Source organism: Heterocephalus glaber, unplaced genomic scaffold, assembly GCF_053883595.1.
Source record: "Heterocephalus glaber isolate CG9 unplaced genomic scaffold, H.glaber_assembly_v1.0 deba00001504, whole genome shotgun sequence".
Lineage (NCBI taxonomy): Eukaryota > Metazoa > Chordata > Mammalia > Rodentia > Bathyergidae > Heterocephalus > Heterocephalus glaber.
The window spans coordinates 49,248,290-49,388,628 of NW_028258324.1; the positions used below are offsets into that span (position 1 = coordinate 49,248,290).

Here is a 140,339-nt window from a genome sequence, read left to right on the forward strand (position 1 = left end):
TCTGGATGCCTCCACTTTTGAGGTCTGGGAGGCACTGACCTCAAGAGAGTAGACTAGAGGCAGATAGACATGAATAAAAACATTACCATTGTGATCTTTGCAGATCACTTGTTGGCTCTGTGTGCTGCTCGCCTATCTGTAAAGTGAAGGTGTTCTTTGGAAAATGCCTGATGCAGAGCATGGCTAATAAATAAATAAATTCCCTCTCCAAAGTTCCTCACCCAAAACAGAATTATAAGATATACTCTCCAGCCAAGAATAAATGGTATCAACAACAGGCCATAGTTATAATAGGGAGTATATTTCAAAGTAAATAATGAAAAATTATCTTGAAATTTTAAAAATATATGTGATTAATTACAACAATGTACTAGTTCTTCAATCAAAGAATGCTGATGAGTTCATCTGGAATGGAGTGTGCACACTTTCTTGAACACAATTGTAGAAGGTCAAATGCAACATTATTTGGTTCATATTATTCTTATGTAACACTGTCAAAAGTGGATTGTTTTTACAAAAAAACCCCAAAAACCTAAGGTTTTAAAATTCATTTTCCAAATGGATTTTAAGAATTCTTTGATATCTAAACCTGAACATTTTGGAAATGTTTGTTGTGTCATGACCCTTACCCACTGAACTTTTGTAAGGTTAATTCATCTGATTCTTTGTTGTGCCTTCTTCAGTTTTACTCATGTGCTTGACACAGGCCAGGAAATTGGTGCAGCTCTCCATCATTTTCATCAATTTCATGAAATGCAGCATCTTTTATAAGAATTGTAACTCTATTTGACTTGTGTTGTCAGATGTTTATACAACATCAGCAAAAAATGGGAAAGGTTTTGGGTTGTTAATTAGAGATGGTCAGCCAAGCTAAGCAAGGAAAGTTGTTTGAGAGGAAAAACAATTTTATTTAGTTTATCAATGAATATCTTCAGGTAATGATAAATTTTCCCTTCCTTTATTACCATGAAATATATTCCTCCATGTATTTATAGAGGAACTTGGGTAATGAAAACTCAAATAAGATGGAATTCCTAATAATGTTTCTTTTTCTGACAAAGGAATTCAGCATTTGCTGGTTCCAGTGTAACAGATTTAGTCTAAATTACATTTACTCTCACCTACAGGACTAGCATTTTCTTTCTCAATTCTCAGCCTGAATTAAGAGATGCTAACTTAGCCTAACAGGATCAATTTCATTAATATGATTCCCTAAATCAATGTCTCCACACCACTCTGTATTGTTCTCTTTGTAAATATGCTGCAAACACATGGAAAAGAATTTTATATTTTAGTAACAATGTCAAATGAAATTGAAAAGAGATGATTCATTGAATCGATTGTTTCTACCACTGAAAAGAAGAGTTTCTTGTTATTCAAAAAGCCAATAGTTGAAAGATACCACTAAGAGTGAAAGACTAGGTGTTATGGATTGGATGCAATTTGCCCTCCAAGGGTTCATGTGGTGAAGCTGTGGTCCCCAGGGTGGCAACGTTGGGAGGTGATGTGGACCTTTAAGAGGTGAGGCCTAGTGAGAGGTCCATAGGTCACTGGGGTTGCCATCCTTGGAAGGGAGTAAAGGAGTTCTCTTGGAACATCTGATTTAATTCTTAGGAAATTGATGAGGCCACCTGACTGGATTTTCAGTCTCCAAAACTGTGAGCTAAATAAATCTCTTTTCTTCATTAAGTTTCTGCGTTGGGTGTTTTGTTATAGCAGTGCAAAGAGATAAATACACTGCATAAAAGATGTTTACAATGTACATATATAAACACAATACACAGTCAAAAAAGGGTTTTTTATATTTTGACTTAATTTTTAAAAATGAACAAGACTTTAGCAGTTACCACTAAAGAGGATATTCAAAGGGCCAACAGATAAATGAGGAGGCGGACATCATCATTAATCATCAAAGAAATGCAAATAAAAACTTCAGTGAGATACTGCTATACCTGTGTCAGATGGCTAAACTCAAAAGGTCCAAACACACATGTGTTAGTGAAGATGTGCTATGCTGGAAGTCATAAATTGCTGGTAGGAGTATAAATTGTAAATCTGCTTTGGAATCCTACCTGATAACATCCACTAAAGCTAAATGTATGTATACTGTATAATGCAAAACTTCTACTACTGAGTATATAACCAACAGAAATAATATTGTTTTTCCTTATCTGTAATCTATTTCCATGGTTTCAGACAGTCAACTGCAGTCTGAAAATATTACCATAATGCAATGAGAAGCTAAGGTGTTTTGAGAGACACCACATTCATGCACCTTTTTTAAGCAAGTTTCTGTGTTTATTCCTGTTAATTTCTTATGTGCATAATTTATAAATTGAACTTTATCATAGGAATGTACGTGTAGGAGAAAATAGAGTATATATGAAGTTCCATACTATGGTTTCAGGCAGCCACCGAGAGTGTGATGTTCACTTGAGTAGATTGAGAAGTCCCTAGGAAACTACTAAAGCACACTTGTGGTTGTATCTGCAGTGTTTCCAGAGACAACTGGAAACTCAAGTGGATCTCAAGGGCTCTAACTTCATCCATGATTAATTCACTGATGAGCTAGTAATGTGATGGTATTATAAGGAGGTAATGGAAACTTAGGAAAAGCATCTTGTTGAAGAAAGTGGGTAATGGATGTGTGATCCTGGAGAATATATCTGGTTCATGGCTCCTTCCTTCACGCCTTATTCCCTCTTGCTGCACTTCCTGGCAGCTGTGAGGTGAGCCGCTTTCCTCCATCATGCCTTTCCACCATGATGGCTCTGCCTTGCCACAGCCTAAAGCAATGGAGCCTGCTGACCATGACTGAAACTTCTGAAACTGTGAGCCAAAGTCAACTTCTCCTCTTTGAAGTTGATTTATGTCAGGTATTTTGTCATAGCTATACAGAGCTGACTAAGTACAGGGGTCTTAGAACATATCCCTTGTGGATAAAGAAGGAGAACTATAAATGCTTACGTCACCCAGAAATACAGGTATAAGAGTGTTCATGACTTCTTTATTAATGATAGCCCCAAACTAGGAACAATTCAGTTAGAATGGATGGATAACTTGTATTATATTTATATGGAATAGGATATTACCCAGAAACAGAAATGAACAAACTACTGAAATATGTATGAATGTGGTAAAGAAACCAGACACTAACACCATATAAGCTATAATTTAGAAGATGTTCAAAATGAGACAAAACTAATCAACTGTAACAGGTGAGAGCAACAATCATCTTAGGTCAGGTGGTATTGACTGGTAAATGACACAGTAAGCCTTCTGGGGTATTGCAGGTACTTCATAGCTGTATCCTTAAGATGTATATATGTTGCATGTAAATTATATATAAATTCTATATTATTATATGATCATATAAAATAATGGTACAATGTATAATATAAATGTGTAATATAAATTTTACATTATATATGTATATAATGAAATAGGAAAAGCTAGCAGTGAGTGAAAATTCTCTTGCTGAGGAATTCTGTTACTGTAACTTCAAATGCAAACATTTATAGTTCTTAACAATATAGCATATTTTACTAGCATAAAAATATGATACTTTAATTTTGAACAGGCTGAATAAACACTTCACAAAGTGTTAATAATGGGGTTGTGAGTTGCCTTTATTATCACCTTTTGCTTTTCAGTATTTTTCCAACTTTCTGTGAGGAGTCTTCTTAATTTATAATTAGAAATAATATGTGAATAATACTATAGAATGTGTGATAAAGTTAACTAAAAAGTATCTAACTTAAATGAATTGATTTATAATATTAATATTAAATATTTTCCCTCTTTGTGTATCTTTTAAATAAAAGAAAAATTAAAGATTATGTCTCTTTGGGCTAATATTATTTTGAGTAATCAATACTGAAAGTATACATATTTGTTTCTCTTATTAAAACTATTTGTGTATGCACAAGGCCCTGGTATCAAACCCCAATACTGAAAAAGCAAAAGGTTTTATTGCAAGAGCGGATCATCCTGCTTTGTCTGAAAGCAGTTCAGCCTGGTGTTAAGCATTTGACTTTAAGTGTGACTGCTTGCTAAGCTCCGCCATCTTCTGCTCTTGACCTCAAGCTACTGAGTTGACCTCTCTACTTTGCAGTTTCCTTTGAATTAGGCAAGATAATAGCATCTGTATTAGAAAGGTCATAAAATGAAGCCGTTTTTATCACCAATTCTGTGACATGTGATTAACTTGTTGTTTGTTAAATGTTTGTCTGCGTCTAGCAATACTGTTTAGAGAGAATTTTGAAGGATATTTCACATTAAAAACTATTTGTCCTGAGCTCTCAAAAATTGAATAGCATAGCTTTACCAACTCCTCTGGCCATATATGTTATTAATGCAATCACTAATGATCTACATTATCTAACCATTGTGCCCACTCCATGAAGGAGGTACAGCAGTTCTTCCCTCTTACATATGTGGCCCAGAGAGGTGCATCGAGCCTCAGAAGACACAGACAGGGCCTGAGCAGGGAAGGGACCTCCCTCCTCACAGACCCTCAGTTCCTGCCCTGCCACATCACACTGACTCCAGTATATACAGGCTATTTCTTTCTGGTTGAGCTTAACCTTTAATTCCTACATCACCTCTCTGGTTTTCCTCTGATCTAGGTGGGTCCAGCAATCCACTCCAGTCTCCCATGTTCTTCCTGTCAACCAAACTCAGCTTCTCAGTGACTTTTCCAACAGACACCTTTGTGTTCTTGTTTGCCTTTTGTTAGAAGCACCTACCATCCTTCAAAGCTAATGTATACCCCCAGTGTGCTCTAGCCTTCCTCTCTGATTCCTCCTTCTTAATTAGTTCCACATTTCCTGTATTAATTGTACAGGAGCTCTGATTAATTGTGGCTTCTTTTATATTCTGATAAGCCTTTGTTTTTCCTCTTGGAACATAAATAGTGCTGTTTTGCATTTCTGTTGTTTAGATATTTGCTTTCCCTCTCTGTTTCCTGTTATTTGTTTTAAAAACTCTTAAACTACTCAACATACAAAAATAAGAAATGCTTAACAGATATGAATGAATGGGTTAATGATGTAGCAGGCAAATAAATGTATATTTTAAAATATTTATTTATAAAACAACCTTGGGAGTGCACGACCTAATGTGCCAGAAGTACTTCCCTTTGAGTATTTGAATGTAGCAAATGGCTTTCACAGCCTACCTGAATTTCATTTATGAAAAAAAATTAACTTTTTTAAAAAAGGAGATTCCAGTCCTGTTGTCCTTGAGTCTGATCTCATTAATATAATAGAAATGGCTCCTACAGACCACAGCGATGGGGCACTCAGAGACAATTTTCTGAATGTCAAACAGCAGAGAGGAAGGGCTGGAGCCCACTAGTGACAAATCTGTAGCTAACCTTTCCCACATGGGTCAGGGTGCTCCTGCCCAGGGCAGCATCATTCTTAGCTCATCTGTTTCAGGCTCCTCAATATGATTAAAGAGATTGCTGGAAAAAGGGGTATGGCACAGTGGATTATACTCCCTAATGCAAAATGTGACTGTAGAAGCTGTGTGAAATATCCATTTCAATTTATTTGTTTTTTTTGTTGTTGTTTTGTTTTTTGTTTTTGTTTTTGGTACCAGGGATCGAACTCGGGAATTTGAGCTTGCGTGGCGGGTGCCAGAACCACTGAGCTAAATCCCCGGCCCTCCATTTCAATTTATAAATGCTCTTCTTTGTTGCTTAAAAGATAAGTTTCATATGATTTGATATATACTTGAAATAGTTTATGAAGTATATTTTATCTATTCAGAAGCCTTGAGATGAGTAAGCAAACTAAAAATAAAATTGAGTTTCAGTCAAAGAACCTCTGCTTAAAAAAAAAAGAAATCCAGGAAGTGGGGAGAAATGAGATGTAGGTCAACGTCTATAAAAGTTGTGTGTAGGAATAAACCTAGGGATGTTGTGTGTAGCCAGAGACTATGGTTAATAATATTGTATTGCAGATGGAAAATTTGCCAAGAGAGCAGATTTTAAGTGTTCTTACAATAACAGCAAAAAGAAGGAAGTACAGAAAGTTGTAGACATGTTAATTTGTTTACCTGTAATAATCATTTTACTGTATAGATGTATAGCGGAACATCATGTTATATACAATAAAATTAAAGAAAAAATAATTTGAAAAACAACTTCATGTTTGAAATTTTTAAATGGAAAAGTATTAGAAGCCCTCTAATTTTAAAGCTGATGAGCCAGTTTTATTTCCTGAAAGTCTTAGTAACACTGTGGAAAAATTGGTGTGAACTGTACCCCTAGGGAGGTACAGTGAAATTTTCAGATGAGTGTCAGAGATTTGGAGGTGGGCCGAGAGAAACTTAAATGGCCTCAGAGGCTTTGGTGAGAAGGGCTGTAAGCAGGACCTGTCCCACTCCCCAAACACCTGGAGCAGCTCTCACACTTGGAGCTTAGTATCAGAAAACTCGTCTCATTTGGGACACAGCAATGTGATGTGATAAAGACCAGGGACTGTGGAGTGAAAATCACCTGTGTTCAAAGCACCCATCTCAGCCACTTTCTAGCTATGTTGTAATGGTTCATTTTATGCGTCAAAATGATGGCCACGAAGAGCCCAGATGTATGGTTTCCCATTATTCTGGGTGTGTCTGGGAGGCTGGTTTTGGATGACAGCAACATGTGAGCCTACAAACTGAATAAGGCAGCTTTCCCTCCACAGTGTGTGGGGGCCTCAATCTGCTGAAATCCTGAATAAAGTGCTGAAGAAGGGAGAACTCGCTCTACCTGACAGTCATTGAGCCGGAACATTGGTCTTCTGCCTGCAGCCTCAGATTCAAACAGAAACTTACACCATTGCATCAGCTCTCTTATGTCTCCAGCTTCCCAACTGCAGATCATGTAACTTCTCACCTCTGTAATTGCATAAGACAATTCCTTAAAATAAATCTTTTTTAAAAATAAAAATTTCTCGGTTTTTTTCTGAAAAACCAAAACTAAAACATATATAACATGGATAAGTTTATTAGCCTCTCAATTTCCTGATTTACAAAGTACAAAATATTGCAGATCCATACCAAAAAAAAAAATATTGCAGATCCTTGGGGAAAATATTTGTGATGTGCCTGTCACATTTGTAAGCAATCAACACATCATATCAATTACAGTTAGTGTTTCCCTCAGAGTTTATATAGGCTTTTTCCCCCAAAATTATTTTGCACTTAGTATTTCAGGTAATATAGAAAACAATTTGTAAAGAGAAAATGAGTCACCATAGATAAAACATAATATTTTAAAGGCGTGTTTAGTGTTCTTTGAGAAGGTATCTACAACTTTAAATAATTGTTAAACCAAACTGTGATATTAGTGCTGTATACACTCCATGTTCCTCTACTATGTCCTTTGATTTTTGAGCCATGCTGAATCTTCACTGGGTCTCTGGTACACTAAACTTGGTAGGCTAAGCCAAGGAGGAAATAGCACATGTCTCTCCATCCATGGACAACAAAGTGTTCCCTCTTGTTTACCACACTCTTCTTTATTAGGTCAAGCCAATTTGAGGACTAAAATAAACCATAGGGTTGCAGTATAAAGGGCATTTTAATATGGCTACATAGAACTTCATGTGCTGTTTGGGACACAAATTTATTATGGCCCCAATGAAAAGAACAAATGCTGACCATGAAGGCAGATAGAACATTGTCTATTATATTATCTTGTTATTCTACTCCCTCTCAGCAAAACTGGAACAATAATCCAAGCTTGATTATAGTTGACCTAGCTATCAACTCAGCCACAGAAATAATCTTGAGGTAGCAGTAACAGAACACATGTAGGCAACAAGGCTGGATCTGAAGAGATCATGAAGCAGTGAATGTTGTCTTGCAGTGACCTTGATTCCTGTTTTTATGCTATTTTCTTCATTTTCAGGCCAACTTTCATTACATAGCTTCTTTTTTCTGAGTTCTCTTAACATGCTTTATTCCTGTCAAAATTAAAAACTGATTTATATTCCGGAGTTAATAAGTTAATATTTTACCCCCTAGGTGTACATCACTTTTAAACTAAGAAAGCAGTTATAGTACAGTGCCTAGCATAGGGAGATACATCGTATGACTTGTGTTTCGGTTCCTTCTCTCCCAGTTATGAGAGCAATTAACTTTTCTGAATCTCAGTTACTTATCTGTAAAATCAGAGCAATAAAAATTACTTCTAAAGTTTCAGTGAAGATAAAGCAATAACATCTTTTGAAAAAAATAATGTTTTGGTAGGCCAGGCATAATAATGTATGCTTATTTATGTCCTTTCGCTGCTTGGACAGTCCTCACTGGCCATAGAAGGAAGCACAATTATTTTGCTTAATTGACCAATAAACTGACCATCCACAGGAAGTCTTCATCTATATAAATGTTGGAATTATAGCTTATAAGATTCTGTATTGCCCTCCAAAAGTCAAAATTAGTGCCCAGAAATAGGCAGGAAATATTACTATAATTCATGCTTCAAAGGGCAGGCTTATAGTGCAGCTTTAGTTATTGAGCTTATGAACTTGAGCCAGGGTAACTAAGCACTGGGCATAGATGAAATGGAACTACACTTGGGATTTCTGCTGAGTGCCATCCGAAATTAAACATCACTTCTATTATTTTTTTTAAGTGCTATTACTTCAGATAGTGGAAAGAGCTACAATTTGTCTGTGTGAAATGGACGTGAACAATCTACTTCCTCCTTCTATCTGTATTGTCAAACCCCAGGCTGCAAAAATACTAGAGACTGGGTTCAGTCTATAGATGCTACATGCTGGCTACCTTCCCTTCGCCCTACAGATTCACTTCCCTCCCTCTCCCCGCTGCTCTGGACACAGAGAGTTGGATTGATAGGGAAATACATAAAGGGTTCTCTCACTTCCACTGGAGGGCACACAGGAGGCACACAGGAGGCAGGAGAATGGAGGGCAGTAGGAGAAAGGCCTATGGGGAATTGATGCCTGGCTCCTCCTCTGCTGGACTCCCAGAGGACACTGCTGATGCCAAGCTTTCATCACACATCACCCTCTCTCCGAATGGGGAACTATTCCCCTCCTGTCTCACTAGTCCTACACAAAATGACAGCTCCCCATTGCTACTAGACCTAGATTCCATTCTGTCCCCTGTTGGTTTCTTCAACCCTGCCCACATCTTTGCACGGAGCCCATTTATTAATTGCTCCTCAATGAATCACTTAGTGCTTGTAATCCCTTCCTGGACCCAACAGATACATCCCATGTATAGGGAGAATATAACACACCAGCAGGTTGTTTTGCTACTGTAGATCCTTAAAACTTAGCAAAGCCCAGAACAGAAACCATGTTCTATTCACTTCCGTGAATAATTCATCCACTACCATGTTACATTTTTATAGCTCTAAATTATTTGCTAAATATTTATATCCATTCTTATTAGATGGGTAAGCATCGGTAGTAGAATCCCATGACACAGGAGCTCTCCTCACAATATTTTCAGGGCCAGCAGCAGTAGAAGTTTTGGGGAACTTCTTAAAATGTAAATGATTATCTAGTCCTATCCTCGACCTACTTTAGGAGTAGGGCTACCATCTATGTTTTAACCAACATTCTAGAGAATTCTAATACACACTAAAAGCTAAAAATCATTGTTGTGCAAAGCTGGCCACATAGGCATTTTAATGTGAAGAACTTCTTCCTGCACACTCCCAGCCCTTACCCCATACTGAGGCTTTTTTTTTTTTCTTTTCATAGGCATGTATCCATGCATCAGAATAAGTCCTAGGGCTTCTTCAAATTCCCAATGCCCAGGCCCCACACTGGATTTGATGGATTCACAAGCATTGCTGAGAGGCAGCATCTCACATTTGAGAACCTCTAATTACATCATCAGCTCAGGATTGTGAGAAACCACAAAGCTGCAGGAAGAACACGCACCTCCTTAGAGTGTAAGCGTGACCATAGCTGGGATTCCTTTGGCCTGGATGTTGGGTAGTTAGACCAGGGAGAGAGGCTTTTCTGTTGCATACAGTTGGTTCATATCTGTGGCAGCTGTGGACGCAGATGAAGGTAGGATTTTTGAACCATGTTTTTAGGTGCCTGCCCACTTACGCGCTTAGAGGCACTATTCTCATCCATACCTCTGGCTAAGTGGGCATATGGTACAAATAACCCAGGCCACAGTTGACTGCATCCAGCCCGCTTCATTGACTGGCTAGCAATCAATCAGATTCCCTGTTTCAGTAATGTGCAGTAAAGTGTGCTGAGGTGGGAGGAGTGTGCGTTTGTGCATTTGAGGCCAGCTTGGACTACATAGTGAGATCCTGTGAGGAAGAGAGAGAGAGAAAGTGAAAGAAGAGGAGAGGGGAAGAGAATTGGAGAGGAGAAGAGAGGACGAATGGGGGGGGAGGAGAAGCAGGAAGAGGAAAGGAAAGAGAGAAAGACAGAGAGAGAGAGCGCAGTAAGACCTCACTACTTACGTGGTTGAGTGACCAGCCGCACTAAGGGGTCACCTGGATGCTTGTTAGAGAATCAGATCTCGGATTGATCACATAAACCCACTGAATTAGAATCTGCAGCTTAACACCTTTAGGTGATCCTCAGGTGATCCATGTGCAGATCAACATTGGAGAAACATACTTATTAGAGAGTCCATAGACTATACTTTCACACTGCCCAAAACTGGTGGTCATGTTTGATTGTGCAAAAGTTTTGCAACTTGGCGAGGTAATCCAAGAAAACCAGTATGCTGGATATTTGGGAAGATAAAAAGAAAGAAGCAGCAACTAGATATACAGAGAAAGCAAACACATAGTGTGGTGTTGTGATTTGTGTCTAGATGTCCTCCCAAAGCCTCATGTGGTCATGGGGCTTTTTCAGAGGTGGCTGAATCTAGAGTGTATGATGCTGGGATTAAGGGTGGGTGATTACTAAAGCACCACCCTGATCCCAATAATCTAGATAAAAGGGCCAGAAAGAAGCTGTTAAGGTCCCTTGTTGCTTTTGCTATTGTGTGGCACCATGAACTGGTTCTCCTCTGTAACACCCCTCTGCCATGTGCCACTTTTCCTTGGAGCCAGCCAACTGTGGACTGAAGCCTCTACAAACTGTGAGCTAAATAAACCCTTCCCCCTTTAACTTTGGGTGTAGCATATTTTGTCTTAGCAATGACAGAAAAGTAACCAACACACATGAGTTCTTGAATTTTCTATACCAAGCTGTCCGAGGGAAGGCTTCTCTTCATTTTTGCGTTGGTTTCCAGGAGATTTCTGGTTGTGTCCTTACAATAACCTCTTTTTTTACTTTAGCTTCTGTGAATATCTGCCTCTTATAAGAGATAACTGGCAAAGAGATGAATTGCATCATGATTAAAATAAAATTAAAATATTTTGGATCATTTTGTAGATACTGTACAGTGTATTCTTTATGGATAAACTATTTTTCTTTCCCATTTAAAAATATTAAATAATACATAGCCATAATAAAAATAAAATATTTCATAGTGGAGAAAATTGTGTAGGAAGAGATTTTTTTCTGTAGGAACATCGTTACCATTCCCCAGAGGTAACTGGTTTAAAAAGTTTTTATATAACCGTTAACAATTTTTCTATATACTTATCTTTCCTTTCTTCTCCTTAGCATTAATATAAGAACAAACATAGATCATCTTATAATCACAAGCCTTGGAGAAACATTTTTAATATTATCTAACATTTGTTTAACTTAAAACTCTAAAAATGCTTTTCTTTAGCTTTGTTTTTTTTTTAAAGTCTTTCAGGAAAGCAATAAAGCAAGAACTATTCCTTTCATCAGTGTAATGTGTGGATACACTGAGGTTTAAAGTTATGTCCTCTGATCTCATTGAGGTTCATTAAATAAACAGTAATAAGAAAGTTCCTGTTGTATTTGCTTTAATATAATTGAAGATATTATTCATTAAGTCACATATAAGAATTTTCTTTTAGAATTCAGAGCAAAAGAAAGACCATCACCGAAGAAATTGGAAGACACCTTCTTTGCGAAATGAAGGCTGACTCATTAGTGATGTTTTCACTTTTTGCCTTGACTGCCAGGTGCTCAGAGGCAAGCCAGTTTGGCCATAGAAACTGATTTTTCTAGCAGTCATAAGTTTTGCTATAAGATACTACTTTTATGTCACTATTCCACTGTAGCTTTTTTTTAACTATAAGCTGCTTCAAGTACTTTTGCGGAATAAGGAAGAGATGTAGATCAATGAAACTTTTGCAATGGGGACAGCAAGTCACCAAAGAAGATTTACCCAAATGTATTGAGATATTTTCTGGCAGAGCTGGAACTGAGATTAGTTTCCCAAAGTTGAGTTCAGGTAGTTTTCCCTGTTCACATGAGCTGAGAGGTGAGCTTTTCTCTTTAGTTATGGAATACTTCATATCTATTTTTTATAGTATGGCGATGTCCCTGCTCAGTGTTTTTTTCATTGTGTATATATATATGTGCTGTGTCTTTTGAAGGCCTTCTAGCTCTGCCTCACTTACCGTTTTCAAAGGCAGTTTCTTCCCATCTAAAGATGCAGTGCTGGCTGCATGGAGTTTGCTAACACACACAATAAAAAGACATAGGTCCTATATTTCCCACTGTACCAGATGGTACTTCAAAGATGCAGAGCACCACTTTTCTGTCAGCCTTTCTCCGAATGGATGACAACTATCTACCTTGAATAAAAACATGTTAGGAAAAAAAAAGACTAAACACTTTGGTGAGCAGAGAAATGAGTTATGTTTTCACAAAGGATAAACACGAATCCTGCTTTGTTTTGAGAATTCAGTCATTTTCTTTCAAGTACTCGTGAGGATTTTACATTTTCTCTATTAAAAAGAAAACACCCAGTTTAATTTATTTTGCAATGGAATATGACATGACCTTTTATTCACCTTTTATACAAAATAAAAGAAAACTATTGGGAAACCTTTTCTTTTTTAGAATTCTCCCTGAATCACACAGCAGTTAGGGGATGGCTAATGCCATTGACTCTCGTGCGCGCCCTCTGCTGGCCAATGTCTTAAACTCTAACACCTCTTGCAGATGTTGGCATTTTTCATTCTTTGACCAAATGAGGTTTCCTAAGCCTTAGCAGAAAGAAAACATGGGGGCGGTGGAAGGCACCCAGAGATTTTTATTTTAAGAGTATCAATGAGAAAATACATAAAATACCATCATGCATAATTTTACATATCATGAAAACTATGTTTTGATAGTGGCTTCATAAGAAAATAATATACCCAGTTGTTCAGCAAAGACTATCAAATGCTTGCAGGTAAGAGGCATCGTGTCAGGCACAGGGGTCATTTAGGTGAAGTTAACATCACCTTATGAAGGATTCTGGTTGGGGGAGGTCAGACCCTTCACCAGGCAGACCGTACCGTGGGTCCAGTGCAATGAGGGACCAGGGGAACCTTGCCCACACATGGACAATGTGTGTGGCATCACAGTGAAAAGCTCACTGCTGGCCGGCTGGCCCCTCAGCATGATGCCCAGGAATTGCCTCTAAGACAGGGGCCGGTGAAACAGCAGTGTTCCCTGCTGTGAGTCTCAGGCCTTCACAATCATGAAGGTTATGAAGGACCGCTTCCCAAGAGCTTTCACTTATGTGGACCTCACTGATTGATGTTTACTATATTTGAAACAAAAACTGAGAAATTTAAAAAGGACTTACTCGTTTATTTACATGTTATCTCAACCTCTTTTATGGGAAGAAAAGAATTTTTCAAATACAAATTAGTGAGAGGTGTGATGGTAGTGTGTATTTTCACAAATCTCTTTAATGTCTGGCATAGTAGGAGACAGTGAGATTCTCCCATTTTCTTCTGCATTTGATATGTTGTAGCACGTGTCTGTAGCCACTGGAAGACTCCACTGTACATTCGTGAAAGAAAAACAGAACAAAGGCAAATAACACCTGTCTTAGTTTTTTTTTTTTATTGTCGAGACAAAATACCCGACACCCAAAGTTAAAGGGAAAGAGTTTATTTAGTTCATAGTTTGTAGAGGTTTTAGTCTATAATTGACTGCCTCTAAGGCAGGGTGGCATCACAGAGGACAAACAGTTCATGGTGGGCAGAGGGTAGAGCAACAAGGGATGACTATGGCTCTTTTAATCACTTTTCTTTTTTTTTTGTACCTGGGATCAAACTTAGGACCTTGTGCTTTCGAGGCAGGCGTGGTGCCACTGAGCTAAATCCCTGACCCTTATCTCTTATATCTTATCCAGGTGACATAGGGCAGGTACCACTCACACCCTTAGTCCTAGTGCTCTTGAGCCTAGCATTGCACCATGAATGAATCACACACTCCAGATACAGCTGCCTCTGAAAAAGCCCCTCATATGACTGCATGAGGCTTTTGGGAGAGATCTAGACACAAGCCATGACAAAGTCATAGTGTTATGAGAATGGTTTTGAGTTAATGAGTCCTCAGGGGTCCCCAGACCACCCCTGGGGAACTAGTGTCATAGAAGTAGCCAAGGGCAAGATCACGAGAGAGAGCTGTGCAGATCATGTTAAATGACCCAAGTTTGACAGGAAACTGAAAGGACTTCAAGCTTAGAAATATGTGATCAGGTTTGAGTTTAAATTCACTTATTTTCATTGCTGTGGAGTAGATGAATTTGAGGGACAGAAAGAAAAGAAAACTAATTTCTGCAAGCCATGATGACAGACTCAACTGGAGCAGTATGTTTGGTGATGGATTGGGGAAACATTTAAGAAGTAAAATGGATGGGACCTGGTTGGTGATTCCAAGTTGGAGAAGGAGAAAAAATAAAGAAAATGGTCATGGTTCTAACTTGGGTAACTGGAGAGAAGGTGGTGCAATTGAACGGAACAGGGGCTGTATAAGGCAAGGCCAGGAGGGAGAGAAGGAAGTGTGTTTAGTTTGGGACCAGCTGAATGGGTGGGGCTGACCCAAGAGAAGCAGAGCAGGGGAAACGTATGGATCAGGACCTTCTGCTGGTGCAGATTTACCGTAAAACTTGAGTTTTCCGGGCATGATGGTGCACACCTGTGTTTGTAGCATTTAGGAGGCTGAGGCAAGAAGATCGCCCCAAGTTTGAGGCTAACCTGGACTACACATTGAGAACCTGTCTCAAAAAATAAAAACAAAAGCAAAACAAGCACACAAAAAAATCCACTTGACTTTAGGGCTTCTCATTTGCATGGGCTTTTTTCAAGGGACTGAAGTGACCCATTCATGGGCATGCAAGATTAGTATTGGAGGAGGGGGCCTGGGGTTATATACAGCTTCATGGGAAAGCGCTTGCTTTGCATACGTGAGGCCCTGGCTCTGACCCTAGCATCATGAAAATGGAGGGGGGGGGATTATTTATTTAAAAATATATTCAAAGATCAAAACACCTTTTAATGCAGTTGGTTTTTATCACTCTTCCCACTCCAACTTTTCCTCATCTCATGATTCCTCATGTGCCAGATGGTTTGGTTGGCTGCAGGCATTTTGGAGATCCTACCAAGGGAAACTTGAACTAGGAGTACATTTAGCTTTGATTTAGTGATATCTATTTATGTGATTTGTAGCTTCTTGCCTTAAGTTATCACTGGCTCAGCATGTAGAGGGACAGTTTGTAGGAATTCCCAGCTCCTATCCCCTGCTCAAGTCCAAGTCAGGTCTGCTGCAATATAAACTTATTCTCTGGCCCCCAGCATTAGAAATTTGAAGGTAGAGGAAAACCAAGGTTAGGAATGTATAGGGGCAGAAATAATCCATGAGAAATTCTCCAAATCATCAGACATATAAAAAAAATTGAAAATAAATTTTCCTTCTAACCAATGACTGGTCAAAATGCAAGTTGCCTTCTGGCAAGTACATTAAGACAGCCACACATTCTCTACCACTGCTTTGATTAAAAAGCGGTGTTTGTTCCCTTCCCTTTGAAACTGGGATGGTCCAGTGGTTTGCTTTGAACAATAGAGCATGGTGGAAGTGATGCTGGGTAATGTCCAAATCTGGGCCATGGGAGACACAACGCTCTCAGCTTTTGTGCACTTGGAATGCTCCATCATGGTATCCAGAGGACATGCTCTTAAAATCTCAATTAACAAAAAAAAATAAAATAAAATTTTTAAAAAATCCCAATTTACGAGGAAAAGCCATGTGCAGAGAACCGAGGTGCTCAGCCAATTAGCCAGCAAAACTGGCCTGCTGGGCCCTCATGGACACTCTACATCAGGGGAACTCTGAGATTGGCAGTGCCAGTGAACACCATGTTCAGCAGATGGTCCACCAAGGCAAGCTGTGTGCCCAGAATACTGAGATCATAAATGACTATTGTTCTAAATTATGAATTTCAGAAGATTTTGTTACTCAGCAACAGATAACCCAAACAGTGTCAAGGATGTATGCTTTTAAACTATCTCTTGGTGTATGGAAATGGGTATGTATGAGATAGAACCCTATTATGTTTGTATGTGTTAGCTTTCTAAACTATTGTTTTATTTAAATCAGAACAAAAAGAATATGGAGCTAAAGGGCGAAAAGCAGATTCTTTTGGACAGGATAGACTTGAGTGAAGATATAGTGAAGAGGAATGAGTACAGGTGACCTTTAATCTGTAGCCAAGCAAAATGAATTTATTTATTTGAGATTATTTATTTACATATATTTTTACTTATGACAGAGTCTCACTCAGTAGCCCAGGGTGGCCTCAAACTCATGATCCTCCTTCTTCAGCCTTCCAAGTGCCAGTGCCAGGGTTACAAGAACAGGCTACCATGCCCAGCCCTTTATTTCTTGGCTTTGGAAATTCAACTCGAATAAAGAATGTAGTGCTTTATTCTCTACTAAAATGACAATAATAATGATGATAATGAAAACAAAGAATGGAAGGCAACATCCTGAAAGTTACAGAATTTCTTTGTCTCATTAAAAATTCTCAAATTTTTACAGTTGACTTCTGTGGAATACTTGTAAAATGTGTTACATAGGCCATTTCTTTTATGGCAATTTGCAGCAGTTTATTTACCACAGCAAAAAAAAATATCTATTTATCTATTAAGAAAAGTGAAGAACAGACTGGAGTTTTAGGAGGAAAAAATACCTTCATTCAAATATCTAATTCACTCATTCAAAAACTATTTTTGGCTTTAAAATTTGGCAGTTAAACACAGGGCTTGTTTTAAATTTAATTTTGCTTGGAAATATTCAGTAGTTTTAAGTAACTAGTTGACATGAACTTAAGTTACTTCTACAAGACACACATGAAAAGTCATACTGTGATTCTTAGAAATTGAATTTTTCTTGGTGGTATTGAATATTCAATGACAAGACAGGTGCAAACCCTGTCCCATGGTGTTTACATTTCACTTAAATATAGAAAAAACAAAAACCAAGCACCATTAAATGAATAAGATTTCAGACAGAGAAACGAGAGGGAAACAGTAAGAGCAAATACAAGACTAGAGAGGCCAAGGGTGCTGGGAAGGCGGTGGGTGGGAGAGTGGGCACAGGCTGGGCAGGCGGGGTCCTCTGAGGAGGGGCATTTAAGCTGAAGCATGAACAATGAGCAGCCTGAGAAAATCTGGGGGAAGAGCCTTCCAAACAAGATGTGTGCAAGTGATGTCGATGTCACCCCTTATTCTCCAAGGACACGAGACAATGGACTGAGCAATCCATGTGTGCCTAAATAAAAATCATATTTACATTTCCAGCCTTTTGGACTTGGGTAAGCTGGCACTGAAATTGATATCTTCTAGATTTGTAAATTGGGGATCCATTAGGAAACTTGCTTTATTATGGAAAATGGGGGGATAAACAGAGAATGAAGATCACAAGAGAAAGAATATTAAGAGTTTACACATAAATACCCCAAAGGAGACTTATAGAAAGTATTTATGGATCTGTCTTGCAAAACACAGCTACATACCAGAGGTTTTGTTGAAGGTGAAAATGACAATAATTGAATGGGAATACTTAATTTATGCACTTGTACATGACCATCCCGTACCAACATAAACAATTTAGAGAAAATGTCTTGCAAATTCCAATGATACAAACTAAATATAATAAACTCAAGTTATGACAAGGCCAACTTGAGAATTTGCTTTCAGTGACAATGATACTTCCTTGGTTGAAATGGTTCAAGCCCAAAGTTATTTGTATTATCATTCTCTTTCCTAACAAGTGTACTTTCCCATGGCTTTTATGAGTGTTCTAGCCAGTCCAAGACAGTAGGGCAACATGTAAAATAGATCCAGACATGAAATGAATCCTATGAAGGAAGCCACCAAACCTCCTCTCGGTGACTGAAAGACAGCTGGAGTTCTCCTGGGGGGCAGAAGATTTGGACAGGGATATAGGGTACAGAGAGAAAGAGAAACAGAGCAGCATCTCCAATAGGAACCAGAAAATGTGTAAGGAGAAATGAGAGAGCCGTATTCCCAGATGGAGCCATTTTATTTCCAAGAGAGATTACAAACAAGGCTATGCTTTCCCATCTCCACACTGGATTTGCATTTTACAAAATATGTTTGCTCCTGAAATCCTTCATAAAGTCTGCCTTCCCCTCTGCAGTGGGAAAGAGGCAAAGAGTCAAAAGTTAAAAGGTCATGCATAAAACATATCCACCAAGATAGCTGTGTAATAATCTTAAATTCTTCACAAATCAATGATAAAACATTAAGATTCACTGACACGTCACTGTATTTTACCGCACATCAAAGTTTTTCTTCACATGTTCATGCTCCTGTTTTACAGACAACAATATTATAAAAAGATTATCAACTTTTCATAAAATAGAAAAACAAAACAAAGCTATACACTAGAAAAGAACTGTAGAGCACAAACATTTCTGTAAGAATAAAAGCCAAAAGAACAATGAATTCAAGTATTTCATGAGAAACAGTGGCTGACCCCTGTTTCCTTCACTCCCTTTTCATCTGAGAGCTCTTCCGAAATCTGAAATTATCTGCGATCTGTAACCACTACAGAATTTGGGTATAATTCTGGGGGGAAATGTCATTTTAAAGGAGTTCTTGTATGTATTATATTTCCTCTTTCTTAGAGGTAGAAAAACTCAAATTAAGTTTCTTTCAATGGTGTTAACAGACCAGTGACGGGGCTGTTGGTATAGCTCCGTGGTAGAGCGCTTGCCTAGCATGCTGCGGCCTTGGCTTCTGTCCCCAGAACTCCCCCCACCCAAGTGTAATATGAGGAAGGTAGCTATCATACACTAAGAACTAAAATTTGGGTTTCTTAGAAAAATAATTCTTCAATGTTACAGGTGTCTATGTATATGAAATCACAACCTGACAAAAAAAATCACCAATACAATTTACCCAGTCTGAGAAAATTGTTGGGATTCATGGTTAGACAAGAACTCAAAGAGGAAAGGGAGACCCAGAGGTGGTAAGTGGCTCACCTAAGTGCAGTAGCAACACAGCTTGCATAATTATTCTTATACACATGTAGGTGCACACACATACACACGTGGTTGCATTTACTGGTGTTTCGCACACAGAATACCACTCACCAGCTCTTACAGTACATGAAGAATAAGTATGCAAATCTGTGTTTGTTACCTCATGGTTAGATGTGGAAATGCCCATTTTTTAAAGGAGTGGAAAGTTCTACTTTCTTTCTGAGCGGAGTTGTGCCGCTGCTCTCTGCACGCCCCAAAAGTAGCATGGATGGGGTAAAGTTGGAGGGGCAGGAAGCAGCATAGCATGCCAACCCAAACCAGAACAGAAGTTCCTTGCTATGTCAAAGATGCTCCCACTGGCAGTGCAGACGTTACATGAAGGTAAGCTTGGGTTGTTGGAACTTCTAGAACAGGTTGGAAGAAGAAAATGAGGAGTGCAGAGAGTAGTTGACAATGTTTGCCTGCCCCTAAACCAGAAGAACTGGAGTAAGGGCTCCTCTGACCATAAAGAACACAGAGGAGCAGTGTGTCTTGACTAAGGTATTAAACTACAGGTTGAATATCCCTTATTTGAAATGCCTGGGACCAGAAGCACATTGGACTCTTCTGGAATTTTCAATATTTGTGCATGCATAATGAAATAACTAAGAGATAGGACTCAAATCTAAATTAATTTGTTTCACATATACTCATATGTGAAATTTATATATACTCGTAGTCCGAAGGTAATGTTATACAGTACTTTAAATACTTTTGTGCATGAAACAAATTTTCATGGTGTGAGTGTGACATGGTGGCCCATGCCTGTATTGCATCCCAGCTACTTGGGAGGCTGAGGCAGGATCATGAGTTTGAGGCCAGTTACACAATTTAATGAGAATCTGCCTCAAAAATAAAATAAAATAAAATAGGCTGAGAATGTACCTAAGTGGTAGAGCACTTGCTGCACATGCACGAGGCCCTGAGTTCAATAACCAGTACTGCAAAAATGTATTGAAAAAAATCTTCAGGGTATGGAATTTTCCACTTGTTACATCACATTAGCACTTAAAGTTTCAGATTTTGGACCATTTCAGATTTTGGGTGAGGGATGCTCATCCAGCATAAACTTAGATAATTTTACTAGGTGCAGAATTTCTAATTATTTTGGCTTGTATATGTATATAAATATCAAAATATTTTTTCTTAATATATAGTACTATTAATTCCTATTGTATCTCTTTCCATAAAATTACATGTGCATATAATTTGAAGGTAGTTTAAAAATACCATTCCTTTTAATATTTATTACAGATGTCTTTCAGGAAAATCCTGTCTAGCTATATACAGTAACATTAAATAACTTAAAAAAATAAACAATACACTATATTTTACCAAAATAGTCACATTTTAAAGCCATATAAGTGAAAAAGTTGAGTTTTAAGAATAGACTAGACCTTCCACAGGTATTTTTTCATTAGGTAAAGTATTTTAAATTAATAGTAAATGTACTTTATTTCCTTACTATATCAAATATATGCACACTGCTCTTGATAATTTGCGTCAGAAGCATTTTTATGAAACAATAGGTTGTTTCCTTTTTTTTTTGGTACTGGGGATTGAACTCGGGTCCTTGAGCTTGCGCAGCAGGCGGCAAAACCACTGAGCTAAATCCCCGGCCCTCCTTTTTTTTAACTTATTTCACAATGGAAAATTTATTCTAAATCTAAATAAATTTGTTCCCAAAAGATTTCCCCAAAGAAATGTAACCAAACAACACACAATGTAACCAAACAACAAAAGTTTAACAATGTATATATATCCAGTGCATGCAGCCTCTTATTTTCTAGTAATATTAGTAGAAAGTAACTTTCAAGTACCATTTTAATCCAACTCGACTTGAAGATAGCTATCTCACAAAATTAACACTCTAGAGGAAAATCCTTGAGAAACCCATCTTGCTGGAAAGCCATTGTTGAAATTCCCATCGGAATCAAAACCATCAGCAAAGGACAGAGAACACCTGGTCCCCGGCACTGAGCTGAAAGTGCAGCATCCAACACCACTCTGAACCAAAGTCAGCAAGTTCAAGGGCTCCTGGTTTCTGAAATCATCAAAGGTCATCCTATCATCCACAACAGGAAACACGGCTTTCGAAAAGATGCAGGCAGGACCCAAGGCTACTTCCAGTCCTGGTCCTGTATTTTGCTGCTGTGGATATCAGCAGTAGTTGGCTAAAATAAAGAACACAGAGCATGGCCCACTTTGGAAACCAAATTCAGATATCTTTGCACTTACTCAAATTTGTTTTTTAAAGTTAGATTATCATAAAGTCTGCAGAGCATAGAGAATCCAAGACTGACAAGTATCAAGGGAGGGGGGTTTAGCGAAGAAAAAGTCTACGTCTTTGCAAAGCAGATGCAGGAGGTCAAGAAGGGCTCGAGCTTTCGGGAGGTTTTACTCTTTCACAGGTTTTGATCCAGCCACTGGATGTAACTATTCCTAGTCCGGATTCCCACTGAGAAGTTGGTGGGCCAGCTCGTGAAAATCACGCACCCGTGGAAGCCATCCTCAAAGTGATCGAGGGTCACCTCCACACCCACGCTCTCCAGACGCCTGGCGTACATGATCCCGTCGTCTCTCAGCACATCGTGCTCACACGTGAGAATATAGGTCTTCGGGAGGTGCTGGAGCACATCCTGGTCTGCAATGAGTGGGGAGGAGCGGGCGTCCAGCAGCTGAGGGATCTCCCGGACGATCCTGGCATTGCCCGTGGTCTGCACAACAGGCTTGTAGTCCTTCGTGATGGATGCAGGCAATAGCGACATCCAGTTTAGACGGGCTCTGAGGGCAGCCGCCTCCTCCACTTCCAGGGAAGTGTGATTGTTAACCATCATCGCCTGCACAAAGTCGTAGTTGCCTTTGAAGTAGTCCAGCCAGTACTTTACCATGACATAGCGAGGCAGGATTGGGGTGTTCACGTTTTGCTGGTAAGAGGGTGTATTAAAATCTAACGCTTGGAGGACTGGATAGATCAGTGCTTGCAGTTTGAGCTTATTCCTTAGGTTGGCATCTTGACTGAACTGAAAAGAGGAAACACATCATTACGTTTTGTGTGATTCTTTTTACAGAAAGGACACCCTATAGAGTAGCTTCAAGTCAGTCAAAGGAATAAATTTTACATTTCTACGAGGCATGGTATTAAGTAATACAGTTTAAAAATAAATAATTCTTCACCACTACCACCCTATCAACCTGAGTATTTATTAAGGAAGTTATGCTGTTTGCAATTTATAGTTTTGAGTGAACCCAGGGTACATGACCTCTGAGGTCTTCACTCCCATTAACACTGCTTGTATCTATCCTTTGGCACTCAGCACACCTTGGTGGATATTATGGGTGAATAACCTATGAACCTCATTTAATTGTTATTCTGTACAAAGCTCCAAAAGGCAATGGCTCCCTAGGGAGAAAAGAATGAGGGTTGCTCTTCCAGACGAGAGGGGTAGTAAAGCTAAATGAGCAGCAGACAACAGGACTCTGAAACATTTAGTGAAAACCCTCTGATGAGCATTCAGTCTTCATGCTTGGTGAGAGAGTGAGAATTTAAATAATGCTGGCCACACACCTGCATTCTACTTAATGAGCACATGCCCGAGAATGAAACCAGAATGGAAATGGGAGTGAGTCCCCCACCTCTGGAGCTGTCAGTTCACCTGCAACTCTTGCCAGTATGATTATATCATGGCATTTCTGTAATTCTATTGTCTAAAATTATGCATTTGTCATAGAACATCCCAAAGGAAGCTATCTAGCTGGGTCACTATGCTTCATAAGTACCCAAACAATCTTCAAGGTAACTTGAGCCAAATGGTTTTGCTTCACTCCTGGACTTTCAAACCCCTGCTCAGGTAAGGTGTAACTGCTCTATGAAAGCAAAAGGAGACCGGCAAGCAGCCTAGGGAGCTCTGCTCAGTCAACTCACCACACCCACCTGCGACCAGCAAGATGGTGAGGACCCCTCAACACACCCACCAGCTAGCAGCTTAGCTTCGAGGGTGCCTGCAACCCCCAACCCCCTCCTCTGGCCTCCTGGCTGTGCTGCTACCTGGTTCCACACCACAGAGGCACAGGGGAGTATAAAGGCCATTGTCTTGAGCTGCAGAAGTGAACAACAGATAGAGGGACTCTCTCAGGCTCCTTGATGAAAACTGAAGCCCACTGGAAAAGTGAAGAGAATCTCTGCAATAAAGGCACACCAGACCATTTTATTTCATAGGTTGGAGAGATCATCGCCTCCCATTGGAACCTGGACTATTTTCAGGGGAAAGGCAGCTGGAACCTGCAGTAGAGCCTTGCAGAGTTCAACTCTGCAGAAGAACAGAGAGCTCAGCTTGGGACTTGCAGCCAGAAATCTGCCTGAATTTCACGGGTCTGAGACTGGCCTACTGAGACTCATTGACTTATATCTGCACACTGCTGCCCATGTTGTCTATTATGACAGCAGAGACATACCCTGAAGGAGGCCCTTCTTTTTTATCTTTTATTTATTATTTTCAAAATTACTATTAGTATTTCTTTGCTCTTATTTTTAATTTTTTTTTTCTACTCTTTTCAAATTTTTATTTTTCTTTTTTCTTTCTTTTCTCTCTTCTTTCTCCTCTCACTCATTCCCTTGCTGTCCCATATTGTTCTTCATCTCCTTTTGTGTTCCTGTTCTGGCCCTAATTCGTATTTCTTCTTTATCTTTCTTTTCTTCTCTTTTTCCTTCTCTTGCCTGTGTCCTTTAGCCTCACTGCTAACCTTTTCCTATCCTTGTACTTACCTATCCCTCCCTCCCCAACTCCTTCTAACTCCCCACCCCAAAGGGTAAAGTTGCTATATTGAAGAGTTTATTCACTATAAACATATGTTGGGTTGGTCCTTGATTTTGATTTAATTCACACAGTTAAAGGTGATAGATTAATAACTACCACAAATTGTCATTTTCTAAGATGTACTTGATGCTGTGATATTACTGATTGTATCACTTGGGCAAAGGTGTTGTGATTGATCTAATCAGTTGTTCTTCCTGGTATAATGAAATGAGAGAGCCTCAGAGCCATTAGAGACTCAAAACCTAAAGACCAGCTATATCTGGAAGACACTTCTGAGAAGCAATCATTCCATAAGGGTTCTAACTACAAGCAACAAAGATACTTAAAATAAGCAACTTCGAAGTATCAACCCAGGAATTAAACCAAGGACAGTGCTAATAACAAAAATGAGAGGAAATTTAAGTGAGGCACAACTCAGACTTCCACCCCACCAAAGGCAAATTCTGGGGGAAAGGAGGTAGAAAAGCCTGATAATCAACCACCTGGACACCATGAACTGATAGCACAGGAAGTAACAAAACAGATGACTGAGGCTCTAGAAAAATTCAAAGGAGAAATATTCTCGCAGATAACTACAAAGATGGTGAGCAGAGTGAAAGACATGATTAGAGGCTCTAGAACAGAAACAGATAACAAAATAGATGAGCTCAGAAACATGCTGGAAGCCATGAATATCCAGCATAAGAAAGAAATGGAATCCATGAAACAGATTCAAACAGATATCTAGGAGATGAAAAACTCCATTGAAAGTATGCACAGCAAATGAAGGGAATGTGAAGATAGAATATCAGATATAGAAGACAGGATTGCAGTTAATGACCATGAAAACAGAGATTTCTTAAAAATAGTGAGGGACCATGAGAAATCAATCCAGCAGCTGCTAGATGATGCAAAGAAGAATAACATAAGACTGATAGGATTCCACGAAAAAGCAGGAGAAAGTACAATTGACATAAAAAAACTGTTCACAGAAGTAATAGTAGAAAACTTCCCAGACAGAGGTAGAGAATTGAACATACAGATAAGTGAGGCATATAGAACTCCAACTAGCCATGATCAAAAAAAATCTACACCTAGACATATAATAGTCAAGATCCCAGAAACCCAACAGAAGAAAAAAATCTTACAAGCAGTTAGAAAAAAGAAACAAATCACCTACAAAGGAAAGCCCATCAGCATCACAGCAGACTTCTCAACACAAACCTACAAGTCAAGGAGAGCCTGGAGTGAAGTATCTCAAGCCCTAAAAGAAAATAGCTTCTAAAGTAGACTGTTGTATTCTGAAAAATTATCTTTTAAAATTGATGGGGAAATTAGATACTTCCATGACAAAGAACACCTGAGAAGTTTCATGAACACCAAACCAGGACTCCAAACAAGTCTAAACAATATCCAAGAAAAAGTCAGTGAAGGTCACAACTCCATGAGGCCCAACAGAGGGAAGCCACCAGGCAAGGTAAGAAACTAAAGGGAAAGGGGGAAAAATAAGAAATAAAAGAGCCAACAACAATGAAACATCATGACAAGGATGAGTCAATATCTATCAATTATAACCATCAATGTTAATGGCCTCAATTCACGAATCAAAAGAAATAGACTGGCAGAATGGATTAAGAATCAAAATCCAACAATATGCTGTATACAAGAAACACGCCTAACTCAAAAAGAAATTCATAGACTGAAAGTAAAAGGATGGAAAACTGTTCTCCATGCAACAGGAATCTAGAAAAAAGTAAGGGTAGCAATCTTATTTGCAGACAAAGTAGATTTCAAACCAAAACTAACTGAGAGAGACAAAGATGGTCACTACATCCTTGTGAAGGGAACAATCCAAGAGGAAGAGATGACAATCCTAAATATATATGCACTAGATACAAACGTCCCCAACTATATAAAACAAATATTAATGAACATGAAAAACCAAATAAGCACTAATACAATTGTAGTGGGGGACCTCAATACCTCACTATCACAAATAGACAAGTCATCTAGACGAAAAATTAACAACGAAATTCTAGAACTGAACCAAGCTATTGAACAAATGGACTTAATAGATGTTTACAGAGTGTTCCACTCCACAAAAGCAGAATACATATTCTTTTCAGCTGCATATGGGTCATTCTCCAAAATAGACCACATGCTAGCTCATAGGACATGTCTAAGTACATGTAAAAGAATTGAAGTTACTCCATGTATATTATCAGACATAGTGCAATAAAATTGGAGATCAATAACATAAGAAACCGCATAACCCCCACAAACACATGGAAATTGAATAATACCCTCCTGAACAACCAATGGGTCACAGAGGAAATTAAAGAAGAAATTAGACAGTTCCTACAAGTAAATGATAATGCCACTACAACATACAGGAATCTGTGGAACAGAATGAAAGCAGTTCTACAAGGGAAATTCATAGCAGTGAATGCCCATATTAGGAAAACAGAGAGTCCTCAGTTAAAGAACGTAATGCAGAACCTCAAGCTCCTAGAAAAAGAAGAGCATAACAAACCCAAAGCTCATACAAGAAAGGAAATTATAAAGATCAGAGCAGAAATCAATGCAATGGAGACTAGGAGAATGATACAAAAAAATCAATGAATCAGAGTTGGTTTTTTGAAAGAATAAATAAAATCAATAAACCTTTAGCCAATCTTATCAAAAAAAGGAAATAAAAGGCCCAAATCCATGCAATTAAGAGTGAAAAAGGTGAAGTCACAACAGACCCAGCAGAAATCCAGAGGATCATCAATACCTACTTTGAGAACCTGTACTCTAATAAAATGGAAAATGCAGAAGAAATGGACAGATTCCTAGATACATATGAATTGCCAAAGTTAAATGAAGAAGATATAGAAATTCTAAACACTCCAATTACAATGAGTGAAACTGAAAATGTAATAAAAAATTTACCAACAAAGAAAAGCCCAAGTCCTGATGGCTTCACTGCTAAATTCTACAAGATATTTAAAGAAGAACTATTGCCATTACTCTTTAAACTCATCAAGAAAATTGAAAGGAAAGCAAAGCTTCCAAATTCATGCCTGGAAGCAAGTATTACTTTGATTCCAAAACCAGGGAAAGACCCAACCAAAAGAAAGAGAACTACAGGCCAATCTCCCTAATAAACATAGATGCAAAAGTCCTCAACAAGATTCTGGCAAACAGAATACAGAGGGTCATCAAGAAGATCATACACCCTGACCAAGCTGGATTTATCTCAGGAATGCAAGGATGGTTCAATATATGTAAATCAATAAATGTAATATACTATATTAACAGAGACAAGGACAAAAACCATATCGTCATCCCAATAGATGCAGAGATAGCATTCAACAAAATCCAACACCTATTCATGATAAAAACCCTACAGAAAATTGGAGTAGAAGGTCTTTACCTCAAGCTGATTAAGGCTATCTATGAAAAACCAACAGCCAACATCATACAAAATGACCAAAAGCTGAAAACTTTCATGCTAAAATCAGGAACAAGACAAGGATGCCCACTAACACCACTCCAGTTCAATATAGTTCTGGAAATATTAGCCACAGCAATTAGAAAGAGAAAGAAATAAAAGGAATAAAGATAGGAAAGGAAGATGTTAAACTGTCATTATTTGCTGATGATATAGAAGAACCAAAAAACTCTGCCAAAAGACTTCTAGACTTAATTGACAGATTCAGTACAGTGGCTGGATACAAGGTCAACACTCAAAAAACAATAGCCTTCTTATACACAAATAACAGACTCAGTGAGAGAGAAATTAGGGAAATAATTCCTATTACAATAGCATCCAAAAAAATAAAATATCTAGGAATCAATCTAACAAAAGAAGCAACAGCCTCTACACTGAAAACTACAGCACTCTGAAAAAAGAGATCAAAGAGGATATAAGAAAATGGAAAGATATCCCTTGCTCCTATTTAGGAAGAACTAATATAGTGAAAATGGCGATACTTCCAAAACTACTATATAGATTTAATGCAATGCCAATTGAAATTCCAACAATATACTTCACAGAAATAGAGAAAAAAATCCAAAAATTCATTTGGAACCAGAAGAGACCAGAATAGCAAAAGCAATTCTAAGCAACAGAGAGGGGGCATAACAATCCCCACCTTGAAACTATACTACAAAGCTACTGTGATAAAAACAGCATGATACTGGCAAAGAAACAGACCCGAGGATCAGTGGAATAGATTAGAAGATGCAGAAACAACTCTAGAAATACTCAGCCACCTCATCTTTGACAAAGGAGCCAACCACCCCCACTGGAAGAAAGATATCCTATTTAATAAATGGTGTCAGAAAAACTGGATTTCATCCTGCCAAAGGTTAAAACTAGACTCATACCTATCACCATGCACTAAACTAAGATTGAAGTGGATTAAAGATCTAAATATTAAAACAGAAGCACTAAACTTGCTAGAAGATAAGTTAGGTAGAACTCTTGAAGACACTGGCATAGGAAAAGACTTTATGAACAATTCCTCAGTAGCATGGGAGCTAGCACAAAGAATCAACAACTGGGATCTCATCTTATTAAAAAGCTTCTGAGTACCCGGAAGGAAGCTCCCCCACTGCCATCCCAAGCTCCTAGGGCAGAGAAGGTGAGCCGGTCCCAGCACCCAAAAGGAAGCTCCCTCGCTGCCATCCCAAGTTCCTAGGGGAGAGAAGCTGAGCCAGTCCCAGCACCCAAAAGGAAGCTCCCCAACCACCATCCCAAGCTCCTAGGGCAGAGAAGCTGAGGCAGTGCAAGCACCCAGAAGGAAGCTCCCCCGCTGCCATCCCAAGCTCCTAGGGCAGAGAAGGTGAGCTGCTCGGGCACCAGAAGCACTCCCCCCGCGACCCCTGCAGAAGAAATGAGAAAACACGCAAACAAGCCTCAAAAACAGGCTTCTGGATCACCTACAGCAACCCCAAAGGGAAACAAGATGGAACAATCTGATACTCAACTACCTGGACTCCCTGAACTGGCAACAAAAGAGGATCTGGGAAAAATGAAATCAGAAATAATTACTCAGATAGCAGCAAAGATTGTGCTTATGTTGCAAGACATGATTAATAAATCTAGAGAGGACACAAATAAAAAACTTTTAGGCTTTCATATTTAGGTTCAAAGATCCTTTCAAGTTATTTTTATGTATGGAAATAAAGGGTTGAGGTTAATTTTTTATATATGGATACCAGGTGTTCTAGTGCTGTTTGCTGAAAACACCATCTTTTCCTTGGGTCTTGAATTGAGTTTATATTCTATAAAATGCTAATGTTAAATAATTTTTCAAAACTCAGTGGACCATATATGTGTGGTTCTATTTCTAGATTCTCTGTTTTATTCCAATGATCTATATGTTTTTCCTTACACCAACACTGCCTTGATTACTGTAGCTTTAGAAGAAGTCTTAAAATTAGGTACTCAACGACTTCCTACACTGCCTTTTTTGTTGTTGTTTTTTTGGGTTTTTTGGGTTTTTTTCTTTTTACTTTTCTAGGTCCTTTGTACTCCTACATAACTTTTAAATTTCAATATCCAATTCTTCATTTATAGCAAGTATACATAGATCTGAATTTTTATATATACCTTGTGTTTTCTAATCCTGCTAAATTCAAATACAAGTTCCAGGGACTCTTAGAGATTTCTTAGTATTTTCTCTGTAAATGATCATTTCATCTACATATAAAGATTTTGCTTCTACCTTGACAATCCTAACCTAATTGTGTCATTTTATTGCCCGACTGTTTTGGTGGGGCCTAGGTTTCAAAGTTTAATGGACAGATGAAGAGTAAGCATATCTGCCCTTGTTCCCCACCTTAAGGAGAAAGCATTGTATCTTCTCCATTCATATAAGGCATTCTTGCTGGAAGTATGGAGTACATGTCTTTAATCTGTTGAGAAGGTTCTGTTCTACTTCTAGCCTCCTGATAGCTTTTACCATGAAAAGCTGTAGAATTTAGCCCAATACTTTTTCTCCAACTGGTGACAGGATCATATGACTTTTGCCTTTCCTCTGTTAAAATGATGACTTTTGGGGGTGGATCTTCCAATGCTGAACCAACACTGCCATCCCTATAACAAAACCACTTTCTACATACTGCCAGATCTGACTTCTAATAGTTTATTTCGTTAAACAAATTTCTATCTATGTTCATTTTTCTTCTATTATCTTTATCCAGTTTTATGATTAGCACAATGTTGATTTCCTAAAATGAGGGGAGAAGTGTTCCTTCTTTTTTCTGCTTTAATTATTTGATATAATTTATCAGTTAAAATGTTTATGAGCCTGCTGTTGTCCTATAGGTAGGTTTTCAAGCTAGGAATATACTTTCTTTAATAGGTGCTATTCAAATTTTATATTTCCTCCAGAGTTAGTTTCATTAATTTGTCTTCCAAGGTACTTCTTAGAAGTTGTCAAATTTATTTCAAAAAAGATTTTTGAAATATGCTTTCTATATCCTTTTAAATTCTGTAAAATCTGTGGTAATATCTCCTAGATCTTGATATTGTAATTTAAAAATGTATAATCGACATTGTGTAACAGGAAGAAAAGGTCTAAAGGAGCAGGGGAAGTGGGAGGGTTAGGGGAAAGGAAAAAAAGGAAAAGAAAAAATATGAGAAAAGGAAAAAAATGGAAACAATGTCTTTACAAATAGGGAAGGGTGGAGGGGGTGAAGGGAGGGCAAGGGAAGGGGAAAAAAATAAGAACCAAGATACTCATGCAATGGTGCAAGATCTCAGTGATGAATGTAACTGTATTTCATACTGAAAATGTACCAATAGACTTAACGGGGGGAAAAAAAAGCTTCTGCACTGCAAGAGAAACCACCAATGGAGCTAAGAGACAACCTACAATGTGGGAAACAATTTTAGCAGCTGTACCTCAGACAAAGGACTACTATCTAGAATATATAAAGAACTGAAAAAAATCAGACGCCCCAAATTCAAACACCCAATTCAAAAATGGGCATCTGAAATGAACAGACATTTCTCAGACAAAGAAGTAATAGCAGCAAACAAATATATGAAAAAATGTTCAGTATCACTGGTCATTGGAGAGATGAAAATGAAAACAACACTGAGATTCCACCTCACCCCAGAAAGAATGGCTGCTATCAAGAAATTAACCAATAACAAATGCTGGCGAGGGTATGGGGAGAAAGGAACCCTTCTCCATTGTTGGTGGGGGTGCAGACTGGTGCAACCACTGTGGAAATCAGTATGGAGATACCTCAAAGAACTAGGGCTAGAGGTCCCATTTGACCCAGCTATTCCCCTGCTGGGTATCTTCCCAAAAGAATTAAAAGAATCATACCACAGCAATGTATGTGCACCCATGTTTATAGTGGCACAGTTCATAATAGCTAAAGCTTGGAAAAAGCCCAAGTGACCATCAACTGGAGACTGGATAAAGAACACGTGGTTTGGTTGGGTTTTTTTTATAAAATGGAGTACTTCTCAGCCATAAAGAATGAGAAACTAGTCATTTATAGCTAACTGGATGCATATCGAGGCCATATTCTAAAGTGAAATAAATAGCACACACATGTGTAAATTCCAAATAGTTTGTCTGGTGTGAGAAACTGAAAGTGTAAATAAGGATTAAAATTATTAAAATGAATAATTGATAATTTGAAACAGGAAAAGGTCCAAAGGGGTAGGGGAAGTGGGAGGAGAAAGGAGAAGGAAAAGGAAAGAAAGGAAAGGAAAAATTATGAGAAAAGGAAAAAAATGGAAACAAAGTCTATGTAAATTGGGAAGGGTGGAGGGTGTGAAGGGAGCACAGGTAATGGGGAAAAAATAAGAACCAAGATTCATCATGTACAGGTACAAGCACCCAATGATAAATGTAAATGTATTGTATACCTAAAATGTACCAATAAAAGAATTTAAGCAAAAAAAAAAAAAAAAAAAGCAAAAGGAAACACTCAGGAATATGCACCACACCAAGTCCTCACAACAGCACTGCAGTTGGGCACATTATGGTCATTTTTCCGAAGGCTCAGAGAGTGACAGGTGCCACCCCTACCGTGTATCACCCCAGAGTGGCCTGGGTTAGACCCCAGGTTTGCCCTGCTCCAAGCCTATGTTTGGACACAAGAGTAGCAAATGTGATCCTATCACACAGAATCAAGTTCTTTAATTATTGTTAGCTAATAATTATTACATTAGCTAATAATTAATAAAGCAAAGGAGGGAAAAAAACCTTCGAAGTATGCCACAAATAAAATGGAAGATGCTATTTAAACATGCCAAAAGAAATTTGGAGGTGGAAAGGCAGAGATGCTATTCTTATGTTACTTAATCTAGAAGAGGATGAAAACGTGCTTATCTTTGAGTTTGGACAGCTGCCCAAAATATTAGGTGCTATTAGAGCTAAACACGGTTTTCATAGAATTTAGCAAGGTAAAACTCAGATCACTATGTGTAATTTGACCTCTAAAATAGCTGAAAATTGATATTTTTTCCTTTTTATATTAAAAAAGCTATGAGAAACGCTAATTTGTCTCAAAGTTCTAAGAAGACAATCATAGAAAATGAAATTTAAGCAAAAAACAGCTCATTTTGCAAATCAAAGATGGAAGGAGTAGGTGGTGTTAATTTTCACGGCTCTCCCTGAGGAGCAAGGGAGTCCTCTAAGATGAGAACATCTCTAACAAGGATTGGAATTGAGGACTCCAGGATTCAGGATGCTTCCTTCAGTGATCTATCTTCCTGATGGGGATGGTGGTACATGCTTGTAATCCCAGTTACTGATGACGCTGAGGCAGGAGGATCCTAAGTTTGGGGCCAGTCTGGTGAATTTAGTGAGACCCTGTCTCAAAATAAAATAACTTGACTGTGTAGCTAGTAGGCGGCCCAGTATGTTTGCCACATCTAATGGAGAACAAGTTCCTCTGCAGGGTGGAACCACACACTCTCTCAGCACTAGAGGGCACTAGAGGCCAGAGGTATCACCTGTTGTCCAAGGGCAGCGGCCAAGTTTCCACCAGCACTGTCACCAGAAACTCCAATCCTGCTGGGATCTACCTTATACTTCTGCAAGACCTCGGGCTGCAGGAAGTACTTTGTAGCACGGACCACGTCGTGAATTTGCTCAGGAAAATAAACCTGTGGGACCAGCCTGTACCTGTGAAGATAAAAATTGTATGCATTAAAGGACATCACCAAGTTTTTACAGGGTATTTAAAGTTTAAAGAGAAAGGTTAATTTCCTTGCAGCTAGAAATTGATATGTTGTTAAATAAATATGAAGTATAAACTTTGCAAAAAATACTTAGTTTAAAAATGTAACAATTGTGTTTTAGCAAAAGTCCTTGTTCTCACGATAAGCCACCAAACAAAGTAAATACACTCACCATTACCAACAATTCAAAAAGAAAATTTTAAATTAAAAGGCAAGTATTATCTGGGTTTAGTGGCATAGGCCTGTGGGCTCGGCTATTCTGGAGGCTGAGCCAGGAGGAGCTCAAGTTTGAGGCCAGCCTGGGCTATGCAAGACACCCATCTCAAAACAAAACAAAGGCTGGGGATATAGCTCAGAGTCAGAGAACTTGCCTAGCATGTGCTAGGTCCTGAGTTCAGTCCCCAGTACTGCCAAAAAACAAAATCAGGCAGACACTGATTGCTACAGTATGGCTAGAATAATAACAGATTTTGATGTTCTGTTCGCAATGCCCCTAGGTTAGGTGACTCGGCAGCATCAACCATTTCACTGGTCTCACATTTAATAAGTCTATATGTTCCTCTTCATAACTTATTTGATAAATATAATAATATTTATATTATTATAAGAGGTCTGAAGAGGTTGATGAAAATAGGTGTAGAAGGACTTTCTCTCAAACTGATAAAAGCAATTTGTGATAAACTCACTGCCTACATCATATTAAATGGAAAAATCTGAAAGCACTCTCTTTAAACTCAGGAGCAAGACAAGAGTGTTCCCTATCACCACTCCTGTTCGATATAGTGCTCAAAACTTTAGCCAGAGCAATCAGGTAAGTGAGAAATACAAGGGATATGTATAGGAAGAAGCTAAATTAGCCTTATGTTCAGATGACAAGATTCTTTAACTAGAACTCGCAAAAAGTTCCACCCTGTAGGCTGACTTTAAACCCATGCAATGCATGCACTCTTGGGAAAGCAACTAAGAGGCCAGGTTTGACCATGCAAAGGAAAGCTAAGCTTGCCTCCGCCTAGTACACAACGTCTAGGATATTTCAGGCTCTCCTCCTTCTGGCATATGGCAGCGCTAGAGTTCTTTGTGGTCCTGCCCTGTAGAATGTGGTAGAATCTTGGTTTTGTTGAATGCCCCACTCAGATTATTTTGTGTGTCTATGTTGGTGGTTGTGGCTTGGGCTCTCTCAGCCACCTCCTGCCTTGCTCATTAATTCTCAGCCTTTAAGCCCTCACCAGAGGCTATGACTGCAAGTCTGCTTCTGAGGCTGAGGTGGCTACTCAAGTAGCGCCTTCCTATGCCTGTGTGCTCCGGGAAGCACCACTGTTATTGTCTTATCTTAAAAACTGGTCTTGTGGCTCCTTTGAAGGCCATGTTCTCTGATACTAGGAACTGTGTTTTATTGATCATTGTGTTTTCAGTACCTACAAATGATCTAGGACTATAACCATCTATCCAGTAAATCTTAAAATTTTTTTTCATATTAACATAACTTCAGTTTGCAAATGAAAAAACTGAGGTACTAAAAAGTTACTTGACTTGTACAATAAGTCAAACACTGACCAAAATAAGATAGGAGAGAAAATACCTACTTAAAATTTAAAATCATCATTTCAGACTCAGGTCTTTTGATTTCCATCTTAAAAATAGCATTTTATTTTCAGAAATTAATTTTTTAAGTAATCTATAATAGGCCATTTATTTTTCCCAGTTAAATATCTTGACCTTCAGTGCAGATACAATCAAATGGACAAATACTTATGAAATACTAATTAATACATTTTGAAACTAAATTCAGTAAGAAATTAGCTTAGTGGCTGCAGAATAGCAAATAAAAATACTTACTTTTTAAATGTAATGATCAATTAATAAACTAAAATTTTTTTCTTTAATTTTTACACAATGGGCAGAGTAGAATTGCACCATTTCTCCACTAGGTGGCGACATCACACAAGAGTCTATTTACCATCGCTTGTAGGTAACTTCAGTATTGCTAAATTGAATTCTTAATTTTTAGATAAACAAGTGAACTTCATGAAAAGTCGTGAAAATAAAGACTATTTTATTTCATTAATATTCCATATGTCGTGATAAGCAGTTTTCCTGGTTGCCTGGAGGTCAGAACACATCCCTACCGGAATACATACGTACGTACACGAGTTAAATAGAATTTTCAAGTGCTGTTTCAGAAAAGGTCTCAGTACCTGTGGACCAAGGGAAGTTGGTAATCTAAAAGAGCATGCTCAGGGTGGTCCGCACCATGGCACACACCTGTTAGCCCTGCTACTCGGGAGGATTGCAAGTTCAAGGACAGCCTGGGCAACTTAGTAAGACCCTGTCTCAATATTAAAATATAAAAAAAGATTTGGGGTATAGGTTAGCACTCCCTAGGTTCAGTCCACAGTAGCTCTTCGTGAATGAATAAATGAATGGCATGCTACTGGTTAATCTTGTCAACTGATAACTGGCTGAGATGACAGACAAACATGCTTAAAAACAGATTGTGATGGAAGTTTTCCTGGTACCCTTAAAGATCCATATTCTAATCCTGCCTCTTTGCTCAAGCTGGGAATGTTCTTTTATTCAGTGAAAAAGGACATTATTTATATAGATTGGAGAATAGACTGAAATTAGATATTTCTTAGGTCCCCCAGTATAATATAAACCTTCAAAGTAGCTGGAATTCACCTGAGAAGTATCACAAAATTTCATAGCATATTCACAGACACAAGAACTGGCAAGTTGGGAGGAAATTCATGGGTGACAGAGTCAAAGAAAGTACACACAAATATTATTTGCCATCTGTGGTTTGTGTTAAAGTTATGTCCCTGCGAAGTACTAAAAGGGGATTTTTTTGTTTTTTAATTTTAAAAAAAGTATAGTTCTTGAATTAAAGAGCCTGATACAGGTATACACATCTGTATGTCTACCTCAATTCATGAACTCACCACAGGGAGAGATGACTCTGCAGTGTGGGCTGGGCCACCCGTCTTTATCACTGCACACACCTCCTACCAGACGAGCAAAATTCACTACTCACTCAGGCAAGAGGTATAATCAGTTGAACAAATATGTACATGCTGAAAGCTGAAAAGTTCAACATATTCCCCCTACACGAGGTACCTTGCCAAGTGTTCTAGAGGTGCACTTCACACAGCTCTCAAAGCAAACCTGTGGGCTTGAGGATAAGAACAGGCTCAGAGGTGAGAGGCACATGCCCTGTCCACAAGAGCTTATTCTGAGACTAAGTTGCTCACGCTGGGGTCTTTTGGCGGGGGGGTGGGGTGGGGTGGGGTACTGGGGATCAAACTTGGGTCCTTGCATTTGCGCAGCAGGTGGCGAAACCACTGAGCTAAATCCCCGGCCCAGGCTGGGATCTTAATTCACAATGGACTTCCTAACCGATGCTCTCTCCCTTAAATATATTTTCAGTCTTCAAAAGCCAAGACCTTTAAAAACTATATAGATAAAAGCACTAAAATCTCAGAACTGCGGGTTTCTGACAGCTCAGAACACTGCTCACAATTTCAATGGATTTGCAAAATTCTCAAAACAAAACACCTAGCCCAGGGCTGGCCCCACCGGACATATCTGACAACATACTTTTCTTCCTCCCAAAGAAAAGCTTAAAGATATATTTTATTCTTATGCCATATAGCACTCTCTTTGGTGGGGAAAGTAATAAGCCATGTGGCTTTCAAGAAAATTAAAAAGGAGCCAGGCGTGGTGGCACACGCCTGTGATCCCAGCACTCGGGGAGGCAAGAGGATCGAAAGTTTGCCTGGGCAATTTAATGACTTAGTGAGAACCTGTTTCAAAATTAAAAAATTTAAAACTTTAAAAAGCAGCTGGAATATGTACCTCAGTGTGAAGGTCCTGGATTCAATCTCCAGTTTAAAAAAAAAAAGATTAAAAAGGACATTGTTCCTAACCCCCTATGCTGGCTGTAGTTTAGGATGTTCTTCATCTACTTGTATCATCTTGCAGATTTATTTATTTAATTTCTTTCTCCCCCCCCCCTTCTTCCTCTTCTTCCTCTTTTCTTCTTCTTCTCCCTTTTTTTTTTTCAGAACTAAGGATTGAGCTCTACCACTGAGGTACAGCCCTGGCGTCCCCTACACACACTTTATTTTGTGACAGAGCCTAGCTAAGTTGCACAGGCTGACTTCGAACTTTCAGTCCTCCTGCCTCAACCTTCCAAGTAGCTGGGGTTGCAGATGTGCATCACCACATCTGGCTACTTGGCAATTTTTCAAAAGCACTAAGGTGTAAGCCCTGCTTTAAAATATGCTGATTCAATTAGGCAGGCTGGGCCAGAAGATCCCCAAGTGATTCTAATATGCACCCAGGGGTCAGAAACACCAGATTCTGGTCAAATTCTCATTCCTCTCTGGACACATCTCCCCCATTCCCATTCCTAACACATCAGTCCATCTCTCTATCCCCTGGACCCTTTCCCCACTGCTTCCCCATGAAGTGCCCCCATTCTTTAACTTGCACTTTAAATGCCGCTTTTTTCATTAAGTCTCCTGATTCCCAGCCAAAAGTAGCTCTCCTTTCTTGGAGCCTTCAAAATCTCTCTAACGATACATTATAACACTTTACACCTCACCTGTCTCCAGAAGTAGAAGGGAAGTCATAATTATTTACCAAAGAGTTACAATGTCAAGCTACCTGAAAGGAACAGCACTATTTCTTTGATACCATACTTACTTTATGACCTGTCTGACCGACAGTGTCCAGAGAGAGGGCACAGTGCTCAGAAAGACTGACTGTTTGATCCTTACGTCAAAGGCACTGCCATTATGAGCCTGAGCTTGAGCTGCTCCAGGCACGAGTGGAAGTCCAGAGTGATACCAGAATTCCAAGAGGGTTGAATGAGATTCTCCCTCAAAGTGACCTCACCTGGAAAGTATGTGTACCACCTTCTGCCAGAGGGAAGGACAGAGTTCACCTCATGTTGTGCCAGGTAGGTGAAAGGTGTGGCAGTCTGGCATGAAGTTACACTCCTAACAAATTCAGCAGGGGACAGGGAAGTCTCAATGCTTTTCAGCTTTTTTCCCCCTTTTCACCACCTCCTAAGAAAAGCTTAATAGAGTCACCTTGAAAACACAAAACAGTTACTATTCTTGCAGTCTTCAGAAAGGGTTATCCAAACAAATCAATCATTACATCCAAATCATGCTCTTTCAGGGAGACAGCGCCAGAGGAAGAACTTACTTCCTCCTCTAACAAGCTTCTTTTTCATTAAAAGGATATACAACAGGGCTGGGGATTTAGCTCAGTGGTTTTGGCTGCCTGCTGTGGAAGCTCAAGGACCTGAGTTCGATCCCCAGTACTAAATAAATAAATAAATAAATAAATAAAAGGATATACAACAAAACTCTTCTAGAGTAGTTCTGAGAGTGGACGGCTGTTTCTCTTCTCATTAGTAAAATGTGCTTTGTGCATAAAACTTAAAGAAGGGTTTTTCTTGTGGTCTTCCTTGTTGTTTCTACTCCCAAAATTGGCTCTTTGAGATCACTTTGATCACCATTCACTCAGGAGGGAGTGTGGAGATTAGTACCTGAACAAGAGTAACATACAAAAGGACAGGCAGATACCCGGATGCTTCATTGGAATCCTAGAAATACAGTGGCTGAGCTAGAATTGCAGTCTGTTTAAACAATGTGAAGCACCTGTGATCTGTTCCCAGCTTCTAGGGCTGGAGGAATAGCTCAGAGATAACTCACCTGTCTGACACATAGGAGCCCTTTTGTGTTCAACCCCCAGCACCAAAAGAAAAAAACTACACACACACACACACACACACACCACACACCACACATGGGACATATCTACACAAAAGCAGAGTCATCTTCAGGCTCTCTGTGTTTACCTAAATTGCCTCCTCCATTCCACTCATCAGCAAACCTTGCTTTTATGCTCAAGGGCAAAGAGAGCCACAAAAGCACAGCCAAGCTTGGTGTCATGTCCTTCTAGCTTTCTTTCTTGGTGTGGTTCCAGAAGCTAAGGATAGCTCTGTAAGGTCCAGGCTGTGGGACTGGATAACTCTGTAATCATAAAATTCCCCTAGCCCCAACTGTGATTGAATGTGAATAAATAGATAAAGATGCTTGTTAGCTCTGGGACACTAGATAAGATCTGTATCAGCCATAAGGTCCCAAAATAAATTACTCAACTCTTTGTTCGAAACTGATGTTCCGGACACTGCTATCTATAGAACAATCTACAAACATCTGCTGACCATCAGTACGTGTCAGCTGACCACTAACCTTTTTTCCTCTTCTGTAAATTTCACCTGTTAACTTCCCCTGCAACCCCCTATAAAAGAGCCTCGGACTCTGGGCTAGCCGCCTCTCTAAGCTACTTTGCTTTGGGAGTGCCGTCTGGCCAGACTAAGGTCTGTTTTGCTTTCCAACTTGTCCGGTGTGTTCCTTCCCGGGTGTTCTTCGCTGCAGTCAGCTCCTCGGAGCGTTTGGTAAGGCCCTCGGTCTTACATAGGCATGAGAGGGACCAGGCTTCAAAGCTCACGGTGTTGCTCAGTCATAGGTATTCCTCACCACCACCCCTGAAATTTTGAAAAATCTAAGCCATAAGACAGAGTTCAGTTTTTTTTTAGTATAAATCACAGCCAAAAAGATATTAGTGAAATATATTTAGAAGGAATGATCCATTAGTTAATGACATTGAAGAAAATACTTTTTAGAAGAAACCTGTAGGTCTAAAATGCCCCCTCTCATGTTTTCAGAGGTGGAGCTTTGGGGAGGTGGTTGGATCAGAGGGGTGCCATACTAATCAGTGGATTGATCCATTAATGAGTTCATGGCCAAATGTGCTGGTGGGAGGTGGGAGCTGGATGGAGGTGAGTCACTGCCGGCATGATCTAGAAGGATGTATTCTTATCCTTGACTCCTCCCTTGTCTCTCTCTACTTTCCAGCTGCCGTGGGTTGAGCAGCTTTCCTCCATCATGCTCTTCCATCTTGTCGTTTCTGCTTTGCAATCAATCAACCACACACTGAATCCATTAAAACTATGAGCCAAAATAAACCTCTCCTCCTTTATGTTGCAGGTGTCAGTATTTTGTCACAGTAACAGGAAAGTGACCAACACAAAGCCACAGCATTTTCTCTCTGTAGTATTAAATTATTTGTGACTACTTAGGTTTGCTACAGTTGGCATGACTGAGTGAAAGGCATGTTTTGAACAAAGCTTCTGCTGCTGTGCAGTGGAACTCTTCAGAATTCAATCTGCCCACCTTTTGCGGGTATCCAAATGAAGGTGATAAGTGAGGATTTTCTGTTCAGGACTCTGAGGAAGAGCAGGACAAGGAGAAAGGGAAATTCACAACAAGGTCACTGTCATTTCCTGTTTCTCAAACTGTCTTATACACACTGCTACTCAGGCAGATGTGCCTTCCATTGTGCCTCACAGAAGCACTGTGACTTTGCCACCTTGCATTTATGTGATTTTATAGACGGAATAAACCAGAAGCATCAAAGTCTCATTGCTTATAACTGTGTGAACATCAAACTAAGAGCAGCACTCCAGGGTCTAGTCTGTTTGCATTAGCAATAGTCCTCCTTACAGTTCTTTAAAGCCATAAGTTCTGTTAATCGCCAGGTGACATTTGGTGACATTTGGTGGAATGCGGATAGGTCTAGGGCACCTACATAAAACAGTTTACAAGTGCAGTAAAAATTTAATTAAAAGCAAAACACAACTTGAAATAGTTTTCCACACTGAAAAAAGTCAGGTAAATCTCTTGTAGAATTTAATAATGTCCAACATACCTAATACTTTGTCTTCTTGCATCTTACTTTTTAAAAAAAATACTAAATGTTTCTTGTTCTTTCTGCTTTATGGTTCTGGTATGGTGTTTTACTTGACAAACTAGAAGTAAAAAAGGCACTATGTTATAACTAAAAGTACTGAAGTTTATGAATATAAAAGAAGTCTATCAGTGTAAAGTAAGGTTATCCTAGGTTATATGAATGAGGATACACCCATGTAACTTAGATAAGGTGAACTTTTCCATGTATTTCCCAAAGAGTGTACAATTAATGTGTAAAGACAGCAATGCTGTAGAAGATACTAAGTACCAGACAGAGCATTTACCTATTTTTGCATAACTGACGGTCTTTACCCACCTCACTTGCTGGGTCTGTCCCCAGACCCTGTAGCAGCACAGGTGACAGGAAGGGAGGGAGAAGCTCCAACGCCCGGTGCTCCCATCACACAAAGTGCTCGTGACCAGGCTGCCATCACCCAGGCCTGTCAGGTTTCCTAAGCTCTAATCTTCCCCAAGGCCACAGCTCATGATACCACCAAGTCCTGACCCCTCCACACACTGTTGCAGACCTCAAGGACAAGGAACAGCCAGAGGCAGACAGCTTCTCTGCCTGGAGGAGGTGGAATTCGAGGAGACCCAAGGGTCTGAAGACTCATTAAGCCCTTTTATGTCTTCTCTCACACTTTATGCTCTCTGCCTCCTTCCTCCCCTCACAAGCCCTCTCATCACACTTCCACGACAGAGGCAGTTGGTCTAAATAGGTTCTGTTTATGCTCAGGGGTTCGATGCAAGCATGATTTTAAAATGCCTTTTGTACCCTTCAAACTAGGCACACCCTTGCATAGGTGGGACAGGGAACTGCATCTGGGTCAGATTGGATCCATCTCTCCTCGCCCTTTTCCTTCCCATAACTCATCACACTGAACATCTTGTGTTCAAGGTTTCTCTTCTCCTCCAGATTGTGAGGGCAGGAATTGAGTCTTACCCTGCACATCACCGCAGTTTAGCACAGTACCTGGCACAGAACAGGGGTGCAGTCAGCATTCATGGAAGAGAACAAAAAGGCCTAAGGCAGTGAGAAGAAGTGTGTCCCGAGTTAGATCTCTGAGCATTCTATTCAAGAGAAACGTGATCATATGACCTTGGCTACATCTCAAGTGGAGCACAAGTTATAACACTCTCTGTGGCTGGCCAGCCGGGACCCTAACCAAAAACCAGAATGTGCTGTGAGTTCCAAACACACGTTGATAAGCAGTTTGTAAGTTACCTTCTTTTCTACAGGCTATGGCACTCATCCTGCGGACTTGTCTAGTGCCTTAAAACATCTGAAGCCCTTTTATACTCACTGTCTAAGCTGATCCCTGGCAGTTCTCTGAAGTTATTATCTCAACTCAATAGGCATTTCCTTGGCAGGCATGTGCTAAGTCTTGTACTACATGCTGGGGACCCCAAAGTGAGGGTACTGTTTTCCGTTCCCAGTAGTCACATTTGAAACACCAGGAAGGACTCTGAAACCAATTTTGCACATAAATTTAAGTCATTTGCCCAAAGGTCACACAACCAGGTAACCATACTTGAACCCTGCACTGTGGTAATTCCCAGTAGATAAACTTATGGGGGCTACATTATAGAGAGTAGGCACACTGGAAAGTTAAGATGACAGCAGCAGTTCCCTTTTTTAAAAAAAAAAATCTTAAAAACATCTTAGCCATCCTTCTGTGTTTTATGGTAAGCCTAGACTCAAAAAAGAGCACTGGTTTTGCTTGAGACAGATGCGGATGTTATAACTGACCTGCACTTAAGTTTATGAATATAAAATAAGTCTATTAGTGTAAAAGAAGTTATCTTAGGTCACATGAAATAAGTTTCACTCATGGTGCCAAGTGAAACAAGTCCAGCCTCCCTTTCTCAGGCCTGCAAGGAGCTAGAGTCACACAGGAAACCATTGAAGGCCCCAGAAGCTTGTTCCTCTACACTGAGCTGGGGTGCTTTGGTCCAGAATGGGGGGGTTGGCTGCTTAAACAACGGCTGCTTTCTTCTGGCCAGCTGTCCTGGCCAAAAGATATGATCACTTTCTTGAAGCTTCTCACTGAGAGCTCCTGGGTGAACTAGGCGTCACCCAAGAGTGAGAGTTCAGGGAGGCCTCAGAGCTGTCAGTGGTCCACAGGACCACTCAATGTGACTGTCAGGCTTCTATTCACAAGGTCAGAGTGGTCTACAGACACAAGAGAACAGCCTTTCCAATAGAGTGCAGAAGAAAAGATTCTCCGAGATCTCAGATCTGGAGCAGAGGCAAGAAAGGGGAGCCCTGATTGCTAGAGAGGATCAGGTAGAGAGGGAGAGGAAGCAGAGACCTGAAAGAGCCTGAGGCCCGGAATGTGGATGATGGGGTGTAGCTGCACCCTGTCACTCAGCGCTCCTTACTTCCTCCAATACTGGTTTGATACTGAATCAAAAAGGCATAGGGATCTTGGAAGCAATCTGACCTGGATTCAATTCCTTATCCCTTCAAGATGACTCATTCCATCCATCCCACAGGTATAGCTAAAGATGATAGATTCAGATAGAGACATGGATATAGGTAGAGACATAGATACATAGATACAGATACATAGATATAGATAGTTATAATTTTTGTGGCACTGGGGACTGAACCCAGAGATTTCACACTGAGCTAATCCCCAGCTTTTTAAAAAATTTTTTGAGACAGGGTTTTTTTTATATTATTCATTTTATTGGTACATAATAGATATACACTATAATGACATTCATCATTGGAAATTTGCACCTTTACATAATCTATCTTGGTTCATACTTTTTCCCCATTCCCCTGCCCTCCCTTCAACCCCTCCATCCCTCCCTGTTTACAAAGACTTTGTTTCCATTTTTTTCATTTTCTCATATTAATTCCATTCCTTTCTATCCTTTCCCCTACCCCTCCCACTTTCCATTCCCCTTTTGCTAAGGTGCTAAGTTGCCCAGGCTGCAATCTTCTGGCCTCAGCCTCCCAGAGGGTTATTATTCTTATTCCCATTTTTCTTAGCGGCCCAGAAAAGTAGCTTAAAAAGTACTGGTAGACACAACTCAAAAGAATAATATGATTACTATTACTAATAATTATACCATTAAGATGTTTTAAATACTTATTGCTATTCACAAGGCCCAAGTTATAGAACCTGATGCTTAGACAGTAATTTTTTCATTTCTTGGCTGTAGGAGAGATTCTTTTTAACATCTCCGTTACTTTTTAATTTTAAAAAGAAGGTAATTTCTGGGCATGGTGGCACACACCTGTAAATCCCAGCACTTGGAAGGCCAAGGGAGGAGGATCACTGTGAGTTTGAGGCCAGTCTGGACATAGTGAGTTCAAGGATAGCTTGAACTATATAGTGAGACCTTGCCTCAAAAAATAAAGCAAGTAAATGTATACTTTCCTAGTTTTTAATTCCTTTTCCAGAAATTTTCAAAACTAAAGGTAACTCAAGGTGTTATGGTGTTATTAAAGCTAGTTCAAGGCGTTTTCATGAAAACTGAAGTCATTCTTTTCTGATTATGCTGAGTATGAACTTGAGCAAATCTCTCCACCTCTGGACCTTTATTTTACACTTCTTTTCCCCCTTCAAGGCTACAGATTGAATCCAGGGTCTTCTCACTCAACTGTAACCCCAGCCTTTTTATTTTTTATTTTGAGACAGGGTCTTGTTAAGTTCCCCCAATTGGCCCTAAACTTGAGACCCTCCTGCCTCAGCTCCCAAGTAGCTGGGATTACAGGAGTGTACCACCACACCTGGCTCTATTTTACATTCTATCTTATCACCTGCAAAATAAAGTTACTGAACCTTTACCTGGAATCTCTTCTTAATAAAAAAAATTCTTACGACTAGCATGAATTACTTACTCGATGGAGACAATGACAGCATTCAGTTCCTCTGCCATTCCAGTACACAGCTCATCGTAATACTTGATTTCTAAAGAAGACAAAGGGGTAACTGGTCACTCCAAAGTGGGTCGTTAATGCTGTCCATTCTTAAATTTTGTTAAGTGTGGATTATTTTCAGACTTGGAGTTAATAATAAAAACAAATAATTAAAAGCAAATGTCCACACGTGTCTTATTAATAGTTACATGTATGAATGCAAAAATTCTGATTTCTGATGAAATGCAAAAACTATAATTAAAAGGAAATTTATATTACATTAATTTTGAATATGTTTTTAACTAATGAAATGCAAAAATTAATTCTGATTTTGTAGCTCTTCAAATGAGTGTACCTTTCAAAAAGATCACAGCAAATAAGCATTTTTCTCCTTAGAATCATAAAATTTTGTTTCTAATAGCCTTATTTGCTATGATGCAGAAACTTGCCAATTTAAAGAATGTGTTATTATCTTTAAACCTGTGAGACACAGCTTGGCAATTTAGCAATACCAGCACCATGTTGAGAACATTCTCCTCCATTTTGTAAATATGTGACTTCCAGCTGCACACTGTCTCCCGGGAGAAAACCCCACCCCTAACCTATGCATGTAACCATAAACAGATACTGTGTTGCATGTGATCTGCAACAATCCCTTACCCAGAGGAATGGGAGGAACTAACTGGGTTTATGTTGGCTTCTGAAACCAGCTCCTGCAACAATCTGTAACCCAGGGGAATGGGAAGAGGGACTTTTTCTGTGGGTTTTCCCTTTAAATGTGCAGTCCTCATTTCATTAGGTGCCTTCTGTCCTCCGACTTGGTTGGAGTGTACATGGGTCCCAGCCGGAAAATAAAGTTCTCCAGTAAGTTCTCATAACTGTATCGTGCTTCATGAGATCGTCGCTAATCTAATCTGGGAAATGAGGTCCAACAAACCAACATACAAGACACTAGAATTTTAGGAAATCTTAACATTTCCTAGGAAGACTCAAAGGTCTGTAGGTATAGGACCAACTTTTATTTTATTTTGTTTTATTTTATTTTATTTTATTTGCGACAGGGTCTCACTATGTAATTAAGGCTGGCCTTGAACTCACTATGTAGCCCAGGCCGCTACTGAACTCGTGGCGATCCTCCTGGCTCAGCCTTCCAAGTGCTGTGATTACAAGTGTGCATCACCATGCCTGGCTTACAGAACCAACTTCAATATCCTTATTTATGGGCTTTCGAAGGTAACTTTAGAAGTAGACATTTTAAGAATTGCATACCTCCACCAGCCCAGCTCTTCCTGCAGCAGGGGCACCCAATCAAAATTATGTAGACAAGACCAGGGTGGCTCTTGTAATCCATACACTCCTGATATCTATGCTTCAATACTATCTTACCTGGCAAGGGCTGGATGCTGCAGAGCCAATCTCTTCCATGGCAGAGACCCTGTCCTACCCATTTATGGCCCCTATACCCTAGCACACAGCAGGGGGGACCTACAGTCCATGTCTGTCCACAGCTGCTTAAGTTTGGGAACTGAAGGTCCTGCACTCAACAAACCCCTCAGTCTTGCACCAACCTTTACATACGTAGTGAATAGTGGTTGAAAATCTAAACAAAGCAGTGAATAAAAGAGATGAGCTAAATAAAATGGGCTTGGGAGAGAAATGTATACTTTCCTGAATTTTCCTACATTAGAAAAATCATATACTGTTATCGTAAACATAAGTTTCCATTGTCTTAAACTTAGGGGATGTCCAAAGCTCTCAGGTGAAAAGGAGGGAGTAACCATGATCTTCACAGGGACTGAAAAGGTCCTGACGTTCTGACTTTGCTGTGGACTGCTTTGCTTGGCATCCTGCCATTTCAAACAGATTTCCAGGAGATTAAAAACTCCATCAAAAGTCTGCACAGCAGAATGAACCAATGTGAGGACAGAATTTCAGATATAGAAGGTAAGATTGCAATTAGTGATCAGGAAAAGAAAAATTGCTTTAAAATTGTAAGGGACCATGAGAAATCAATCCAGCAGCTGCTAGATGATGCAAAGAAGAATAACATAAGACTGATTGGAGTCAATGAAGAAACAGGAGAGAGTGCAGATGACATAAAAAAGCTGTTCACAGAAGTGATGGCAGAAAACTCCCTAAACAGGGGAAAAGAACTTGACATACAGATAAGTGAGGCATATAGGATTCCAACTAGCCTTGATCAAAAAAACTCTACACATAGGCATATAATAGGATTCCAGAAACCCAACAGAAGAACAAAGTTCTCCAAGCAGTCAGAGAAAAGAAACAAATCACATACAAAGGAAAGCCCATCAGAATCACAGCAGACTTTTCAATGCAAACCCTCAAGGCAAGAAGAGCTTGGAGTGATGTATTTCAAATCCTAAAGGAAAACGTCCTCCAACCCAGATTGATGTACCCTGCAAAACTATCTTTCAAAATTGATGGAGAAATAAGATACTTTCATGATAAAGTGCACCTCAGGAACTTCATGAATACCAAACCAGCACTCCAAAAAATTTTAGACAATACCCTAGGAAAAGACAATGAGGATCGAAACCCAGCAGAATGAATCAGTTGGGCATGACAAATTAAACGCAAAGGGGGAGAATCCAACAAAAAGAAAAAGTCATGACAAGGCTTTTAAAACTTTTAACTTCATCTCCCTAATGAGTATATAATTCAATCTTGTTATTATTCATGATTAGTATTTTTCTGATTCTAGTGTTGCACACTTTTCCTTGTGCTGTACTGGCTATTTATCATCTTTTAGTGTCTACTTTTTAATTGAGTTGTCTATTAAGGAACTGTAAGAGTTCTTTATATATTCTGGTCATAGGTTATATGCATTGTAAATATGGTCTGTTTAAGGACTACTTTTCATTTTAATGATGTCATTTAAAGTTCTAAATTTTGATGGAATCTCGTTTATCATTTTTTTTCTTTCATACATCATGTTTTTTGTATCCTAGGAAGTTCTTGCCTACCCTAAATTCATAAACATTTTCCCTTATAATTTCTTCTTAAAGTCTTATACTTTTAGGCTTTCATATTTAGGTTCAAAGATCCTTTCAAGTTATTTTTATGTATGGAAATAAAGGGTTGAGGTTAATTTTTTATATACGGATACCAGGTGTTCTAGTGCTGTTTGCTGAAAACACTATCTTTTCCTTGGGTCTTGAATTGAGTTTATATTCTATAAAATGCTAATGTTAAATAATCTTTCAAAACTCAGTGGACCATGTATGTGTGGTTCTATTTCTAGATTCTCTGCTTTATTCCAATTATCTATATGTCTTTCCTTACATCAACACTGCCTTGATTACTGTAGCTTTAGAGGAAGTCTTAAAATTAGGTACTAAATGTCTTCCAACACTGTTTTTTTGTTGTTTTGTTTTGTTTTTTTACTATTCTAGGTCCTTTGTACTCCTACATAACTTTTAAATTTCAATATCCAATTCTTCATTTATAGCAGATATACATAGACCTGAATTTTTATATATACCTTGTGTTTTCTAATCCTGCTAAATTCAAACACAAGTTCTCGGAGCTCCTAGAGATTTCTTAGTATTTTCTCTGTAGATGATCATTTCATCTACATATAAAGACTTTGCTTCTACCTTGCCAATCCTATCCTAATTGTGTCATTTTATTGCCAGACTATTTTGCTTTGGGCCCATGTTTCAAAGTTTAATGGACAGATGAAGAGTAAGCATATCTGCCCTTGTTCCCCACCTTAAGGAGAAATCATTGTATCTTCTCCATTCATATAAGGCGCTTTTGCTGGAAGTATGGAGTACATGTCTTTAATCTGTTGAGAAGGTTCTGTTCTACTTCTAGTCTCCTGATAGCTTTTACCATGAACAGTTGTGGAATTTAGTCTGATAGCTTTTCTCCAACTAGTGCCAGAATCACATGGCTTTTGTCTTTCCTCTGTTACAATGATGACTTTTGAGGGTGGATCTTCCAATGCTGAACCAACACTGCCATCCCTATAACAAAACCACTTTCTACATACTTCCAGATCTGACTTCTAATAGTTTGTTTTGTTCTTTATCCAGTTTAGGATTAGCACAATGTCGATTTTCTAAAATGAGAGAAGTGTTCCTTCTTTTTTCTGCTTTAAATATTTGATATAATTTATCAGTTAAAATGTATACAAGCCTGTTGTTGTCATATAGGTAGGTTTTCAAGCTAGGAATATACTTTCTTTAATAGGTACTATTCAAATTTTATATTTTCTCCAGAGTTAGTTTCATTAATTTTTCTTCCAAGGTACTTCTTAGAAGTTGTCAAATTTATTTCAAAAAAGATTTTTGAAATATGCCTTCTATATCCTTTTAAATTCTATAAAATCTGTGATAATATCTCCTAGATCTTGATATTGTAATTTTAAAAATGTATAATTGATATTGTGTAGTAGGATGTAAAGGTCTAAAGGAGCAGGCAAAGAGGGAGGGGTAGGGGAAAGGAAAGAAAGGAAAAGAAAAAATATGAGAAAAGGAAAAAAATGGAAACAAAATCTTTGCAAATAGGGAAGGGTGGAGGGGGTGAAAGGAGGGCAGGGGAAGGGGAAAAAAATAAGAACCAAGATACTCATGTAACGGTACAAGATCCCAATGATGTATGTAAATGTATTTTATACCTGAAACGTACCAATAAACTTAATGGGGGGGGGAACAAACCTACAAGCAAAAACCTTTACATCATGCAATCACATAACTTATCATTCAAAACAGGATCCTTTAGAGAGTGCCAAAAAAGCAGTACCAAAAATTCTACTGGGATAGCGGGGGTAACTGGGACAGTCCAAGAGAGGCAAGACAAACGCTCTCCTCCATAACCACTAATAGAGTCAAAATCAATCCCATTTCCTCCCCGGGGCCATCCACAAATGCCAAACAATCTGAAGATGAACAGGACATACTTGCGCTTGCCAAGGCCCAGCCTCCTCCGTGGATATAAACAACGCTGCGTTTCAGCGGCTCACCGGGCTTTGGAGAACCTTGGAACACTCGGACTTCCACACCATCAAAGTCAGTGTCAGTCACCTTCACTTGGGCAGAGGACCACGCACTTTTCTTGCCGAAAGAAATGATGATAAAATTCAGGGCGGTCAGATGGTGGGTCAGTCCCAGGTAGTGAATCAGGTTACTCTGCAGGAGAGAGGAAGGCAGAGGAGGCTCAGGACTCAACTTTGAAAGCACATGAACTACACTCCATAACTCAGCCTGGGATTCTTACCAGCAACTGCCACCACGCTGGAGGATGCATGGGACAGTTGTAATACCATGACAAATTTATTTACCTTTTGCTATTAGAGCAGAGAGAATATTTTCACACACGAAATGTCCTTTTATTTTCAGACCAGTCCTGCGAGGGAAATGGGATGGAATTCATCAGTTCCACTTTCTTGAGAAAGCTTAGAGAGGCACTGAACTTGCCCCATAAGATAGAGAAGTGGGACTTCTGAGACTCAAATCTAGGATTTGTGAATTCCAGGACTTAGTCGTTTTTGTTGTTATTGTTTCATTTTCTAAAGAAGCACCTCATAGTTCCACAACATACTAGGAGTGAAGGAAGAATAATTTATTTAAGTGCAAATAAGAGAGAGGAAAGTTTTACTTTAAGTATCTTTAAATGCTTTGAAGTTTATATATCTATATGTGCCTGTGCTTTGAGAGTAGGAGAAAGGAATGAGTGTAAGAGAGAGGGAACATGGTCACGTGAGTTCCTAGAACTAAGAGGCAGACCAGCTCAGATAAAACCAGAAGCTTTTCAGAAATGTGCAAAGGCCACACAGCCTGATGTCGCTTCCCTTCTGACCCCAGAATGCACTGAAGTCTGCATAAAGTATTTGCAGGGAGTTATTGGGTGGCAGGAGACACAGAGAGAGAAGAGACCTAAGTCACCCACCCAGTAAACACCCTGCAGAGTTTATTCTTCTCTTTCCGCTTCTACAAGTTCTTCAGGAAGGAGAATGGCTGGAGAATAACAGCACTCTTTTGTAGACTATGAAACAGAACCCTGGTGGTTAGAACAACCATTAATAGCATTATAAGATCAACGAAACAATGGTAGCAGAAAGTAGGACCACATGACGTCCACATTGTGCTATCCTAGCCTCCCAGCTTATGTCCAGGGAACACCAGTGTGACTTGAGGGTACACAGGTAGATTGCAATGCTCACCTCCCAGCGTCTGGGCAGCCAGGTACCTGAGCTGTTTACCCAGTTTCCCATATAAATGCTATTTTTTATTTTTGTACATAAGATATGCTTTGGATGAAAAGAGTTGGAAAAGCACTGCATTTATAAACTATTAGTCCGCATTCATGAAGAACAAGAACAGTGAACAGCTATTTCAGGAATTCCACTAATATTCATTAGTGGAGCAAATGAATATTAATAGCAGCAGAGCAAATGAGTATTAATAAAATAATTCAACTTCTATATGTGCTATGACACATGCACAACTTCCTGAGAAAGTTAAAGTAACTATTAATGTCCTTGATAGTAAATAAACAAATACATATACGTGGAGGGCATATGGACATGTGCACACAGAAGATTCTAACCATCACTTTAAGTTTTTGGCAAGTTGGAAAAGGCCAATTATCTAAGTTTTGTGGTAAAATGTCAGTCAAACTTAGTGAATACTGAGATCTACCAGGGCACAGCTGAGAGTCACTGTACTTGTCAAGATTTCTAGAGTAGACACAATAAGTCTTTGTCATTAATGAATAGGAAACAGGCAATATTCACTCCATTCCACATAGGACAAATGGCTTGATAGCAAGAAATGCTGAAATATAAACAAAGGGCTCTGTTTCCTGAGTACCATGAAGTGAGCTGCTCTGCTCCAGGACAAGCTTCTGACATGATGTGCCTGCCTTGGAGACACTTAACATGGACTGAAACCTCTGAAACCATGAGCCAAATTAACACAGGAAAGTAGAAAGGAGGGAGGGAAAGAAGGAAGGGAGGGAGGAAAGAATATGAACAAAAAATGGTAGGCTTGATTTTATTACTTTTTGGGCTATATGCCTTTCCTTTTTTTCGTTAAATGAAGTCATTATTAAATATTTAACACAAATTATACATGAGTATGTTCCATTGTAGGGAAGCTCAAAAATTAGTGAGTCATTTTCTCAGATAAACGATTGCTCATTTTACATGAAAACCCACCTGGGCTTCCTCCATGTTTCCCTTGCTCTGAGTGCATGCAGACTTAACTCAGTTCGCCTGTCGCTCTCCAGAAACACCCCTGCTTGGTAGCTTTTGTTCAGTTGTGTAAGCAAAATTTCCAAACAACCATCTGTATTACTTACAACAGAGGCCGGATGACTTGACAGAAGCACTGAGTACAAAAGGGATAGAATTAAGAAAGGGCAGGTGGTGAGAAAAGTATCCAGAAAGCTGCTAAAAGAAAAACACTCCTGAAATTTGTAATTATACTAATAAATTACAGAATGAAAAAAAAGTTAATTTAGCCAATGTTGAGATTCTTTCAAGATTTGAAAATGGAGAGAATTGATTAGTAACTTATTAGTAGCCACTTTTACTGTTACTATTACTAATAATAGGTATCAGGGCTTAAGTGCCTACACTATGTGAGTGAGAGGGTAGGCTGTTAAATGTGGCTACAATTCTGAGGTAGGTACTCTTCTATTCCTTGTGAAGGGAAGGGAAGGGAAGATTAGAGATTGATTACAGAAGCTGGATTCCTAAAACCCATAGGAGGCCTCAGGGACACACAGAACTGCCCTGGAAATGTTGGTTTAAATCAGTGTGGGTCCAGGTAGCTTCTGAGTCTTCTTCCCGCAGCTTTTCTTCAAGGGATATTACTTATATCCCTGATTTTTTAAATAAAAAGTCCTATTCACCCAAGTAACATTTTGGAGCTAAGTTTTCTGGAACCCTTTTAGAAGTAGCTGGGAAACTCCATGCACACACAGAAGCAGGCCTAGAATGAGATTCCTCTGGGTTGCAAATTACCTAAACTTGGCTGGCTGAAGTAACCCAGGGCTGTGCTAGAGGTTTTAAAACTTGCAGGTCCCTGGAGAGGTAATTCTGCCTAAGGAGATAGAAGGGGAGGAGGATACTCTGTACGCATCAGTGGGCTGGACACAGTGAAATCCGGTGGGACACTGGCTCCCTACCCAGGGCTGGTTACTAAAGATGAAAGAACAAAAAGGAATCCAAGGAAGCCAAGCACCAACTGCACTCTGCCTATTAATATAGAAATTAGTTGTGAGCCAGGCACAGTGGTGTACACCTGAAATCTGAGCACTTGGGAGGCTGAGACAGGAAGACTGCAAGTTGGAAGCCAGCCTGGTTACATAGTGAGCCCCAGGACGATCACAAGTTCTAGCTGAGCCTGAACAGAAGTCAGCAGCATGGACTCCAGAGCCAGAGAGCCTGGTTTAAACTCCACCTCCCCACTTACCAGCTCTGGGAGCCTGGGAAAACTGCTAAACCATCAGTGCTTCCATGCCACCAACAACTTGAGAAGACAGTTGTGAAGACTAGAAACGAAAGCACCTACAACAGTGCCCACCACACACCAAGCCCTAATGAGTTGGTTCTCGTTATGCGGATGACGTCCCTATCCAGATCACTGTGTGAAGACATGTGAGTTCAGGGTCAGATATTCCAATATTTCCAAGGAAGCTGAGACTACCATTTTTCCTGCTGAGCACATGTTATTAGCACCACATTCATTACCATATTATGAAATTGTTAGAGGTTTAAAAAGACATGAGATAGCTATCTCTGAAAAGTATATTTGAATGCTCATATCTGGGGGAGAGGGAGGCAGGGGAGCAAGCAGTAGTATGATACTCCAGCCACATAAATAACTTAGCATGTGGTCAAGTTTCAACATTAACCAATTGCATTAAATACTTAGAGCACTGATTCTAACTTGCGACCTGCTTCGTTTCTCTTATCTGGTGGTTTAGATTCTATGTCTGTAGTTATCCAACTTGCCCAGCATGGTCATCTCATTCTGTCAAACACCTTTTCTACTCTCTCCAGATTGTGCTATACTTGTTCCAATTACAGGAAAATCTGTAACTACATGGATCACTTATTTTTCTGCATGAAAATTTGTGATTACTTGTGGGTGGGTGGGGGGGGTCCTGGGAATAGAAGGTAAAGGGTCTCTACCACTGAGCTACACCCCCAGCCCTGTTCCTTTTTTTATTTTGAGATAAGGCCTCATAAGTTGCTGAGGCTGGCCCAGAACTTGCCGAGGCTGGCCCAGAACTTGCCATCATCTTGACTTAGCCTCCTGAATACTGGGTTCATACACATGGGCCACCATGCCTGGCCTGTGGTCATATTTTTTAAACACTGTGAAATTTGAGCATACTTTTAAAGGTAGATTTTTCTTGTTTTAATTGGTGATGGAACCTAGGGTGTAATGCATGTTAATTAGGCAAGCACTACCACTAGATTACATCCACAACCCTTTTTATTTTTTATTTTGAGGCAGGATCTCACTTAAATTGCCCAGGTTGACTTCAAACTTGTGATCTTCCTGCCTCATCCTCCTGGGTAGCTGGGATTATAAGCACATGCCATCATGCTCCACCAGATATAATTTTTGTTGTTGCTGACACTCAAATTATATGATTTGCATTTGAGACCACTGTACACGTCTCCTGAGACTATGAAGAACTTGTATTCTACATAGAACCCACAATGCTTGTGCAAGAAGCCACCCAAGGACATTGCTATGGCTCGTGTGTGTGTGTGTGTGTGTGTGCGTGTGTGTGTGTGTGGTATGTTGGAAGCTTAGTCCTTGATGTGACAATGTGAAAGATGGTGGGCCCTCTAAGAGGTGGGTCCTTAGGTCACTGCACTATGCCCTTGGAGGTATTAAGGCCATTCATTCTTAATGAGACTCTGAGTTTCCCTGGGAGAATGTTAGAAAAGTCTGAGCCTGACTTCTGAACTACTCTCTGATGTTGTGTCTGGCTGTGATCTCTGCCTTGTGTTCTGGCCATTGTGCTGCCATTCACCTTGAGACTTTTACCAGTGCTAAGCTGAAGCTAGCACCATTCCCTGGATCCTTTGCCTAATGAAATCTCTTTCATTATAAACTAGCCTGTCTCTGGTATTTTGTTATAGTAATGAAAAATAGACTTATACAGTCTTATAGCTTTAACAATTCAACAATTAAACACCTACTAATGCTACTAATTATAAGAATAAAAATATGGGTACAAATGGACCAAGAATTCTGTCTTATCTGATTTTTTTCCCCTTTTCTTCAAATTCCAACTTTCCTTTAAGCTTTTGTAGTTATCTGAATTTCCTTGGAGACTCTGACTTTTAAGGGAAATCCCACGATTCTAAAGTATTGACTGAGGCTAATACTGTATTTTTAAAGTTGCAGAACAAACCAATCATATCTGCAGGGCAAATAAGAACTAAAGGGGCTACTGAATGCAGCTTCCAATATAGACAATGACTATCCAGTCTGATTAAATAAGCAGCTGGCAAGATAGCGGCAGATTAAATGACACTCTTAAATGAACACCTTAGTAGTCAATGATGAATCAAATGAGATCATTTTTTTAAATGAGTTTATGCTGGGGGAAGAATTACATAGCCAATGCATATGCAACAGTCTAGAGAGAGAAGAGATTGGAGGCAAAGGCAAGAGTTGTAAGAAATATATATAGAACAAAAACTTCCCATGTTCTTTTTCCTGTTAAAAGAATGTGGTGATTGTCCACTGGAGAGCAAATGAAGGTGTGTCCCAGAGAATACAGGGCAGGGGACTTGCACAGAGATCACTGAGGCAGAATTGACAGGCCTTGTCAACTGGTCAGAGAGCGGAGGGACTGCAGTCAGGTAGGTCGGCTGGTGAGGTACACAGAGAGAGGACTCAAAGGTCCTGGAAGGTCTTCATGGGATATGAGAAATAGAGAACTCAAGCAGAACAGGTAGGGAAGGTAAAATAAAATCCATTTTAGAATTATTCCACTTAAAGCTGATGAGATGTCTAGGTAGGTGAATCCCAAAAGGCAGATAGTAAATGCAGGATTAGAGAATCAAGGAGGTGAGGCCCATAAAAGTGCTCAGAGTCAACTATTGACAACCCATACAACTCTGAGGCTCAAGGGAGGTAGCAAAGAGACCTAATACAGGATCAAGGACACTGGCCATGGAGGAAAATATTCTTGGTCAGGCTGGAAAGAAAGAAACAGAGGGAGAAATCCAGAGAGGTCAGACTGCCAAAAAGAAAATAAAGAGAAAAATCATAACACAGAAGACAAACTAGAATCTCAGAGAAAAAGCTGACAATTTGGCCATTTAAGGAAGCTACGGGTGGATAAATGGCCACTAACCTAAGTAGGAAGTCATCAGTAGTAACCAAAGGATGTTTTAGGCACATCATGGAAGTATAATGCAGTTATTTCAATATCTTCATTATCATTGTCTTTGCTGTATGCAAGATATTTCAGCTCTGCACTATGTACTACTCTCTCAGGAAATTTAAAGGCCATGGATTTTTTGGCTGTGTGAAACTTTTCCCCTGCCTCCCATTCCAAATCAGTGAGTGGTAAAAACAAAGTAACAGTCAGGAATAGGAATTATAGCACCATGTCAGTCTTTCTCTATCAAATGTGCAAAATTGGTCTACTTCCAAATTATATATTTTATAATACTGATTAAGAGTTCGATCCCCGGCACAAAAAAAACCCCCACAAGAGTCAAGCTACCAGTATTTGCATCTCATTTCTACCACTTACTGTGTGTCTTAGTTAATGTTGCTGTGCCTTAACCTCATCTATAAAGTGGGAATAATAGAACTGTACCTGGCTCACAAAGTTGTTCTGAAGATTAAATGTTTTTTCTGTTTTGATTTGCTTTTTTGTACCAGGGATTGAATTTGGGTCCTTGCGCTTGCCGGGCAGGCAGTGGAACCACTGAGCTAACCTGGTCCCTGAAGATTAAATGTTAACATATGCAAAGCACGTGGCACCTGGCACATACTAAGTATTACATAACTGTTTATTATTATGATTAACAACAAATAATTACTATTAAAAAGAAAAGTATTACTTTTGTTTATATCTTGCAATAATCCTCACAATATTTATACCCAGAAGGGAATGTTTGCCTAATTTATTAGAATTTACAAATTCAAAATTTAGAATTTGACTTGGTTTTGGTCATCATTAACTTTTAACTCTATTTTTTTAAACTCTAGTTTTATAAGATCTCAGTATATTTTTTGGTAACTGAATATTTTAAAGTTCTCTAAAACCTCTTAAGTGATTTTTTTGTTTTTTTAAAATAAATGTACAGCATATAAAACTTGTATAAGGAGAAACAAAGTTACAAATATCAAAGATTAGCATCAAAACCTTAAAGAAATTACAGGTGACTTGGAAAGGGAAAATTAGGTGTATAGACTAGTTTCAGAGATGAGGCATGAGGCAAGGGTAACAAGCTGAGTGGTCAAGAAGATACTGGAATGAGCATACTCCAGACACAGAATTAGAAGTCAGACTCAGTGCCCCACCTGGAGAAAAAGGCACAAGTGTCTACAAACGAAGAAGACAATGTGATGGCGACACAGACAGGCTCTTGCATGGGCTAACGCACATTCAACCACATTCTTAGGTAGCCTAGAGCTAATGGCACATTTCTCCACATGCTACATAGCTGGGCCAGCTGGCCAGTGCTATGTGAATTACAAAACACTGGATGGACTCTCCACTTCCTGGAGGCAGCTGCCCAAAAGCTGGAAGGCTGCACCAGGGAATAGAGTCAGATCCTAGTTCTGCCTCTTGCCAACTCCGTGGCTTATACAAAATTGTTACATCATTTTGGGCCTCTTTTTTTTTACCCTGTGTGCTAAAAACAACAAATCCTGCCTCCTTTCCCTAAATTCTTGTAAGAATTTAATTAAAACATCTGGCATACAGTGGGCACTGGTATATCTATTTTATTCATTTAATCCAGTGTTTCTCGAAGCTAGAAGCATATTAGAATCACCTGTAGCTTTAAAGAGTACCAATGCCAAGTTCGAGATCACTTACTAAATAGTAATTTCTGAGAACATAACCTAAAGAATGTATTTGTTTGGCTGCCTAGACAAATTTGATGCATAGCAAGGTTGAGAATCACTAAAGAAACCAAATGAATTAACTCATTCAACCAACGTGTATTAAGTACCTATCTGATCAGAACTGCTCTACGCCTTGGGAGTACAAGGATAAACAAAGGACAAGAGCCTGTTTTCAGGAAGCACTCAAATGTAGGAATATCCCAGACCTGACAGATGATTTTTGATATGCTCTAGAAACTTTAAAAATAGAGGTGAATACCTTAAAGTATAGTGGTAGATGACCAAGCCAGGGAAAGAAAAGACAGGAGCTGTCCAAAAAGTCTGGGCCCAGCCTCAGGTGAGGTGAATTGAGTTCTAATGATCAGAAAGTTAGAGAAGGAGGAGGACAGCTGAGAAAAGGCAGGGAGATGTTTCTGTTTGTGGGGCTGATGTCCTACCTACACGTCAGTCCTTTGACCACTAACCTCACCCAACAAGAATGGAAAGAGAACGTGAGGGCATCAAAGTCTCCTTTCCTATTTTCAAGCAGAATACATGGATTAAAAACATACCTTCCCTTGCTGAAGGCTGAATTTTTACTTTAACCCAACTCTGGTCAAGGAAGGTTTCCCATCCTTTTCCTTTCCTCCTGTCCTTCCCTCCCTCCCTCCCTCCCTCCCTCCCTCCCTCTTCACTTGTCTTCCAAGACAGTTTCCCTAAGTTGTCCAGGCTGCCCTCAAACTGGCAATCCTAACACCTCAGCCATCCCAGTAGCTAGGACTGAGCACCACCATGCACAGTAGAGCACTGCGTCTGGGAGGACTTAGCTTATGTGGTAAATTCCACCTGGGAAGAAAGTCAGTTTGTTCACAAAAAGCAGAGATTTTACAAATTGGATAAAAATTTTTTAAAAAATGGAAACTTGGGGAACAAGAGTGGTAGAAGAAGAGACAAGAGTGATAGGAGAAGAGGAGGAGGGAGAAAATATCAAATAGTAGTGAGCCTATTGCAATGGCTTGGCTTCAAAATGAGCTGGCTTTGAAAAGTCACACTTCTTTTAAGGTAAAGGAAGAACTGACTAGAACAAGATCTATTTAGAAATGACCCTACCAAGGTCCCCAGTCGCGCGGAACACATGCCGAATCAGCCCGCTGCAGACAGGCAGGTCTGTGCACGCCCTACCGAGGTCCTGAGTCACGTGGAAGACACCGAATCACCCCGCTGCAGACAGGCAGCCACCTGATTTCACACTACAAAGACGCAGAGGACACCAGACCACCAGACTAAGGTACTGAGTCCTACTGTTCCCAGCCCAGAGGTAGGGGCTTCTGAGGCGAGGTCCCACTGCTCCTGGTAGAGAGGAAGGGGCTTCCTGGTCACCATCCCTCCCGCTGCTCCCAGCCCAGAGGAAAAGGCTTTTTGGGCCACCTTCTGTCCCGCTGCTCTTGGCCCAGAGGGAGGGGCTTCTGAGCCACCATCCCACTGCTCCTGATCCAGAGGAAGGGGTTTCCCGGCCACCATCCCTCTGGCTGGTCCCAGCCCACAGGAAAGGGCTTTTGGGTCACCATCCCTACTGCTGCTCCTGGCCACTGTCCCACCTCACCCAGCTCAGAGGAGGTAATCCGTGCAGGCGCTAACAGCCCTCCACCCCAGTCGAAATGAGAAAACATGTAAATAAGTCTCAAAACCAGACTTCCAGATCACCTACAGCAACCCCAAAGGGAAATGAGATGGAACACTTTGATACTCAACCACCTGGACCCACTGAACTGGCAACAAAAGGGGATCTGGAAAAAATGAAATCAGAAATAATTTCTCAGATAACAGGAGAAATTGTGCCCCTAGTGCAAGACATGATTAATAAATCTAGAGAGGAGCTGAGGAACATGATGGAATCCCAACATAAGAAACAAATGGAATCCATAAAACAGATGCAAATAGATTTCCAGGACATGAAAAACCCCACTGAAAGTCTACACAGCAGAATGAGCCAATGTGAGGATAGAATTTCAGATATAGAAGATAAGATGGCAATTAGTGATCAGGAAAAGAAAAATTGCTTCAAAATAATAAGGGAACATGAGAAATCAATCCAGCAGCTGCTAGATGATGCACAAAAGAATAACATAAGACTGATTGGGCTCAATGAAGAAACAGGAGAGAGTGGAGATGACATAAAAAAAATCTCTTCACAGAAATAATGGCAGAAAACTTCCCAAGCAGGGGAAAAGAGCTTGACATACAGATAAGTGAGGCATATAGGACTCCAAATAGCCTTGATCAAAAAATATCTACACATAGGCATATAATTGTTAAGATTCCAGAAACAAAACAGAAGAACAAAGTTCTCCAAGCAGTCAGAGAAAAGAAACAAATCACATACAAAGGAAAGCCCATCAGAATCACAGCAGACTTTTCAATGCAAACCCTCAAGGCAAGAAGAGCTTGGAGTGATGTATTTCAAGTCCTAAAGGAAAACGGCCTCCAACCCAGATTGATGTACCCTGCAAAACTATCTTTCAAAATGGATGGAGAAATAAGATATTTTCATGACAAAGAACACCTTAGGAACTTCGTGAATACCAAACCAGCACTCCAAAGAATTTTACACAATATCCTAGGAACAGACATTGAGGATCACAACCCGAGGAAGCAAAGCAGAATGAACCCATCTGGCATGACAAGAAATTAAATGGAAAGGGGGAGAACCCAACAAAAAGAAAAAGTCATGGCAATGACAAGTCAATACGTTTCAATTATAACCATCAACGTTAATGGTCTCAATTCACCAATCAAAAGAAATAGACTGGCAGAATGGGTCAAGAAGCAAAATCCAACAATATGCTGCATATAAGAAACACACTTAATTCAAAAGGAAACTCATAGACTGAAAGTTAAAGGGTGGAAAACAATACTCTATGCAACAGGAACCCAAAAAAAAGCAGGAGTAGCTATCCTCTTGGCAGATCAAGTAGATTTCAAACCAACACTGATTAAGAGAGATGAAGAAGGACACTACATCCTTGTAAAGGGAAGAATCCAAGAGGAAGAGATGACAATCATAAATATCTATGCACCAAACACTAGTGCACCCAACTATATAAAACAAATACTAACAGACATGAAAAGTCATATATGCACTAATACAACTGTAGTGGGGGACCTCAACACCCCACTGTCACAAATAGATAGATCAACTAGACTAAAAATAAGTAATGAAATACTAGAACTCAATCGAACTCTTGAACAAATGAACTTAAAGATGTTTACAGAGTCTTCCACCCCACAAAATCAGAATACACATTCTTCTCAGCTGCACATGGGTCATTCTCAAAAATAGACCACATACTCACACATAGAACATGTTTAAGTAAGTGCAAAGGAACTGAAGTTATCCCCTGTATATTATCAGACCATAGTGCGATGAAATTGGAGATCCATAGCAAAAGAAACTCAAAAAATTTCATGAACACGTGGAAATTGAACAACACATTTCTGAATAACCAATGGGTCACAGAGGAAATTAAAGAAGAAATCAGGCAGTTCCTTCAATTAAATGACAATGACAATACAACATATCGAAATCTATGGGACACAATGACAGCAGTCTTACGAGGGAAATTCATAGCAGTGAATACGCATATTAAGAAAACACACTGAGCCCAATTAAATAACCTGATGCTGAACCTCAAGCTTCTAGAAAAAGAAGAGCAGGACAACCCCAAAGCTCATACAAGGGAGGAAATTATAAAGATCAGAGGAGAAATCAATGCAATGGAGACTAAGAGAACGATACAAAAAAATCAATGAAGCCAAGAGTTGGTTCTTCGAAAGAATCAACAAAATTGACAAACCTTTAGCCAACCTTGTCAGGAAAAGGAAAGAAAAGGCCCAAATCCATGCAATTAGGAATGAAAAGGGTGAAATGACAACAGACCCAGCAGAAATCCACAGGATCATCAATACCTACTTCCAGAACCTATATGCCAATAAGATGGACAACACAGAAGAAATGGACAGATTCCTAGATACATACGAATTACCAAAGTTGAATGAAGAAGACCTAAAAATTCTGAACAACCCAATATCAACCAATGAAATTGAAAATGTAATTCAAAACTTATCAACTAAGAAAAGCCTGGGCCCTGATGGCTTCACCACTGAATTCTACAAGACATTTAGAGAGGAACTGCTGCCACTACTGTTTAAACTCTTCAATGAAATTGAAAGGGAAGCAATACTCCCAAATTCATTCCTGGAAGCAAGCATCACCTTGATCCCCAAAGCAGAGAAAGACCCAATTGAAAAAGAGAACTATAGGCCAATCTCACTAATGAACATAGATGCAAAAATCCTTAATAAGATACTGGCAAACAGAATGCAGAAGATCATCAAGAAGATCATACACCCTGATCAAGTGGGATTCATACCAGGGTTGCAGGGATGGTTCACTATATGAAAATCAATTAATGTAATACACTATATCAGTAGAGCCAAGGACTAAAACCATATGATTAACTCCATAGACGCAGAAAAAGCATTTGACAAAATCCAACATGCATTTATGATAAAAACCCTACAAAAAATTGGAATAGATGGTCTCTACCTCAATCTGATAAAAGCCATCTATGATAAACCAACAGCCAATATCATACTAAATGGTCAAAAACTGAAATCCTTCACACTAAAATCAGGAACAAGACAAGGATGTTCACTATCACCACTCTTGTTCAATATAGTTCTGGAAACATTAGCCATGACAATTAGACAAGAGAAAGAAATAAAAGGAATAAAGATAGGTAATGAAGAAGTCAAATTGTCATTATTTGCAGATGACATGATACTCTATATAGAAGACCCCAAGAACTCCACCAAAAGTCTTCTAGACTTAATAACCAAATTCAGTCAACTAGCTGGTTACAAGGTCAACACACAAAATCAATAGCTTTCCTCTACACCAATGACAGACTCACTGAGAGAGAAATAGGGCAAATAATTCCTTTCACAATAGCATCCAAAAAACTGAAATACCTAGGAAGCATCCTAACAAAAGAAATCAAAGACCTCTTCTCTGAAAACTATGGCACTCTGAAAGGAGAGATTGAAGATGATATCAGAAAACGGACAGACATCCCCTCCTCCTGGGTAGGAAGGATTAATATAGTGAAAATGGCCATACTTCCAAAACTGCTATATAGATTTAATGCAATTCCAATTGAGATCTCAGCAGCATACTTCATAGACCTCGAGAAAACAATCCAAAAATTCATTTGGAGCAAGAAGAGACCCACAATAGCAAAAGCAATTCTAGGTAACAGAGACATGGCAGAGGGTATCACAATCCCCAACCTGCAACTCTACTACAAAACTACTGTGATAAAAACAGCATGGTACTGGCAAAGAAACAGACCTGAGGACCAGTGGAACAGATTAGAAGATGCCGAAACAATGCCAGATACACTCAGCCATCTCATCTTCGACAAAGGAGCCAAACACCCTCACTGGAGGAAAGATAGCCTCTTTAATAAATGGTGCTGGAAAAATTGGGCTTCAACTTGCCAAAGATTAAAACTAGACCTCTATCTCTCACCATGCACTAAACTAAAATCAAAATGGATTAAAGATCTAAATATTAAAATAGAAACTCTGAATCAGTTGGAACAGAGGTTAGGTAGAACCCTTGAAGACATCGGTGTAGGAAAAGATTTTATGAACAAAACCTCAGTTGCCCATGAACTAGCTCAAACAATCAACAAGTGGGAACTCTTCTTATTAAAAGGCTTCTGCATGGCAAGAGAAACCACCAGCAATGTGAAGAGACAACCCACAATGTGAGAAAAAATCTTCACCTGCTCTTCCTCAGACAAAGGTCTACTATCTCGAATCTATAAAGAACTTAAAAAGATCAGACCTCCCAAATTTAAAGACCCAATCCAAAAATGGGCATCTGAAATGAACAGACTTTTCTCAGACAAAGAAGTAGAAATAGCAAATAAATACATAAAAAAATGTTCAACATCACTGGTCATTTGAGAGTTGCAAATGAAAACAATGCTGAGATTCCACTTCACTCCAGAAAGAATGGCTGCTATCATGAAATCAACCAATAACAAATGCTGGCAGGGCTGTGGAGAAAGAGGAACCCTGCTCCACTGCTGGTGGGAGTGTAGACTGGTGCAACAACTGTGGAAATCAGTATGGAGATACCTCAAAGAACTAGGACTGGAAGTCCCATTTGACCCCACTATTCCACTGTTGGGGATCTTCCCCAAAGAATTAAAAGAATCATACCACAGTGATATATGTGCACCCATGTTCATGGCAGCGCAGTTTGTGATAGCTAAAACTTGGAAACAGCCCAAATGCCCATCAACTGGAAACTGGATAAAGAAAATGTGGTTATTTTATAAAATGGAGTGCTACTCAGCCATAAAAAATGAGAAATTAGAGACACTTATAGCTAAGTGGATGCACATTGAGGTGATACTCTTAAGTGAAATAAATAGGACACACATGTGTAAATACCAAATAGTTTCTCTGGTGTGAGAAACTGAAAGTGTAAATAAGGACTAAATGTATAATAGGTAATGTGAAATAGGAAGAAAAGGGGCAAAGGGGAAGGAAGTGGGAGGGCTAGGGGAAAGGATAGAAGGGAATGGGATTAATATGAGAAAATGGAAAAAGAGGAACAAAATCTTTGTAAATAAGGAGGAATGGAGGGGTTGAAGGGAGGGCTGGGCAAGGGTGAAAAATAAGAACCAAGAGAGATTATGTAAAGGTGCAAATTTCCAATGATAAATGTCATTATATTGTATACCTAAAATGTGCCAATGATTAGAATGAATAATCGATAATGTAAAATAGGAAGAAAAGGTCCAAAGGGGTAGGGGTAGTGGGAGGGGCAGGGGAAAGGAAAGAAGGGAAAGGAAAAAATGATGAGAAATGGAAAAAATGGAAATAAAGTCTTTGTAAATAGGGAAGGGTGGAGGGGGTGAAGGGAGGGCTAGGAATGGGGAAAAAATAAGAACCAAGATGCATTGTGTAAAGGTACAATTCCCAGTAAGAAATGTAATTGTGTTGTATACCTACAATGTACCAATAAAAGAATTTAATACCAAAAAAAAGATCTATTTAGAAATAAACATCACCTTTCCTCTCAGCCTCCAAAGAAACTTAACTTTTTATTAACCCACCCAGGACCCATGCTTCATCTGCTTTTCAGACCCTGTCTCCTCCTTCTTCCTAGGCTTTCAGTTCCTCCAATGCTTTTCTCTTCTGTAATCCCGCCTCTCACTCTTCACAACAGGTTTCCCTAGATGAGTGTTTAAGACTTCGCTCCCTGCTTTAAAAATTTTTCTGTACTCTTACCCTCAGGCTACTGGCCAGTTATGTTCCTTATCTCCACAAACAGTGAAAGTTGTCTGTCTACTTCCCTATCTTTGTTTCTTCAACTTCCACTCACTTTGCACCTATGACAACCTGACTTTCAGCCACATATCTCTGATGAAACTATCTTTATTAGGCTCACAAATAACCTACTTGCCATGCTGCAGATATTGAAATTCTGTTCCTCCTTCACTTCTCCAGTTTCTTTTTTCTCTCGTCATCCTGACAGTTTGACCTCTCACCTTCTCCCTCCCATCTGTGTGTGTATGCATTTGCCTGTCTGTCCTTAACTGATTGTTGTTCTTCTCTTGTTTACTGGTCCTTCCCATGGCGGTATTCTACCTTCTGTTATATTTAACTTTATAATTCCTGTTTTTCATGACCAGTGCTTACTAAAAGCTTATTCAATTAAATGGCAATGACCTCTATTCATACACCGGACTCTGACATCTTCATCTTCAGTCCTTGATCTGGTTTTCTTGAGCTCCAGACCTATATTTCTAACCATCTCCAGGATCTAGCTTTTGCACTCTTCAGAATTAATGTGAACCAACCTGGGGATATAGCTCAGAGGTGGAGCACTTGACCAGCATGAGTGAACCCCTGGATTCGATCACTAGCACTGCAAAAAAAAACCAAAACAAAAAGTCTATTCTATTCTCTCTCTCCCTTCTCAACACAGCAACTCACTACATTTAATTCTCAATCATCTGACCATAAATATAGCTTCCAAAATAGGAACCTCCTTCCTTGTTTTACAGGATTTCCAATCAATCATCAATTCGTCTCAATTCTAATTGCCAACATATTCTGAATTTAGCCGCCTGCACTCATGATGCTGCTTTGGTGAAATGCTATTTCCTGCACTTGCCTATTAAATTGTAGACAAGGCTCTCTATAACTTGCTGCACTCTCCCATCACAGTCCCCACAGCTGCTACGTCACCCGTCACCCGGGTGCTTAAAAACTTATTGAACTACCTGTCTCCTACAGAAAAAAAAGTCCATTCTTGGCATTCCAGTCTGGCCCTAGTCCACATTCCAGTCTCATTTCTCACCATTCCACCCTCATGCTCAAGGAAACCTTGCAGAACTACTTTATTCTTTGTTGTCTATTGTCTTTGGCAATATCTTTTAGAGGAATACTGGCCTCAGTAATTGCTGGAACACAAAACCAACTAAGAAATTAAGAGGAGGTTTCTAAGTCAGTTGACATTAGGTCAGTAGCTTGAAATTGACCACAATAGGAGTATTTATATCATGGAAATCAGCACCTGTTACAAATTAGGGTATGCTTACTCAGGTCTCTGACCTTTGGTTTGGCACCCTTTCTGTATCTGTCCTTCCTTCTTATTTCCTTTACTTGGCGTTATTTTTGTAGAATAAGCCCTCTGTCCCATGATGAAGTTTGCATGGACCCAAAGAGTTCCATATGGAATACGGTTATACTCTGTCCTCTGGTAAAGCAGTGGAGGAGTTCATTACACCAACTTGTGAAGCACAAATACTACAATTATGCAACAATAAGCTTCTCTCAGGAGATCAGTGTATTACAGAATTGTTTGATTTCTTTCGTTTTTTTCCCCCATTAAGTTTATTGGTATATTTTCGGTATAAAATACAGTTGCATTCATCATTGGGATCTTGTACCATTACATGAGTCTCTTGGTTCTTATTTTTTTTTCCCCTTCCCCTGCCCTCCCTTCACCCCCTCCACCCTTCCCTATTTGCAAAGACATTGTTTCTATTTTTTTTCCTCTTCTCATATTTTTTCCTTTCCCTTTTTTCCCTTCCCCTACCCCTCCCCATTCCCCTGCTCTTTTAGACCTTTTCTTCCTGTTACACAATATCAGTTATACATTTTTTAAATTACAATATCAAGATCTAGGAGACGTTACCACAGATTTTACAGAATTTAAAAGGATATAGAAAGCATATTATAAAAATCTGTTTTGAAATAAATTTGACAACTTCTAAGAAGTACCTTGGAAGAAAAATTAATGAAACTAACTCTGGAGGAAATACAAAATTTGAATAGCACCTATTAAAGAAAATATATTTCTAGCTTGAAAACCTACCTATATGACAACAGCAGGCTCATAAACATTTTAACTGATAAATTATATCAAATGATTAAAGCAGAAAAAAGAGGGAACACTTCTCCCCTCATTTTAGGAACTCAACATTGTGCTAATCATAAAACTGGATAAAGATAATAGAAGAAAAATGTATGAACATAGATAGAAATCTGTTTAACAAAACAAACTACTGGAAGTCAGATCTGGCAGGATGTAGAAAGTGGTTTTGTTATAGGGATGGCAGTGTTGGTTCAGCATTGGAAGATCCACCCCCAAAAGTCATCATTTAAACAGAGGAAAGGAAAAAGCCATATGATCCTGTCAGTAGTTTATTTAATATCCAAGAATCCATTATAAACTACAAAGCAAACCTGAGAAGATGCCAACCACCACTCCACAACAAGACAATGTGGATCAGAGAAAGGAAAGAGTTGACAGTGGGATTCAACAAATGCCCCAACACTATCACCTAAAACTCAGTTCGATTTCTTCTTTCCTTCCCAGCACATCTCCTAGGGCTGCAATTCAATCTCAGGGAAGGCAAAAAGGATAAGCTGTCTCTGCCGGTTCTGTAACTTTTTAAAATTTACCACCATACAGAAAATAGTAGTTTCTATATGGCTAGATTACTCAATTAGCTCCCAAAGTTGCCTATATTCTAAATCTACTGGATGCACCAAGGGGAAAGGCTTATGCATGCTGACTCTCTGCCAGTCACTGCCTTCACTGGAGGGGAAGGTCAGGCCAAGAGTGGCCCTGGGAATCAGCCTGGGTCACACAGGCCGCTGAATGGTGAGCTGGATTTCACCCTCAATCATCACCTTCAACGGCAACTCACAAGTAAATCTATTTTTTTAAATGGGCTGATAAATTTGCAGTGAAATCTGTATCATAAAACTAGATGATTTCACACCTTGAAGGAACATTTGGCTTCTCATATTTACACAAAGGAAAACGGTCCCAGAAAGGACACAGGACTCCTCCAGGCCCAGCAACCAGGGTGTAAGACCGAGGGCCTTACCAAACGCTCCGAGGAGCTGACTATAGTGAAGCACACCCAGGAATCCCAGTGGTGCCTTCAGAATGTAAGACTGAGAGCCTTACCAAACGCTCCAAGGAGCTGACTACAGCGAAGACCACCCGGGAAGGAACACACCAGCCAAGTTGGGAAACAGACCTTTATTAGTCTGGCCAGACGGCACTCCCGAAGCAAAATAGCTTAGAGAGGCAACTGGCTCAGAATCCGAGGCTGTTTTTATAGGGGGTTGAGGGGGAAGTTAACATACTAAAGAAAAGGGGACAAAGGTTAGTGGTTGACTGTCACATATTGATGGTTAGCAGACATCTGCAGCTTGTTCTAACAATTGTGGTGCCTGGAATATCAGTTCCAGATAAACAAAGAGTTGAGTAGTTTACTCTGGGACTCTAGGTCTGTTACAGATCCCTATCTAGCGTTCCTAGACTAACAAGCATCTCCATCCATTAACTCACATTTTAATCACAATGGGGCTGGAGAAAAAGGAACAAAGGTTATGCAGTCCAATAAGGGCACAGCAGCTCTAGCCCTGACCTGGCTGGATCGAGGAGCTGCTCCTTCAGTCTGTTCCCTCCAGCCCATCTCAACAGCACAGTTCTCTCTCCAACCTTCTCCAGTAGCACCTCTCTTTGTCTTAACCACAGCTCACTCTCCTTTGCCTTCCATATGCAGCCCAGGCTGGCCTTGAACTCGTGACACTCTTCCCTCAGGCTCCTGCATGCTAGGAGTTCTCTTTTACTCACATCTCTATTAGTACTTGTCATTGCAAAAAGTACATGGATTGTGAACTCCTGCAGACAAGGTCTTGATCTTGGGAGTCAAATGTTTTTCCTGGGACTCTGTGCATGCTCAATACCCCCAGTGCAGTCCTAGCATGTGGGAGACACTAGGTCCAATTCCTAGTACCAAAAAGAAAAAAGAACATTTTTTTCCAGTGCCCCAAATACAGCTGATCATAAACAAATGTTCTTCTCAAAGCTACACAAGCTTCTAAAAGCATCCCTTGATTGCCAGGATAAGCAGCATTTGTTTTCATTTAAGTGTTCCAAATAGCAGCTGACTAAAGGCAGCACAAAAGAATTAAACTTCCAAGCAAAACCTCCCCAGCTCCCTTCTGGGATAGGGCAATTTTGAGCTTGCCCACTCACACCCTCTGCTTGACTTTACAAGCATAGGATATCCTGAAGTTGGGTTCATCTTCTGCTTTGTGAAGTGCAGTATGCATTAAATTAGATAAGGACCCTTGAAATATGGTTTCCTAAATGGCACACAGACCATAAACATACAAGGCAAATGATTTTTACAGACATCTACAGAAGTCTGAAGAGCCAGATTCAGATGATTATAATAATTTAAATGCCTTTTGTATACCCTTTGTCCATGATCACATGGTTTATGAAAAATTAATGCATACCATATAAAATACGAAATAAATAATAAATTATGTACCCTGTGGTATGGGTGGTGACCAATTACTCTCATTTGTTTGAATCCAACAAGGACTTGTGAAACAGGAAGAGCAGACATCACATCATTTTATGGTCATCTGAGGCTCAAAGAAAGAAGACAATTGCCTTAACCAGGATCACATGGCTCCAAGTGAGCACTGGGTCTCAAAAGTTCAACTGATTCTGACTCATCACTTGTCTATTACACTGTGTTACTCAGAGCTCAGAAGACAATCACTACTCAGATCATTACTTAAAGATGAGGCCTCTTCTATCACACAAGTTTCCAGTCACTTGAGAGTAAAAGGTTTAGAATCAGGGTGGAGAAAGAAAGTAGGTCATCAAATAGATCCCAGACTCTCTCCTCCTGGCATTTTCTCTCTGCCAGCAGGTCTGCCCAGCTGATTAGCAGGACCGGTTTTCCTACATAAACAGTGCCTGAGAAAGTAAGCATCAAAACAAAAGCCAAAGCGTGAGAGCAGCTAGAATTTGTACTGCCAGCAGTTTCAAGCCAGTGCAGCCAGCTGAGTCATTCCTTGGCCTGAGGCCTTCAGAGATAGGGTGGCCTGCTAGGCCCAGAGGCTTCAAGAGGCCAGCACGGGCTGGGGACAGAGTGTGAGTGAGTTCCACAGTGGCAGGTTCACAGGCACACCAAGACAAGTTTCTCCTTCTAACGGACTCCTGGGGAGCTTAGCCACTTAGTGAGACCCTGCCCCAAAATAAACAATAAAAAGAAGGCTGGGGATGCAGCTTAGTGCAGGATTCAGTCCTTTGTACAAGACAGATAGACAAACAGATAGATACTGTGGAAATTGAAACAATTCACTCCTCACATTTAGTTTAGATCCACAACTGTAATATACAATCTAATTTGTTGAACGTTTAACATACTAAGTCTAAATCAAAATAGCTGTACAACATATGGGATATGTATATTGTCTTCCTCAGAGAAATTTATGCATCGGTTAATTATAAAGAAAAAGGTCAATATTTATTTTTCATCAACTCCTGCAGCAAATGTTAAAATGCCTATTGCCTGCCAGGCGCGAAAACGGGTACAGAGATGAGAAATAAAGCGGGCTTCACCCGTAAGAAGATAACAGTGTAGAGACAAAGCGGAGCAGCTGTGTGACTGTAAGCATAGGTGCAGTCACAGAGAAATGACCTTCTCCATCTGGAGGGGGCCTGCAACATGTTCACGGCACTGGTGACATGTAAGCTGGGCCTCGAAGGACAAATAACAATCTGCCAGAAGACACTGGAGAAGGAGGACCAGGACTCATGCTGTATGTATTTCAATGTGTTAAAATTTTCTTAATTTGATGACTATAAGAATCTGATCATTTGGATCCTTTAAAAAAAAATCTGTTCCCCTCTCTGTGTATTCCACCTACACATCCACCCCCAGGAAAGCTGCCAGGTATGCAAAAGTCCTATCCCATTAACAGAGATCCATCCTGATGCACTGCATTTGCAGCTCAGGTATAGAGACATGTTTAGCTTGCAGGGGTCCCTGAGTGCCATCCAGAAAGAAACAGACAGACAGACAGGGAGAAAGGAAAAGTAGGGAGGAGGAGAGGGAAATGGAAGGGAGAGGAGAGTACAGAAGACGAGAGAGAAGGAGGAAGACAAGGGAGGACAAAAAGAGAGACTAGCCGTTACTAAGCAAGGCAGGAAACTTGAAGGGCAAACTCTTATACTTAAAGGGGAGAAAGCTGCTCCCCCATTAAAAGACTGTCAGCACACATTGGAAGTTGTTTTTTTCTTTTCTGATTTCAGTTAGGGCTCTTTAGAAAAAACTTAGAAGGAAGCACCCAAGGTGATTGAGTTACTCTGACTCATTTCTTTGGGCTGCCCTGTAGTGAACTTTGCTCATTATAATACTAACTTCTCTGCTCAGAGGCATTCCTGTCTGTCCCTTCCAAAAGAAGCAACACTGGTGACCCTCAACTAAGCATGCTCAGGAATATGCCCGCCTCAACATGTGGCTGTGAGTCTTCCTTATATGAATATGTGTACTTTTCTTCAGTAAAATACCTTGCTTTGTTTGGAGAGAAAGCTGCTTTGGAAATGAACTCCAGGGCTCTGCTTACTTGCTGCCAGTAATAACCCTCTCTCCACAACTTTATCTCATAAGTGTGCTTGTAGGCTTTGCACTCACCAGGAGGTGAACCTACTGCGTTCAGTCACAGACTCTTCCCACCTGAAGAGACAAAAGGAGTCTGATTTGCCGATTGGTGGTAAATTATTGGTTTAAAAAATTCATCTGGGGCTGGGGATTTAGCTCAGTGGTTTTGCCACCTGCTGCACAAGTGCAAAGACACGAGTTCGAGCCCCAGTACCAAAAGAATAGCAGCACAGTTTGTGATAGCTAAAACTTGGAAACAGCCCAAATGCCCATCAACTGGAGACTGGATAAAGAAAATGTGGTTATTTTATAAAATGGAGTACTACTCAGCCATAAAAAATGAGAAATTAGAGACATTTATAGCTAAGTGGATGCACATTGAGGTGATACTCTTAAGTGAAATAAATAGGACACACATGTGTAAATACCAAATAGTTTCTCTGGTGTGAGAAACTGAAAGTGTAAATAAGGACTAAATGTATAATAGGTAATGTGAAATAGGAAGAAAAGGGGCAAAGGGGAAGGAAGTGGGAGGGCTAGGGGAAAGGATAGAAGGGAATGGGATTAATATGAGAAAATGGAAAAAGAGGAACAAAATCTTTGTAAATAGGGAGGAATGGAGGGGTTGAAGGGAGGGCTGGGCAAGGGTGAAAAATAAGAACCAAGAGAGCCTATGTAAAGGTGCAAATTTCCAATGATGAATGTCATTATATTGTATACCTAAAATGTACCAATGATTAGAATGAATAATCGATAATGCAAAATAGGAAGAAAAGGTCCAAAGGGGTAGGGGTAGTGGGAGGGGCAGGGGACAGGAAAGAAGGGAAAGGAAAAATGATGAGAAATGGAAAAAACGGAAATAAAGTCTTTGTAAATAGGGAAGGGTGGAGGGGGTGAAGGGAGGGCTAGGAATGGGGAAAAAATAAGAACCAAGATGCATTGTGTAAAGGTACAATTCCCAATGAGAAATGTAATCGTGTTGTGTACCTACAATGTACCAATAAAAGAATTTAATTAAAAAAAAAGAAAAAAGAAAAAAAACTGTATGTATAAAAAATTCATCTGTTTTTAAAAAAAGATTATTAAGAACGTTTTTTAAACACAGTATTGGGAATTGAAACAGGGGCCTTTGCACTGAGCTACATCCCCAGCGTTTTTATTTTGCAGAAGGGCCTTGCAAAGTCACTAAGTTGCCAGGCTTACTCTTGCCATCCTCTCACTTCAGCCTCTTAGAATGCTAGAATCACAGGCACGTGGCACTGCCTAATTGTTTTATTTCTTTATTATCATTAAAGGATGGTCCATAGACTGGCTGCACCAGAATACACAATCTTGCACCCCAACTCTAGCTAGTGAATTACAATCTTTGGTGAGAGAACTCAAGAATCTCTCCAGGTGATTCTTCTGCCTGGCAGAGTTGAGAAACACTGGCCGGTCATTAGGCGGTTTCTGTTCTTACTGATTTTCTTTGCAAGGGTAATGAGTAGAGGTCTTGGGGCAGTGCTGCTGTGAGCAGGGCTCATAATACCAAGCCACATGCAGTCTGATGACCACTGCCAGCCCCCCTCAGCCTGAACTTCCTTCAAGACACCTCCTCTGTGAAGGCCCCCGATGGCCTCCCAGAACTTTCTTCACAGAGAACTGATCTCTTCATGCTCTGTGTCGAGATGTCTCAGATGAAAGTCCTTCTGCACCTCTCCTAACTGTGAGGGAGGTCTGGCTGTGAACTCTAAGGGCAGACACAGTGAGCCAGTAAGAGTCTGGCACACTGCTGGTGCAGAGAAGAATGGATGAAAAGGATCGTGAGAACCAGCCCAGATTCTGCAGAGGACAAGGAAGCCTCTCCATCCTGGCCCATGGCCCACTGGGAGCCCCTTTTATACAGCAAACAAGCCTGCCCCCTGGAGAGTTTTGGGGATCCAGCTGGGCTGCTGGGCCTCCTCAGGCAACACCCTCTGCCTCTGAGCTTCTCTAAATTGTCAAATTCAGGAAACAAGGGACTGTGGGGCCAAGTAAGGCAGCTGCACAGAGGGCAGACTCAACAGCACCACTGCCCAAAGGGCGGAGGAGCCTCAGACCCTCAGAGAATGCACCAAAACCTAAACACAACTTTATCAAGAGCCTGCCAACCTCTGTGAAATGCCCAAGTCCTTTCCCTCAAAAAGCTGCAGAAACTGTGTGATAAGATAGAAGCCAAATTTGATAAGGCCCAGGGGAAAAATGTATAATGATCTTACAAGCCCTTACTTGCCAAAACATATGAGCTCGTGGGCAAAATGAAAGAATGTGCCTGCACCTTGGGGTCTGACCATCCTGAGGAAGATGAAGAGATGAGGATGCAGGGAAGGAGAAAGAGTGAGGGAAGAGGAGGTGGAGGTACAGTCAAAGGAAGAGCATCCCCACTCTGAACCATTTCATGATACTGAGAAATAAGAGGGGCCAGAGATTGATGAGAAAGCAAAGAAGCAAACAAAGATGTTAAAAATTTTAAAGTATTTACTGACTTAAGAAAGATATAGTTTCCTATTGACCACATCAGCTATTAAAATGTAACATGAATCCATTCTAACATTGCTGTAATATATTCAAGTCAGGTGATCAAATCTTCATGAGCCCCTACATTTTGAATTAGATTTTCATTCTGAACACAATAAATGTATGCAAAAGTATTCACAGTTGAACTTGAAACTACCTTACCATGATCAGTTCTGTGAGGATTGGAAATTGGTCTTTAGCTCTGTAATTTCCTAGAACAGCTAAGGCAGAACCCAAGGAAAATGTTCTTTTGCAACCCAGCTTTACACTGCAGAGAGTGAGGAAAAGGGAAAGCCTGCAACTGGGACAGGGAAGCTGCCCCTTAAGATTCTGAAGAATGTTCTAAAGCCAAGTCTAGGGAAGCAACATGCTTTGGTTAACTTGTTGTATTTTGACTTCTACACCTCTGTTCATTATTTATAATCTTGGAATGGTTTCTGGTAGCATCAGTTTAAAAGGAAGAAAAAAACCCCACAAATGTTTTAAGTATTAGATCACTTTACCTTGCCGTGTGTGTGTGTGTGTGTGTGTGTGTGTGTACCGGGAACTGAACCCAGGACCTTTGCACTGAGCTATATCCCCAGCCTTTTATATTCAATTTTTAAATTTTTGAGACATAGTCTTGCTACATTGCTAAGTTGCCCAGGCTGGGCCCAAACTTGCAATCCTTCTGCCTCAGCCTTCCAGAATGCTGGGATTACAGTTGTTTACCAACATACCCAGCTACCTAGCACTTTAGAAGTATTAATGTGTTGGAAGACATATAAAATGCAATAAATTCTCTAAAACATGTATATCTGGTGTTAAATACTTTGATCTTTATGAAATCTTTTCATCATGTAGCTTTTAGAATGTGAAAATTATCAGAACTCTTCACTGAAAATAATATGTTTGGGAAAAATATATGGTTGAAGAACCAATCCAAGTGTGTGCCTCCACCCCAGCTCAGAAGTAGAACTTGCTTGTTTTCATTATTTTGCAATGTGAATGTGACAAATTAAATTTTTATATTTTATTGATACCTACTCAAATTTTGTTGCTTGAGAACAGAATGGTATATATAGTTAAAGATTTTCAGGAAAAACACATCTACTACAAGGAATTTTGGGGGGAGGGGTTGTGAGTTTTGAGTTGTGTGTAATCCAGAGAACTAAAAGAAACACCACCGTAAAAAGGTTGTTTACCAGAGTGATTTTAAAACTTAATATGAAATATTTTTCCTCTTACACTGTATATTGAGTAAACAAAGTGACTAAGCATATTTTCTTTCTCCTAAAGCTTTCCTAAAAGTTCCTATTTTATAACTCAAAATGCTCTTAGAACTTGAAATGAAATAGACTTATTAAGTAATAATGAATGAGGAGTGAATGTTTGCATAGGTAACAGTCCTTTGAAGCAAGGTACCCATCCATGTAAGCCAAAGGAAAATAATGATGCGTCTGCTCATTGCTTTACTCTAAAACTCAGCAGAGTGCCTGGCATTATAATATGTGTCCAACAAACATCTGCAGAATGAATGAATATATGAAAGTCACACTTAAAATTATATATTTAGCTAGGATGGTAGTGCATTCCTGTAATTCCAGCTACTGTGCAAGGTGAGGAGGGAGAATCACAAGTTTGAGGCCAGCCTGGGCGACTTAGTAAGAACAATTAAATAAAAGGGCTAGGGTGTGCTTGTCTCAACGATAAAGTGCTGGCCTATTGTGTATGAGGCCCTAGGTTCAATCCCGAGTACCACAAAGGAAAAAAAGCCCATAAATTTCATACCTACAAAAATAAATGCACTGGTGTTTTCCAAATATCTGAAATTACTTATCAAGATGTCCATTACTGTATCCAATTAAGAGATTGCTAAAACCTTAGCAAATGCCCAAGAAGAAAATCAAATCTAGAAAATGGCAGACTGTAAGCAAACATACATAAACTGCAAATGGCTCACAAAAGTACAATTATTTAGCCACTGTACTAATAGCCACTGTACTAAGTCTGGATGAAAGTTATCCAAGTAAATTCTTAGGAGAGTCAATGATAAATTAATCTTGTTCAGATACCTGATGATTTAGCTGGGAAATTAAGCCACATTGACATAAGAAGTCAACAGGTATCACATAGTCTATATGCAGGTGCACAGATATGCCAGTGGTTGAAAAATCAGTTTGCAGAAAACCACTGAAGATCCATCTTCACTGGGCTCCAAAGGGCCTTTCTGAGCTTCATTTCCTCCACTCCAGGTCTCAGTCCTCATTCCCTCATTCATCTTTCCTTACTAATTCCCTTTCCTACAGCCTCAATCCTTGTTAATTTAAACTACATGCAAACGGCATCATATAATTTTAAAATCTAAAGGGCCCACAAAAACAGACTCTCTTGGAAAAGAGGAAACTGAGTCCCAGAAAGACAGCTGATAAATCCCAAGTCACTCAGTTACTGACCTGTTTGGGCCAGAACCACATCAGTAGATTGTTAGTTTCATGTTCCTCCAAAATATCTCTATGGAAAGAAACCCTAATTTATCTCAAGCTTTTGCTATCTTATATTTTCTTTCTCTTCCTCTTCATGGCAAAATTCACTAATTCAATACTTATTTTTCTTGTTTTAATTTTTCCATTTGCCTCCCAGACCTAGAACCAGAGCATCCATATGTTGACAGAATCATTCAAATCCTCACTATCTGCAATCTTTGTGGAGATGTCTGATACACTACCATCTGTTTGAATGCCCTCTCCAAAAGTCAGGCTGAAAATTAATGCCACTGTAAGACTATTAAGAGGTGGGGCCCTTAGAAGGTGATTAGGTGATGAATGGATTAAGGCTGTCGTCTCAGGAGTTGGCATCTGATAAGAGGATGCACTGAATGGCTTTGTCCTCTGATCATGTGATGCGTGCTGCCATGTTGTAATGCAGGAAGAAGATCTTCACTGGGTACTGGTGCCATGCTTTCAGACTTTTGGTGCCCAGAACTGTAAGGAATAAACTTCTCTTTATAAATTACCCAATGTGTGGTATTCCGCTATTGCAACAGACACTGGACTTAGACAACATCTCTGGCTTTCTAGGCTTTTGTCTTTTTACATACTTAGAATACAAATATGATAGATTTGGAAGGAAAACTAGGGAACACTGTACTTTCCAAACTGAGTTTTATAGAAAAAGCAGATTGAGGAGGTGATTTTATACTGAGAATTGAAGTATGAAAGGATCTGGGATCAACTCAGATTGGGAAATACAGCACATCAACTCCTGTCTCTGATTCACAAGGCATGTCAGGTATTTTTTTCTTGATGAGGCAAGGTCTCACTAACTTGCCAAGGATGGCTTCAAACTCTAGGGTTCTCCTGCCTCAGCCTCCCAGGATTACAGGCATGTACCACTGCACCAGACTTGTATGTCAGATTTTAAAGACACTGAAAAGTCCTAGTAAGAGAGAAATTTATTTAACTCAACTTAATCTTTTCACGTCTATTAACTTTTCTTAAAAATTGGTTTGGGAAAACCTTGCCTAGTCCAGTCTTGTCCTTTTGCTTTGTTTTGTTTTTGGTACTGGGGATCGAACTCCAGACCTTGAGAGGCAGGCGGCAGAACCACTGAGCTAAATCCCCAGCCCCAAATTAGCATTTTTTTTTTTTGGTACTGGCAATTGAACTTGGGTCTTTGCGCTTGCGTAGCAGGTGGCGAAACCACTGAGCTAAATCCCTGGCCCCAGTCTTGTCCTTTTGTCTTACAAACAAAGCCTTAGTCCTCCTTCATGGCTCCAGCTAGCAAGTCCAGGGTTGGCCATTGTCCTCTGCTGTATCCAGCTTCTTCTGGTTTTCAATCCACCCCATAGCCAACCAACCCTTCACCTGGGATAACTACAATTGTTCATCATATGACCATGGGAGACAGGAAAGGGGCAGGTGCTTGCTCTTACTTCAGCTTGGTCTTACATTCAATATACAGGACATAGGGCTCAACTGGTTGTCTTCACTCACCCAACTATTTGCAATACTAGATGTTGTGACATGGACATGCAAAGACATTCTAAGGACTTGTCTCAGAGGTTCCAAAAACCAGAGGAGCAAGCCCAGAACAAAGTGTCCTAGAGATTTGCAAGTGAGGCCATTCAGATAGTGCCCTAGTCTGGGGAAAGGGCTAAGGGAGTGTGGGCCCCTCCGGAAATTTCACAGTACAGGCCAAACAGCCCACCTTTCTCTCCACCCTTCCTTTTCATTTTCTCCTAACTTCCTAATCTACCTCCTTTTCCCTATTGTCTCTCTTATACCCAATTCTAAAGAAATCAAGATCTCTTTTCCATGTTTTCCCCCTTTAGAGGATATAAAGCTAGGAAGAAGTAACCTGAAGAGGGAGCTTTAAGAACGTGGAAAACATACTTTGCATAAGGATTGGTGGGCCAGCATTTGCATTTCTACAGCTTGCTGTGGGCATTTCCAGAGCAACTGTACAATGAATAAAGAATGAGGATGAGAATTGAAGGGGCCATGTCAGGTGGCCAATTCTCTTTAACATCTCTTTTATCCAACCAAACAGACCTGCTCATGGTTCCCAAATGTGCTCATTCCTAGCAACTTGTTTTTGCTCATGTTTTATATTATTTCTTTGTCTTAACCCCCATATCAGCTTCTCTTGTCTACCTGCAATGTTATTCTGACCCATCGTTTGAGGTACAACTTCAATCCCAGTCTTCCCAAGCCCATTCCAGCTCAGTTTTCCCCATGCCATGTTCACTGCCCTTACTAACTATATTGCCCAACTGAGAAGTGCCCAGGCACGTACTGCATCCCAACATCTCTAGGTCTATGCTCCAATAGTGGTTTACTTGCTGTGCAGTGATGTCTCATCTTCCCAAATAGATCTTGTGTCCCTTGAGCACAGGAACCAACTGGATCACTTATGCAGAATGAAGTTATTTAATAAATAATTGTTAATGATATGAGACATTAAATGAGTGTTTATTTCTGAATACATTATGAGATCATAAACTCATGTTTCAGGGTCAGGGCAACTAATACAAATGAGTAAAACAGGTGTAGGCATCAGGGAGTGGCAAGGCTTGTGGCATTTTGGAAAACAATGCTCTACAGAAGCAGCTGCTGCTCAGACCCTGGTGACTGCAGGAAGGGGAGATTCTGGCTTTGTGCTCCAGATGATGATTTTTTCAAGAGAAGCAGGAAGCCAAGATTGTTACGTGAATTTTCTGGAACTCTAAGTGTTGGCAATAAATTTTTTAAATGTTTAATATATAGTATGAGTGAAAATAACAAGTGCAGATCTGTTTCCCCCTCTCAAGCTTGTTATTAGAAAGTCTGACCACTTCTCACACAGACAATATGCATGATCAACAGTATTCTCTCCTTAAACCTGGACAGTAGCAAAAAAAATCAAAACATAAAATCAGAAGGATTGGATTTTTTTGGTTGTGTTTATTTTGCATTTTAAACTAAGTTAATGCATAGATGCAGTTTACCTGTCAACAAATATGGAAAGCAGAGAGAATCTAAAGGAGCTTTATCGGGGCCTCTCCAGGACTGCAGAGGAGTTTGCTGTTTCCTTTTAAAATTTATTTTCCTTTTAAACTACATAGATTTTCTTTGATTTAATTATAGTTATCTTGATGGAGATAATTATAGTCATTCTTGGGGGAAATCAGAAAATGAAGGACAAGGCTTAATTTTTGAGATAATTGCTAAATTAGAATTCAAAGAAAAGATGAAAGAAAAATTTTAAAAGACAGTATTATATGTATGTCACATATATATAGTATTATATGTCATATATATATATGCCATATATATATGCCATATATATATATATCCCAAGCCGCCTAAATGCTGTCTCCCTGAGTACTCAACCAAGGATGCAAGGATGTTGCTACCTGCACTCAGTGCCAGGAAGGAGGCTATTAACAGCTCGGTGTTATGAGAGGTGCCCAATTCCCCTTCCTTGACGTTGGCAGGTTAAGTGCTCCGTGGCAACCCCGAATTACTCCGGGTAAGCAGGGCTCTGCAACCCATGCAGGAGTGGAAACTTATCGTCCTTACAGAAACAGAAAACCAAAGCATGTAAATGGCTTCACCTCCGCAAAGGGGCTGGGAGTTCACATGTATGACCTAAGGTGGCTCCACTGACTAAAGTGTTTTTCACAAATGTTTTCAAAGACCTTGGTTCACTTGTTAACTACCTTCAGTGGGCATAAATCCTCTTTGCCCGAAGTTGAATTTGCATTCTGGGAAAGCTGAAGTCTTTCTGGGACAAGTTGTGTGGGACAGCTGAAGCTTTAATTGTGTTCATGGTGAGAGTATAAAGCACTGCTATTTACCCGGACCTCCTCAAATGAACTGGATTGAAATCTGTAAGGATCTGTTGTAGATGTGCTAGCAATGACATCACCATCATTAGGTCAGAATCACAGCAGTGCACTTGAAGGAACAGGCAGACCGTTAACAAGCCCTGCATTTCCCTGCAGTAGACTGGAAACACCAGAGGACTGAAGTAGGCCAGACTATAATCCCTTCTTAGTCACGCACCTGCTATATGAGTTTGGGGGAAAATATTTAACCTCTCTAGCATTTCTTTTTTTAATTTTTAAAATAACTTTATTATCAAACACACACACATATACAAAAAATTAAAACCATTCAAAGAAGAACAATGCAAGGGGAATAAAACTACAGTAATATTCAAATACAGTAGAACTCAACCAAAACAAAATTGAAAAACACTTAAACATTTTTCCATATAATTTGAAAAAGCACCTCAAGCACCACCAAGACACCAGAGGATGTGATTTGTTTCAGAAAGATCCCCAAAATCAACATTGAACAAATAATGATCTGGAAAAAAAACTCCAGTTAGCTAGCAGACTCCACATAAGCCAAACTTCTCCCTAATTTAAATTTTGATATAGTCAAATGACACGTGATAGAAACACAATCTGAGAAATATGTTATTAGGCCATTTCATCTGTGTGTATCCTTAATTACACTTTCAGTTTCTCACACTAGAGAAACTATTCAGTATTTACACATGTGTGTCCTATTTATTTCACTTAAGAAGATGGCCTCAATATGCATCCATTTAGCTATAAATGTCTCTAGTTTCTCCTTCTTTATGGCTGAGTAGTACTCCATTTTACAAAAAAACATCTTCTTTATCCAGTTTCCAGTTGATGGGCACTTGGGCTGTTTCCAAGCTTTCACTATTATGAACTGTGCCACTATAAACATGGGTGCACATATATCATTGTGGTATGATTCTTTTAATTCTTTTGGGAAGATACCCAACAGGGGAATATTGGGTCAAATGGGACCTCTAAGCCTAGTTCTTTGAGGTATCGTCATACTGATTTCCACAGTGGTTGCACCAGTCTGCACTCCCACCAACAAAGGAGAAGGGTTCCTTTCTCCCCACACCCTCGCCAGCATTTGTTATTAGATGATTTCTTAATAGCAGCCATTCTTCCTGGGGTGAGGTGGAATCTCAGTGTTGTTTTCATTTGCATTTCTCAAATAACCAGTAATGTTGAACATTTTTTCATATATTTATTTGCTGCTTTAAATTCTTTGTCTGAGAAATGTCTGTTCATTTCAGATGCCCATTTTTGAACTCAGTCTTTGAATTTGGGGGGTCTGACTTTTTTCAGTTCTTTATATATTCTAGTTAGTAGTCCTTTGTCTAAGGTACAGTTGCTGAACATTTTTCCCCACATTGTAGGTTGTCTCTTAGCTCTGGTGGTGGTTTCTCTTGCAGTGCAGAAGCTTTTTAATAAGATAAGATTCCAGTTGTTGAGTCTTTGTGCAAGTTCCCGTGCCACTGAGGTCTTGTTCATAAAGTCTTTTCCTATACCAATATCTTCAAGAGTTCTATCTAACTTATCTTCCAGCAAATTTAGTGTTTCTGTTTTAATATTTAAATCTTTAATCCACTTCAATCCACTTAATTTAGTGGATCCACTTAATTTAGTGCATGGTGATAGGTATGGGTCTAGTTTTAATCTTTGACAGGTTGAAATCCAGTTTTCCTAATACCATTTATTAAATAGGCTATCTTTCCTCCAATGAGGATGGTTGGCTCCTTTGTCAAAGATGAGGTGGCTAAGTATACCTTTTGTTGTTTCTGTATCTTCTAATCTATTCCACTGATCCTCAGGTCTGTTTCTTTGCCAGTAGCATGCTGTTTTTATCACAGTAGCTTTGTAGTATAGTTTCAAGTTGGGGATTGTAATACCCTCAGCCATATCTCTGTTGCCTAAAATTGCTTTTGCTATCCTAAGTCTCTTCTGGTTTCAAATGAATTTTTGGATTGTTTTCTCTAGTTCTGTGAAATATATTGTTGGAATTTCAATAAGTATTGCATTAAACCTATATAATAGTTTTGGAAGTATGGCCATTTTCACTATATTGGTTCTTCCTATCCCAGAAGAAGGGATGTCTTTTCATTTTCTTATATCCTCCTTAATCTCCTTTTCCTAAGTGCTATAGTTTTCAGTGTAGAGGTCTTTTGCTTCCTTTGTTAGATTGATTCCTAGATATTTCATTTTTTTGGATGCTATTGTAAAAGGAATTATTTCCCTAATTTCTCTCTCAGTGAGTCTATTATTTGTATATAAAAAGGCTATTGTTTTTTGAGTGTTGACCTTATATCCAGATACTCTATTGAATCTGTCAATTAAGTCTAGAAGTCTTTTGGCAGAGTATTTTGGATCTTCTATGTAAAGTATCATATCATCAGCAAATAATGACAGTTTAACTTCTTCCTTTCCTATTTTTATTCCTTTTATTTCTTTCTCTTTTCTAATTGCTGTGGCTAATCTTTCAAGAACAATATTAGACAGGAGTGGTGATAGTGGGCATCCTTGTCTTGTTCCTGATTTTAGCATGAAAGTTTTCAGCTTTTGACCATTTTGTATGATGTTGGCTGTTGGATTTTCATAGATAGCCTTAATTAGCTTGAGGTAAAGACCTTCTACTCCAATTTTCTGTAGGGTTTGTATCATGAATGGGTGTTGGATTTTGTTGAATGTCTTTTCTGCATCTATTGAGATGATCATATGGTATTTGTCCTTGACTCTGTTAATATAGTGTATTACGTTTATTGATTTAGGAATGTTGAACCATCCTTGCATTCCTGGGATAAATCCAACATGGTCAGGGTGTATGATCTTCTTGATGACCCTCTGTATTCTGTTTGCCAGTATCTTGTTGAGGATTTTTGCATCAATATTCATTAGGGAGATTGGCCTATAGTTCTCTTTTTGTGTTGTTGTATCTTTCCCTGGTTTTGGTTCTTTTTTTTTTTTTTTTTGGTACCGGGGATTGAACTCAGGACCTTGCACTTGTGAGGCAGGCGGTGGCACCACTGAGCTAAATCCCCGGCCCAAAGAAGCAACTTTAAACTGTTTTTTTTTTTTTTTTTTTTTTTTGGCACCGGGGATCGAACTCGGGTCCTTGTGCTTGCGTAGCAGGCGTTGAAACCACTAAGCTAAATCCCCAGCTCCCTGGTTTTGGAATCAAAGTAATACCTGCTTCCAGGAATGAATTTGGAAGCTTTGTTTCCCTTTCAATTTCCTTGATGAGCTTAAAGAGTAATGGCGATAGTTCTTCTTTAAATATCTTGTAGAATTCAGCAGTGAAGCCATTATGACCTGGGCTTTTCTTTGTTGGTAAATTTTTTTATTACATTTTCAATTTCACTCATTGTAATTGGGGTGTTTAGAATTTCTTTATCTTCTTCATTTAACTTTGGTAATTCGTATGTATCTAGGAATCTGTCCATTTCTTCTGTGTTTTCCATTTTATTAGAGTACAGGTTCTCAAAGTAGGTATTGATGATGCTTTGGATTTCTCCTAGATCTGTTGTGACTTCACCTTTTTCATTCTTGATTGCATGGATTTGAGCCTTTTCTTTCCTTTTTTTGATAAGGTTGGCTAAGGGTTTATAGATTTTACTTATTCTTTCAAAAAACCAACTCTTTGATTCATTCATTTTTTGTACCATTCTTTTAGTCTCCATTGCATTGATTTCTGCTCTGATCTTTGTAATTTCCTCTCTTATACGAGCTCTCTAGTATTTCTTAAAATAAGTGTATCTTGAAGTATAAAACTAAAGAGTATGAGAACAGGGATCATGCTTATTTACTGCTCTTTATCCAGTATAATGCTGTTAATGATATGCAATAAACATTCATTGAAGGGAAGTAGAAGAATTCCAGTGTCAACTGTTTTCAAAGAAATTCCAATTAAATGAAGTACCTATGTAAGGTATTCAATTAATAGGCTTTTAAAAAACAGTTATTTACAGGACCCAGTCATAGTGGCACACACCTATAAACCTAGCACTCTGAGAGGCTGAGGTAGGAGCATTGCAATTTCAAGTTCAGCCTGGGTAACGTAGCAACTTAGTGATATTCTGACTCAAAATAAAAAAATAAAGGACTGGGCATGAAGCCCAGTGTGAAGGCCCTGGGCTCAATTCCTAGTACTGCAAGTAAAAAGAAAAACATACACACACACACACACACGTGCACGCGCATGCCTGGGCCTATAGCTAAGTGGTAGAGTACTTGCCTAGGATGTGTGAGGTCCTGGATTCAATGTTCAGCACCACATCCCCCTACCCTCCAAAAAACTAGTTACAACAGCTCAATAGCTCATTCTACAAAAGAGTACAGCACAACTGGCATTCTCTCATATTGCTATTCACTGTTTAAATTGGAAAATAACTTTAAAATAAGAAACAAGACCTGCAGAGATATTTACAGCCTTTGATCTAGTAGGTCTACATTTTGGGAAACTTTTGAGAAAAATACAAAAACAAAAAGACTATATATATAAATATTTTCACTGTAACTTTTTTTTAAATACTAATCAGTACAATAACAAGATCAGATTATACACTCATTAGGGAGATGAAGTTAAAAGTTTTATTTATTTCGTTTTGTTTGGTTTGGTACCGGGGATTGAACTCAGGCCATTGTGCTTTCGAGGCAAGCAAAAGAACCACTGAGCTAAATCCCCGGCCACTGTAACATTTCTTATGGTGGCAGGTACCACACAGTATAAATTTTTGGTATTAGGAGAGTTTTAAAAAATGGCACAAGTTCTTTGATGCATTCATTAAAAAGAGAACTGGGAATACTATGCATTAATAGTCTGCTAAATCCTTCTAATAAAACTTTAAGTAAAATAGGTAGTACATCTAACAAAACAAGACAACATATACGAGAAAGACAGAGACAGAGAAAAGAGAGACAAAGACAGACAGAGACACAGAGAGAGAGAATAGAAATATAACAAAAAGCAAATGGTAGTTATACTCAGGTGAGGTTGTGGGTGATTTGTTTACATTTTCCAAAATGCCTATGACATGATTATTAACCTTTTAAAGGAAAAATAATTCAGTCAATTTACTAAAGGAATTATGGTTCTGTGGAGAAATATTTAAAGCAGCCATGACACCCAGGGATTATAGAATTTAAACACTCTGACACACACCCACTATCCAAATATACCCTTTACCTACTCATAATACTATCCACTGCTTCCCTGTCTGCACCTTGCCTATACAGCTTGTCTGGTGAAGCCCCTGGACACGTCCCTTCTTCTCCAGTACTCAGCCTGGAGAAACAGAATTACTTAGGGAGAGAAAGTACACAGAAGCAGTAGTACACTGAAGTAGTATGTGTGCTGCCAAAGTGAGCACAATACACGTAAGTAGTTAAAAGGTAGTTCCCAATGACAAGATGAAAGAACTAGAAAAGAAGGCAAAGAAAGAAGAGGCTGGAATAAGAGAAGAAAATACAGCAAGTCAAACCAGACTGGGTAGTTGAAACAAAAGGTCAAGTTCTCCAACCAAAGGCTCATCCCTTCAATGAACACACAAGCAGCTTTTGTCTCAAGGCATCGTAGCTGCCAACAATTTCAGTGTTCATTTCAAACTTTACTCAAACAATGACTTTCTAAATCAACATGTTAGGGATGCAATGAGACAGACTTGAAGTTTTTTGTGGGAGACAAAATGCTAAACAACAGTAGAAAACCAAACAACAGTAGAAAAATAAATTAAAAGATAGTTCTCAATCAAATTGTATTAACTGGTCAATACAGGTTTGTTCTCTCTCCCTCCCACACCATCCACCCTATCCCTTCAGTGCTGAAGATCAAACCCAGAACTTTGTGTATACTAGGCAAGTACTCAAGCAGTAAGCTGCACCCCTAGCTCTGTAACACAAATATTCTTGAGTAGTCTAAGCCTTTTTCACCACCTAGTACTTATTCTTGAAAAATCATACAGTGGTTGTATGCTTTCATGGCCCTGCTGTTAGCTTATTGAAAGTGATTACAAATAAGAGTGTAATTGTCTTTTTTAAAATATGGGAACACTTCATAAATTTGTACATTATCCTTGTTCAGGGGCCCTGTTAATCTGTATTATTTCGATTTTACTACATGTGCTGCTGAAGCAAGTATAAAGGATCTTAACTGAAGGCAGTCTAGTCCCACCCATGGGTCTGCTAGGTAAGATCTCCATTTTTTTATTTTATACTTTCAGAAACTCAGTAGAAGTAGTTTCCTGTATGTGCTAGGCTTTCCCCAACCTGGGATTTCCACCTCTGCTGCCTCTCTCCTCTCCTCACATGCCCTTCCTGTCTGGCTGCTCCATGCTCCTTCTCATCCTTTGAGACCCAGCCCAGCATCATTTCCTCAGGTCCCTCTGCCCAAGTTCCTCAGACACGGAGGGGATTTCCTCTCTGGCCCCCAGTGCCTGTTGCACACCATAGATGGAAGAGCTCGGCAAGCTTTGCAGGACTGCCTACTTCTTGGTTTTTCATGGTGTGAAAACCTCTGGGTGTCTGCAGTATCTGGCACATTCCGAGTGACCAATAAATGTGTCTGAAGATGTACTTGCACTTTAGAAAATGAATAATGCATCATTTCCCTCCATGGACAGAAAGAGGAAGTGCTGTAACAGAATATGACACTATTCATTTCATTTCAATGCGCATAAAGACCCCGAAAATAAACTTGCATCTCCCATGTGCATATAAAGCCATAGGAATCAATTTTTATTCTAGCCACTTTAAGGACTGAGATATATACAACTTAAGAAATGCTACCTATGATTGCTCCCCACTCTCTGTAGCTTGAAAATAGAAACAAAACAAAAAACCCAAAAGGGGTGATTGAAGGTAGCATAAAGACACTTCTGTAACCACTGAGAGCAGCCTAATGAAAAATCCAACTTTTTAAACATTTGCTTGTTTATTTATTTACTTGTTTGTTTGTTTTGGGAATACTGAGGACTGAACCAGGGTTTCACACATGCTAGGCCAACTCTACCACTGAGCCATACTTCTAACATAAAAGTCTCTCTTTTTTTGAGACAAAGTCTTGGTATATAGTTCACTATCTTTGACAAAAATACAGTATGAATATTTAATATTTTGTTTCCAAAAAACCCCTGTAAAGTCTAAATAAATGTATTTTGCCTCAAGTTTCTCTTTTAACATTAATACCCTGTAAGACTAAAATCTTCAAATACAGGATATACCCCTCTGAGTGATGAATTTTTAATTTAAATTGCATGACCAATAGGAACGAGTCTGGAGTGGCAGGGTGGAGTGGGAAGGGGAGAAGAGGCCAACCACCGTAGGACACTGCTGAATATGGGTGAAAGAGCCCCAAATCCAGCAGACCGTGTTCGCAGCCAGCCTTACTAAACAGTCTTGGGTCCCTGAACAAGTTACGTAACTTTGTTAGAACTCTATTTTTTTTCTCCAAAACTAAAGATATTACTATTTTACAAAGTGGTTGCACTTATTATTCAGTAAGTGGATCCACTGTTATGCTGAGGCCTCAGAAAAAGATCCCATCTCAGAATAGGCACAGACAGGAAAGAATGAGGTTACCCTATTAATATGCATAGCTTCTGTTCTTGTGTATTAGTTAACATTTTTTTTTTGGTACCGGGGATCAAACTCGGGTCTTTGCGCTTGTGCAGCAGGCGGCGAAACCACTGAGCTAAATCCCCGGCCCCTAGTTAACATTTTTTAAACCACAAAAAATTTTAAAACAGTGAGGTAAACCTCTCACACTCTAAAAAGTAGACTTTGAAATGTCTAGACAAAGGGTACATCGGGTGCCAAGGCAGGGGTGGTATTTTGGGGCAAGCAGCTTAGAAAAGGGTGTCTCAGTAATTTTTCATGGGTTATTAATTAATTATCCCACTGAAAAGGAAAAGGTGGAATGATATGAAATAAATTGGGAATTTGCTAGTGATCTTTAAGAAGATACTCTGGAATTATAATTAATATTTAGCTAGAAGTAGGTAGACAATGCATTATAAATTAAAAGACTAGTTTAATTCAGTAAAACTATTATGAGGAAGTTAAAGACAGAAAACATGAAGGCTTGCAAAAAAAAGTTTCACAGGCCAACGAAAATCCATTTTTAGCAACATCCCAGTCAAAAGCACCTGGAAGCACTGGGTCTGTCCCTTGGGGAAGACTGAAAGAAAGCAAAAACATGAATTTCTATTTTCTTTCTATTATATCTATCATGTATGATTTTCAAACAAAAACAATGAGAGGAATTCTGTCTATGACAGATGAGAAAGCTGATGATTTGGTAGGGAGCCTGTGCATTAAGGAGTATTTAATATGAGGAAGAAACATACAACAATCATAAAAAGAAAGTGTTAGCAGAGCGTAGAAAATGTAGGCTAATGTTGTGGGGGAACAGAGACGGCTTTTCACTTGAGGTTGAAAGATGTGTGGGATGTTGGCAAAGAGAGCAGGGAGACATGCCAGTCAGACAGGACAAGAGGAAAGGTGTCAGACTCAAACGTAAGCTCTTCATGGATACCTTGAGGTTGGAGTCAGCAGAGTGTGCCAGCTGACAACTTTGTGCTTTTATTCCAAGGCAAGCTGGGGAGTGTGTGAAGGGGGTTCCGTCAGATTGGAGCACCCAGGATGGAGAGCACAGGGTCCTTTCTACCACACTGACTCTATTAGGCCGAACTGTTCAAGTTAATAATAAAGAAAGAAACAAACAAAGAAAATATATATAGTGTGTGTGAACATCTATCCAGGTCTATCTGGAAATAATTGTGTTTTCAAACCACTGTCCTGAGCTGGGCATAGTGGTGCATGCCTGTAATCCCAGCTACTCAGAAGACTGAGGAAGGAGGATCACAAGTTTAAGGCCACCCTGGACAACTTAGTGAGAGGTGGTCTCAAGATAAAAAATAAAAAGGCCTGGGGTTGTCGCTCAGTTACCACTTGCCCCTTGGTTCTATCCACCAAATAAATGAATATTTTAAAAAATAATACATTATTTTTTACCCTAGATGTGTATAACTTGGGGACCATCTGAGTTTAATAGGAATGATAATAAAAATGAATTTAAGCAGCTACAGACTGTAGAGAGGTGAGGTACGCAACAGGTTCACTCAAATGGTTTATAGGTAGGTCAGCAGATGTTGATATTTAAGTGTGTTACAAAAATAAGACTGAAAACCATTTCTTATAACTATTCAAAACTCAGTAGAGTTGGCATTCTGTTAGAGAATCACTTGCATAACTCTTCATAAATCTTGTCACTTCTGTCCCTCAAGCCCACACAGATTCTCCGCAAATTGCTTCCAGTATCCCCCAGTATATAAGAGACTCACAATCACCAGTATAGATTAAGTGTATATGATCAAAAAAAGGTCAGCCTACAAAGACTGTGCTTCGGACAGAGTTATCAAGAGCATTACCATGGCATGGCCTGGCAGGGAAAGCATGACCCTAGGAGCTTGGGAACTACCATTCCGTTCCCTATAACGAATCTTGCGATCTCAAGGAGGTCATGACCTTTTCTGAGCCTCAACTTCTCTCAACTGACAAGCGGAAATAACAATCTCAACCACTTACTGTAAAAAATTAATTAAAATCAGGGGCTATAAGTGAAACTGTTTATAAAACCTAGAGTGCAATATAAATACAAAGCCTAATAAAAACTGGTGCTCCTGAAGGTCTGTCAGTGCTAGCCTCCTCCTCTCGCCACTGGTATCACCCACAGGAACCCCGGGTAAGATCCCCCGTCTTGCTCTCACCCCATACACATTCATTTCCGCTACTTTCACATCACTCGTTTGCTGGTGAGCCCTGAATCCGTATCTATCTCCACCTTAGAGTTCCCTGCTGGACCCCGGGCCTGTATACGTAGCTATATGGAACCACCATCCCGGGACTGGTCCCCATGGCACTTCACAACAAGGCTCCAAACTCTCTATCTTCACCCTTAGACCTGCTCTTTCTCCCAGATTGTGGTCATTGTCACTATTATTCCAGTCTGTCCAGGGGTCGTCTTGGCTCCTTTCTCTCCTTCACTCCACTCCATGCCCTACAGCCGCATCGCCCCTCCATAGCTCATGCTCTCACCTGGATTAGTGGGGCCCAAATCATCTCATGCCTTCATTTCTGCTTTCTTCAATTCTAGGCACTACAGTGCCACTGTGAAGGACTGTTCCAAAATACGTATTGAGCACATTCCTTCCCTGCTAAAAATCTGTCTGTGGCTCCTTTTGCCCACAGAGCTCTTCATTACCTGACCCACCCATGCGTCTGTTCTGTCTCTCTCTTTGACCTCTGAACATTAAGCTCTGGCCCGTCTAAACTGTTTTCAGTGCCTTCATTGTACCATCATCTCCCTTTGGGACATTCTGCTGTTTCTGGCTGGAATGTCCCTTTCACTCCTCTCTCTCTTCCCTCACTTCCTTCCCTTGGCCAGTTCCTAGGGAATCTAGCACAACAGATAAGCTCTAGGGCTCAGAACTAAGAAGGGCTAGAGCTGAATCTAGGCTCCACCTCTATGAACCATGCCATCTTATGCAAGTTACTTTCTTTGCATTTCAGTTCCCTTGTGTCAGATAAAGAAAAATAAGACACCTGCCTGACATTCTTGAAGTATGACTAAATGAACTTTGTGCAAAGCACATAGCACAGTACCTGATATAGAGTAGATACCATGTTGAAAAGATGTTATTTTACCATAAACCTTCAACCTTGTAACTCAGATTAGGCAACAGTGTGAAAGGGAAACATGCCCTATGCCCAGGTACATTTTAGACACCCGTTTGAAGGCTTTTGTAGGAACCGATAAATGCCTCTTCTACCACAGCTCTTCTTCCATCATTGAAGTGTGCCCTGTGTCATGGTCAGTTGGTTTATCTCTCTTCACTTGACTATAAGGTCCTCAAGATTAGGTATCTCTCTTATTCATTTGTTCTACCATCTTCTTGAATTGTAATTTAGTTAATATTTATTGAATATAGTCAGAGGCATAGCTCACATGCTTAGCATCCACAAAGGCTGGGTTCAATCTCTAACACACACACACACACACACATATACACACACACATGCATGTGCACACACACATACAAGTATTAGATAAGTGATCATTTCAAGATGGTAGGATTTTAATTTCATTCTGGATACCCTGAAAGACATTTTTTTTAAGATTTCATAATATGACACACCTTAGGTTAGCTAGGCAATATGGCCAGGTTTGTCGCTTGGAAATTCAATGACATTTCTTCATTCTTTAGAACCCTAAAATGAAGGAGAATAATAAGTGGTAGATGGTTCCCACATAGTTTTATAAGGAAGTGAAAATAAATACATGCTCACTATTTTAAAAGAAGTAATTGTGCATAAAAAGAAAATTTACGAATGATGAACTATGCTTTCCCACTTCACAGAAATGTCTTCAGATCAAGCTCAAACTGCATGTTAGACATGGGATGTCCCATTAAAATAATGTAATAATGATGGCATTTCTGCACTCAGGGTTATTTTTGTAGAAGTACTAGAAAAAATAAATTATAGACTATAAATTAGACATTGTCTTACAGTCCTGGTGGCTGAAGCAATCTGACTTTAACGTTCCCTAAGTGCTCTCTGCAGAGACCAACTCAGATTGCTCACCTGCCTGCACTGATAATGGTTAAATGCTGCCCCCAAGTTATTCCTAAAGCCTGTCTGCTCCATGTGTTTAAAGAAAATCCTATCAAATCAGCTAAAAATTACTGTGCTTAGAGAAATCTCCAATTTATATGAAGCAATACACACCATCACAAGTCTGGAAGGTAGGAGACAAAACGTTATATACTAATTTTTGAAAATTAAATTTTCCTGATATTAGTAAAAATTCTAATTCAAAACTGTTATGAAAAAGGCTAGCACTGCAGTTTTGCAGGGTTTCTAGCTGAGTTGTCATTTAAACCACACCCACACAGACCAAAAGCACATCCTGTACAGAGATTTCAGGTGAGGGCACATGAAATTTCACCAAGTTTGGGGACATTTCAGAGAATTAAAAACCTTGATTACATAGACCAAAAGCATTTTCATCTATAGGAAACAGGGAGAACATCGGTAGAAAGGCCAGTGATAGCAATCTCTCTTACATTATGTCACTGAAAAGATTCATAGTACAAGAACTAAGAAGTAAAAGTGGGGTACACTTCACTGGTAAGAGCATGTATTTAGTATACACAAGGCTCTAGGTTCAATCCTCAGCATCCTAAAATAAACAAAGAAAGAAAGAAATCGATAAACAAAGACAAGAGCTAATAGTTTTTTGGGTGTTAGGGATTAAACCCAGGGCTTCTTACATGCTAGGCAAGTTCTACCACAGCACTACATCCCCAGCCCTCAGCTTTTTCATAGCTATAAGTCAACATGGTTTCTCCAACCTACTAGTTGCTTTCACACTATCTGAGCATTTCCTCAAAGCCTCATACAGTAGGCTTTCAATCTGCTTACAAGGAAGTCTAAGTGACTATTTATTAGAATATGCTATCAGGAGATCCAGAATACCTTCTTAACAAGAAATCTGATTTTCTTTTTTTTTTTTTTTGCTTAAATTTTTTTATTGGTACATTTGAGGTACACAATATGTTTACATTTATCATTGGGTGCTCATACCTGTACATGATGTATCTTGGTTCTTATTTTTTCCTCATTACCTGTGCGTCCTTCACCCCTCCACCCTTCCCTATTTATAAAGACTTTGTTTCCATTTTTTCCTTTTCTCATAATTTTTCCTTTCCCTTCTTTCCTTTCCCCTATCCCTCCCAATTCCCCTATCCCTTTGGACCTTTTCTCCCTATTTCAAATTATCAATTATTCATTTTAATCATTTTAATTCTTATTTACACTTTCAGTTTCTCACACTATAGAAGCTATTGGGTATTTACACATGTGTGTCCTATTTATTTCACTTAAGAGTATGCCCTCTTAAGAGTATGGCCTCAATATGCATCCATTTAGCTATAAATGTCTCTAGTTTCTCGTTCTTTATGGCTGAGTTGTACTCCATTTTATACAAAAAAAAAAAAAACACATCTTCTTTATCCAGTCTCCAGTTGATGGGCACTTGGGCTGTTTCTAAGCTTTAGCTATTACAAACTGTGCCGCTATAAACATGGGTGCACATATATCTGTGTGGTATGATTCTTTTAATTCTTTGGGGAAGATACCCAGCAGGGGAATAGCTGGGTCAAATGGAACCTCTAGTCCTAGATCTTCGAGGTATCTCCATAGTGAAGAAATCTGATTTTCTTCATAGAACAATCCCAAAAGTATATACCAAATTGATATGTATATGACCATCTTTTAAGTTGGAAATATGCTCTTGGCCAAAAAAAATCTTAGAATAATTTTTTTATTAATATATGTTCATTGTAAAAAAAACACAGACCTATGGATGTAGCTTGGTACAGAGTGCTTGCCTAGCATGTGTAAGGACCTAGGTTCCATCCCCAGTACCATAAAAAACAAAAACAGACACAACCATTAATATGTGTCTTGATATGAAATGGTATATATGCTGTTTTACAACCTTTTCCCAAAATATACAGTACAAATCTTTCTCAAATCATTTAACATTATTTTACAATATGAGTTTTTACCATCTTTTATTCTTTTTAGGAGGGTGGGGTCAGTCCTAGGGTTCTATATGCTAGGCAAGTGCTTCACCTCTGAGTTACTCCGTAGCCCCCTCTTATATTGTACTTATATCTTTATTCCTTTATATTACGCTGGGGGAAAAATGGTTGTTGAATGTTTCCTCATATTTCTCATAAATGACAGTGCTTTGAAAAGGGCAAGCTGAACAGTTTTTAATCCTGTAAAATGTTTCCATTTTCTATTGTATTTTCTGTGTTGGAGGTTGAACCCAGGACCTCATACATGCTATCCAACCACTTTGCCACTTATATGTCCAGCCCTTAAAACACATTTTTTTTAAAAAAAGTCTGAGACAGGGTCTTGCTGAGCTGCCCAGGGTGGCCTCAAACTTGCAGTCCTCGTGCCTCAGCCTCCCTGGTAGCTAAGATGGATTACAAGTGTGTGCTACCATACCTAGCTAAATGTTTCCAACATCACAACACCAAATTGTGCGTGCTAGGCAAATGATCTACCACTGAGCTACGTCCCCAGCCCTATTTTGCCTATATCCATCATGATTTACAATAAATTCTATAAAGAGTGATTGCTGGGATAGAATAAGTACACTTTTTAGGATCCTGATGGATATTTCAAACCCATCCTCTGAGAAAGTGGTCCCAAGCAGAAGTACACATTTCAGTCCTTTTATCTACAGTGGGAGTACCATTTTTTTAGTCACATGGCACTTACAAATCAGTCTTCAGAATTTCCTCCCTCTCTCCTTTCTTCCCTCTAGTCTCCTTCTCCATCTTCATATAAACTGCTCCTCTGTTTTTTCCAGATCTATTTTCATTTACACTTTTCCACTGTTCCTCTTATAATGTTTCTATTATAACACTGAAATTTGCCTAGCTAGTCTTTATCCCCTTAGACTCTTAGAGCCAAAGTATCAACCAACTAATCTGACAAAGTAATCTATGCTAACATAAAGGGGCTCATTCTCAGGAACATACATACAACATAACTTGAACAGTTTAAGGAAAATACATCATCTATAATAGGAATTCATTTTATAAAGCGATGGTTTTCAAGTTTTCCTACAATAGAAGTTACCTGGGGGAACGTTTTAAAATGTTGCTATGAATACTTATCTCCGGGCTGACTATTTAGCTCAGTGATTCTGCCACCTGTCTCGAAAGTGCAAGGACCTGAGTTCCATCCCCAGTACAAAAAAAAAACCAAACAAACTTATCTCCCACAAATCCTGGATCATTTGGTAAAGGGTGAGATTTGAGCATCAGGATTTTTTTAATGGTTCCCAGAGGATTCCAATGTAGCATCTGTGTTTGAGATGGGTTAAGAGAGAGATCCTCCCTCAGTGGCTTCTTCTTAGATAGTATTAGAGGACCCCAAGCAAGAAGAGTACAGTGGGCACAATCACAGTAAACTGACTCACTGGTCAAGATAAAGGAGATAAGACAGAGTAGTAAGGGGCCAGGCATTTGCCAATGACAACAGAATAAAGCAGCATTTGTGTTCCTTGATGCTAGGTAGGTGCCGCTGTGTCAAGAAGTAGGCCAAGCTTAATCTCTTAAATAGCTTCAATTGCTTTTGCAATTGAAACTAAAATTATTGGAGTAAGAAGGTTTATGCCATGCATGTTAGTGGTAGCTCTCTAGGTTTCAATGATGCAAATTATTTCCCGTTCACATGTTTCACTGTTCCAACAGAGGTGGGCAATCCTACAGATTTCCTACACAATCCACAGTGGATCCTTGGAAACAACTCAGAATAAAAACCAGTACCAGGCATTTTAATATACTATGGGGCTGGAAGCATAGCTCCGTGATACAACACCCACCTAGCCCGAACAAGGCCCAGGGTTTGAACCCTATCTTACAGGGAAAACTCAGCAAAATTATTTTCTTGAGAGGCTGAGGATTCAGCTCAGTGGCACTGTGCCTGCCTAATAAGCACAAGGTCATGAGTTCGATCCCCATCACCAAAAAAAAATTATTTTCTTGAATAGCATATGTTTTCATCTGCTCCGAATGATCTTGCCAATATTTACAATTCTGAAGAGAAATGACAAAAGCCACTTCTCTGTAAACCCAATCAGGTCAGTTCAGAATACGTCACCTCCTCTGCTGGGACCTGGCATTCCCATTCCCAAACAGTCTGCGGGACTACCAAAAGGACCTTATAGCCCAGTGCAGAAAGAAAAGCTTTTCTTCAAACCTGGCTTTTCCAAAATTACTTATGATAAGGAAGACTTCCTTGTGACCTGAAAACCAAGGCTCCTCTCTGCAGCCAACACAGCAGTTTCTTCTTCCCCATTTTCTTTTTCAGTTACTGGAGACAGCCATTTAACGCACCCAAGTAAATACTATTGTTCTCTCGAATCTTTGAAAGGTGTTACTTCCAAATTATATAATTCCACGAGAGAAGAGAGAAATTGCAGGGCTTCCTACATGAAGACTGACTTTCTTGGTATCAATTCTAGAGAAGGAGTTGTGGTTACTATTTCACCATGTCAAATTTTAGTAAGCAGAGGAAATGAATGAACTCTAAAGGTTCACAGACATATCCTAATGGAGGGGAAAAAAAAGGCCTTGGAGGTGGAGAATGTGCTTGGCTTCAGAAAAAAGCAAATTTCTACTAGGAATGTGCTACAACACCCTAATAAGAGGATTTTTAATAAGACAAAGCTCTGAAGACTATGCGCAGGGGAAAAGAATATAAACCCTCCAGGAAAATCAGGGTGTTTTGTTGTTTTTCCTTTGTCTAGTTGTCATTCCCGAAAGGATTTTTATAAAAAGCCCAGGGTTGAGGCGAGGGAAGTGACTTGATTTTGGAAGAGGGTTAAGAGTTTAGATGGGGTAGGCTGCTCGGAAATACTACCCAATCATAGGGTTCAGCTTTGGCCTCAGACTGTAGTTACGACACGAAAAGCAATGCATGGAATAAACTAGTTACCTTTTCTGTCCACGAGGGGAAAACACACACACACACACACACACACACACACACATACACACAAACACATTTATGATGCAGTGGAGAGAAACGCTATTCTTCCAGGTTAAGCCTGGGCACCCCAGCTCCAGCAAAGATTATTGCCTTGTCAGTCAAGGATATAAATGATGGCCAGCAGGCAGAAAACATACAATATGCAAACAAGGGCTAGCAGAGCCTCCACCTCCGCCACCTTTTCAGCCAGCCGGGCCTCCCTGCCTCCCTTCTAGGACTGATCCAAGAGCCACAGATGAAATGAGAGATGGCGCGGCTCCTCTCTGCTACAGCAGCCCTCCCCGCTGTCCCCGGGAAGGGAGCGCCAAGGCCTGGGGACCGGGGGGCCTGCCGGTGCCGCTTCTGCCTTGAAGGAGGCTGCATTCCCCAGAATCAGCGTCTGTTTCCCCCTTCCTAAAACGTTTAAGTCACCCTCTGCGGGCCCCTCGGGGAGAACGAAATTGGGGGATGGAATGGCTTACAAAATGCTGAAGGATCTGGCACTTGGCACTGCAAACCCAGACGGGGACATTTAGGACAGACGAAAGGTGAACCCGCTGGTAAATGCTGTCCAAGAACTTCCCTTCCCCTCTTCCATCACGCAGACGTCAGACCCAGCTCCGTGCCAGCAAGGAGGCGATTGAGACACCCTGGCAGTGTCCAGCTGGGCCACCTTAAAAAGCGATCTCCTGGCTGCACTGGAAGAATACGCACTCTCGGGAGCATGAAATTTTGTTCCCCCATTGAATACTCCTTTAGGAGGAGGGAGACAGAAGCAGCGCCCCGCTGCGCTCACCACTTGCTGTGCGCCCCGGAAAGTCGCGTCCAGGAGCATCAGCTTCCAGGGATCCGACACCGAGCTGGGCAGCGGGATGTAGACGTAGTAGGCGGCCAGCGCCACCAGGGCGGTGAGCAGAACACAGGACGACCTCATCCTCCCGGCTCGGCGCGCGGCTTGACCTCGGCTCGACCCGGAGGAGGCTATGCCACCCGGAGATCTCACTAAGTTTCTGCCAGCCGCAGCGGCCCATTTACGTGTTTCTTATAAACCCGGAGCCAATCACCGGCTGCGCCGGGAGGAAGTGGGGACGGGGACGCGCGGCCTCCTGTTTGTCCTAGCCCGGGGGCCGCGGACGCTCCAGGTTGGAGGACGCGCGGGCGGAGCGCAGCGCTCCCTGCAGGACGCTGGCTGGTACTGCGTGCTGTGGCCTGCGCCACCGCCTGCAGGTCCTTGAGCGCTAGTCCGGTCCTGTCCGAGCTGCGGGTCTCCGTCCACTCTGACTCAAAATGGAGACACTATTGAGAACGGTAATAAAAAGCTCTCCCTCTAGACCCAGAATTGGAATGTGAGCTCTAACGATAAATGAGGGAAAAGAGAGTGACAAATTCCTGTAGCTCAAGCAATGATCCGCCAGCAGTACATCTAGCACCCAAATCTTGGCTTCCAAATTTCATTCTCAATGAAAAGAATCAGGCTCTTTGCCGCAGCTCTTCAGAGAAAAAGCTGATTTCAAGGCCAGGGCAGGCAAATTACAAGATGAGGATGTTTTGGCAGAAGATAACGAAGTGTTCAAAAAATGGCGGGGAAGGATCAAAAGGTTACAGGTGGTAGTTTGAAGGGTCTCCTCATAGCTACTTTTAACAGCAAAATAAATCATCCTAATGAATTGTGAACCGTCGAATAAATAAAAAACCAGGAATTTATACTAATATAAATGATTAAGTGGAGGAAGAAAGAAGGCTTTCTTTACAATGGAATGCCAGTTATTATTAACCATAGAAAATGATAAACAAATGCTAAAACTAGTGAGTGAAAGTTTGACAAGAAATTTTAGTTCTCGTCAAAAGATCTGTCCACAAAGCCAGGTCTGGTGGCACAGGTCTGAAATCCCAGCACTTGGGAGGTGAGGCAAGAGGATGCCAAGTTTAAGGCCAACCAGGGTTACAGAGTGAGACCCTGTCTTATATATTTTTTAAAAAATCTCCCCACGTAGATTATTTGTTTTTGTTTTTTGTTGTTTTTTTTTTTGGTACTGGGGATCAAACTCGGGACCTTGTGCTTGCAAGGCAGGCGCCAGAACCACTGAGCTAAATCCCCAGCCCTCCCCTCCATGTAGATTATTAATTATGAAAGAAAAAGAAATACTTTTATAAAGGACTAACCTGGTGGATACCACCTGAAATAGTTGTTTTGGTGCGTGAACAATATCAAGAGAATTATTTCAATTCAAATTTCCTGTTAAAGATAGGAGAAGTAAGGTACAGAATGGGAGAGAGAAAACTCCTCAGGCAGGATTACAACCAGAAATCCAGAAGGTAAATATTAGGGATGCTTTTAAGGAAGTAGTAGGAGAACAACTCCAAACCTATTGACCAAGGCCTTTAAATACCTGGTACATAAAATCATACATCTTAATATAGTGATTTAAATTTAATCGAATCCACAGAAGTGAAATAACCGTAGATGTGGGGTTGATGATGAGATCAGGACAAAGTTGGCTTCTTACTCAAAATCAGAGGTAAATGTTTTGAAGATCACACTTCAGTGACATTTTAAGCATAAGCCTGAGGTACTTGTTTTCCATCTTTTTAACTATTATTTCTTTTAGTTACTGGTTCAGCACACAACTTTCAACAGATAGGTCTGAATATGTTGTGAGTGTATGTACATGAATCTAGACCTCATCTTAATGGGTAATAAGAAACAATTCCAGCGATATAAGCCAAGCTAACTAGTGGACTGGGTTAACATTATTTGGTGTTTTTTTTGTTTTTTTTGTTTTGCTTTTTTTTTTTTTGGTACCAGGGATCGAACTCGGGTCTTTGCGCTTGCACAGCAGGCGGTGAAACCACTGAGCTAAATCCCCAGCCCCAAAAGTAATTCAAGGTTTTACCTTGTAGACTTTGATATTTCTTCTGGAGTTTGCATATTAATAAAGTCATAGATCTTAGAAATAATGACAAAACCAAGCCCCAGACAAACAAAAACAAAGTCCCATGCCTGCCCCCGCCCTGCATCTTTGGCTATAGTAACAAGCTCAGTGTCTCAGATGTGTCTCCCGAGGACCAGCGCAATAACCTGGTTAGCTCGATCCTGACTCTAGTGTAAAGAGATGGAACCCATATTCACCTCGTGTGCATCCCAGTGCAGGGCAGCTTCCTTTCAGTGGTGCACTAAGAGATAGAAAATGAGAAGAAAGAAACTGTATAATTCTCCATGATAGATGAGAGAGTTTTTAAAAATGAGACTAATTTGAAATAGTCTTAAACATTTTCATAACTTGTTCAAATACTTCATTCATTCAACAAATATGCCTGCCCCATATTGAGAAATAAGGGTGTTGAAGGAGAGTAAGGAAGCTGGTCTACTCTTTAAATTTTACATGTTTGTTGGGGAGGGCCGGGATTTATCTCAGTGGTTCCCCCTCTTGCCACCCCCCACCCCGCCCCAGTGCAAAGTCCTGAGTTCCAAGCCCGGTACCAGAAAACAAAGAAAGAAAGAAACAAACAAACAGAAAAACATGTTTGTTGGGGAGTGCAGTGTAAGGAAGGTATTGTGATACTTCTGTTCACAAATTTAATTATTTCCACGATTCTGGTCACAAACTAAATTGGATGAGAACCAAATCAAATTTCAACATGAGCTCAACATTGAACCTAACCATTGAATTTGATTCAGTTTTCATCCAATTCAGTTTTCAATCAGAATTGTGGAAAGAATCAAGTTTGTGAACCGAGGTGTCACTCTACACAGGAAGGGCCAAATGATAAATGAACAAACAATAATGGGTAATATATGTTGAGTGCTTATTTTGAGCCAGATTCTGTGGAAAGCACTTTGAATATATTAACTCATTTCATTTCCTAACAATTTTGTGATGCACTACTGTTATTCTGAAAACAAAGGCCCTGAAATATGAAGGGCTTTGCCCCAAGTTGTCCAGCTGGTGAGGTGTATGTGGGATTTGAGCCCACAGAGTCTGGGCCTAGTGCTCACTTGCTCTAGCATTCCACTCTACTTCTGAGTAGCAATGTGGGGAAAATAGAATAAAATACAGTGAGAGGCCACCCTGTGGATGGCCGCTGCTTAAATTGGGAGCAGAAGGGCTCTGAGGAGATGCCATTTGAGCATCTAGATGAGGAAGAGACCTCAATGACCTCGGAGGAGAGCCTTGCTAAAATCTGGGGAGGACTGCAGAGGCTCTAAGGTGCTAATAATGACAAGGAACGAAAAGAGTGCTAGCAAGCCTGGAGCAGTGTGTCAGGGTAAAGGGACGCGCTCAGGCAGAGGAGGAAAGTGTAAGAGGGCAGATCATTTGCTGTGAGTTAGGAGTTTGAATATCCAGGCACAGTGGGAAGAAGCTGGGGAAGTAACAGGATCTGGTGTGCATTTGAAAAGGTGAAAGCCAGATGCTCTGTGAGAACAGAAGGCCTATGGGGCAGCTTCTGCAGTCACCAGGCGAGAGATGATGGGGCTGTGGGGGCAGCTTAGCACTGGAATGGAGACAGGAGATAAGCTTAGGATAGAGATGGCAGAGATAAAAACATATTCATAGATTGTGAAGAGTGATAAAAAGAAAAGAGTTTATACAATTCTCTACTTCTAAGACAGCATTTGAATCAAGCAATTAACTTTTCTATTTTTCTAGAATTGCCTTAGATTTACTTTTTGTATAATCTCTCAAGTATATGGCATGGCAAAATCATTGCTTACCGAAATATGCATTTTTATTACTTGAAAAAACTGACTCAAATGCCATACATTACACCATGTCAAGGGGCTTCTTCATCCTAGATGAGCAGAGCCTTAGTTCAACATGTACTGAGTTTTGTTATCTCAAAGGCACAGTGGTAGATGCCCATGTGATGAAGATATGGTCCCATTCGCCGCCAGAAGTGTTCTCTCTAGCTGGAGACAAAGTCGGACAAGCGGACAGATTTTAGAGATGGAGGATTCTGCTCTGGAAGGCTGGGGAGTAGAGTGATCACAGAGCAGGTTCTGCTGGTGGAAAAGCAGAGTGCAGGCAGCTTCTCAGTGAGACCATCCTTGGGAGACAGAAGAACACAAGCAGGGTGCTGAAGTGCAATGGGAGCAGAAGACTCTACAAAAGTTCAGTATTTCTGCAGCATCAAATGCAGGGGAGAGGAGGGAGGTGAAAATTTAACCTGAAGAGTTAGCAAAGGTCATATGATACAGGCCTCATGTGTTAAACCCGAGAGTGTGAGCATTATCTTGTGTGGGGGCTGGGGGGGAGTTGAAGGATTTCCATTAGATCCTCCTGGTAGCAAAGTAGAAAGTACGTTGGTGGGCAGAGAGCAGAGGAAGCTGTTGGGAGAGTGTTCCTTTGAAGATATCCAAGAACGAGATATTAGCTTGGACTCGACTCAAGTGATGACCATGTAGTAAACAGTCCAAGGATGCCTAAGAAGTAGACTCAAAAGGCCTTGGAGGAAAGGAGAAAGGAGTCGTTGACAAGAATTCCAAGGTTTCTTGTTGAGGATAGGGATGCTTTTTCTGAGATAAAGAATGATGGGAAATAGCCAGGCGTGGTGGTGGACACCTGTAATCTCAGCACTCAGGAGGCTGAGGCAGGAGGATTGCCATGAGTTCCAGGCCAGCCTGGGCTATATAGTGAGTTCAAGTCCAGCCTAAACTACACAAGACCCTGTCTCAAAAACCAAAACTAAATAAAATAAAAATAAATTTATAAGGATGGTGAGAGAATAAAAGGTTTAAGGAAAAATGATAAATTCCATTTGGAATATTTAGGTTGGAGGTACCTATGAGACATTTAAGTGGTGAAAGTGAGTAGGCTTCTACATGCGTAAGTCGGGTGCTCGTAGGAGACACACAAGCTGGAGATGTAAAGGTGAAAATCCTCATCCTATAACCAAAGCCCTGACGATGGATGGGAGAAGCTGCAGGGCTGGGAAAAGCAGGCCTGAGGGGCTTGGCATTTACTGTTTCAGAGGAGGAGGAGAAGCTGGCAAAAGAGGCCAAGTTAAAATGGTCAGAGAGTCCTATCCAGATTAGAGAAACGGAGTAGTGATAGACATGAAAGGCAAAACAGTCATTAAAAAGGTAAATTGTAGAATTTCTTAACTGGATTCCCCCACTCCACCCCACCCCACCCCCACCCCACCCCCACCCCAGTACCAGGGATCAAACTCAGGACCTCGCACTTGCCAGGCAGGAACAGTGCCACTGAGCTACATTGCTGGCCCTTCTTAACTGCATTTTTAAAGCAAGAAGGAGAGGATGGAGATGACTCTGAAGGCTCTGGTTTCGGTAATGTCATTAATTGATGTAGGAATTATTGACAGGAAAGCAGGTTTGGGAATAAGAGAATGAGTTCAGTCTTCTGATGGACTCAGGATAAAATACCCTGATGGACATGTCCAGCAGTTCATCAGATTGAGAGGTTTAAAATTTAGCAAGAGGAGTGATGTCAAGGATATGCTAGGGAACTGTCATGATGGATAACCTGAGCAGCATATTTCAAATTGCTGATGCAAAGTATATGACACAAAACATACAATACAAATAAAGTACCAGGAGTACATCATATACTAATCCACTGATACACGTCATTAACGCAAAATATATAGAATAAGATAGAGTGATACAAAGGTCTCTAAGAGTTTTTAGATTAATTGACTCAATTATATTCAGCAACATTCTCAGCAACATCATCTAATTGCAATCTGAACACTTCATTAAGGTCTAAGTCACTACATGCTATGCTCAAGGAAAATTAGTTGATGAATTACTGCATTTATAATATAATATTTGTGCCTAATTTTTATCACACTGTTGATGACAGTTTGAAGCTTGTTTTATTTTTGGTGGTTTTGAGACAGAGTTTTGCTATGAGCCCACACTGACTTTGAACTATAAGTCTTCCTGCCTCAGCTACCCGAGTGCTGGAATTACAGCACTACCACAGACAGGTGTGTGTGTGTGTGTGTGTGTGTGTGTGTGTGTGTCTGTTGTGTTTTATGGGAATTGAACTCAGGATTTTACACTAAGCTATATTCCCCAGCCTTTTTGTTTTTTAGACAAGGTCTTGCCAAATTGCTCAGGTAGGACTTGAACTTGAAATTTTCCTGCCTGAGCTTCTCTCAGTGCTGAGATTACAGGCATGGGCCACTGTGCACGGTAACCAGCTTGAAGCTCATTCTTGACCTTGTCAGTCATAATAGTATTTTATTGACTTAAGGCAAAAAAATCTTGGATTGAGTTAAAGAACAAAGGGAAATTTTACGTTTTCTTACAACCCATCCTGTTATACCATCACCTGAAAGATTTATGAGTTTACAAAAAACCCCACTGTGGACCAGGCCATGACAGCTGCTGAAAAATGCAGTGTTGCTCTCTGACCTGGAGCATCCTATTGCCTCCTCTTTCATCACAGATACATTCTCTGGGATCCCACTTTCCCGGATCCTACCCTCCTTAATGGTACCCGTTTCCTAGGGCTGCTGCAACAAAGTACCCCCCACTGCCGAGCTCAGAAGAGCAGAAGCATTCCCTAGTCTGGAGCCTGGACGCCTGTAGTGAAGTGGCAGCAGGGCTGTGTTCTCTGCAGGCTGGAGGAAGGACCTTTCTTCTCTCTCTACCTTCTGTGGTGCTGACAATCCTTAGCGTTTCTTGGCGTGATCATGAATCTAATCTCTGCCTCAGTCTGCACTGGCAGTTTTCTCTGTATCCCAATCTGTATCTCTGCTCTTCCTCTTATAAAGACATTGGTCATATTGGATTAAGGACCCATTCTACTCCAGTCACCTTTATCTTCACTAATTATACCTGTAAGGACGCCATTCTGTTTCTTTTGTCGCTAGTGTGCGCGCGCATGCGCATGTGGATGCGCGCGCATGCTGCCGATCATACCCAGGCCGGGCAAGCACTGAACCTCTGAGCTACAACCCCAGCTCCAGACCCTTTTTCTAAACAAGGTTTTATACTGAGGTTCTGAGAGGGAAAATAACTGGAAGCAGTATTCAATCTATTACAGTAATCAAGAGCTAAGGTGAGTGACGTTCAGTGAGCTAAGTGAGCACTTTAGCTAGGCATTCCATCGCTCCCTCCACAGAAGCCACATATGTGGTCGCTAAGCCTCTGTAGATAGTTCGATCTCATCCTGTACAGGTGCTGTCCCCTTTCCACTTCCTCTGAAGCTCGCGTTTTCGTGTTTTGATTGACATCTGAAAGGGGGTAGTCAATGTAGAGATGCACGTGAGTTTTCTCCTGCCTTTAATTGACTAGTGAACTTTTTATTTGCTCATAGTTTAACTAAAAAGAATGGCTGTGCTGTTCAGATTTCAGGCTAATAGAAGAGCAAAAGTGGGGAGGAGCATGACCTGTGTTCTGCTGTGTTGGTGGCTGTCTAGTTTGCGATAACAAATCTGGCACTGCCCAGCGAATCTACAGCAGACACACACACACACACACACACACACACACACACACACTTCTAAAAGGTTGGATTATAAAAAATTTAAAGGTTTGAGATTCGCAGAAAACATATGAAACCATATATATTTGGTTTGGTTTTGATTTTTTAATGAGGCATCTGGTCATCTCTAGCTCAGGTTCTCCCAAAGTAAGTTGCAATAAGATACAAGTTGGATTATGTGACCAAAGATATCTAGTGCTTTAGACTAGGCACATTCCGTTTTTAAAAAACTTTGATTGTTATTTTATTGTCCTGTCAGTCTGTCCGACCCCAGTGGCCCTTTTCCATGGTTAGGCATAGTTGTTGGTCTTGGGGGTGTCTTAGGGTCGGTGGTGAATTGGCATTTCAGGTTCCCGGCCAATCATCTGTGAATTTGAATACTGTATTCAAAGGAATTCCAAAGTCTTTCCCAGCCTATGAGTCCACTCTGTCTGCCTCTGTCTATCTCTGGGACTCACTCAGTGCCTTTCTATCTATCCTCTGTCAGGTATATTACAGTTTTCTGCCTCAGGGCCTGAGCATATGTGGTTGCTAGCTGACTCCTCTTCCTGGCCTTGTCGACCTCCAACTCTTCACCCTACTTGGCCCATATTTATTATTTAGATATCTGCTTTAATGTCATTTCCTCAGAGTGGCAATACTTTATAAAATCCACCATGGAATTACATTTGGTCCTCAAAGCTTGTCATATAAGCACATGCTATAGTTGCTATCTGGCCAACTAGCAGTAACTCTTATCTTTCTCACAAAGCAAATTTAAATGACCTAGGTGAAGTCTAGGTGAACTCTCAGTGAAGGATGATATAAATGGAGAACTATGTTACTGGTATTTGTATCAGGAAGGAACGTATTTTAAAGTAATTTTCAATATTTCTGAAAATGCTGAATTTTCATTTTAAAGTGATTTTATTTCTCGCTTCAGAAAAATTATTAGATATTTGCCTGCTTACAAAGCTAGTATTTTCTTTTCTTTTCTGAGAGAGGTCTCATCGTGTTGTCTAGGCTGACCATGAATAAGATATATAGTTCATGCATAGGGCATTCATTCCTGGGTTCAAGTAATCCTCCCACCTCAGCCTCCTGGGTGTGGAGACTAAGGGAATTTGCTACTGTACCTGACATACACGTAACATTTTCTTTAAAGGCTTACAGTCCTATAATTCTTGGGAAATAATTTCATAGCTCTTGATATGTAGTTCTTTTGTCTTATGTGCACATTCAAGAGGCAGATATGTTTTCATGGTCTATATATGGAACTATATATCAGAGAACTGGTAACATTCAAGCTTACTATCATAATGTGTTGCAATGACCTTATTACCTTGGAGGATAGCTGAATTGGTCAAGATTCTCCAGAGGGACAGAGCCAGTAGGAGATATAGATATACAAGAGGGGGTTCATTAAGGGAAATGGTTCATACAACCTAGAGGTTGAAAAGTCTCACTATAAGCTACTGCAGGCAGGAACCAGGGAGACCGGTAGTGTGGCTCAGTGCATGTCCAAAGGCCTGAGAATGAAGGAACTCAACAGTGTAATCCTCACACTGAAGCCAAAGTTCTGAGAAACTTGGCGGAAGGCAGGCACTGCTGCAAATCCTAGGTCCAATGGCTGGAGAACCTGGAGTTCTGATGCCCCAGTGAAGGAGAAAAGGGGTGCCCCAGTTCTAGGAGAGAGTTTGCCTTTCTTCTGCTCTGATGTTCTGTCTGGGCCTCAGCTAACTGGTGGTGCCACCCACACTGAGTGAGAGTGGATCTTCTTTATTCAGTCCATTGATCCAAATGCCAATCTCTTCTAGAACGACCCTCTCAGTTATGGCCAGAAAAATACCTCACCAGCTATGTGGGTATCTTTAATCCACATGAGGTGACACCTAAACTTAACTGTCATTTATTTTCTAAAATCTGCAGGCATCTGCTGATGACCTACTAAGTATTAAACAGTGTATCATGTATGGAGTGGGTCAGTATTGCTGCACAGGAGTTCTCAGTATAGTAGGAAAGAAAATACTTAACGGGACATAAATAATACAAATAAATAGTAAACAAGAAAAGAAACAGAATAAAGCTTGCTAGTGCTATAGTAGAGGTGAAGAAAAAGTGAATGGAAGCTGGGTGTGGTGGCTCACATCTATAATTCCAACACTCTAGGAGGGTGAGGCAGTAGGATTGCAAATTCAAACCTAGCCTGGGCAACTGTCTTAAAATAAAAATTTTTTAAAAGGGCCAGGGATGTAGCTCAGTGTGGAGGCAGTGGGCTCAATCTGTAGCACTACAAGGGGAGAGGGAGGGGGAGGAGAGGGCGAGGAGGAGAAAAAGAACAGGAAGAAGGGGGAGGAAGAAGGGGGAGGGGAGGGAGAGGTGGTGAGGGAGGAGAAGAGAGAGAAGAAGGAGGGGGAGGAGGAGAAGAGAGGAAGGGGGAGGAGGAGGAGCAAGAATGGAAACACAATCAGAATTCACTTCACTGATTGAGTTGGATTTTATAAGTCAGTGATAGAATAATCCGTGTGTGCTTCTCAGGAGCAAATATTTATACTGATAAGTTATGCTTTATAATAAATAATTATTAAAAATATTAGGCGGCCTAAATTCCTGAGCCAAACACTCAGGATGACATTTAACTTTTAGTGACTTGCCATGGTAAAAATAAATCAAGTGAGTTATTTATTCAGTGTGGTTTTTCTTGCTTTCCTAGTTTTTTTTTTTCAGTGCTAGGATCAAATGCAGGGCCTAGAGCTTTAGGCAAGTGCTCTACCAAGGCACTACAACCCCATACCCACTTCTTGTTTTTCAAATACACCTTTGAAAAGAAAATATTTATTAGTTCTCTTGGACATTTACTTTTTTAAATTCTGTAGTATATTGCCAGAAACTTATCCTTTTAAAAGCTGAACCACCTGGGCATAGTGGTGCACACCTGTAATCCTAGCACTCAAGAGGCTGAGGCAGGAGGATCTTTAGGATTTTGAGGCCAACCTGGGCTACATAGTGAGACCTTGTCTCAAAAAAAAAAAAAACCAACAAAACATATGAAGCAAAAGTTAAAGTTTATCATTACTCCACTGCCTTCTCTAAACTCTGTGTACAGCCCTTAACTCAGTTCTAGGTGCATAGCTCATGTTCAACACACACACACATATATAGAGAGATATATATATATATATATATAGAGAGAGAGAGAGAGAGAGAGAGAGCTGATGAAGACTAATATTTAGACCCAAGAGTGTGACCACAGGAAAGAGTTCATAACCTCTCCTCTATAACTAAATGTAAGGTAAACAATTGTACATGATACAGGTTTTTTTCCATGTTAATATATGTCAGTAAGGGAAGTATTTTACAGTTCAGCAAATTGTAATTTGAGGCTCCTGGGAAGTGGGTCAGCTATTATAATATATCACCACTGTTTCAAGTATTGTTTTTCCTATAGGTTGTAACTGAGGTATATGAATTTCTTACACTAGTATGACAGACCTTTGATACATTTGTTTAAGCATTTAAAATTTGTGTTATTTAAAAATCTTATATCAATATAAAGGTGAATTGAAGCCCATGCCTGTAATCCCAGGACTCTGGGAGGCTGAGGAAAGAGAATCACAAGTTCTACTCCCACCTGTGCAATTTAGCAACCCCTGTCTCAAAATAAAAATAAAAATAGAAAGGGATGGCGATGAAGACCTAGTACTGCCAAAAAATTGATGGATTAAGGAAGTACTTTATTTTTATGTAGCAGGAAATGCAGTTAGTAAACAGATAGGAAAAAGTTAAAACTTACCAAGAGTCAAAGAATACAAAATAAAAGTTCAGGATCTGATTTTTTTCTTCAAAATTTATAAAGATAGAACAGATCATAAAGATGGAAAGGTAAGTAAATAGCAAATATGCAGTTTTTTCTTATAAATAAGTCCTTCTGTAGAAAACATATTCCTTAATAAAGGTTAGTTATTTAATTTTTGAAGTTCAGGTACTTCACATGCTAAAATGTACCCTACCACTGAGCTATACTCCACCTTACTTAGGATTCTTGATTCTTAATTTCTTCCTCTGTAAAATAATGGTGTAGACCCAGGGTCCGTAAGAGTTTTCTTAGCTCCAAGACCTAATAATTATATGAGATTGCAAATACAAGAGAAGGATATTTTAAAAGGCTCATTAAGGGTCTAAAAATGTGCTCTTATAAGAAAAACACAAAGGCTAGCACCAAAATGTTACATATTGGGGAGAAAACAAGGAATTATTAAAATATAGTATTAACCCAATAGGTGATAGGTGATCATAAATTAAATGTATATTTGGCAAGAAATTCTGTCATTTCAAAACAAAAATTAAAATACACACACACAGACACACACACACACAAAACAAACAAAAACATGAAGCATGATTAAACTCCATGGTGTACAGCTAGCTATGCATTGGCTTAAAGTTTCAGTTTTCATTTCCTTAGGTAAAATGAACCATTCAGCTTTTGCAATATTCACAAGTAACTCATTCCAAATTACCTTGTAAATGGAGGCTTACTTTATGAACAGAATTATAAGATTAATCCTACAACCCTCGATAACGATTTCAGTATCCAATTAATAAAACTGTACTCTTCCTAATGAAGTAAGAGGAGACTTACTTCACAGGCTGGTCTGAAAAACATTCACATGCTAAGTTTTTTAAAAATTGCATATGATGGGATACTCCTATTAAACTGGGGTCACATTGACTTTATTTTTTTGGAGGGTACTGAGGATTGAACTCAGGACCTTGCACTTCTGAGGCATGCGGCAACACCACTGAGCTAAATCCCTGGCCCTGGATTGGCTTTAGAAATTCTTTGATTATCTACTTCACACTAATTGCATGTAGCTAGACATTTTTTCATCTTTTATGTTAATGTTTTTATATTTGTTCTTATAAAATTTACCCTCTTCCAGCCTCTGAGTCATGTATCCTTTTCTAATTAAGGGCTAAATTGAGTTGATAGGAGCCAAGCTCTTAACTCTTGAAGTGAATGTTGCCATGGGCACTCCTGGCATCCAGAAAGACCTGTTTCCTCAACATTCCCTGCTAAGCAAAAGACTTCCTAACTTTGGGCTATGCTTTCATTCCAACTAGGTCACAGATTGTCCTAAGGGCCAGAATCTGTGAAGAAATTCAAACCTGAGTCATCTTCAAGACCAAAATATCCACCATACTTAGGAATTATTTATTGTTCAGTGTTTGGTATTTTTCTGTCCAGTTTCTGGTCAAGCCATTCAGTGATAAAACGGAGATAACTATGCTCCCTATTTCACCTATTTCAGGCACTAGTACTACTTGGTGCTACTGTCTAGATTCTAGCAATGTTACTGCTCTTCCGTGTGTGGGTCTTCACTTAATTCAAACCATTCTGTGAGATTGAGACAATAAGAATTATTTTGTATCCAATCTTATTGATGAGCAAACTAATGCTCAACTTAATTAAGTGATTTACTGGGCACCACTGGTAAGCAGCATCAGGACCTAATCTGCCCTGTGTTCTAAGGTAAGTCCTACCCTCTTAACAGGATCACATCCCCCTAAATTCCCCTTGAAGCAATGATAGGGCAGAGGGGCGGGAATCAGCAGTCTAAATTATATTCTGAATAATCATAACTTTACTTAATATGACCAAAAAATCATATTTTGTCTTTTACATTATCTCATGTTTTAGAAAATCAAAAATATTTTTTTAACCCAGGCATGGTAGAGGATATCCGTAATCCCAGCAATCAGGAGGCTGAAGTAGAAGGCTTGCTTCGAGTTCGAGGTCAGCCTGGGCTACATACTGAATTTAAGGCCAGCCTGAACTACAAAGCATGACCCTGTCTCAAAAAATTACAAAAAAAATTTTTTTTTAAATCTCTCTGAGTTTTCAATGCCTCTAATAGAGAAAGCCACATAATAGTGGTAGAATGTTCAGATGTCATGTATTGTGTTCAAAAAATGATTAATACAGAGAAATGCTGTGGTTGTCCCAGAAATTACATTTATCTCACCTGAAAGAGAAGTCAGAATATTTATTGGAAAGATGCTGAGTTGCAGATCATAACAAGCTTGCGAGGTAATGAGATAATGTATTTTATTTTTTAGAGGGCTCCTCTGTTTTAAAAAAACATGAAACTCATAATTTTCTAATGAGGTAAATTATTATATTACTGTTGTTCTCAGATGATGTGACTTTTGCTTATGTATTTATATATTCATTTATTTAAACATTTACTGAGCTTATATTACTATGATGGATTCTAGAATATAAAGGCAAGAAGAAAGAGAAAAACAGCATGATGTGAGAAATATAAACTAGCAATAAAAAGTATTTTACCTCTATTTAATATTAAATTTCTAAATATAGGTTAATTTTCTCATGTGTGTCTTGGCTTTTAGAAAAAAGATTGCTGGATCTGTGTTGATGGCTTATCAGTCTTGCATTCAAAGACTGTTTGCTTGCCTAAAAAAATTATGCCAAATATGGTTGCATGTTATACATAAGTTCAATTACACGTGGGTGATGAAAAGGATTTTGTGAACACTTAAAATATTTCATTTTTATTCATCACAGTTTTAAAAAATATTTTGACAGGTAATAATTGTACATATGTATAGAATACTGTATGATATTTTGGTGCATGTATACAATGTACAGTAGTAAAAATCAGGATAAATAATACATCCAACACCTCAAACAAATTAAAATTTTGGGGGGTTGGAAACATTAAAAAGCCTCTCTAATAGCTGTCCTGAAATATACAATAAATTATTGTTAACTATAATCATCTGGCTGGGCTATAGAACACTAGAATTCATTCTACCTAACTGTATTTTTGTACCCAATAACCAATCTCTCTTTCTTCCCCTCCCCCGCACTTGTCAGTCTCTAATAATTACTATTCTACCCTCTGCTTCTACAAGATTAATTTATTTAGCTTCTGTACATGAGCAAAAACATGCAGTGTTTGTCTTTCTTTGTCTCATTTCATTTAATATAATGTTCTCTAGGCTCATCCATGTTGCCGCAAATGAAAAACTTAACTCTTTTTATGATTGAGTAATATTCTACTATGTATGTATACCACATCTTCTTTATTATCCATTCACCTGGATAATCACTGGCACTTTGATTGATTTTATATCTTGACTATTGTGAATAGTGGTGCAATAAATATACTGTAAGTGCAGGTATCTCTTCAACATATTGATTCATCAGTTCTTTTACTATACTACTTTCTAAAAATTCTTAAGAATTAGAAGTACCTGGCTTTGGAAAGTTGTTACATTTTTGTGAGTGTGTTTTGAGATGTGAATTTCCTTAAATTACTAAAGCTGACCTAGAACTTACACTATCGTTCCTCCGCCTCCTAAATAGCTGATAGGGACACACCTGTGCACTTGGCTTGAAACATTTATTTTATTTTATTTTTCATTTTTATATATTATTTATTTATTTATTTATTTTGTATTCTTTTATTGGTACATTTTAGGTATACAATAGGTTTACATTTATCATTGGGTGCTTGTACATGTACATGATGTATCTTAGTTCTTTTTTTCCCCATTGCCTGTGTATCCTTCACCCCCTTCACCCTTCCCTATTTACATAAATTTCGTTTCCATTTCTTTTTCTTTTCTCATAATTTTTCCTTTCCCTGCTTTCCTTTCCCCTCCCACTTCCCCTACATCTTTGGACCCTTTCCTCCTATTTCAAATTATCAATTATTCATTTTAATCATTTTAATGCTTGTTTACACTTTCAGTTTCTCACACTAGAGATACTATTCAGTATTTACACATGTATGTCCTATTTATTTCACTTAAGAGTATGGCCTAATATGCTAGCTATAAATGTCTCTAGTTTCTCCTTCTTTATGGCTGAGTAGTACTCTGTTTTGCAAAAAAAAAAAAAGAAAAACACATCTTCTTTATCCAGTTTCCAGTTGATGGGCACTTGGGCTGTTTCCAAGCTTTAGCTATTACAAACTGTGCCACTATAAACATGGGTGCACATGTATCACTCTGGTATGATTCTTTTAATTCTTTTGGGAAGATACCCAGCAGGGGAATAGCTGGGTCAAATGGGACCTCTGGTCCTAGTTCTTTGAAGTATCGCCATACTGATTTCCACAGTGGTTGCACCAGTCTGTACTCCCACCAACAATGGAGAAGGGTTCCTTTCTCCCTATACCCTCGCCAGCATTTGTTATTGGTGGATTACTTGATAGCAGACAATCTTTCTGGGATGAGGTGGAATGTTAGTGCTGTTTTCATCTGCATCTCTCCAGTGACCAGTAATGTTGAACATTTTTTCGTATGTTTATTTGCTGCTGTTACTTCTTTGTGTGAGAACTGTATGTTCATTTCAGATGCCCATTTTTGAATTGGGTCTTTAAATTTGGGGGATCTGATTTTTTTCAGTTCTTTATATATTCTAGATAGTAGTCCTTTGTCTGAGGTACAGCTGTTAAAAATTTTTTCCCACATTGTAGGTTGTCTCTTAGCTCTGTTGGTGGTTTCTCTTGCAGTGCAGAAGCTTTTTAGTAAGATGAGATCTGAGTTGTTGATTCTTTGTGCAAGTTCCCATGCTACTGAGGTTTTGTTCATCAAGTCTTTTCCTGTGCCAATGTCTTCAAGAGTTCTACCTAACTTATCTTCCAGCAAGTTTAGTGTTTCTGGCTTAATATTTAGATCTTTAATCCACTTGAATCTTAGTTTAGTGCATGGTGATAGGTATGGGTCTAGTTTTAATCTTTGGCAGGTTGAAATCTAGTTTTTCCAACACCATTTATTAAATAGGCTATCTTTCCTCCAATGAAGGTGGTTGGCTCCTTTGTCAAAGATGAGGTGGCTGAGTATTTCTAGAGTTGTTTCTGCATCTTCTGATCTATTCCACTGATCCTCGGGTCTGTTTCTTTGCGAGTACCATGCTGTTTTTATCACAGTAGCTTTGTAGTATAGTTTCAAGTTGGGGATTGTGATACCCCCAGCCATGTCTCTGTTGCCTAGAATTCCTTTTGCTAATCTAGGTCTCCTCTGGTTTCAAATGAATTTTTGGATTGTTTTCTCTAGTTCTGTGAAGTATATTTTTGGAATTTCAATTGGCATTGTATAAATCTATATAGTAGTTTTGGAAGTATGGCCATTTTCACTATATTGGTTCTTTCTACCCAGGAACAAGGGATGTCTTTCCATTTTTTTATATCCTCCTCGATCTCCTTGTTCAGAGTGTTGTAGTTTTCAGTGTAGAGGTCTCTTGCTTCCTTTGTTACATTGATTCCTAGATATTTCTTTTTTCTTTTTTTGGATGCTATTGTAAAAGGAATTGTTTCCCAAATTTCTCTCTCAATGAGTCTGCTATTTGTGTATAAGAAGGCTATTGTTTTTTGAGTGTTGACCTTATATCCAGATACTCTACTGAATCTGTCAATTAGGTCAGTCTAGAAGATTTTTGACTGAGTTTTTTGGGTTTTCTATGTAAAGTATCATATCATCAGCAAATAATGACAGTTTAACTTCTTCCTTTCCTATCTTTATTCCTTTTATTTCTTTCTCTTTTCTAATTGCTGTGGCTAATGTTTCCAGAACTATATTGAACAGGAGTGGTGATAATGGGCATCCTTGTCTTGTGCCTGATTTTAGCATGAAAGTTTTCAGCTTTTGACCATTTAGTTTGATGTTGACTGTTGTTTTTTCATAGGTAGTCTTAATCAGGTTAAGATAAAGACCTCCTATTCCAATTTTCTGTAGCATTTTTATCACGAATGGGTGTTGGGCATTGTCATGCCTTTTCTGCATCTATTGAGATTATCATATAGTTTTTGTCCTTAACCTGTTAATATAGTGTATTACATTTATTGATTTATGAATGTTGAACCATCCTTGCATCCCTGGGATAAATCCAACTTGGTCAGGGTGTATGATCTTCTTGATGACCCTCTGTGTTCTGTTTGCTAGTATCTTGTTGAGGATTTTTGCATCTATGTTCATTAGGGAGATTGGTCTGTAGTTCTCTTTTTGGGTGGGGTCTTTCCCTGGTTTTGGAATCAAAGTAACACTTGCTTCCAGGAATGAATTTGGAAGCCTTGCTTCCCTTTCAATTTCCTTGATGAGTTTAAAGAGGAATGGCAATAGTTCTTCTTTAAATATCTTGTAGAATTCAGCAGTGAACCCATCAGGACCTGGGGTTTTCTTTGTTGGTAAATTTTTTATTACATTTTCAATTTCACTCATTGTAATTGGGGTGTTTAGAGTTTCTTCATTTAGCTTTGACAATTTGTATGTATCTAGGGATCTGTCCATTTCTTCTGTGTTTTCCATTTTTTTAGAGTACAGGTTCTCAAAGTAGGAATTGATGATCCTCTGGATTTCTGCTGGGTCTGTCATGACTTCACCTTTTTCATTCTTAATTGTATGGATTTGAGCCTTTTCTTTCCTTTTTTTGATAAGGTTGGCTAAAGGTTTATCAATTTTATTTATTCTTTCAAAAAACCAACTCTTTGATTCATTATTTTTTTGTATCATTCTCCTAGTCTCCATTGCATTGATTTCTGCTCTGATCTTTATAATTTCCTTTCTTGTATGAGCTTTGGGTTTGTTATGCTCTTCTTTTTCTAGGAGCTTGAGGTTCTGCATTACGTTCTTTAACTGAGGACTCTCTGTTTTCCTAATATGGGCATTCACTGCTATGAATTTCCCTTGTAGAACTGCTTTCATTCTGTCCCATAGATTCCTGTATGTTGTAGTGGCATTATCATTTACTTGTAGGAACTGTCTAATTTCTTCTTTAATTTCCTCTTTGACCCATTGGTTGTTCAGGAGGGTGTTTTTCAATTTCCATGTGTTTGTGGGAGTTTTGCAGTTTCTTATGTTATTGATCTCCAATTTTATTGCACTATGGTCTAATAATATACAGGGGATAACTTCAGTTCTTTTAAATTTACTTAGACATGTCCTATGAGCTAGCATGTGGTCTATTTTGGAGAATGACCCATATGCAGCTGAAAAGAATGTGTATTCTGATTTTGTGGGGTGGAACACTCTATACACATCTATTAAGTCCATTTGTTCAATAGCTTGGTTCAGTTCTAGAATTTCATTGTTAATTTTTTGTCTATATGATCTATTTGTGGTAGTGGGGTATTGAGGTCCCCCACTACAATTGTATTAGTGCTTATTTAGTTTTTCAGGTCCATTAATATTTGTTTTGTATAGTATGGGGCATTCATATTTGGTGCGTATATATTTAGGATTTTCATCTCTTCCTCTTGGATTGTTCCCTTCACAAGGATGTAGTGACCATCTTTGTCTCTCTTAATTAGTTTTTGTTTGAAATCTACTTTGTCTGCAAATAAGATTGCTAAGCCTGCTTTTTTCTGGGTTCTTGTCGCGTGGAGAACTGTTTTCCATCCTTTTACTTTTGGTCTATGAATTTCCTTTTGAGTTAGATGTGTTTCTTGTATGCAGCGTATTGCTGGATTTTGCTTCTTAATCCATTCTGTCAGTCTATTTCTTTTGATTGGTGAATTGAGACCATTAACATTGGTGGTTATAATTGATAGATATTGACTCATCCTTGTCATGATGTTTTACAGTTGTTGGCTCTTTTATTTCATATTTTTCCCCCTTTCCCTTTAGTGTCTTACCTTGCATGTTGGCTTCCCTCTGTTGGGTCTCATAGAGTTGTGATCTTCATTGTCTTTTTCTAAGATAGTGCTTAGAATTGTTTGGAGTGCTGGTTTGGTGTTCATGAAATTTCTCAGGTGTTCTTTGTCATAGAAGTATCTAATTTCCCCATTGATTTTGAAAGGTAATTTTGCAGGATACAATAGTCTAGGTTGGAAGTTATTTTCTTTTAGGGCTTGAAATACTTCACTCCAGGCTCTCCTTGATTTGAGGGTTTGTGTTGAGATGTCTGTTGTGATTCTGATGGGCTTTCCTTTGTAGGTGATTTGTTTCTTTTCTCTAACTGCCTGTAGGATTTTGTTCTTCTGTTTGGTTTCTGGGATCTTGACTATTATACGTCTAGGTGTAGATTTTTTTGATCATGGCTAGTTGGAGTTCTATATGCCTCGCTTATCTGTAGGTCCAATTCTCCGCCTCTGTCTGGGAAGTTTTCTATTATTACGTCTGTGAACAGTTTTTTTATGTCAATTGTACTTTCTCCTGTTTTTTCATGGACTCCTATCAGTCTTATGTTATTCTTCATTGCATCATCTAGCAGCTGCTGGATTGATTTCTCATGGTCCCTCACTATTTTTAAGAAATCTCTGTTTTTATGGTCCTTTATTGCAATCCTGTCTTTTATATCTGATATTCTGTCTTCAGATTCCCTTAATCTGTTCTGTATGCTTTCATTGGAGTTTTTAATTTCCTGAATATCTGTTTGAATCTGTGTCATGGATTCCATTTCTTTCTTATGTTGGGCTTGGGCGATCATGGTTTCCATTTCTTTCTTATGCTGGGCATTCATGGCTTCCAGCATATTTCTGAGGTCATCTATTTTTTTTATCTGTTTCTGTTCTCGAGCCTCTAATCATGTCTTTCACTCTGCTCACCATCTCTGTAGTTTTCTGCGAGAATATTTCTGCTTTGAATTTTTCTAGAGCCTCAGTCATCTGTTTTGTTACTTCCTGTGCTATCAGTTCAGGTGTCCAGGTGGTTGATTATTGGACTTTTCCACCTCGTTTCCCCCAGAATTTGCCTTTTGTGGGGTGGAAGTCGCCTTACTTAAATGTCTTCTCATTTTTGTTTTTGTTACTGCCCTTTTTATTAGTTCCTGGGTTAATACTTTGAAGTTGCTTATTGTAAGCATCTTTGTTGATGTATTTAGAACCCTTATGGAATGATTGCTTCTCAGAGGTGTCTTCCAGATATAGCTAGCCTTTAGGTTTTGAGTCTCTAATGGCGCTGAGGCTGTCTCATTTTCATTGTACCAGGAAGGACAACTGATTAGATCAATCACAATACCTTAGCACAAGTGATACACTTAGCAACACAATAGCATCAAGTGCCTCTTAGGAAATGACAATTTGTGGTAGTTATTAATCTATCACCTTTAACTGTGTGAATTAAATAAAAATCAAGGACCAACCCAACATATGTTTATAGTGAATAAACTCTTCAATATGGCAACTTTACCCTTCGGAATGGGGCATTAGAAGGAGTTGAGGAGGGAGGGATAGGTAGGTAGAAGGATAGTGGAAGGTTAGCAGTGAGGCTAGAGGACACAGGTGAGAGAAAGAAAGAGAAGAAAAGAAGAATAAAGAAGAAATATGAATTAGGGCCAGAATAGGAACACACAAAGGGAGAAGAAGAACAATGTGGGACAGTGAGAGAAAGAGAGAGAGAGAGAGAGAGAGAGAGAGAGAGAGAGAGAGAGAGAGAGAGAGAGAAGAAAAAAGAAAGAAAAAAGAAAAATAAAAAAATTTAAAAGAGTAAAGAAGAAAAAAATTAAAAATAAGAGAAAAAAATAGTGGTAATATTGAAAAATAACAAATAAAAGATAAAAATGAAGGGACTCCTTCAGGGTATGTCTCTTCTGTCACAATAGACAATGTGGGCAGCAGTGTGCAGATATAAGTCAATGAGTCTCAGTAAGCCAGTCACAGACCTGTGAGATTCAGGCAGATACCTGGCTGCAAGTCCCAAGTTGAGTTCCCTGTCCTCCTACAGGGTTGAACTATGCAAGGTTCTATTGCAGGTTCCAGCTGCCTTTCCCTTGGAGATAGCCCAAATTCTGATGAGAGGTGATGATCCTTCTAACTTATCAATTACGGTGGTCTGGTGTGCCTTTACTGCAAAGATTCTCTTCACTTTTCCAGTGGGCTTCAGTTATCATCAGCGAGCCTGAGAGAGGCCCTCTCTCTTGTTCACTTCTGCAGTTCAGGACAATGGCCTTTATGTCCCCCTGTGCCTATGTAGTGTAGAACTGCACAGCCAAGAGGCCAGAGGTGGGGGGGGGGCCTGGCACTGTTGTTCTAGGCTCCCCCGCGGCTCCACAGGCGGCTGGGGGGCATGTCGGGGTGGGGGGGGGGCGTCCTTACAAGCCCTGGGTCGCCGAGTGGGCGTAGCCAGCCAGGCAGAGCTGGGCTCAGTCCTGGGCTCTCTGCTCCTTACATGCTTCCACCTGCGCTGCTCCACGGGTGACTGGGGGGCGTGTCTGGTGGGTCTTCGGCTTGAAATATTTAAATTTAGTTTATACTCTAATATGTTAAAATGTTCTGCTGGATGTGGTGATACACGCCTGTAATCCCAGAACTTGGGAGGCTAAGGCAGAAATCGAAAGTACAGGGCTAGGCTGGACCACATAGCAAGACCCTATCTCATTGAAAAGAGAGAAGGAAAGAAAGGAAGGAAGTTCTCACTAGGGTTGGGGGTATAGCTTAGTGGTGCTTGCCTACCATGCCAATCCATCAATCAGTCAATCAATCAATAAAGTTTTAGATACATGCAGGAGGTTTGAATGCAAAGCAATAATAATGGTGTAGGAAGAACAGTCCCCTGAATTCTAGCCAAAGTGACTCCGTTTTGTAGTGGGCCACTCTTTAGCTGTCTGCTGGGCCCTCAGCAGGTGCTGGGGCTTTGCGCCAGACTGCAGCATAATAAGGTCACCCACCACTGAGGCTTGGCAGTGCTTACTAGGACTGGCAGTGTTCCCAATAAGAATGGGATGGGAACGGAGTACCCGGAACTTTTCCCAAGGACTCTTGTCTTTTGTTTCTGCTTTTTGCTGTTGACCTTAGAGGCCTATAAAACCAGTGCTTAGCAAAGCAGGGTTGGAAACTTCAGTAATGCCATAGCCACAAGTTGTCTACTGCTCTGTATGTAACCCCAGTAAACTCATTTACTTGCCACATTGGACTTATCCAAGTTATTCTTTGGACTATCACCACCTTCTAACAGTTCAAAAGCAGACATTTCTTTTACATCTTTGAGAAAGTCACAGAACAACTGGCTTCACAAACCATCTTCATATATTCAGCAATAACAAATGAAAACCCCAAATATTTCAAGGCATAATATTTAAAAGACACTAGTTTGCATCCATTTAAATTCAACAAAATGTGTTGCATTCATACCATTTATTATGCTGGGATGACGATGTCATTGGAGGGGATGGTGGCAGTGAGTTTACAAAGATATGACTTTCCTGCCTTTCAAGAGGGAACACTTACATAGCTCAGAATAATGCACTGTGGAAAACAGTACCCAGGAGTATACTGTGAGAAGCCCCACTAAACAGCACATCATGGATCATCTCCAGCAGGGCCAGAGAGGTGGGGCACTTATCTCAGTAGAAGACTCACAGAGTGGTGATAATTTGCTTTGAACCTTAAGGAGAAAAGGGGAAGCACAGAAGTGAGAAAAGAAAATTTGCCATCACAAAAATCACGGTGCTACTTAAGTTCCTAAAGGTGCATACCTCTAGTAGATTACTATCTCATTATTCAAAATAAGATTAGGTTTTTAAACACCTGTAGAGATCTAACAACTTGCCTTTAGTCAATCTAAAAAAGTTACATTTATCTAGGGATTGAACTCAGGGCTTATGTATGTTAGGCAAGCACTCTACCACCAAGCCACTTCTTCAGTCTCTCTTAAAAATATTTTCTTTTGAGACAGGTTCTCACTAAGTTGCCTAGGCTGGCCTCAAACTTGCAATCCTCCTGCCTCATTTTCCTGAGTAGTAGGGATTATAGGCATGCAATACTCTACCTGGCCCAAAAACTAAAATTAAAAACTAAAAGGAAAAAAAAATCAATCTAACTTTAAAAAACTTCTCTAAGACTAAAATGTCTATTGATTTAATTTAATCATATTAGCACTAATGTCTATCATTTCTGAACAAATAATTTCATTCTCTTTCTAAATGTAACTTTTCATAAACATGAGGAAGGTAACCTGGGGTAGGGAAAGTTAGTTCAAAGTGTGTATGTACACCTTCCTCAGTGTAGAATGCCCTGCTTCAGTTGGACCCTCTAGGTCCAGCACCCAATCAGGGCAGACCTCCCCCTTGGCAGGGAAGGGGCACTGTAAGACCTTGTCAAGCTCTGTACAGTAAACTATTCTGGGAGCGCAGGATACAAAAGAAGTAGAATAATGGAGGTAACCTAACCTCCATTAGGTTAGGTAACCTAAGCAGATTTGCATTTTTAAAAAGATCATTCTGATAATGTATAATTAATGTATTGGCTTGGGTAAAATGAAAGACAGGATGTCAACTTGTGAGTAATGTGGTGATATGGGTGAGAAGAACTGAGGTCTTGGATAAAATTGTAGGAGTAGAAAGTGCCTGACAGATTTTAGAAGGCCTTGATATGTTATTATGATTTGGCTAAACAGAACAGTATTCCAAAGTTTCTAGAGTTATGAGCATCTGGGTGGATGGTATTATTCCCTTAGAAAATATAAGGGAAGCCTTTGTGGAAGATAATATTGAGTTTGATTTTGGGCTTACTGAAGTTTTAAAACCCATGAGACTTCCAAAAAAGAGATTCTGGTAGGCTGTTCGATGTATAGGTTTGAACCTCAGAAGAGAGATCTAAGTCAGAGATATAGATTTAAGTATTTAAAACATTAACTGCATGAAAAGTAACACAAACAGAAAAGTGAGAAAAACAGAGAGTTAAGCTCAGAGCTATAAGGACATTTAAGTAGCAAACAGAAGTGAAAGCCATATGAGACCTGAACTACAGCTTGTTTCCTGTTTTTGTACTTTTTTTCTCCTAATATATTCCCACATCATAATTGTTTTTAAAAACTTACAGAACCTCACCTAATCATTTGGAAATCAACTACCAGTTGTTGCTTTTGTTTTCTTTTAAAATACTAGGGAAATGTGAATTTTTATCATTTTTTTTTTTTTGCTGTTAAATCTGTAGTGCCTAGAATTGTATCTGGTACTTATGGTAGTAGGTGCCTAACAAATATTTTGAATAAATGAATATTATGATTGGTAAACTTACTCTACTTTCTCCAGATTTCATGGTACTCGTCATTTATTCAGAGTGTTGATAAATATAATCAAAGCACAAATTTTGAGAGAAAGACAAGGGAAAAAGAAGGAAATTGGAAAGAAAGGGGATAATTGGGGGTATTGGAGGGCAAGATAATAAAAGGAAAAACTTTAAATTCTTACTTTATTCAAGAGAAATATTTATTTTTTCCATATTTTTAAAAGGCAAATCATCTGACTTGTCATATTCCTTGTAGTGAATATGTTTGGAAACATGAATGAGACATTATTGCAAAGAATACTTGCATAAGCATCAGAGGAGATGTTTGGCATATCTGGCTTCTTGGAATCTTTTGAACGCTCATTCTCAGGTTGTGAATCCAAGCTCTGCACACTAAAGGGTATAAATCTCACTTTCCTTAGACTCTTGAGCATCTGAGGTACCCAGCATGAGTCCGAATTCTGTCCTAGCAGCAGATATGCAAGGTTTTGATTCAAAGAAAAGGGAGTTGGGCAGTTAGTCAAGGGTATAAGTCTGGTCAGAAGGCACAGAGCTATCACCAGCATCAGAGACACAGCTCCTGGTTTTAGTGTTGGTGCTCAGTGTTCTCAGGATTCTATGAACAATCTCCTGGTGACTTTGGGGACAACTCCAACCAGCATTAGCCTCTGAGCATGATTGATTCTTTCTTGTTAAAGAACTTGCTAGAATGAGTTGGTTCTGTTTATAATGGAAAGCATTTATTAATATAACAATTTACAGAATGATTTTGCATTATTATTATTATTATTATTATAGTAGTAGTAGTAGTATTAATACTGGGGATTGAATCCAGGGCCTTCACACTGAACTACATTCCCAGCCCCACGACCTTTTACATTTTAAAAAAAGTTTTGAGACAAGTCCTTGCTAAGTCACTAAGTTGCCTGAGCTAGACTTGAACTTGCAGTCCTCCTGTCTACATCCATCGACAGGTCTACACTCTTGCATTTCCCTAATTAGTGTATAGGCCTGATATAAATCAGAAGTGCTTCATATGCATAAAATAAGAACATATACTTAACCTACTATATATTTTTGTCCATATTTTCCAAGGAGACAAAACAAACATAGTGCTGAGGTATCTCCAAAAACTTATAGGGTAGTTTAAAAGGAAGTTTGGGGTACAGGAAAGAGCTTTGTCTTTTTGTCCAAGTTCAAGTACAGACCAATCCTGATCTTGAGCCCCTTGGAACTCGGTTTTCTGATAGGTAAATTTAGGGTTGTGTTGATAATAATAGCTATTATTTATGGGGCACATGCTTTGCCAGACAAGTAATATTATTTCCCTAGGTTAAGAAAGAAGATATTGAGAGGCAGTGACAGAGCTGAACTATGGATCAGACTTATTGTTACCAAAGCTTTACTCCTGATTTCTCATTAGGTGATCTCTTTTTTAAAAAGTTTACAGTTTGTAGTTCTAGGTAAGACTCAAGGAAGATATAAGCTGACTTTCACAATCAATATTATGCTGTGTATGTATGTATGTATGTATGTATGTATGTATGTATGTATCTATCTATCTATCTAATTTATCTGTTTTCTCTTGAAACAGGGACTCATTATTTTGCCTAGGCTGGTTTCTAACTCCTGGGCTCAAGTAATCCTCCTTCCTCAGCCTTCCAAGTAGCTAAGACAACAGGTAACTGCTACCAAGGCCAGCTGATATATTTGTAGATTACTCTGATCATGCACTTGGATGTCACAGCAATGTTAAATTATTATTAATATTTCAAAATGTTTACTCTCAATTTCTATACTTATATTATTGTGAATTGATAATACATAGTTTGTAGATGGTTCTGATCTACGGATCATACTTTGAGTAGCACTGTTTCTAAAACATCTAAAATTATTGCATAGTACAAAGAAAAACTAACTGGACAACAATCCTGTGGGAGATGATAACACTACTCAGGGGCAGTCCGTTCTCCATTCGGTGGCTCTACTAATCTTACTGCCTGCAGAAACAAGGCAAGCTCTGCAGGACGTATGTGATGAAACCAGCTCTCCATTGCATGTTACCAGTTAGAGAAACTTGTCTTTCAATCAGACTTTATACTATTCTCCTTCACCTAGTCAGTCATCAGCAAGTCTTCAGCTGTTGTTTACCTTGCCTCTCACACTTGCCTTCCTTTTATTGCCATCTCGTTGTTCATGGTCATAAAATCATGACTCCTGGAGTCTCCATGATGCCAGTTTCTGCTCTCTTTTCTTTCCATTTCATCATTTAGAAAATGAAATGAGCAGAGACTAATTTTAAGATGTTCTCTGGCTCTATCATTTCATGATTTATCCCCTGCTGTTCATATTGATTCTCATCTGAGCTGCACAGAAGACCTAAGTTCTTTATTATCCTAATATAGAGTGTGTCTGTTCTACAAAAATAAGAATAAAAAGGAATCTAGCTTGTATGAAAGAAATCAGCAGCTCGTGGTTTGGAAGGTACAACCAGGCTCAATATGCTGACCATCCAGAATCTTAGCTAGTCTACACTGATATTTTTTATTTTTTCCATTTGGTACTGTAATCCTAGAGGTAGTTAATATTTCTGTAATCACAGGGAGGTAACCCCTAAGAAGAATGAGAAATAATAATGAGATTAGTATAGAAATAACCAAAGCACAGCTTTTTCCAGTACTGGGGATTCAACCCAGGGCCTTTGCCCTGGGTTTTTAAATTTTTGAGACAAAGTCTAAATCACTAAATTGTTCGGGGTGAGCTTGAACTTTCAATCTTCCCATCTTAGCCTCCCAGAATTCTGGGATTACGGGTACGCATCTTAAAGTTGGTACTTTTTTTAACTCCTTAAAGTATAAAGGTAGTACTATGCATAGTAATAAATATAATTTTGTGAGGTATTTTTTAGTTTGTCAGATGTTTATATAACATTTAAAATAATCTGTTAGACTTGTGATTTTAACTAATAATTACAAACATTTCATTACATAATTTTCAATGTTTCCATTCAGTAAATAATGTTTAATTTGTTTTGATTTGGTGTTTTCTAATAACTCATGTTTAGAGATTTAGTGTAATAAATTAGAATTAACCATAGTACATATAAAATTGAGAGTTCCTTTACATGAGAAGCTCCAGGTCACCATGTGGGCATGCTTCTAACTCCAGAACTTTGGGAAATTGAAGCAGGAGGATTGCACGTTCAAGCCCAGCATGGGCAACTTAGTATCTTAGCAAGACCCTATCTCAAAATAAGAAATAAATCAAGGGCTTGAGATATAGCTCAGTGTGAAGGTGAGAGAGAGAGAGATTGACTAAGCACTAGATCACTGAAAACCTTGTCAGCATTGTCCCTCCTTTTCTGCTCAAGGAAGTGAGTCACTGTGTCCTTAAAGTGTTGAGGGGAAGAAGGAGAAGAGAGAGAAGATGAAGACCAATTCTTTGAGGTGAAGATAAATGTTTCTGGTCTGACTTCAGGGCATTTTTCCTGAAGTGTGGTGAAGGCAGTGTGAGATGGATGGGGATCTCAGACACCAAGTGTCATGATTTTGCAAAACAAGATACTATTGTGAGCTTGACAAGAAAGGAGTGGAATTGGCTGCCTGTGAATATGTTCATGTGAGCACAAGCAGTTAACACCCCAGAAGTGATCAAAGTGGACTAAAGACCAGAGTCTTTTCCCTTTAGTCTTCTGGATTATATATAATGTCTCAGACTTTTTATGACCCTAGAGAGTGTAGAGCCTGCCCGCCCTATCCTTCACCCTTATATAATCAGCTAAATGACTAAATCTCCCACCCATCCCAGTGTGTTGCAGGCATAGGGAAACATTGGAGAACTAAGAAAATGATGCTTTTAGGACCTACAATTGTGGAATACTCTCATGCTTTATAAACATACAGTGAATGTCACTGAGCCTGGCTGTGGGTTTTGATCACCTATGAGACAATACAACATACTCAAGAAAGAGAGAACAAAAGACACAGACACAGAGAGTTGAGAACAGAAGCTGGGTCTTGGGCTGATCCAAGCTGCTCTGGGCAGTGAAGACAAAAGGCACCAAGGCCATCCAGTGTTTATTCATTGCAAGAGTGGGAAGAAGGGGAGCAGGTTAGATACCTGCTGATAACAAGTATGGCAATCAGGACTATAGAAGGAAGGCACTAGCATATCTTTACTGAAGATAATAAATAGTTAATTCAGAGTGAAAGAATTTAGTGGGCGTCAAGTTGACCTTAGCTGGAAGTGAACTCAGCAAGGCCCCTACTTCTAATGTAATATAGCTGAATTATAGAGCAGCAAGAAGCTTGTGCAACTTGTAGCCTGCTAATACTGGGCAGAGATGTCTTCTGTAGTGGAGCCCAGTGCATCTGACTGGATCTGAGCCATTGGGAACCAAAAGAAAGGGAGAGTGCTTGGGATCCCTCATTTCTGGCAGTGCATGTCCACACAAGAAAGGAGCTACAAAAAGGGGGTACCCAAAGAAGCAGGTGAAGATGAAGCCATGCAGTGAGTCTTAAGCCCAAGACTGCCAACTAGAACCCAGCCCTTTATTTCTATGGCCTCTAGGGCCTAAATCCTCTTCTCCTACTTCAAGGAAAAAACAAAAAACAAAACTGTCTCACAATAATACATTTTTTTCTTCCTTGAAAAATTCTAAAGTATACTAAAAAAAAGTCTTGCTTAAGACTTGCTTAAAATAGCACAAAGTTTGTTTTAATTAATGATCTTTTCCTGGTGCTGGGGGTATAGCTCAGTGGTAGAGTAGAGTGTTTGCTAGCATGTGCCAGACTTGAGTTCAATTTCCAGCCCGGCAAACAAAACGAAAAGACAACAACCTATGATAATCTTGTTATTTGATTTTTCTGTAGGGACCTAATGTTTTAATTAAGTCCTAACAAGAAATAGAATAGACCAAGACATTAGAGATATTAGAGACATGGGAGTGAGTTTTGTGCCCCCCCCCCCCCCCCCCCCGCTTTCCTTCTTTCTTGTAGTGCTAAAGATTAAGCCCAAGGGCTCTCTGTCACTGAGCTCTATTCTTAGACCTTTTACTTTTTTATTTTTTCATTTTCAGATAAGATCTCACTAAGCTCCTCAGGCTGGTCTTCCATTTATGATCTTTCTGCCTCAACTTCCTGAGTGGCTTGGATAGCAAGTGTGTGTCATCACATCAGGTTCCTTTGTTTTTTTTAAATTATCACTAAACAATTTGTGAAGTTTCTGGGTAGATGATTGCTAGTATTATTTTAAAATTTCAGATTAATGTATTGACTGTGGCTTTTACCTTAAGATATTCCAAGGTTTTCCAGGAGATGAAGTTTTCAATTTATGTTACATATTTTTATAGCATGTATTCTTTCTGTTTGTGGAAAAGTTGGTAAAAGACCAACACTCATGGGAAGTACTTTCAGTATGCCACTGTAATTTAGAGGAAGTCAGTGTCTTGATTTTAAAAAGGGGGGGACACAATCAAAACTGTTTTGTTTTTCATTTTTTAAATTATAAAAAATAATCTATGTTAACTTTGTTTTAAAATCAAGCAATATAGAAATGCTGTCCAGAGGTACATATGAATAACAGATGGGCACACAATAACACATTCTTTGTTTTTAATTTCACATTGGTGTTCTCAAGAGCAGTGACTTTATATAAATTCCTTCATGAGTCACTTTCATGAAAAAAAGAAAAGACAAGCAAAAATAAAATTTTAATTAGGAAAAATAAAAGTGTAATTTGAAAATATTGATAAACATCTTAATTGTATGTTATATATAACAGCTCCATTTAATCTTCAGAAAAAGAAGCTTGCGCAATGTTAATGAAAAATTAAAGAAAATTATGTTTAATGAAGGGGAAAATAGCCTAATATGTGAGTAGCTGCTATAAAATAAGTTCAACTGTGTGTGAAAGAGAAAGTGAAAATAATGAGCAATAAAGCATTAGATCCCCTCCCCCCCCCACACACATCTGTGGCTATATCAAGCATCACAAATTTCATGTTAGTATGCATTAGAGAAAAATTTTCTTTTTTATACATATTAACACGAATTATCTCCTTATTACAGATGATTAGAATGCAGTAAGGCCTTTTGTACTCCAGTTGTAAAAAAAGGAATGTAGCATGATAGAATAGGAATTATCTAGATTATCACTTTGTTTCATAGTTTTATCCCCAGTGCCTTGCATAGTGACTGGTGAATAAGTAGCAGATAAATATTTGTAAAATAATCATAGTAATATCTAGCATTTGTTGGGGGCTTTCTGTATGTCAGGCACTGTTCAAAGCACTGACACATTTTTATACAATCCTCACAAAAAATCATACATGACTATAAGTTACCTTTTTTTGTCTGTTTGTTTTAGGTAGGGTCTATAGGGCAAAGGTTAATAACTTTTGGAATCATGACAATTGCCTGAATTTTATGTTTCTGCTAACTTACTTTTTTTTTAGACAGGGTCTCACTTTATAGTTCAGGCTGGCCTTGAACTCACTATGTAGACCAGGCTGGCCTCAAACTCTCGTTTATCCTCCTGCCTCAGCCTCCCAGTGCTGGAATTACAGGCGTGCACCACCATGCCCAGCTTGCTAACTCACTTCTACTGTCCAAAGTATGGAACTGCTTTGGCTTTCTGTGCCTATCTGGCATTTACCATCTCACAGGCTGTTCGCTTTATCCTTTGTGCTTGCTGTAATTTCAGTAGCTCATTTACTGTGGATTTAACAACTTCTGTCTGATCCCAGTGTCTTTGAAGTTATGTCCCATAAGTTGCACATTCTTGCATTAAAGAAGGTCACTCTTTGGCTTTACTTCTGACCCAGGATTTAATAATGGTATCACTTGTAGGATCAATATCTCACAAACTTACAAAAGCAGAACAAAACTGGGAAGCTATAAGGTCAACTGTATGTAGGTAATAAAATAAATAAATATATATTTGTCTTTATTTTGTTTATTTTCGATACATAGTCTCACTATGTAGCTCATGCTGGCCTTGAAGTCACTGCACAGCCTTGACTGACCTTGAATTTGTAATCCTTCTGCCTCTCAAGTGCTGGGATTACAGGCATGCATGTGCCATCATGCTTGGAAAAAATTCCAGTGTTTATATTTCAGAATGTATCTTTAAAAATTAAGATCTCCTCAAAGAATATAACCACAATGCCAATATCATGCAAAAAATGAGAAAAACAATAATTCCTTAACATTATTAAATGTCCAGCAAGCATTCTAGAACCTTATATAAATAACTTTACTCTTTTGGGTATGGCCTTTTGTTCTCCTCACTTGGCATGATGTTTTAAAGTCATTCATGTTGTGGAAATGATTCTTTCCTTTTTCTTGCTCAATAATATTCAATTGTATGACTATCCCATAATTTATTCATGTATTCTCTTACTGATGATATTATAAATAAAACAGGTATGAACATCCTTATACATCTTTTTGTGGACATGTACTGATTTGTCTTGGGTAAAAACCAAGGTCATAAGGTAAGTATATGCCAGATCTATTCCCAGAGAATTTACAGCATTTTATATCTGACAAATATGCACAAGGGGTCTGAATTTTACACATCTTCATCACTTTTTAATTTTTAAAAATTAAAATTTTAGAAATTTTAGTTTGAAGCAAATTACCTTTAGCTATTCTCATGGGTGTATGGTGTTATCTCATTTCAGTGTTAATTTGTAGATCCCTGATGACTAATGACATTTTTTAAAGATACAGCCCATACTGGCCCGAAGTTCACCATCCCAGTTCCTCACCCTCCTGGTGCTGGGATTACAGATGCCAAGCTTTGAGCACTTTTTCATATTCTTATCGGCCATTAGTTTATATTGTGTTCTTTTGTGAAATATCTGCTCTTTTGTCCATTTAAAAAAATGGTTTGTTTAGCTTTTTGTCATTGAAGATCTATGTTTATATCTATATCTATATCTATATCTATCTTCTAGGTACCTGTTCTTTGTCCAATATATGTTTTGTAATTGTTTTTCTAACAGTCTGTAAACTGCCTAATTCTTTAAAAGTTTTTTATTAGTACATGTTTGTGATATATAAGGAATACATTCATCATGGGGAGCTGGTATGTATGCAAATTTCGCCTTAATCCTTTTTACTTCCCTTTTCCCTCTCTTTCCTCCCCTCTTCATCCATTCCTAGATACCCTATGCAAGACCTGCTTAATTCTAATTTTCTTAATGGTTTATTTGCTTTAAATTAATGAATTTTAATTTATAGGGGGTTTTTTTCCTGGTCATTCCTTTCTTTGACTTGTAAAGAAGCTTTTCCCAGGTAATGGATCTATTTTTCTATTTTTTCTTTTAAAAAGCTGTATGATTTTAGCTTTTATGCTTAGGTCTATGACCTACCTCAAATTAATTTCTATATATAGTGTGAGGTAAGGGTTGAGATTCATTCATTCTACACGGATCTCTAGTTTGTCCTCTATCATATATTAAAAGACTCATTTCCCATGAAATTGCTTTGGGTGCCTTTGTAGAAAGTTGGATAGTTGTATAATTTCCAAACTCTCTATTCTGTTCAATAACTATTTGTCTATCCTTATAGGAGTAAAACATTATCTTGATTATTACAGCTTTATACTAAGTTTTGAAGTCAGGTAAAAATTCTCTGTGTTCTATTTTAAGATTATTGTACTTGGACTATTCTGGGTCTTTTGCTTTTCAACAACTTTAGAACCATCTTTCCAATTTATACAGAAAATCCATTGGGATCATGATTGGGATTGCATTTTTTTCTATCAACCAATTTGTGGAAAATTGATATCTTAAAAATATTGAGCTTTATAATGCTTGAATATAGTATATCTCTCTGATATTTTAGGTCATCTTTAATTTCTCTCTGTGATATTTTCAGGTTGTTAGCATAGAGATTTAGCATGCTTGTTATTGAATTAATCCCTAAGTATTTTATGTTTTTGATGTGACTGTAAATTAAGTTGGTTTTTTAAATATTAGTTTTGCACCCTGGAACCTTACAAAGTCCAATTATTATATCTGAATATGGTTTTGTAGATTCTTTGGGATTTCCTATGAAATAATTTTATCACCTGCATATCGAGACAGTTTCATTTCATTCTTTCTGATCTTCAGACCTTTTACTTATTTTTCAACTTTATTGAAATGAAGAAGACCTTCAGTATAGTACTGAACAGAAGTGGTGAGAATGAGCATTTTTGACTTGTTTATTAACTATGACACTATCAACTGGGATCTTGGCAATAGATTTTTCATAGATGGTATTTTTCAGATTGAGAAAATTCTGTTCCTAGCTTGATGAGAATTTTTATCATGAATGGGTGACTACTTTTGACTTTTTAAAGATAGATCTTATTTTTTAGACAATTTGGGGTTTACAGCAATATTGAGCAGAACATACGGAGACCTCCTATATATCACACCTCCTGTCCCTACGCATACATAGGCTCCCCCATCATCCACCAACAGTGTTTTATTGTTACAATGGAACCTACACTGAAACATCAATATCACCTAAAGTCTACAGTTTACCTTAAGGTTCACTCTGGATATTGAACATTCGCTGAGTTTGGACAGACTTATGAGAACATGTATCTACCATTATAGTGTCATATAGAATAGTTTTGCTGCTCGAAATATTCTGTGTGCTTGGCTTATTCTTTCAAATTCTGGCAATCACTCATATTTTTACTGTCTCCATCAGGTATTTACTTTTATTACATCATTTTCATACATGTATTCAAAGGACCACAAGGTCTTTTTTGAATGGATTAAATCCTATTTGAACTTTTTATAGATAGCTAATTTTGATCTGCAAATATTTTGTTGAATTTTATTTTATCAATATTCAAGAGGCATATTTTTCATTCATTAATTTTATTGGTGCATTTTAGGTATACAATATGCTGGCATTCATTATTGGAAACTTGTACCTTTACATAATATATTTTGGTTCTTATTTTATTCCCCATTCCCCTGCCCTCCCTTCAACCCCTCCACCCCTCCCTATTTATAGACTTTGTTTCCATTTTTTTCCTTTTCTCATATTTATTCCTTTCCCTTCTTTCCCTTCTACCCCTCCTACTTCCCTGTCCCCTTTGGACTTTTTCTTCCTATTTCACATTATCTATTATACTAAATAAGTTTGATCCTTATTTACACTTTCAGATTCTCACACCAGAGAAATGGTTCAGTATTTACATATGTGTGTCCAACAGACATATTTTTCTTTGACTCTCTCTGTTTCTCCTCTCTCTTTCTCTCTCTCTCTTCCTTCCTCTCTCCATCCTCCCTCCCTCCCACCTTCTCTGTAATTTCCACAGGTGACCTACTATGTCAAATGAGCAGACTATATTTTGATCTAGATTTGACCTAGATTGGTCAAGTATCAGTCTTCCATTTTTACTTTAATTGTATTAGCAACTGTCAAAATTAAGCTGGTAGACAGTATCATTTTGGGATACTTTAGATGTTTACAAGTCAGTTGATGGTTGAAAGAGGCAATTTACAGGCATTAGTGTATAATATATAAAAGAATATCTAATAAATCTGAATTTTTGATATATGTAATTGCCTAGGATCATAAACTGTCAAATCTTAACTGAATCAGTTTGGTAGAATTTAGAATTAAGACTCCCCTACTAATAGCTGGGCTGGCCATGGTTCAAAATCATTCAATTCTTGATTAATTTACTCAAATATCAATTAAAAATGTAAATTGTTTCATCCCTGATGTACATTTGTTCACTTTGGAAATACATCACTTAGTCCATTTTACCTAGTAAGAACATAAAAATTGTCATCCATAATATGTATAGTAGATAAAATTACAAACTATGGAGTCTTTCTTTAGTTTCTTTGGAAAAAACCATAACTGATATTGTAATAAAGATAAGAATGGGCATTACATATGCCTGTAATCCTAGCTACTAGGGACGCTGAGATATAAGGATCATAAGTTGGAGGCCATCCTAGGCAACTTAATAAGATCTTGTCTCATAATAAAATAAAATGGCCTAGGGAAGTATCTTAGTAGTATTACATGTGAGGCTATGAGTTTCAACTGCTAGTAAGGAAAAAAGATTCATTTATTCATTCATTCATTCCCTTGTTATTTCAACAAATATTTGAGTGTCTCCTATACTTTAGACAATGTGTGTGGATAAAATGGTGAAAACAAGACATTGTCCCTACACCCAAGTACCATAATTAGAAGACATAAATACTAAACCAATAATTACACCAAATACCACAAAAGAGATATTCATGGTGCTGAGGGCTGTGAAATGGGAATTCTGATCATGTGAGTATAAAGAAAGGCCTTTCAAGGGTTTGTAAATGAGCAAGAACTGAAAGATGAATAGAAGCTATTCTAGGGTAAAGGAATGGGACTAAAAGAATAGGTAAAGATAAGAGTAGTTGCAGAAAGCTCCCGAGAAGGAACCCAGGGTTTGTATCTAAGGTTGGATGAGGCAAAGGGAACATCAAGCTAAGACCTCAAGAGAAAAAAATGAACATGGTGGAAGATGAAGCTAGAGAGGCAGGTCCAGATCAGATCATCCAGGTCTGGAAGGATTGAAGCATTTTAAGGAGCACGTTACATACTGAGTTTGGATTCCCATCATGTCACTCTGAATTCAAGCTGAAGAATGGATTAGATAAGCAATATGGATTGCTGGAGATCAATTACATTGGTATTCTTTTTTTTTTATATTGGTATTCTTGAGACAAATTTTGAAAACATTCTATGGGCCATGAACCGTTGCTTGGTGCTGGAGATACATTGGGGAACAACACCAATACTGCACTTATGGAAATGAAAGCATCTTAATTCTTTTAAGGGCAAAACATGTATGCATTATGAATCAATATACTGTTACTTTAACTTAGATAATGTAGAATACAAATAACTATAGTGAAAATAATATATTCATGGGAATAAAGCTTTTGATCTTGATTTTGCCATTAGTTATTTGACCTCATGTGACCTTTGTGTTGCTAATCTTCATAAAATTCATCCATAAAATAAATGGGACTAATGAGCTATTTTCTTTTCACATCTAAAATTTTACTAATATAGTTATATAATTTGAAGTAACAGCTTTCTCATATTTGGAGACCTCTTGCTCCATCAAGGAAAACTAATTCTATTTTTCCTAGTCTTGCAAATATGTGTCAAGTGATTTATGGCCTAATGATTCATGCAAATAAAACAAAGATTCATATACTAATTACTGACTATTGAGGTGTGCAAAATAATTTCATCTGGCTCACAGTGATTATAATTTCTAAACCTTGTTTTACAGGAAGGGATGACAGGTTAGAAGATACTATACTATGGCCAATTTGGAAATATGACATTTTAATTAGAAAATGTTAATTCCAAAAGGACAGACATTCCATTGCTATTCATTAAAATGTTTGAAATAAAAATCTTAAATGACAAATTCTTGAGTTAATCTTTGTAACTGTACCTAGCATGGCATGATATACAGTTACATACTTTATAAATGCTTTAGGGAGTAAAACTGTTAATGTAGAAGGAGAAAAACAATTAAGTGAGATCTGTGTGACATAACAACAGTAATATTTAGTTACAATAAAACACTCCTATGATGAAGGACTTATATTTACTATAGAAGTGTTACTGCCTGATGACATAATATTTCATATTTGAAATAAAATCCAGAAACTGCAATATGTTAGAAAATAAAAACAAAGCCCACTACAATAAATGCTGCCCAGATCATCTTGGTAAGAAAATTAACACATTTTCAAATATACTAGTTGTCCTTAGGAGATTAGAACAAATGAAGGTCTGAGAAATCTTGTCCACTCTGATTTGAAGAATGATTGCATAGACGCTGTGGACATTTGTAAATAAGGGTGGGTATGGGGTGGGAAAAACATTCCATATACAAAACTTTCCTAAACTCCCCATCTGCTCCCTGAAGCAGTTCATGATGAAAAGAAAAAAGATGATGAAGATGAAGATGGAGGGGAGAAAGAGAAAATATGAATAAAGAGGAAAGACTACACTGGAAGAGAAACAAGTGTGAAATAGCAGTCAGGAGGATGGTAGGATGGTCAGAATGTCATCCAGTTTGGAGTTGGAGATGGAGAAACTGACCCTGCAGAGAAAGAAGCTCAGTAGTTTTATTTTCTACACTAAAAATTATTTCATTGCTTGGGGAAATTATGCCACAAATTTAGTATTCTAAAAAAATCAATTCAATTACTATATTATTTTGTTCACAAAATATGTTCGTTAGTGACACGTAAGAACTTTTGTAATGGTTCATTCTTTCAAGGAACTTGTCACGCTGATCTGTCTCTCTCTCTCTCTCTCTGATATATACATATCATGCAATCAATACAATAAAACAATTTCTGCCTTCATAACAATTAAAAAACTATAATATTTTCAATGAAAGGACTGGAGGAAGAGGTTAACATTTAACATGAGGACGAATCTTGGCTAGGACCTGCCTTGGAAAGGGAAGGGAGCTTGCCTAAGAGCAGCAGCAAGAGGCCTACCTTTTCCAGACAAGAGGAGACAGGCATAGCAAGGTTTTCCTCAGAAGAGAAGAGGAAGATTACTTTAGTGTAGAAGAAGGGACTGTCCTCCATCTGGTGAGAGACGAATGCAATGGAGGTCCTGGCTGCACCAGCCTTGGTTTGGCAGGTGGGGTATGTAACTGGCTGAGGTGGAGCAAAGAGAACATTTGCAAAGGTACCACTGCTCCTGTGGTCAGGGATGAGAAGGCAGTGTCAGGTATCATCAGCATCACCAGGCAGTTAATTACAGGACCTCAACTGAGATAGCTGCAGGAGTAATAGTAACAGCCACTGCCACAGTAGTAGAAGTAGTAGTAATATTAAGAGTTAAAGTTTATTGAATGTTTATTATTTGTTCAAATATGTTTTAATTACATATAGTATCTCCTTTAGTCCTCAAATAGTGCCATGAGGTAAGCCCTATATCCTTTTAAGAAAGACAAACAGAGGCACAGAGAGGTTAAATAACTTGCTTGAGTCACTTGCCAGGAGCTGGAAAAGACATGTCTGGAATCCAGGGACTCTCACTCCATCTTCCAAAGCTATAGAGCTTCTAGACAAGAAGAGGTCTTGTCTAGATCAATGTTCTGGAATCCTAAGGTTGTGGAACCATGCAAAGCAATGACAGCCCAGAGGGGAAGAAGGAATGACAGCATGTGGACCCAAATGTCAGAATGGATGGATTGATGGCAGGAAAAAGAGACCAGGAGAAGGTTAAGTAGTGGGGAGCTGTTCAGGATGAGACCAGCAGTGGGAAACTCTTCAGTTCATGTCTGTACCAGAGAAGAGAACAGTGTTGGTAGCTACTGCTAAGTAATTTGCTTAAGCCATCCTGGGGAAAGGGCATGGAAGGAATCCAGGTTTTACAATTATGTTGTGGGGATTTAAGACAGAAACTTGTATTATTTTAAATTGCATTCCTGAATATTATTCCTGATAATGAGGAAACACATATATTTATTAAGAAAAATAAGGTTTAAAAAAGCACATTTTAAAGCCAGGTACAGTAGCACATGCCTATAGTCCTAAGTACTCAGAAGGCTGAGGCAGGAGGATAGCAAGCTTATGGCCAGCCTGGACACTAAGACTGTCTCAAAATAAAAAATAAACAAAAAGGACTGGGAGGTAGCTCAGCACCCACTGTGTTCAATCCCCAGCATTGTCAAAAAAAAAAAAAGAAAAAGGAAAAAAGAAAGAAAGATAAGAAATAGATGAGAGTTGTTGAAAAATGAACAATTCACTTTAGGACATGTAAACTTTGATATGATTGTGGGTCACAGGAGTAGATACATTCATTAAACCTCTGGCTTTATATAGGTGTTTCAATTGTACCTGGCAAGAAAGAGAAATTTGGAATCATTAGCATATAATTTAAATCTCTGGGAATGAATGAGTTCACCTACGGCAAGTGTTGCTTGAGAACAATACTTTGGGGAACAGTAATATTTAAGCAAAAGAATCCGAGAGAAAAGTCAGAGAGGCAGGAAGAAGAGTAAGCCATTGAAAGTGGTGGTCTTTTGAGAAGTTGAAATGAATGACTATGGGTCAGAAAAGGAGAGGTGGAAGGTACCATTTGGAGATATTGAGGGCTAAATGGCTTGATTGTGGAAAAGGGATTAAGAGGCAGGAAAATAATTTTTGTGACTGGAATGGAATATTTGAGGCTAACATTTTATAGCTCAAAGAATTTTGACAGTATAGCATTTAAGATATGACCCTAAGAGAAGATTGTTGAATTGAAGGTTTGGGGTTCAAAGAATTCAATGACTTGTTAATCTATTAACAAATACAGTAGATTTGCTGAACAGACTTTCTACCCAAATCTAATAATTAACTATGGATGGCATCTCTGCAGGACTTTTTTGTCAGCCTAACAAAAGCCATACTTACCTCCTTTGAAGGGATATGTGGCAATTTGACTAGGAAATAAATTAACAAGCAATATAATCTTGTTCACTCTCTCAGGTTTTCCTTTACTTAACAAGTATTTATTAGTTGCAGAACAGCCATTGTGCTTCCTGATGGTAAAGATGACCCCACAATCTGATGAGAGAGATTAGCAAGCAAACAAATAATTAAAATGGAAGGGAAAGAAGAAAGAAAATGTACATATACCAAGAGTTTACTAAGCCCTTTTTTAAATCCTTAAAGTAGCCCATAAATAGGCATCATTAGCCCCATTATTACAAATAAGACTGAAGGAAAGAGTTGAGAAATTTAGCAAGGTCACCTAGTATATGTTACATTCTGCATTAGAACCCTCAAATAATAAAGTGTGCGAAGGAAGTATACATATATAGATCTGCCTGCAGATTCAATGAAAGCAATGTAGAAGAGAGTATTCAGATAATTGTGTGTATAAGATGATTACTTGCCACCCAACTGCAGCTAGCAGTAAATCATAATCCCTAATCTTTCAGTTTGCAGTTTTAAAATGCTAGTGCTATGATGACAAATGTGCCACCTTGCTCTTCAGTAAACACAGTGGTCTTCACATGTAGGTACCAAGTAAATGTTTGTAGAATGAATGAGCTAAATCCAAGTATACCCATAATGACTGGGAGATTGGATGTTTTGGGCAATTTATTCCTAAATTATTCATTCAATAACTATTAAGCACCCAATAAGGCACTAGGCTGATAATACATGTCCTCATGACACTTCTAGTGGAAGAGCTATATAGGAATGCAAGTTTATTCTACACATAGGTTTTCACAGAATTTGAATAAATGAAAACAGTAATGAAAATAACTTAGTCTCACTGATTCAGTAGCTTTTCCAGGTCTATTGTCCTTTAGCATCAACATGATGACAGTTTTTTGAATAATATATGTACAGGGGATAGACAACTGAACAGAATGGCATATTGGTCTTGAACCCTCAAAAACAAATCCCTGATATTAGCTTGTTTATATGCAGTTAGGCACTCATAAAATCTCACGATATGCAGAGGAAACGGTAAATGGTTCCATGGGGCTGGACAGTAATATAGATGAAGGAAGAACAAAAGACTCAGTTAAAGGCAGGTCAGAGGGAGCTTAGTTAGGTGGGACTCCAATGTTATCACAAAGGGTTTAAACTTTATGCTGAAAGCCTTAAAGATTAATTTAAAACCTTGAAGCAGGAAGTTATGCAGTGTGTGTGTTTTAAAAGCAATCTGACAACAAAATTTCACTTGAAATGAAACAGTGGGAGACCAGTGAGAATAGTACTGGATTAGAACAGACATAACATGAAATAATGGCTTGAAATAAGATAGAAAAGATGAGTTGGAGAGGTAAAGAACAGGAAAAGCTAGTAGGACTTTGTTACCGATTAAACACAGAAGATGAGGAAACAATAAAAACCTTGCAAAATGCAACAATATTGCATTATTTCATCCTTCTGAATGACTGGAAAAAAGAGTTTCATTAAAAAAATGGAACAATTCCCTAAATTCAGAAGACTTTAGTACCCTGTTTCCCTTCCTTCCCCCATGCCTGCATTCATCCTAAATTACTTCTTTATCCCTTGATGAACACAAAGGAAATAGAGCTACTTTCTACAGAAGTTTAATATATTTTCAGTGATAAGAATTTTTGGAATGCTGGACACACCCAAGTTTATGGAAGTACGTTCCAAAGGG

At 39.1% G+C, this 140,339-nt stretch overlaps 1 protein-coding gene, 1 long non-coding RNA gene and 1 pseudogene across 4 annotated transcripts; 1 reads left to right on the forward strand and 2 right to left on the reverse strand.

The window, feature by feature from the left end:
• Positions 1 to 18,394: 18,394 nt before the first annotated feature.
• On the reverse strand, positions 18,395 to 98,906 carry Nceh1 (neutral cholesterol ester hydrolase 1). 3 transcript variants are annotated; one of them, XM_087186513.1, is made up of 6 exons: positions 98,536 to 98,751; positions 92,318 to 92,390; positions 50,042 to 50,270; positions 45,097 to 45,166; positions 33,187 to 33,358; positions 18,395 to 22,439 (listed from the first exon to the last, which is right to left on the reverse strand). In XM_087186513.1, the coding sequence occupies exons 4-6, from the start codon at positions 45,132 to 45,134 to the stop codon at positions 21,822 to 21,824; spliced, it is 828 nt and encodes a 275-aa protein (XP_087042639.1). In that variant the 5' UTR covers positions 45,135 to 45,166; positions 50,042 to 50,270; positions 92,318 to 92,390; positions 98,536 to 98,751; the 3' UTR covers positions 18,395 to 21,821. The 3 variants fall into 3 exon arrangements, with proteins under 3 accessions (XP_087042639.1, XP_021109876.1, XP_004834662.1); XM_021254217.2 differs by lacking the exon at positions 92,318 to 92,390 and having other exon boundaries at positions 33,259 to 33,358; positions 98,536 to 98,906; XM_004834605.4 differs by lacking the exon at positions 92,318 to 92,390 and having other exon boundaries at positions 98,536 to 98,906.
• LOC147825335 (U6 spliceosomal RNA) lies at positions 87,160 to 87,257 on the reverse strand (annotated as a pseudogene).
• A 6,339-nt stretch (positions 98,907 to 105,245) lies between the features above and the next one.
• On the forward strand, positions 105,246 to 130,976 carry LOC110349356 (uncharacterized). Its single transcript, XR_002395239.2, has 3 exons — positions 105,246 to 105,769; positions 124,745 to 124,831; positions 128,228 to 130,976. It is a non-coding gene; the product is annotated as an uncharacterized LOC110349356 (long non-coding RNA).
• The last annotated feature ends 9,363 nt before the right edge of the window (positions 130,977 to 140,339 follow it).

What these genes read in the sequence shown, in the direction of transcription:
- Nceh1 (XM_004834605.4), bottom strand. Translation starts at nt 98,673, where the DNA reads ATGAGGTCGTCCTGTGTTCTGCTCACCGCCCTGGTGGCGCTGGCCGCC. An exon ending in TCCGGGGCGCACAGCAAGTG is followed by an intron (nt 50,271 to 98,535) that starts GTGAGCGCAGCG and finishes TCTCTCCTGCAG; the next exon opens with AGTAACCTGATTCACTACCT. An exon ending in GCTGTCATTGTCTCCATCGA is followed by an intron (nt 33,359 to 45,096) that starts GTAAGTAATTCA and finishes TTATCTTCACAG; the next exon opens with GTACAGGCTGGTCCCACAGG.